Raw genomic sequence first — 144,179 nt, 5'->3', positions numbered from 1 at the left:
TCAAAGAAGTATTTGGTACGACAGACAGCAAACAAAGCGAGAAACAGTGTCAAAGTATAAAAGAGGCCGACACAAATGAAAGAAAGTGAAAATTCAATTGACTGGGAGAGCTATAAAATGCAGCGAAGTGATACAAAGATCGTATTCGGAGGAGCAAAAAGAGAATATGGAAAAAAGACTTGTAAGGGATATCAAAGCGAACAATAAACATTTTACAAAATATATGAAGAGAAGGAGTGGTAAGGGGGAATGTGGGCCTGTTAAAGACAGATACAGGCGAGACCATACTGAACAGTAAGGACATGGCACACATGTTAAATGAGTACTTTGCATCCGTTTTCACAGTGGAGGAAAAGGACAAAATACCAGCAGTAGAAAGGAACCTAAAACTAAGTCACGGGGAGGAGCTCAGTGGATTTAATGTAAAATAAAACAGTAATGGAGTAAAAAAAAATGGGACTTTCGCCAGATAAATCTCCACAACCTGGTGGTTTCTGCTTCAAGAGTATTAATAGAAATAGGTGAGTAAATTGCAGATGTGATAGTTAGAATTTTCCAAAGCTCCCTAGATTGAAGAATTGATTGCAAAATTGTAAGGGATGGAGAGAGAAACCAGACCTGTTTGACATCAGTTGTGAAGTTGTTACTGGAACCTGTCAGAGACAAAGTGAGTGTGTATTTTGACAAGTATGAGTTGACCAAAGAATTATACAATTACAAAGAACATACAGCCCAGCCCGAGGTAGAAAAGACCATCCGCCAGTTCAAGAACAACAAGGCAATGAGAGCGGCTGGAATCCCCGCTGAGGCATTAAAGTATGGCGGAGAGGCACGATTGGCTCGAATACATGACCTCATCTCTCTCATCTGAAAGGAGGAGAGCATGCCGGGAGATCTGAGAGATGTAGTAATCGTGACCATCTTTAAAAAAAGGGGATAAGTCCGACTGTGGCAACTACAGAGGAATCTCCCTGCTATCAGCCACTGGGAAGGTCATCGCTAGAATCCTCCTCGACCGTCTTCTCCCTTTGGCTGAGGAGCTCCTCCTAGAGTAACAGTGCAGATTTCATCCACTACAGGATACAACGGACACAATCTTTACAGCGCGACAACTGCAAGAGAAATGCAGGGAACAGCACCAACCCCTATACATGGCCTTCTTTGACCTCACAAAGGCCTTTGACATACAATCGCGAGGGATTATGGAGCGTCCTCCTCCGTTTTGGTTGCCCCCAAAAGTTTGTCGCCATCCTCCGCCTACTCCACGACAACATGCAGGTCTTGATCCTGACCAACGGATCCATCACAGACCCAATCCATGTCCGGACCTTGGGTCAAGCAGGGATGCAACATCGCACCATTCCTCTTCTCGATCTTCCTCGCTGCAATGCTCCATCTCACACTCAACAAGCTCTCCGCTGGAGTGGAATTAAACTACAGAACCAGTGGGAACTTGTTCAACCTTCGTGGTCTCCAGGCTAGGTCCAAGACCATCCCAATCTCTGTCGTCGAACTACAGTACGGGGACAATGCTTGCTTCCGCGCACATTCAGAGACTGAACTCCAGGACATAGATAATATCTTCACTGAGGCGTACAAAAGCACGGGCCTTGCACTAAACATCCATAAGACAAAGGTCCTCCACCAATCTGACCCCGCCACACAGCACTGCCCCCAAGTCATCAAGATCCACGGCGCGGCCCTGGGCAACATGGACCACTTTCCATATCTCGGGAGCCTATTATCAGCAAGGGCAGACATCGCCTTCGGCCACCTGAGGAAAAGAGTGTTCGAAGATCAGGCCCTCAAATCTTCCACCAAGCTGTATGGCTCAGAGACATGGACCATATACAGTAGACACCCTCAAATCGCTGGAGAAATACCACCAACGATGTCTCCGCAAGATCCTGCAAATATCCTGGGAGGACAGACGCACCAACATTAGTGTCCTCGATCAGGCCTATATCCCCAGCATCGAAGCACTGACCACACTCGACCAGTTCCGTTGGGCAGGCCACATTGTTCACATGCCTGAAACAAGACTCCCAAAGCAAACGCTCTACTCAGAACTCCTACACAGCAAGCGAGCCCCAGGTGGGCAGATGAAACATTTCAAGGACACCCTCAAAGCCTCCTTGATAAAATGCAACACCTGGAAGTCCCTGGCCAAAGACCACCCGAAGTGGAGGAAGAGCATCCGGGAGGAAGCTGAGCTCCTCGAATCTTGGCGGCAAGAGCATGCAGAAAGCAAGCACAGGCAGCGGAAGGAGCATGCGGCAAACCAGTCTTCCCACCCACCCTTTCCTTCAACGACTGTCTGTCCCACCTGTGACAGAGACTGTAATTCCCTTATTGGACTGTACAGTCACCCAAGAACTCACTTTGAGCGGAAGCAAGTCTTCCTTGATTTCGAGGAACTGCCCATGATGATGACAACACAGAAACAGGCCATTTGGCCCAAGTAGTCCATGCCGGCGTTTATGGTCCACTTGAACCTACTGTCTTTCTTTATCCAAAGCCATCAACATAACCCTTTTATTCCCTTCTCCCTCATATTTATCTTGCCTCCACTGAAATGCATACTATTCACATCAACCACTCCCTGTGATAGCGACTCCCACATTCCCACCATTCTCTGAGTAAAGACGTTTCTTCTAAATTCCCCATTTGAATTTTTGATGACTATCTTGCATTGATGGCCCCTAGCTTTGCTCTTTTCCACAATTGGAAATACTCTCGGTGTCTACTTTATCAAAACCTTTCATAATTTTGAAGACCTCTATTAGGTCACCATTCAGCCTTCGCTTTTCAAGAGAAAAAAAGAGCCAGCCTGTTCATCCTTTCCTGTGAGGTATAACCTCTCATTTCTGGTATGGTCCTTATAAATCTAGTTTGCATCCTCTCCAGTGGCTCTTGTTATATGGCAACCAGAATTGTACACAGTAATTCAAGTGTGGTCTAATCAAGTAGTGTGGATTTGTGAAGAGTAGGTCATGTCTGACTAATATAGTAGAATTTTTTTTTGGAGGAAGTCACCAGCATGATGGATAGAGGATGTGTTTATGAAAGTTGTTTATATGGACTCCCAGGAGGAAACTGATAAGATTCCACACAAGAGATTATAGCAAAAATGAAAGCACACAGAATTATCTTGCAACATGGGTTGGTATTTGATTAAAAGGTGGAAGGCTGTGAATAAGAATAAAGGGAGTGTTCTCCGATTGGTTGGATGTGACAAGTGATGTTCCCCAGTGATTTGTAATGGAGCTTTTCACCATACACATTAAATGACTGATGAAGGATTAGAGATACATATCCAAGTTTACAAATCACACAAAGTTGTGTAGATGGGAGGAGAAGTTATAAAGGGAAATAGACAGACTAAGTGAATGGATAAAACAATGATAGATGGAGTTCAATGTGGCAAAGTGTGAGGTCATCAATTTGGATCCAAGTAAGCCAAATCGGAGTTAGGTGCTCTATAGAGAGATGAGGAGCTGTGGCGGAGCAGAGATAGTTAGGTGTCTAAGTACACAAATCACTAAAAGACAAATAACTAAGCCAGGTACAAAAAGCAATCAGAAAGGGTAATGGACTGTTGACCTTTATCTCGAGGGGGCTGGAATGATGAGGAAATGATGCTTCAGTTGTAGAGCCTTGGTCAGACCCCATCTGGAGTACAGTATTTAGGTTTGGACACTGAACATCAGGAAATATGTATTAGCCTTGGAGCCAGTACTGTGCAGATTCACCAGAATTAGAACAGGATTTAAAGAGTTAAAGTATGATGACCAGTTGCATAAACTTGGTTTGTACTGCCTTGAGTTTCAAGGGGTGATCTAATTGAGATCTTTAAAATAATAAAAGGGATTAGATCGGGTAAATGGAGAAACTATTTTCTCCAGTGGGGAAATCCAGAAGAGGGTACAATTGTAAAATTAGAGCTAGGTCATTTAGGAGTGAAAACAGAAGCACTTTTGCATACAAAAGGTAATGTAAATCTGTCACTCAAAAGCTGTGGATGCTGGTTTAATTGACACTTTCAATTAATAGATCGCTAGAGGACATCAAGGAATATGGAACAAAGGCTGGTAAATGGACGAAGTACAGATCAGCCATGATCTACTGAATTCCAGAAGAGGCTCAAGGAGCTTAATAGCCTACTCCTGTCCTCCTGTAAATTCTGCAACAAACAGTGATAACTTCAGACTTGCAAGAGAGGTTGAAGAGACAAATTAGATTTAATTACTTCACACTGTGATCAATGAATTGATGAATGTATGGAAAGGACTGCCGTGGAAAGCAGTGGTGGCTAATTATATATCAGTACGTTCAACAGAGGGTTGGCTGAATACCTGTCGAAACATTTGATCGAAGGGTTTGACAAATATCATGGATGATAGTTCTCAGACACTTGGACAGCCAGATAGACCACAATAGCCTTTTCTGGTCTTGTATAGATAGGAGTACATTGACCTATAAACTATTCCACTGCCTTTACTGGACTCATGAATTGCGCACTCAAGATAGAATTTGCAATTATCTAGCGCCTTTCACTGCCTCAGGACGTCCCAAAGTGCTTTACAGCCCAATCAAGTATTTTTGAAGTGTAGTCTGTTATAATGTAGGAACTTGTGGACAGCAAGGTCCAATAAACAATTAAATAAGTGACCAGATCATCCATTTTCGGTGTTGGTTCAGGGATAAATATTGGCCAGGACACTGGGAGAACCTTCCCGCTCTTCTTCAAATAGTGCCTTGAGATCTTTTACATCCATTCAAGAGGGCAGTCAGAGTCTCAGTTTAACATTACATCTGCAGCAATTCCTCCGCACAGCAACCAAGTGCCAGTCTACAATATCGGAGTGGGGCCGGAGCCCAGAACCTACTGACTCAGTATAGAAATGGCCCAAAAATCGCGATCCGTGGCATTGTTCCAGAGTAGGGGTTGTGGACCTGCGAAAAGAATACGCACTGATGCTGCGAATAGGAGGGCAGCATAAGGCCTCGGATCCCAGGAACGCAGCCTGTGTGGAAGCAACCTGGGATCACATGGGCCTGGTCCTGGTCCTCCAATCAGAAAACAGAATTAGATTTTCCATCATTTCAGAAGGGAATCCCATAATCAGATTTAATTACAATTACTTTACAGGATTGGAATTTAATTCCTAATTCGCTTCATTCCACCAGCTTCACCACATCTGGTTCTCTTCATAAAAATTTAATTTTGCTGATAATTTATCGACATCTTTAAAACTCCAATCTTGGCAGAAACAAGAACTCATTTGATACAATTAAACTATCTGATTTGCGAGATGAAAATGGTTAAAACATACGCGAGGTGTCCCATTACGCTGATGCAAACAGACTCTATGCCTGTTTGCATCAACCATAACATTTTTGTACACAATTGCTGGGCAGCTGATGGGCAAATAGCCAAACTCTGTGCCAGCAATTGGTTTTTCTTTGGCCGTGCGGATGATCGCAAGTTCAGGATTTAGCGCATAGGCAAGCACAAATTCCAAACTTTCAGGTCATTTCAAAGGCGGTATGATGGTGTACTCGGAGTGCGTTGTTATACCCTGCAAATGCTGGCCCAATAAAAATTGAGACAGTTAATAAGCTCATTAATTCGGAGTACAGCCATGATACTGGGTGTATGTCAAATTTATTAGCATTCTTTGAGGATGTAACAACCAGGGTGGATAAAGGGGAACCAGTAGGTGAAGTGCATTTGGATTTCCAAAAGGCATTCGATAAGGTGCCACATAAAAGGTTACTACACAAAAAATAAGAGCTCACAGTGTTAGGGGTAATATATTAACATGGATAGAGGATTGGCTAACTAACAGAAAACAGAGTCGGGATAAATGGGTCATTTTCAGGTTGGCAAACTGTAACTAGTGGGGTGTCACAGGGATCAGTGCTGGGGCCTCAACTGTCTACAATCTACATTAATGACTTGGATGAAGAGACCGCGTGTACTGTAATCAAATTTGCTCACGATACAAAGATAGGTGGAAAAACAAATTGTGAGGGGGACACAGAAAGTCTGCAAAGGGAGAGAGATTGGTTAAGTGAGTGGGCAAAAATTTGGCAGATGAAGTATAATGTGGGAAATTTGAGGTTATGCACTTTGGTAGGAAGAATAGAAAAGCATAAAATTATTTAAATGGAACTACAGAATGCTGCAGTACAGAAGGATCTGGGTGTCCTCGTACATGAAACACAAAAATTAGCATGCAGGTAACAGCAAGTAACTCGGAAGCCAAATGGAATGTTGGCCTTTATTGCAAAGGGGCCAGAGTATAAAAGCAGGGAAGTCTTGCTACAACTGTACTACTTCTCATTAAGCAGTCCCTCGGTGTCGAGGATGACTTGCTTCCATATTAATAAGAATTCTCAGGTGACTGATGAGTATAATGCGGGACCTGCAGTCTCTGTCACAGATGGGGCAGACGGTGGTTGAAGGAACGGGTGGGTTGGGTGCTTTGGTTGCCGTGCGTTCCTTCTGCTGTTTGTGCATGATCTCCGCTTGCTCCTGGTGAAGAGACTCGAGGTGTTCGGCACCTTCCCGGATGCTTCGCCATTTTGAGCGGTCTTGGGCCAGGGATTCCCCGGTGTCAGCAGGGATGTTGCACTTTTTCCAAGGAGGCTTTGAGGGTGTCCTTGAAGCATTTCCTCTGCCCACCTGGGATTCTTTTGCCATGTCAGAGCTCTGACAACTGTGCAGGGCGTTGGTGAGACCATACCTAGGGCACTGTGTACAGTTTTGGTCTCCTTATTAAGAGGGATATACTTGCATTGGAGGCAATTCAGAGCAGGTTCACCAAGTTGATTTTGGAGATGAACGGATTGTCTTTTGAGGAAAGTTTGAGCAGGTTGGGCCTATACTTCTTGGAGTTTAGAAGAATGAGAGATGATCTTATTGAAACTTAAGATTCGAGTCGACTTCACGGGGTAGATGCCGAGAGGATGTTTCCCCTCAGGGAATCTAGAACCAAGGGGCATAGTTTCAGAATAAGGGATCACCCATTTAAGACAGAGATGAAGAGGAATTTCTTCTCTCAGAGGATCATGATTCTGTGGAATTCTCTACCCCAGAGAGCTTTGGAGGCTGAGTTATTGAATGTAGTAAAGGCAGAGAAAGACAGATTTTTGAACGACAAGGGAGTTGAGGGTTTATGGGGAACATGCAGGAAAGTAGAGTTGAGGCCAAAATCAGATCAGCCATGATTTTATTGAATGGTGGTGCAGGCCCAAGGCACTGTATGGCCTATTTCTTATATTCTTATCAAGTGATCTGTGATTCAGTTCTTTGTCCAATCAATTACAACTTCAATAAAATGAGATTAGTTTGATCAAAATTGATAATAGGTCTCACGACAATTTCATATCATTATCCTCAGCATCAAACAAAATTCCCCATAAAGTAAAATCATTTTGGACTGACTTGAATATGGCCGTGTGCAAGATTTGGTGACTGTGTTTATGTCAGACCTTAAAGTCTACACAATGCTGTACTGTTATAGAATATGAATTATAGATCATTACTCCCATCTAACAGAAAACAGAGAATAGAGAGTCAGGATAAATGGTTCATTGTCGGGTTGGCAATCAGTAACTAGTGGGGTGCCGCAGGGATCAGTGCTGGGACCCAACTATTCACAATCTATATTAATGACTTGGAAGAAGGGACCGAGTCAAACGTAGCCAAGTTTGCTGATGACACAAATCTGGGAGGAAAAGCAATGTGTGAGGAGGACACGAAAAATCTACAAAAGGACATAGACAGGCTAAGTAAGTGGGCAAGATTTTGGCAGATGGAGTATAATGTTGGAAAGTGTGAGGTCATGCACTTTGGCAGAAAAAAAATCAAAGAGCAAGTTATTATTTAAATGGAGAAAATTGCAAAGTGCTGCAGTACAGCAGGACCTGGGGGTACTTGTGCATGAAACACAAAAATAAAGTGTGCAAGTGATCAGGAAAGCCAATGGAATCTTGGCCTTTATTGCAAAGGGGATGGAGCATAAAAGCAGGGAAGTCTTGCTACAGTTATATAGGGTATCGGCGAGGCCACACCTGGAATACAGCGTACAGTTTTGGTTTCCATATTTAAGAAAGGATATACTTGATTTGGAGGCAGTTCAGAGAAAGTTCACTCGGTTGATTCCAAAGATGAGGGGGTTGACTTATGAGGAAAGGTTGAGCAGGTTGGGCCTCTACTCATTGGAATTCAGAAGAATGAGAGGTGATCTTATTGAAACATATAAAATTATGAAAGGGCTTGACAAGGTGGATGCAGAGAGGATGTTTCCACTGATGGGGGAGACTAGAACAAGAGAGCATGATCTTAGAATAAGGGGCCACCCATTTAAAACTGAAATGAGAACAAATTTCTTCTCTCAGAGGGTTGTAAATATGTGGAATTTGCTGCCTCAAAGAGCTGTGGAAGCTGGGTCATTGAATAAATTTAAGACAGAGATAGAGTTTCTGAACCAATAAAGGAATAAGGTGTTAAGGGGAGCGGGCAGGGAAGTGGACCCGAGTCCATGATTGGTTCAGCCAGGATCATATTAAATGGCAGTGCAGGCTCAAGGGGCCGAATGGCCTATTCCTATTTCTTATGTTAAGTACAAAAATTGGTAAAAATTAAAAATCACACATGAGTTTTACCATAAATAGGAGAGCAGGTACATAAACTGGACAGGTGTATCGCTGCTGGAATCAGGCAGTAAATAAATGGTTTGGGTATCAATTTGGTTTAACTCCATGTTGCTAAACTAGCTATTTATTTTTAAAATGTTCACTGACACTTACAAATCTCTTTATATTCACCTTTAAAAATATTGAAATATGTTATGATAAAGCAGTCCTTTTAAAAAAAATCCCCCCCAAAAGTTTTCATATTTTAAAAGATTGCTTGATTTGCCGAAGCACAACTTGTGCAGGGACAGAGCAGTGTCACCACCCCTAGCAACTACCACTGTGCGCCACTCCATCCTCCCCACCTGTCTTGTTCTCCTTTCGAGGCTTTATTTCCATCATCTGCCGAGTGGCCGCCGACGGCAGGGTGAGGAGCGGCATCGTGCGGGTGTACTGGGCCCTGGTCCCGCTGCTGGCTGTCACTGGATCCCAAGAGAGGCTGTGTCGCTCCGGCTCCGGCTCCGGCTCCGGCTTCCCCCTCACTCGGCGGCAGCGGCTCGCACTTGGTGCAGCAAGCCGCCAGTAACAGAGCAACCACCGCAAGGTGCTCACAACAAGTCCCCGCAACCACCATCCCCCTCCCTTCCCCTCTGCGCTTCTGTCCCAGTGTTTGAGGGAAGTTGACATGAATCGCCCGGCCCCTCCACGCTCGCTGCCAGCGTCACCACTTCCGGCCGCGTCGCGGTTTACTCGCGCAGCCTGCCGGGAGATTGTAGTTTGACTGCCGGGAGAAAAACTACAAGTCCCAGAGTGCCCCCACTGTCATTCACCTGGGCAACTTGCTCTCAATTTCACAGACCCCAGACCTGGCCCAAGACCGCCCAAAGTGGAGGAAGAGCATCCGGGAGGGTGCTGAGCACCTCGAGCCTCGTCGCCAAGAGCATGCAGAAACCAAGCGCAGGCAGCAGAAGGAGCATGCAGCAAACCTGTCCCACCCACCCTTTCCTTCAACCACTGTCTGTCCCACCTGTGACAGAGATTGTAATTCCCACACTGAACTGTACAGCCAACTGAGAACTCACTTTTAGAGTGAAAGCAAGACTTTCTCGATTCCAAGGGATTGTCTATGATGATGATGATGGGACCCCAATGCACCAGGTCATTGCTAATTATTCAGACAGCAATGGTCCATTAATGGAAAGAAATACTTGGATTTATATCGCGCCTTTCATGACCACTGGACACCTCAAGGCATTTTACAGCTAACAAAGTACTTTTGAAGTGTAGCCACTGTTGTAATGTCAGTCAATTTGTGCTCAGCAAGCTCCCACAAACAAGAATGTGATAATGACCAGATAATCTGTTTTTGTTATGTTGATTGAGGGATAAATAGTGACCAGAACACTGAGGATAATGCCCCTGCTCTTCTTCAAAATAGTGCAATGGGATCTTTTACGTCCACTTGAGGCAGCAGACGGGGCCTCGGTTTAAGGTCACGTCCAAAAGACAGCATTCTTCAGCACTGCACTGTAGTATCAGGCTAGATTTTTTTTGTGCTCAAGACCCACAATCTTCTGACTCAGAGGCGAGAATGCGACCCACTGAGCCACAGCTGACACTCTAAAGCAATGGTCCATTAGTTGGACTTGCTGGAATAGACCTGATACAGGGGGCTGGGATTCTTCTTCCCTCTTGGCCAGTAGGTATGATCATGTTAGCCATAATACCAATGGCTGAGGTGTTCCTAAATGGAAAAAAATGTGCCTAAGCCACACTGGATTTAATTAAGTGAAGTGTGTCCTTGCAGGGAGAGACTCTGCATTCCACATGGGCAAACATAAACTACCTATGTAAATTTGTCAGTATCTTGGTGAAAAACATTCCCAAGTCAGATTGAATGTTATAGTGCTGTGCTTCCTATCAACGAATAGTTCAACTACATGTTGAACCTCCCTTATCCAGAACTCTTATCCGGAAGCACCCCTCGTCCGTAACCATTCCTGGCCACCGGGTGGCTCATGCGCAGAACTCGGACATGAACAAAATGAAGTCCTTCCTCGCTGCTGACTCCCGCAATCGCTGGCCTGACCCCACGATCCACCGCCGCCGCAACGCCCCGTCCCCCATGATCACTCTGCCACACTCCCAGTCCCAAGCCAACCAGCCAGCCCCGATATCCCCTTGCTCAGTACCTGGACCATCCAATTTAACGTGACCACCCCTCGTCCGGAAAAATCCCTTACCAGAACAGGCCAGGTCCCGATGGTTCCAGATAAGGGAGGTTCAACCTGTACTTCTAATTCCTGAGTAGTGTTTAACTCCTTCACAAGAGAGAGTTGCACTGAATCAGGATGTAACTGTGTATTACAGCTTTCTTACAGCTGAGTGCTTCCCAACTGGGCATTCCCAATTTATGTCAGGCAGGCTCAAGTCCTCCTTCAATATTATTTTCCTTTTTTTGGTCACCCTTCTGATCTATTCACAAGGTAACAAGGGGTGTTTTCTTTAATTTGCCCTGACAAATTTTGTCTTACCCTTTTCTCATAACGCATATGCAGTCAGAAAATGTGATGGATTTTCCTATCCTGTTGGCTTGGTGCATCCAATCTAGGATGCTGATGTTAATCCTTTAGCTCTGCTTTCTCTTTCTGCTCTTTCAGTTATACTTGTCCTCAAAACTCCACCACTAGTTTACACCTATGAACAACACGATGGGCTAGATTTTCCATTATTTTTGCATGCATACTGCCCACTTAACGTCCATTTTAACGCTGAAATGAGGTGTAACGCCCATCTATCGCCCATTTAGGCACAAAATGGAAACTGACACCCATTTCTCAGTCACTTATCGCCGAGCGTTACTTTCAGCATGGACATAACGCTGAGGAAAATTAATACCGCCCGCCCACTTTTTTTGGGCGGAATCATCAGATTGGGCGAACCCAACGCCCATAATATCGCCCAGCATTACTTGCAATGTGGTCCAGAAAACCATTGGTGTGCTTAAGCAGCGCTTAAGATGCCTGGAGCACTCAGGAGGGGAGCTACAATACAACCCTGATCAGGTAGCTCAATTCGTGGTCGTGTACTCCATGCTGCACAACTTGGCTATCAGGAGGGGGCAAGAATTGCCAGAAGGGACTGATGGTCCACCTCAGGAGAGAGAGGAAGAGGAGGACGAGGGGCTGGACACTGACATGGGCCAAACAATCAGGCTGACTATGCAACCATGCCCAGGCCCCCTCCAGACTGCAGGAAAGGGCCCGTGGTGGCTACATAGCTGCAAGACTCTTACGTCAGTAGCTCATAAATGAGCGCTTTTCATGAAAGAACGTTGCTGCTTTTGACAAAGCTGACACACTGCTTTGTGTGCAGCTCAGACATCAATGGTGGATATCACCTTGGTGCCAGTTAAAGTTTAAGTTGATTGAAGTTAAGTTTAATTATACCCTTTCATGTTAAGGAATCACTAGTGTGTAATGGTCCAGCTATGTGAGACAATGCACAACAAGGTTATGTTAAATAAAAAACATTTAATACGACCATTGGTCTGAAACCATAAATAAGTTAAAACCACCCAACCCCACAAAACTTTTGAGAACATTGACATCAATCAAATGATCAACATGTCCAGCAATACAGAACACAATAGGGTGGCCCCCTCCCCCAATACCTTACAACAAATTGAAGACATCCAGATGGAGATATAACACAGCCATCACCTGCAGACATGCACCTCACTTTTCTTACCCCCTCCCCTTCTTCTCTCCACTTCTACCCCTTCCCCTCCTTGTTCCATGCTGCCTGGCCGAAGCGCTCCTCAGGTGGTGCCTCATTGCGGGGGATGAAGGCAGAGGCGGCGGTTGCACGGATACCGAGGTGGGAACATTCTCAGATCCAGAAGCAGGATCTTGATCTCGTGTCGTTGGCACTGGGGTGTGGAACCTAGGGGTGGAGTGCCGCGCTCCGGGACCACTGGCAGGTCTGTGCCACCAGTGTTCCTGGCTATCGCCTCCAGGGCCTCCACCATCCATGGAACATACTCTGTCATGGCCGGAGATGCTGGCCAGCTGTCGGGATATGCCCCCCCAATGCCTGTGGAATCTGGTGACCTATGTCAACGGTCCTCCTGGACAATGCTACCATGTCGCCCCTCTCATCTGGTGCTCGTGGGGCAGACCTGCCGTGTCTACGAAACCTGCTCGGGGTCGGCGGCGTACTGGGGATAACTGGGGTGCCCTGTGGCGAGGTGCTTGGGCCCGGTACCTCCAGAGTGGAGGTGGGAATGGCCAGAGGAGTACTCGATGGCCTTGGGGCCAAATGCCTTTTGGAGCCTGGCAATGCAGGCTCCTCAAATTCGGCGCTGTCACCTGTGGAGAACAGGCCCAGCTGATGAGGCACTGCCTGAGGACCTCCTCAGCACCAGATGTAGGATTGTCCGGCCCCGCACCCCCACCTTCTGGCCTCGGTGGTCTTGCCTTGGGATGCGCTGCTGGCTGAGCTGCAAAACACAAATGAGGTTATTAGAGGAGAAGCGGGTGCTAGGGTCACAAGGTGATTTCAGCGCTACACGACAAATGCACGACAAAAGCACCACCACTCTCAAAATCATCACATTTCATGATCATCAACACATTCTGCATTGTAATGACTCTCATGAGGCCAGCATTATTTAGAGGACACTTTTAGCAATCATCTATTATATACTATTGTTCGGATATGACTGGGTGTGGCATCTATTGACTTCACATCACGCAATGGTGTATACTTTACTCATGTGGCATCACTTCAGGGTCTGCAGCTGCCTGCGTGGCTGACCGGGGATGTGCCCCCACGAGTGAGAGCACCCGCTCCTCGATGTCAGTGAGGTCACTGATGACTGGTGGTCCCTCACCCGTTCACCTCTGCTCGGCCCTATTCCTCGAAAGCTTCTTCTATAAAAGGTAACAGGACAACATGACATGAGATCATTGCATGATATCATTGCTAGGTACTGTCACAGAGACTGATACAACACATAACCGACAGATGTAATCATGATTATTATGATAATTATCATTCTTTACCGAAAGACATACACCGTGACCACAGACTTTGAGTACAACATTCCCAGTTAAAGTGAAAGACCTCACATTTGATGAAAGTCACTCATAACTCTTACAAATCAAATTGTTTAAATATATAAGTACATGTAAATAAATGTAATACTTACTTTTGAGGATCCGACAAGGTCATTCCATCGCTTGCGGCATTGATTGCCCTCACGCACCTCGTTGGTCGCCGACGAGACCACCTCTGCTATCTTGGCCCATATCTTCTCGTAGGCCTTTGGGGTGGGCTTCCCATGCCCTCCTTGGGTCAAATCACCCCAGCGTGACTCGACCTCCTGCATGAGGGAGGCATTTGCCTCGTCGGAGAACCTCCTCGCTCTCTTTCGTCCTCCCATTTGTTCCTTTCCCAGCTCACTGCCCTCGCCAGCATCAGTCTCCACAATGTGCTGTGTCGCCTCCTCCACTCCCTTCATTTTAGGCACCAAATTCGTGAAAGTATCTGGCTGGTAACAGCTAACTTTTTTCGCACAATTTGCTATAAAGCTCAAAACTCTCCCTCCTACCTCCCAAAGCAGCCAAACAAGCACCCACACCACACCCACACATGTCTTCACTCCCTCTCTGCTCCCTCTAGCTCCTCTTATGCGCATGTAATGATGAGCCCTGACCTCCTGAATCGTGGGAAGCGAGCATTGTCATGCCATTGCTAAGGACGACGGCAGAAGGTCAGAGAGATTTAACGCTAACGCCCATTTCAGATTGCTCGCGGTAAAGCCCAATTCTTTTAATGGAAACTAGGGTCTTTGAAAATGGATGACAATCTAACGATCTGAAAACCCATAATTACTGCCCATGCCGGAAATAATGCCCATTTTGGGGCGTTCTGCACAAAAGTGGAAAATCTAGCCCTATGGGAGGTACGTCTTTTTCCCTTTAAATGCCTTTTCTGATTGTCCGATCTCAATGTTTAAGGCGCTTTTATATTACAGTGTATAAAATTGCAGGAGATAGCATACACTTGATTCTTCTTGGATAAACTGGGCAACTTACCTTGTCCTGGGGACAGCAGAGACATATTTCTTCATGGATCTTGTAAATTGTCACCAATATGTCAAATCTACTGGTCAATTGTATTGAGTTACATTGTAAACAGGAGAGAACAGTGCTGAGAAGCTGGTATGGTGCTGCTCTCCCAAAACAAGACCGGCAACATAAAAGTGCAGTAGGTAATTTGATACACCTTGTGATGATGTATTTTTGTTCCTAATCACTTGCATTATCATGTCTGTTCTAAAGCACAGTGATCGTGGTGGAGGGTCGGTGAATGTTTGGTGCGGAGGTGCGGTAGGAGATCGTGATGGAGGTGCGGCGAGTGTTTTGTGGCATAGGAGTGGTGAGAGATCGTGGGGGAGGTGCGGCGAGTATTTGGTGCAGAGGTGCGGTGGGAGATCGTGGTGGAGGCTCGGCGAATGTTTGGTGCGGAGGTGCGGTAGGAGATCGTGGTGGAGGTGCGGCAAGTGTTTCGTGGCATAGGAGCGGTGAGAGATCGTGGCGGAGGTGCGGCGAATATTTGTGGCGGAGGAGTGATGAGAGATCGTGGCAGAGATGCGGCAAATGAGGGCAAGGGGCCCAGAAGAGCCGAGGGCCCAGGGGCAGCACAGGCCAGCCCACACTGCGATATGTGTGCGCACTAGGTGCGTGCAGCAGAGCAAGTCCCCAGTCATCCTGGTTAACCCTTGCCGTTGGATAAAGACCGAGCTCTGTCAAGCCCGTGTGGTGGCTGATGTGCACCGGTCACCACAGGCATCTTCCACCCCCTCAATTGGAGTTCAAGACTGGAATATCAGGTCCTTCATTGAAACATCTGTGAACTCATGTGGAACCAAGTCACCCTCGTTCGAGGGACCGCCTATGATGATGAAAGCACAGTCCTGAAATTAGCTGGAACCACCCTATCTAATTTAAAAGATGACCAATAGATATTTCTATTTTCTTTGCAAACTTCTTGGTGCATGCTTTCAGAATAGCTGACATTGTGTTTGAAGCTTCTGCTTTTAATCCCTTGAATGTCAAAACCAACGCTGCATTTAACTTCTTGATAGTAGGGGCTTCCTAGACAAACTTCACACCAGATGAGACACAGAGATTATCCTGCAGCTTACAGTAAGCAATGCCATGAAAGATCCACTAAGAATTTTATAAAACTAGTGGGCTAAAAATTCAGCTGCATAGGGCCCGTTGTTTGGGCCCTACGGATGCCAAATTGGCTCGAAAATGGTGTCCAAGCAGAGCGCGCACACTTCTGGTGCAGGCCGCGCTGGACTCTATTTTGGTTCGGACATTAGCGTTGGCACTGGGAGTGTGCACCATAATTATGCAGACTAGGCAGATCATGAAGTTAATCAATGTGTCATGCTGATTTGACCCCAGCACTGCCATTTTCAACCTCAATGCTGGAGCTAATGCCCTTTCTTAACCTCGCACAGTTAAACACGCATTCAGGAAGGACCCCACACCAGCGATATATAAAAGGATCATCAACTGATTAAGGTCAGTTGTTGATTGATTTCTGCTAGCTGTTGCTAAGTTTATAGAGGCATTTGATGCTTTCTAGATATCTTTACAGTTGCCTAAAGGCTACAATGAATGGTGTGGCACATGTTCACGGACTAGGTACTGACTTACTGCACACACTAGTTGCTCCCAGACATGGGTGCAGTAGTTTGTATCCTCCTTGGCCTGCAGCATGATCAGGAGAATGAGCAAAGGTAACACAGAAAGCTGTTAGAAGAGGCAGGAGGAGAAGGGCTCTCAGCAGGAGCCCATATTCACCCACGGTTTTCAGAGAGCAATTCGCCTCTCAACCTCAGTGAGGAACAGTGCAGTGCGACATCTCTGTTTTAATACCATGCCACCTGCTGCAGGCAGACCTGCAGCTTAAGTCCAGGATGAGGACAGCATTGCCAGTGGCTGTAAAGATTATTGTCGAATTGAACTTCTTTGCATTGGGCTTCTTCCAGGCTAGAGCAGGCGACATCTGTAACATCTACCAGTTCACTGTCCACTCCTGTATAAGAACATAAGAACATAAGAAATAGGAGCAGGAGTAGGCCATATGGCCCCTCGAGCCTGCTCTGCCATTCAATAAGATCATGGCTGATCTGATCATGGACTCAGCTCCACTTCCCTGCCCGTTCCCCATAACCCCTTATCCCCTTATCGTTTAAGAAACTGTCTATTTCTGTCTTAAATTTATTCAATGACCCAGCTTCCATAGCTCTCTGAGGCAGCAAATTCGACAGATCCACAACCCTCTGAGAGAAGAAATTTCTCCTCATCTCAGTTTTAAATGGGCGGCCCCTTATTCTAAGATCATGCCCTCTAGTTCTAGTCTCCCCCATCAGTGGAAACATCCTCTCTGCATCCACCTTGTCAAGCCCCCTCATAATCTTTTACGTTTCGATAAGATCACCTCTCATTCTTCTGAATTCCAGTGAGTAGAGGCCCAACCTACTCAACCTTTCCTCATAAGTCAACCCCCTCATCCCCAGAATCAACCGAGTGAACTTCCTCTGAACTGCCTCCAAAGCAAGTATATCCTTTTGTAAATATGGAAACCAAATCTGCACAGAGTATACAATACCCTGTATAGCGGTAGCAAGACTTTCCTGCTTTTATACTCCATCCCCTTTGCAATAAAAACCAAAATTCCATTGCCCTTCCTGATCACTTGCTGTACCCGCATACTATCCTTTTGTGCTTCATGCACAAGTACCCCGAGGTCCCACTGTACTGCGGCACTTTGCAATCTTTCTCCATTTAAATAATAACTTGCTTTTTGATTTTTTTTCTGCCAAAGTGCATGACCTCACACTTTCCAACATTATACTCCATCTGCCAAATTTTTCCCCACTCACTTAGTCTGTCGATGTCCTTTTGCAGATTTTTTTCTGTCCTCCTCACACATTGCTTTTCCTCCCATCTTTGTATCGTCAGCAAACTTGGCTACATTACACTCAGTCCCTTCTTCCAAGTCATTAATATAGATTGTAAATAGTTGGGGTCCCAGCACTGATTCCTGTGGCACCCCACTAGTTACTGATTGCCAACCAGAGAATGAACCACTTATCCCAACTCTCTGTTTTCTGTTGGTTAGCCAATCCTCTATCCATGCTAATATATTACCCCCACCCTTGTGAACTTTTATCTTGTGCAGTAACCTTTTATGTGGCACCTTGTCAAATGCCAGGTGAGTGAGGCTCTGTATGCAAGGAGAGCTGAATATAGTTAATTCTCTTTTGTCAGAGAAAAGCAGGCAGAGCAAGCCCATGGGTACACTGGGATAGCAGGCTTCCCGATGGTGCAGGGCGACATTGACTGCACACACGTCACATTGCCGGTGCCACATCTCAATTCAGAGATGTACCTCAACCGGAAGGAATTCCACTCCCTCAATGTCCAGCAGGTGTGCAACCATACTTAGTGTATCCTGCAAGTCAATGCTCGGTATCCTGGCAGCAACCATGATGTCTTCATTCTGTGGCAGTCTACTGTACTAGCAACATTTGAGTCACCACAACAACCCAGAGGCTGGCTACTGGGTGACAAGGACTATCCGCTGACCACCTGGCTCATGACTCCGCTGCACAACCCACGCACACGTGAGCAGCATGCATATAACGAAAGCCATGGTGCCACACATGCAGACTATTGGCGTCTATAAACAATGCTTCTGTTGCCTGGACCACTCTGGAGGAGCCCTGCAGCACTCACCAGAGTGCATCCCAAGATTCTTTGCAGTCTTGTGCATGTTCCACAACCTCAACATCATGAGGCTACAGCCTTTGCCACCAGGCATAAGGCGACCTGCTGAGGAGGAGGAGGAAGCGGAAGATGTAGAAATGGAAGGGAGGAGGCAACCCAGACAGCTCCTTTCTGTCTGGGCTGTCTGTGATCGACCCACCTGACTGCGGTACCAGTGAACGCAACCCCAATTTCAAATTTAGCAATAGTCCCACATCTTATCTTCCCTCTGTTACTGACTATCACAGTGCCCTCTTGGCCACAATGCTACAATAAAAGCCACCACAAAACAAACATTCCAAACAAATTTTATAAATCAAACCTGTTGAGTCCTTAACTCTTAAATATAATCACAAGAGGCACGTACTGCAGACACAGTCACTCTGGACCAAGGAGTGTTGGCCCTGCGAGGTACCCCTCTTAAATACCTGAATCTCCAGGTAAGGAGTGTCCCCCACAAGTACACCCCCTGTGGTCAAGGTGTGCATTTCTAGTAAGTATGTACAGTATGTAGTGGTTACATGAGGGTTACAATTGTACAAGGGTTACAGTAGTATGCTGGTTGCATACATGACATCAACTCCCCCCTCATGTATTTTTGACTCAGGTGGTCGACGCTCTCTCGTGGAGCGTCGCAGTTGAGGCTCTGGTGGCTGAGCCTTGGCATGCGTTTCTGTCACCTGAGGTGATTCCGGCTTCTCCGGGCTGGCCGCAGGGACTGTGCATGCTGGTGATTGTCCTTGTTGCTCGTCCACTGGCAGTGGTGTGGTTGACATCTCATGCTCTTCTTCATGTTCATCGGTGTCTATGCTGAACCTTTTCTTTACTTGGTCCAAGTGTTTGCGGCATATCTGCCCATTATTGAGTCTGACCAGTATGATCCTGTTTCCCTCTTTACCAATTACGGTGCCCTCCAGTCACTTGGGTCCCAATGCATGGTTAAGTACAAATACCGGATCATCAATTTCTATACTCCTCTCCCTTGAGTTACGATTATGGCACTCAGTTTGGAACTGGCGCTTGCCCTCAACAATGTCTGCTAGGGTTGGGTGGATGAGGGACAGCCGCGTTTTGAGCGTACGTTTCATGCCGTGAGCAAGTGCAGCCGGGACCTATAGGCTAGCAGGAGGCATGATAGGCGGTACTGCAGAGAGGGTCCTTGGATGCGGAGCATGCCTTGCTTTATGACTTGGACCGCACGCTCCGCCTGGCCATTGGAAGCCGGCTTGAACAGCGCTGTCCGGACATGTTTGATGCCAATACCCGACATAAACTCCTGGAATTCATGGCTGGTGAAACATGGGCCATTGTCGCTGACCAGAATGTCCGGTAAGCTGTGGGTCACGAAAACTGTGCGCAGGCTCTCCACGGTGATGGATGTCGTGCACGAGTTTAATATGATGCACTTGATCTATTTTGAGTATGCATCGACAATTATCAAGAACATTTTTCCCATGAATGGGCCCGCATAGTCCACATGAATGCGTGACCAAGGCTTGGTGGGCCAGGGCCACAGGCTGAGCGGGGCCTCTCTGGGGGCGTTGCCCAGCTGGGCACACGTCGTGCACCTACGAATCCTATGATCCAGGTCTGAGTCAATCCCCGGCCACCATACATGTGACCGGGCAATGGCCTTCATTAACACGATGCCAGGGTGCTCGCTGTGGAATTCCCTGATGAATGCTTCGCCCCCCTTCTGGGGCATGACCACTCGGCTGTCCCATAGCAGGCAGTCAGCTTGGATGGAGAGCTCATCCATCCGTTTCTGAAACGGTCTGACTTCCTTGGGGCACACCCCATGCGTGGGCGCCCAATCCCCCATCAGGACACATTTCTTTATCATGGATAGGAGGGGGTCCCTTTTGGTCCAGAGTTTGATCTGGCGGGCTGTGATGGGGGAGCCTGCGGTGTCAAAAGCCTCAACGGCCATGACCATCTCAGCGCTTTGCTCCGCTGCCCCGTCGGTGGTGGCAAGGGGAAGCCTGCTTAGCGCGTCAACGCAGTTTTCGGTGCCTGGCCGGTGCCGTATGGTGTAGTCATACGCAGCCAGCATGAGAGCCGATCGCTGTATGTGAGCTAACGCATTTGCATTGACCGCCTTGCTGTCGGACAACAGAGAAGTTAACGGCTTGTGGTCCGTTTCTAACTCGAACGGTCTGCCGAAAAGGTATTGGTGCATTTTTTTCACACCATAAACGCAAGCGAGTGCTTCCTTTTCGACCATGCTGTACCCACGCTCTGCCTGGGAGAGCGACCTGGAGGCATAAGCCACCGGTTGGAGTTGTCCGTCTCCATTACCCTGCTGCAACACACACCCAACCCCGTATGATGATGCATCGCATGTTAAAACGAGTTTTTTACAGGGGTCATATAACGTTAACAGTTTGTTGGAACAAAGCAGGTTCCGCGCCCTGTTGAAAGCCCATTTTTGACAGTCCCCCCAAAACCATTCACAACCCTTACGCAGGAGCACGTGTAACGGCTCCAACAATGTGCTTAAGTTCGGCAGGAAGTTTCCGAAATAGTTCAAAAGTCCCAGGAACGATCGCAACTCTGATGTGTTGCCGGGCCGGGGCGCACGACGGATCGCCTCCGTTTTGGATTCGGTAGGCCGGATCCCGTCTGCAGCAACCCTCCTGCCCAAAAACTCGACCTCTGGGGCCAAAAACACACACTTGGCCTTCTTCAGCCGCAGGCCTACCCGGTCCAGTAGCACCTCCTCCGGGTTGTGGAGGTGTTCCTCGGTGTCTCGACCCGTTATTAGGATGTTGTCCTGGAATACGATTGTGCCGGGAATGGATTTCAGCAAGCTTTCCATGTTTCTCTGAAAGATAGCGGCCGCCGAACGGATGCCAAAAGAACACCTGTTGTAGATGAATAAACCCTTGTGCGTCGTGATGGCGGTCAAAAGCTTGGATTCTTCAGCCAGTTCCTGAGTCATGTAGGTTGAAGTGAGGTCCAATTTAGTGAACAGCTTGCCACCTGCCAACGTGGCAAAAAGGTCCTCTGCCCTCGGGAGTGGGTATTGGTCCTGCAGGGACACCCGGTTGATGGTGGCTTTGTCGTCACCGCAGATCCTCACCGAACCATCCACTTTAAGGACAGGAACAATGGGACTTGCCCAGTCACTGAATTCAACGGGCGAAATTATGCCCTCTCTGAGCAGCCTGTCCAGTTCCCTCTCTATTTTCTCAAGCATCACGTATGGCACCGCTCTGGCTTTGTGGTGCACTGGTCTGGCATCCGGGGTGATGCGTATAACTACTTTTGTGCCCTTGAACGTTCCGACACCGGGTTGAAACAGTGATCCGAATTTTTGAAGTACCTGTGAGCATGAGCTTCGCTCCACAGATGAAATGGCGTGCACATCCCCCCACTTCCAGTTCATCGCAGCTAGCCAGCTCCTTCCCAAAAGCGCGGGGCATTTCCCGGAACAATCCAGAGTGGCAGCCGGTTCTGTGACCCATTGTGTGTTACCACCACGTTTGCACTGCCTAGCACTGGAATGATCTCTTGGGTGTACGTCCGTAGCTGCGTATTAATTCGTTCCAGTTTGGGCCTGCTAGCTCTGTGTGGCCATAGTTTCTCAAATTGTTGTGCACTCATGAGGGACTGGCTAGCTCCCATGTCCAGCTCCATGCACACTGGGATGCCATTCAATAAAACTTTCATCATCATGGGTGGCATTTTGGTGTATGAGCTGTGGACGTCAGCCACATGAACCCACTGAATTTTAGCATCCATGGCTTTACCCCAGGCATTGTCCTGCACTGCAAGCCCCTCACCTGATTCCTCTGTTTCATAGATTAGCTTCGCTACCGGCTGTTTACAAACCCTAGCCCAATGTCCTCTGGCATTACAATTCCTACAGACGAACTGCTGAAATTTGCAGCTTTTCGCATAATGTCTACCCCCGCATCTCCAGCATTGGCTGAGATCGTTGTTCACAAAAGGACTGTTAGCAGGCATTCCTCTCTGATTGTTCCCTTGGTTGTTTCTAAACACTCTGATGGTGGGTGTTAATGGTCCCCTTGATGGCGTGAATTGCCGCTCCCCTCTCCATTGTCCCTGTCGGGGGCCCACCTTAGAGTCGGTTTCAGCTTGGGCAGTTACAAAATGCCTTTGTCAGACTGCTGCAGTTTCAAAATGCCTTTGCCTGACTGCGAGATCTTGAGCCGCGTATATCACGTTCATTCCTTGGTCCGTCGCCACGTTGGACCCAGGACTACTCGCGTAAATTAGCTTGGTCTCTTTTTCCCCGGCTATGAAAGTTTGAGCTATCAATGCTGCCCCTTCCAGAGTTAAGTCCTTGGTCTCTATGAGCTTCCTGAAGATCCCGGCATGGCTAATGCCCTCAATGGAAAAATCCCTTAACATCTCCCCCCTCCAGGCATCTGAGAACTTACAGAGGCTGGCCAAGCGCCGCAAGTCTGCCACGAAGTCCGAGATGCTTTGCCCTTCCCGACGTCGGTGAGTGTAGAACCGGTGCCGGGCCATGTGTATGGCGCTCGTCGGTTTTAAGTGTTCGCTGATCAGCTGGCTGAGCTCTTTAAAAGACTTGTCGGCCGGTTTGTGGGGTGCGAGCAGGTGCTTCATCAGTGCGTACGTTTTTGTCCCGCAGCTGGTCAGTAGATGCACCTTCCGCTTGTCAGCCGCATCCTCTCCCAGCTAGTCCTTTGTGACAAAGGTCTGCTGGAGTCTCTCCACAAAATCGTCCCAGTCTTCACCCACACAGTAACGTTCCTCTGAGCTACCGGTGGCCATCCTCTGGGTTCAGTGATTCCCGTTTCCCGTCGCCAGGTGTTGAGTCCTTAACTCTTAAACATAATCACACGAGGCATGTACTGCAGACACAGTCACTCTGTGACCTTCACCTTTATTACCTGGAACAAGGAGTGCTGGCTCTGCGAGGGACCTCCCCTTATATACCTGAATCTCCAGGTAAGGAGTGTCTCCCACAAGTACACCCCCTGTGGTCAAGGTGTGCATTTCTAGTAAGTACGTACAGTATGTAATGGTTACATGAGGGTGACAATTGTATAAGGGTTACAGTAGTATGCTGGTTACATACATTACAAAACCTTTTCAATATTTCATACAAAATCTAACTAGTCACCCTGGTGCATTCCCGTAGTGCCTGTCTTCACTGTGCCTTTGCCTGTTCTAGTGCTCCTATGCAGTGCTAGCTGTGTGGCTGCAGCATGGCTGGTGGAAGGCTGCTGATGTTCAGTGCGCCTTGGAACATTTTACTACGTTAAAGGCGCTATATAAATACAAGTTGTTGTTGTTGGGAGACTGCAGATTGCCTTTCAGGATGGACTCTAACTGCTCTGGGCCTAGTAGGCCTGGCTTCGGACTGCAACACCTTGGCATGGCTGTCAGCAGCCTGGGCTAGCTGGTGCACTGGCATAGTGGCAATAGTGGGAGGACAAATGATGTCATCCTGAGAGAGAACAGCAGGTTCATCCTTCACGGAGCCACTGCCACTCCCCCAGGATGGCACCTCAGCAATCCTAGTGATCTGCTGCAGGACAGATTGCTGGATTGCTGTGACATCCTGCAAGCCACTTTCAACACTGGTAAACCCAGCCATGATGGCAGCAGCCTGTGCTTGTGTGGCAGCAAGCTGAGCTTGCATGACTTCGGCTTCCATTGCAGCACTCAGACATTATTTGTTCTGCAATGGAGGCTGAGACATCGGCCATCAGACATTGTATGCTAGTTGGGTCCACAAGTGCGCTAATGGATCTGCCCACCCTTTCTGAGCTGGAAAGGATGAACTACATGCTCTGAGCAAAGCCTTGTGAAAGACATTGCATTCAGGTCCTTAACAGTGATGGCTATCTTTCGCAGCATCTGTCTGAAGGGCTTCCTAGCCCCTTAGTGGATACAAGCCACCTCTTCTCCTGTCCATCTCCTGCACCAGGGCCTTGAGTACTGCATTTGAAAATCTCGGAGCCCTCTCCCTGCCATGTTGCACTATCTTCACTCCTCCTGTAGGTCACACACTGATTTCCAGTACCTGCTGCAGCCAGAATGCACCTCTCCTTTAAAAGGTGCAGGCTGGATTTAAGAACTGCAGGCTAGCTTTAATTGGTGCTAGCCTTGCATGAACTTAAGTCCTCTGCTGAGCATGCAGCCACTCCGCATCGTGCTTAGCAATGGGCTGCATGCCACTATCTTTATAATTAGCAGGCGGCACAAAGTTTGCGTGCTGCCTACATGACATTGAATGGGCACGGTTTAATCACGCATCGCAATCCCTGTACGCGTTTTCAGGGGCTATCCAATTTTTAGCCCAGTATGTCTAGCACACATTTCCAGTACATCAACTTGGAAGTGCCACGCTCAAACATCTGTGTCAGATTTTAAAAATAAAGGCAATCATTTGGTACTAGATCCAGAATGTCTTAACTTGCATTTATAAAGTGCCTTTAACATAGTAAAACATCCCAAGGTGCTTCACAGCAGTGTTATCAAACAAAGTTTGACATCGAGCCATATAAGGAGGTATTAAAACAGTTGAGGGTCACAGAGGTACGTTGTAAGGAGTGTTTTAAAAGAGGAGAGAGGGGTAGAGAGGCAGGAAAGTTCAGGGAGGGAATTCCAGAGTTTAGAGCCGAGGTAGCTAAAGGCACAGATGCCAATGATGGAGTGATGAAAATCAGGGATGCACAAGAGGCTAGAATTGGTAGAGAGCAGAAATCTCGGATAGCTGTCGGAGGTTACAGAGATAGGGATGGGCAAGGCCATGGAGGGATTTGTAAACAAAGATGGCAACTTTGTTTTCATCCCAATGTAGGTCAGAAAACCTGGGTGATGTGTGAACAGGTGCGAGTTAGGATATGGGCAGCAGAGCTTTGGATGAGCTCAAGTTTACGGAGGGTGCAAGCTGGAAGGTTGGCCTGGAGAGCACTAGAATAGTCGAGTGTGGAGGTAAAAAATTCATGGTTGAGGTTTTCAGCAGCAGATGAGCTGAGCCAGGGGTGGAGATAGGTGATGTTACAGAGGTGGAAGTAGGTGGTCTCAGTGATGGAGAGGATATAGGGTCTGAAGCTCACCTCAGGATCAAATAAGATGCCAAGGTTGTGAACAGTTTGGTTCACTCTCTGACAGTGGCCAGGGAGAGGGATGGTGCCAACACCCCCGACTTAAGAGGGAACATCTGAGCATCAGCAGAGCATCAAAGAGAGAGCAGCCAGCAGCAGCAAGGAGCAGCGTGAGCAGGTAAGAGAGGGCAACAAAGGAGAACAGGGCAACTACGTTCGACGTCACAGGAAAGCAAGCAAGTGATTGGTTGCTAAGTTTTTCACTCTCTTTTCTTGCTTTAAATTAAGGGCCTTAAATTAGGGGCCGGGATTAATAACCAAAAACTAAATTTAATGAATTAAGTACATTAGAGATGGCAGGACAGGCGATGTGTTTCTGCTGTTGCATGTGGGAGCTGGTTGACCTCATTGAGATCCATCGCAACCACATCTGCAGCAAGTGTCTGCAGCTCGAAGAACTTCGGCTCCGCGTTGATGAGCTGGAGTCTGAACTGCAGACACTACGACACATCAGGGAGGGGGAGAGTTGCCTGGACGACACGATCCAGGAGCTAGTCACACCAATTAGAGTAATGAATTCAAATTAGATCCGTGGTCAGGGACAGGAGAGTGAGTCAGGAAGGTATGGGGACTCAGGATGTAGTGGTGGAGGCGCCTCGGAGCTTGCTCTTGTCCAACAGGTCCGGGAGACCATTCAAGCGGGAGGGACTAAAAAAAAACATTGTAGTAGTAGGGAACAGTATCATTAGGGGGATAGATACAGTTCTCTGCAGCCGTGAGTGTGAGTCCCGAAGGCTGTGTTGCCTGGCCAGTGCCAGGGTTAAGGACATCTCCTTAGGGCTGGAGAGGAACTTGGAGTGGGAGGGGGTAGATCCACTTGTCGTGGTCCACATGGGTACCAACGACATAGATAGGACAGCCAAGAAGGTTCTGAGCAGCTAGGGGCCAAATTAAAAAGCAGAACCACAAAGGTAATAATCTCTGGATTACTACCTGAGCCACGAGCAAATTTATATAGGTTAAATAAGATCAGAGAGCTAAACTCATGGCTCAAAGACTGGTGTGGGAGAAATGGGTTTTGGTTCCTGGGGCACAGGCACCAGTATTGGCTAAGAAGGAGTTGTTCCGTTGGGACGGACTCCACTTGGAATGTGCTGGGGCTAGGGTTCTGGTGAACCGAATAACTAGGGCTGCAGAGAGAGCTTTAAACTAATTGGGGTGGGGGGTGGGGGGTTCAGATGAGCAGAAACCTAAAAGCTCAAAGAATAAGGTGAAGGCAATAGAGCAGGGTAGCATTTGGGGAAATGAAAACCAGAGCGTGACAGGAAGGGGCAGAATCCATAAACATAAGAGTGTATCAGAAACTAAGCTTGGTGCTGATAGGGAGGGTTTAAACTAGCTTGGCAGGAGGATAGGAACCTGAAAATAGATTCAGTAGGGAGGGGAGTAAAGCTGGAATTAGAAAGCAAAAATAAAGAAAGTGAGTTTGAAGGAGAGAGGAAACAAGCAGGAAAAAAGAGTAATAAAATTTTTTTTAAAGGCACTATGTCTAAATGCACATAGCATTTGTAACAAAATAGATGAGTTGACGGGACAAATTGAAACAAATGGGTATGATCTGATAGCCATTACAGAGACGTGGTTGCAAGGTGACCAGGACTGGGAATTAAATATTCAGGGGTATTTGACAATTCGGAAGGACAGACAGAAAGGAAAAGGGGGTGGGGTAGTTCTATTAATAAAGGATGGAATCACTGCAATAGTGAGAAATGATATTGGCTCAAATGATCAGGATGTTGAAACAGTTTGGATGGAGATAAGGAATAATAAAGGGAAAAAGTCACTGATAGGTGTAATCTATCGGCCCCCTAACAGCAGCAACTCTGTTGGTCGGAGCATAAACCAGGAAATAATGGGGGCTTGTAAAAAGGGAACAGTGATAATCATTGGTGATTTTAACCTTCATATTGATTGGACAAATCAAATTAATCAGGGTAGCCTTGAGGAAGAATTCATAGAGTGCATAAGGGATGGGTTTTTTCAGCAGTATGTAACGGAACCAACCAGGGGGCAGGCTATCGTAGATCTGGTCCTGTGTAATGCGACACGATTAACAATCAATCTCCTAGTAAAGGATCCCCTTGGAATGCGTGATCATAGCATGGTTGAATTTCAAATTCAGATGGAGAGTGAGAAAGTTGGATCTCTAACCAGCATACCAAGCTTAAATAAAGGAGACTATGAAGGTATGAGGGCTGAATTGGCTAAAGTGGACTGGGAAAATAGATTAAAGTGTAGGACGGTTGATGAACAGTGGTGTAAATTTAAGGAGATATTTTACAACTCTCAAGAAAAATATATTCCAGTGAGGAGGAAAAGGCATAAGAGAAAAGATAGCCATCCGTGGCTAACTAAAGAAATAAAGGACGGTATCCAATTAAAAACAAGGACGTACAATGTGGCCAAAACTAGTGGGAGGACAGAAGATTAGAAAGCGTTTAAAAGACAACAAAGAATGATTAAAAAAATGATTAAGGGAAGATAGACTATGAAAGTAAACTAGCACAAAATATAAAAACAGATAACAAGAGTTTCTATAGGTATATAAAAATGAAAAGAGTGGCTAAAGTAAATGTTGGTCCCTTGGAGGACGAGACCGGGGAATTAGTAATGGGGAACATGGAGATGGCAGAAACTATGAACAAATATTTTGTATCAGTCTTTACGGTAGAGGACACTAATAATATTCCAGCACTGGATAGTCAAGAGGCTATAGGGAGGGAGGAACTTAACACAATCACAATCACTAAGGAGGTGGTACTCAGTAAGATAATGGGACTAAAGGTGGATAAATCCCCTGGACCTGATAGTTTGCATCCTAGGGTCTTAAGAGAAGTAGCGACAGGGATTGTGGATACATTGGTTGTAATTTATGAAAATTCCCTAGATTCTGGGGAGGTACCAGCAGATTGGAAAACTGCAAATGTAATGCCCCTATTTAAAAAAGGATGCAGATAAAAAGCAGGAAACTATAGACCAGTTTGCCTAACATCTGTGATTGGGAAGATTTTGGAGTCCATTATAAAAAAAGCAGTAACAGGACACTTGGAAAAGCAAAATTCGGTCAGGCAGAATCAGCATGGATTTATGAAGGGGAAGTCATGTTTGACAAATTTGCTAGAATTCTTTGAGGATGTAATGAACAGGGTGGATAAAGGGGAACCAGTGGATGCAGTGTATTCAGACTTCCAGAAGGCATTTGACAAGGTGCCACATAAAAGGTTACTGCACAAGATTCACTGGGTTGGGGGTAATATATTAACATGGATAGAGGATTGGCTAACGAACAGAAAACAGAGAGCAGGGATAAATGGTTCATTCTCGGGTTGGCAATCAGTAACCAGTGGGGTGCCGCAGGGATCAGTGCTGGGAGCCCAACTATTTACGATCTATATTAACGACTTGGAGGAAGGGACTGAGTGTAACGTAGCCAAGTTTGCTGACGATACAAAGCTGGCAGGAAAAGCAATGTCTGCAAAAGGACATCGACAGGCTAAGTGAGTGGACAAAAATTTGGCAGATGGAGTATAATGTTGGAAAGTGAGATGTCATGCACTTTGGCAGAAAAAGTTAAAGAACAAATTATTATTTAAATGGAGAAAGATTGCTAAGTGCTGCAGTACAGCGGGATTGGGGGTACTTGTGCATGAAACACAAAAGGTTAGTATGCCGGTAGAGCAAGTGATCAGGAAAGTCAATGGAATCTTGGCCTTTATTGCCAAAGGGGATGGAGTATAAGAGCAGGGAAGTCTTGCTACAGTTGCACAGGGTATTGGTGAGGCCATACCTGGAATACTGCGTGCAGTTTTGGTTTCCATATTTATGAAAGGATATACTTGCTTTGGAGAGTTCAGAGAAGGTTCACAAGGTTGATTCCAAAGATGAGGGGGTTGACTTATGAGGAAAGGTTGAGTAGGTTGGGTCTCTACTCATTGGAATTCAGAAGAATGAGAGGTGATCTTATCGAAACGTATAAGATAATGAGGGGGCTTGACAAGTTGGGTGCAGAGAGGATGTTTCCACTGAAAGGGGAGACTAGAACTTGGGGGCATAATCTTAGAATAAGGGGCCGTCCATTTAAAACTGAGATGAGGAGGAATTTCTTCTCTCAGAGGGTTGTAAATCTGTGGAATTCTCTGCCTCAGAGAGCTGTGGAAGCTGGGTCATTGAATAAATTTAAGACAGAGATAGACAGTTTCTTAACCGATAAGGGAATAAAGGGTTGTGGAGAGCGGGCAGGGAATTAGACCTGATTCCATGATCGGATCAGCCATGGTTGTATTAAATGGTGGAGCAAGCCCGAGGGGCTGTATGGCCTACTCCTGCTCCTATTTCTTAAGTTCTTATGAGGTGGAAGATCTAGTTGTCATGGTCCACGTGGGTACCAACGATATAGCTAGGACAAAGAAAGAGGTTCTGCTGATGGATTATGAGCAGCTAGGGGCAAAATTAAAAAGCAGCATCACAAAGGATTATTACCTGAGTCACGAGCAAATTTTCATAGGGTAAATAAAATCAGAGAGTTAAACACGTGGCTCAAAGACTAGTGTGGGAGAAATGGGTTTTGGTTCATGGGACACTGGCACCAGTACTGGTGTAAGAGGGAGCTGTTCCATTGGGACGGGCTCCACTTAGACTGTGCTGGGACGAGGGTCCTTGTGAATCAAATAATTAGGGCTGTAGAAAGGGCTTTAAACTAATTAGTTGGGGGGTGGGGAGGGGGAGGTTCAGATGAGCGAAAATTAAAAAAGTCAAAGAATAAGGAGAAGGAAATAGATCTGAGTAGCACGGGGGAAATGAAAACCAGAGCATGCCAGGAAGGGACAGAATGTATAAACATAAAGGTGAGTCAGAAAGAGGGGTCAAAGCAGGAAAAAAATGGTAAATTTTTTTTTATAGCTCTTTATCCAAATGCGCGTAGCATTCGTAACAGAATAGATGAGATGAAGGTACAAATACACACAAATGGGTATGATCTGATAGCCATTACAGAGACATGGTTGCAAGGTGACCAAGACTGGGAACTAAATATTCAGGGGTATTTGACAATTCAGAAGGACAGACAGAAAGGAAAAGGAGGTGGAGTAACACTGTTAATAAAGGATGAGATCAGTGCGTTAGTGAGAAATGATATTGGCTCATAAGATCAAGATGTTGAATCAGTTTGGATGGAGATAAGGAATAATAAGGGGGAAAAGTCACTGGTGGCCATAGTCTATAGGCAAATTGGCCAGAGTAGCCTTGAGGAAGAGTAGATAGAGTGTATCCTGGATAGTTTCCTTGAACAGTACATTGCAGAACCAACCAGGGAGCAATTTCAAATTCAGTTGGAGGGTGAGAAAGTTGGTTCTCAAACGAGTGTCCTAAGCTTAAATAAAGGAGACGACAAAAGTATGAGGGCAGATTTTGCTAAAGTGGATTGGGAAAAAAGATTGAAGTATGGGACGGTTGATGAGCAGTGGCAGACATTTCAGGAGATATTTCATAACTTGCTACAAAACTAATGAGAAGGAAAGACTGTAAGAGAAGGGATAACCATCCGTGGCGAACGAAGGCAATAAGGGATGGTATCAAATTGAAAATAAGGGCATACAACGTGGACAAGACTAGTGAGAGGCCAGAGGATTGGAAAACTTTTAAAAGCCAGCAAAGAACTACTAAAAAATGATAGAGAGGAAAGATAGATTATGAAAGTAAACCAGCACGAAATATAAAAACAGATAGTAAGAGTTTCTACAAGTACATAAAAATGAAAAGAGCAGCTAAAGTCAATGTTGGTCCCCTACAGGATGAGACTGGGGAATTAATATTGGAGAACAGGGAAATGGCAAATGTTGAACAAATATTTTGCATCGGTCTTCATGGTAGAAGACACTAAAAACATCTCAATAGTTGATAATTAAGGGGTTATAGCGAGAGAGGAACTTAATACAATCACTATCACTAAAGAAGTAGTACTTGGTAAAATAATAGGACTAAAGATGGACAAGTCCCCTGGACCTGATGGCTTACATCCTACAGTCTTAAAAGAAGTGGCTGCAGAGATAGTGGATGCACTGGTTGTAATCGACCAAAATTCCCTGGATTCTGGGGCGGTCCCAGCAGATTGGAAAACTGCAAATGTAACACCCCTATTTAAAAAAGGAAGCAGACAAAAAGCAGGAAACTATAGACCAATTAGTCTAACATCTGTCATTGGGAAATTGCTGGAGTCTATTATTAAGGAAACACTTGAGAAAGCAGAATTCAATCAAGCAAAGTCAGCATGGTTTTATAAAAGGGAAATCATGTTTGACAAATTTGCTGGAGTTCTTTGAGGATGCAACGAACAGGATGGATAAGGTGGAACCAGTGGATGTGGTGTATTTGGATTTCCAGAAGGCATTCGATAAGATGCCACATAAAAGGTCACTGCACAAGATAAAAGTTCACGGGGGTGGATCAGGGGCATGGATGGAGGATTGCCTAACTAACAGAAAAAAGAGATAAATGGGTCATTTTCCAGTTGGCAAACAGTGACTAGTGGGGTTGGTGCTGGGTCCTCAACTATTTACAATCGATATTAATGACTTGGATGAAGAGACTGAGTGTAATGTAGCCAAGTTTGCTAATGATACAAAGATGGGTGGGAAATCAAATTGTGAGCAGGACACAAAAAATCTGCAATGGGACATAGACAGGTTACGTGAGTGGGCAAACAGTTGGTAGATGGAGTATAATGTGGGAAAATGTGAGGTTATCCACTTTGGCAGAAATAATAGAAAAACAAATTATAATTTAAATGGAGAAAAATTGCAAAGTCCTGCAGGACAGAGGCACCTGGGGGTCCTTGTGCATGAAACACAAAAAGTTAGTATGTAAGTAATCAGGAAGGCAAATGGAATGTTGGCCTTTATTGCAAGGGGATAGAGTATAAAAGCAGAGAAATCCTACTCCAATTGTACAGGGTATTGGTGAGGCCTCACCTAAAGTATTGCCTACAGTTTTGGTCTCCCTATTTAAGGAAGGATATACTTGCATTGGAGGCTGTTCAGAGAAGATTCACTAGGTTGATTCCGGAGATGAGGGAGTTGGCTTATGAAGTTCGGTTGAGTAGGTTAGGCCTATACACATTAGAATTCAAAAGAATGAGAGATGATCTTATTGAAACATATAAGATAATGAGGTGGATGCAGAGAGGATATTTCCACTCATAGGTGAAACTAAAACTAGGGGACATAGTCTCTGAATAAAGAGCTGCCCAGTTAAAACTGAGTTGAGGAAGAATTTCCTCTCTCAGAGGATTGTAAATCTATGGAATTCTGTGCCCCAAAGAGCGATGGAGGCTGGGTCATTGAATATATTTAAGGCGGAGATAGACAGATTTTTTTGAGCGATAAGGGAATAAAGGGTTATTTTGAGCAGGCAGGGAAGTGGAGCTGAGTCCATGATCAGATTAGTCATGATCTTAGGCTCAAGGGGCCAGGTGGCCTACGCTGCTCCTATTTCTAATGTACTTCTTATGTATTTATTGTAGTGTATGGAAAAAGAGTCAGCCTGAATACTGTGAGCTCAAAGTAAAGTGTGACCTTAGTCTTTTATTGCAAATCTCCAGAGTGCCTCTCCAACCTGTGAAGCCTCTTTAAATACCTGTGCTCCCATGGGATTATGGAATCCCTTGGGACTCCAGGAGATGAGCTCTCTGGTGGCTGTACAGAGTAAATATAAGTTTACATATATAACAACACTCCCCGCCAAAGTCAATCGTGTAAGTATTTACAATGTGAATCAATCTGGGGCCCTTCTTGCCCTGGTTGATCGTCTCGGTGTGAAAGCTGGTGTTGTTGAATCATTTGTTGGGCCCTCGCTGGGCTGCTGTGCAGTTGGCCTTGCTGGGCTGCCTGGTGTGTTGGGCCCTGCTGGGCTGCTGCGGATGATGGGTTCTGCTTCGTGGTCAACCATGGTGTCGGTTGCCACTGGTGTGTATGTTGGGGGATCAAAAAAGGTAGGGTCCAAGGTGGGTTGCTCAGGATAGTCCGTGAATCTGAGTTTAATTTGGTCCAAGTGTTTCCGGTGAATGAGTCCATTTGAAAGTTTGACCTGAAACACCCTGCTCCCCTCTTTGGCCACGACAGTGCCGGGAAGCCACTTGGGACCTTGTCCATAATTTAATACAAATACAGGATCATTGATTTCAATCTCACGTGACACATTTGCGCTATCATGGTATGCACTTTGTTGAAGCTGCCTGCTCTCTCCCTGTTCATGTAGATCAGGGTGAACTAACAAGAGCCTTGTTTTAAGTGCTCTTTTCATGAGCAGTTCAGCAGGTGGGATCCCAGTGAGTGAGTGGGATTTCATGCGATAGCTAAGCAGGACTTGGGATGGACGAGTCTGCAATGAGCCTTCAGTTACCTTCTTCAAGCCTTGCTTGATGATTTGCGCAGCTCTCTCTGTCTGACCATTTGACGCTGGTTTAAACGGGGCAGATGTGACTTGTTTGATCCCGTTACAGGTCATGAATTCTTTGTACTCAGCACTGATAAACCATGGCCCGTTGTCACTCACCAGGACATCGGGTAGGCTGTGTGTGGCAAACATGGCCCGCAGGCTTTCAGTAGTGGCAGCGGGCGTGCTAGCTGACATTATCTCACATTCAATCCACTTGGAGTACGCGTCTACAACCACAAGGAATATTTTACCCAAGGACGGGCCTGCATAGATGACGTGTACCCTAGACCACGCTTTGGAGGGCCAAGACCATAAACTTAGCGGCGCCTTCCTGGGTACATTGCTTAATTGCGAGCATGTATTACATCTGTGAATGCAAGACTCTTAAGTCTGCATCGATACCGGGCCATCACACGTAGGATCTGGCTATCGCTTTCATCATTACGATGCCTGGGGGTACTGTGGAGGTCATTGATGAAGGTGTCTCTGCCCTTCTTGGGGACCACTACTCGATTGCCCCACAGAAAGCAGTCTGCCTGTATAGACATTTCATCTTTGCGCTGCTGGAACGGTTTTATCTCTTCCTGCATTTCCACTGGGACACTGGACCAGCTCCCGTGAAGCACACAGCTTTTGACTCGAGATAATGAGGGGTCCTGTCTTGTCCAGGTTTTGATCTGCCGGGCAGTGACGGGTGATTGCTCACTCTCAAATGCTTCCATAACCATGGCTAGATCTGCAGGCTGTGCCATTTCCACCCCCGTGGTGGGCAATGGCAGCCTACTGAGAGCATAGGCCGCAGTTTTCTGTGCCTGGCCTGTGGCGGATGGCATAGTTGTATGCGGACAACGTGAGCGCCCATCTCTGGATGCGGGCTGACGCGTTGGTATTTATCCCTTTACTCTCGGAGAACAGGGATATAAGTGGCTTATGGTCAGTTTCCAATTCGAATTTTAGCCCAAACAGATATTGATGCATTTTCTTTACCCCACAGACACATGCTAACGCTTCTTTCTCAATCATGCTGTAGGCTCTCTCAGCCTTAGACTGACTCCTGGATGTATAAGCAACCGGTTGCAGTTTCCCAAAATCATGAAGTTGTTGCAATACACACCCGACGCCATATGACAATGCATCACATGCTAGTACCAAACGTTTACATGGATTATACAACACAAGCAATTTGTTTGAGCATAACAATTTTCTCGCTTTTACAAAGGCATTTTCTTGGCTTTTGCCCCAAACCCATTTGTCCCCTTTTCGTAGTAAGACATGCAGTGGTTCTCGCAGTGTGCTGAGACCTGGTAAGAAGTTACCAAAGTAGTTCAGGAGTCCCAGAAATGACCGCAGTTCCGTCATGTTCTGTGGCCTTGGTGCGTTGTTGATTGCTTCCGTCTTCGCATTGGTGGGTCTGATGCCATCCGCCGTAATCCTCCTTCCCAGTAACTCCACTTCAGGCGCCAGAAAAAACGCACTTTAAACGTTTTAACCTGAGCCCCATGTGGTTGCGTCGACTAAGAACCTCCTCCAGGTTCTGCAGATGCTCGACTGTGTTCCGACCTGTGACCAAGATGTCGTCCTGGAAGACCAAGGTGTGCGGGACTGACTTCAGTAAGCTTTCCATGTTTCTCTGGACTATCGCTGCCGCCGATCGGATTCCAAACAGGCATCTGTTATAAACAAAATGACCTTTGTGCGTGTTGATGCAGGTGAAGGCCTTCTATGATAATACTCCAGTTCGTGTGTCATGTAGGCTGAATTCAGATTCAGCTTCATGATCGTCTTTCCTCCCGCCAGCATTGTAAAGAGGTCATCGGCCTTTGGTAGTGGGTATTGGTGCTACAGGGAGAAACGATTGAGAGTTACTTTGTAATCGCCACAAATTCTGACAGCACCATCTCCCTTGAGGACTGGGATGATAAAACTGGCCCACTCATTGAACTCGATCAGAGAAATTATGCCCTCTCTTTGCAGCCGGTCTAGCTCGATCTCTACCCTTTCTCTCATCATGCACGGAACTGCTCTCGCCTTGTGATGGATGGGTCGTGCCCCTGGAATTAGGTGGATCTGCGCTTTTGCTCCTTGGAATTTCCCGATGCCTGGTTCGAACAGCGAAGGAAATTTCTTTAAGACCGGGGAACGCGAAGTGTCGTCAGCGGATGATAGCGCTCGGATGTTGTCCCAGTTCCAGCGTATCTTTCGCAGCCAGCTCCTGCCGAGCAGCGTGGGACCATCACTCGGTACTGACCAGAGTGGTAGCTTGTGCACCACTCCATCGTAGGAGACCTTTACGGTAGCACTGCCGATTACAGGAATCGGTTCTTTCATGGAAGTCTTTAGTTTCGTGTGAACTGAAGTTAAGACTGGCCTTGAGGTCTTGTTGCACCACAACCTTTCGAAAGTCTTTTTGTCCATGATGGACTGATTCGTGCCCGTGTCCAGCTCCATTGACACCGGGAGTCCATTTAGTTCAACATTCAGCATTATCGGGGGAGAATTTGGGGTGAATGTGTGCACCCCATGTACCTCTGCCTCCTCGATCTGAGGCTCTGGTTCATCGTGGTCCTCCGTGGATCTATCTTCCTCTGCAACATGGTGGTTTGCAGGTTTAACAGACTTTGCAGCTCACCTGCACACTCGTTGGAGGTGTCCCATTGTTCCACAGCTCTTGCAAACATACTCTTTGAATCGGCATGAATGGAAATGATGATCACCCCCGGAGCGCCAACAAGGTGTTAATGGCCTTGCATTCATCACCCTTGATGGTGGACTCTGAGACGTCTGCGGATGTGTAGCTGCAGGTATGTGTGACCTGCCCTGTACGTTACAATTCAAAAACAACATCACTTTGTTCACAGTACTTGTCGCAGCACCTGTGTGCTGAGAGATTTGTTTCGTATTATCACTGGTGGCAATGAACGCCTGGGCTATTGCTATGGCCTTACTCAAGGTTGGGGTCTTTAAATTCAAAAGTTTGCGAAGTATGGTTTTGTGGCCAATGCCAAGTACGAAAAAATCTCTGAGCATGTGCTCCAAATTCGCAATGTCCTGCAAGGCGTCTTAGCTCGGTGACATAACTCACTACTTCCTGGCCTTCAGACCTTTTGTAGGTGTAGAACCAGTACCTCGCCATCAGAACACTTTCATTCGGGTTCAAATGCTCTCACACCAGTGTGCACAAATCATCGTATGATTTCACCGTGGGTTTCGCTGAAGTGAGCAGATTCTTCATGAGGCCATACGTTGGTGCCCCACAGATGGTGAGGAGGATCACCCTTCATTTGGCAGCACTCTCTTCCCCATCTAGCTCATTGGCCACAAAATATTGGTCGAGTCGTTCCACAAAAGTTTCCCAATCATCTCCCTCCGAGAATTTCTCCAGGATGCCCACTGTTCTCTGCATCTTTGGGTTCGCTATCTGTATCTCGTCACCAGGTGTAGTGTATGGAGAATGAGTCAGACTGAACACTGTAAGCTCAAAGTAAAGTGTGACCTTAGTCTTTTATTGCAGATCTCCAGAGTGCCTCTCCAACCTGTGAAGCCTCCTTAAATACTTGTGCTCCCAAGGGATTATGGGATCCCTTGGGACTCCAGGGGATGAGCCCTCTGGTGGCTGTACAGAGTAAATACAAGTTTACATATATAATACGTATGAAGCCAAGAGAACAGTTTGTGGCGGGGCCGAAGACTGTGGCAGTTCTCGATATTTAATTGCAGGAAAGGTCTGCTTGTGCAATACTGGAGGATGTAAAGTTTTTACTGAACAAAGACATTTTCACAATGGAACTAACTTTTTTTTGCTCCAAAGAACTGTGTGATTAAGTAAATCAAATATATTTATCAATAATTCAAAACTTGCTACAATGATCCATGTCACTTGTATCTGAGAATAGAAAATAATACTGAAAATGCAGCTGGAATTCAATATAACCAGTCATGAAATCACTTATTGATTGATGGTATCAACTGAGATGCACTTGAGTGCTAAGTTTGTTACCCAGGATACTAAATATAAACTGGACACAAACATCTTAAGCCAAATTTGTTTGTAGTGGAAAAGCCAAAAAGACAGAGTGATAAATTGTCAGGCAGATGAGCCAAATACTTTGTGCTTTCCCCACTACAAACACGGCCTGCATACCACCCATGCAATTGGCAATGTTCCAAAAGTATTTTATCCAAGACTTGTTTTCCAGTGCATTGGGGAAAAAGTACTGGGGATATACTTTCTTGTTGCAGTGATTTTTGTACCCCTTCGGGTAAGAAAACTCCAGACCTGGCCATTAAATCAAGGATGCATGGCAGCATTCCATGCAGCGATTCCTGGAGCAGCACGGCCCAGAAATAAAGATTGCCGTTTGGAGGTTTTAATCCTCTCTCCGGTTTAGGGAGTCGTGGTCACTTATTTTGTTTCGGGGATCTCTTACCAGCCCATTGGCATCTGCAGGTGGGCATGTTTAGCTTCTTTAAATGCTGTGCTTTGTTGTTGGTGGTTTTTTTTTTACACAGTATGTTCGGAAAGTGGTGCAAGTTTGGCAGCCCTGTGGAAGAAGCATTGAAGGAGTTGCTGACCAGCCTATCTTCTCGTGTGATTGGTACTTTGAACTGTGTCATATTAATTTTATTGTTAAAGTAAAACAGAGCATCACAGTGGTGGAATGTGATCTTGCACCTCTAGGTTCGCTGTGTTCTAAACCTCTCATTATTTATTGCATTGGTGCTGAAGAGGCCAAACTTTATCCCGAGTGAGGGAAGGGGAAACAGCGGGGATAGGCATCACTGGGTTGTTCAGTGTGGTTTCAATGGTGGTCTTGGGGATCGGTGATTACAAGCCCCACCCTGTAAAAAGCACAACGATATTTAGAATGAGCCCGAGTGAAGTAATAATAGTGCAGCAGAAAGTCGGCGATTGTTTGAAAAATGCTTTCTGTGCCCCAACATTCCGGATCTTGCTGATGTCGGCCTCGTTGTGCTAGGGCGTGTTCTAAGTCTGTCTGTGCCGCCTTTCATAAAGTCAGCGTTGAGCCTGAATCACTATCAGGAGGGAGTCGCGTCATGGGGTGTGCTTGTCGCTTGGGTGTCCTGACGCATGGAGCCAGGGCGGACCCGCCCGCGCTCGGAAAACATGACTTTGCTGGAGGCGTTATCAGCAGTCCACCGCAGGCACCTCACTGAGACCAGACTCAGCACGCCTGCAAACCAAAGCTGCTGTGCTGTCGATGTTTTTATTTCTTAAAAAAAAATAATTTGCTGGGGTTGCAGTCTTGTCCTTCCGTCTGAATGAGCCTTTAACCTTGAATGGGCAATCTTTGTGGAAACAAAGACTGCAATTCAATCAAGGGAGAAGGCGGGGTTAACAGAGCGAAGGAAGCAACTGTGTGTGTGTTTAAAATCAGCAATATTGGCCCGAAACAGGAAACGCATTGCTACGTTAGAAAGTAATCATTCTTTTGCCAACAAGAGGGCGGGCCCCACTCTCCCGCCGGAAGTTAGCAAACAAGCCAGAGCTGCACCACCCTGGGTTTAAAGGCTGATTCTTCCTTATTCATGAGTGCGGAGAGCAGGTTCCTTTTTTGCCGCTATTTCATCGCGGACGCTCTCCCACCCCCCTTCCCTTGAAATAAAATCCCTGTTAGTAACCCCCCGCCCCCCCCCCTTCTCACTGGAGCGTGTGTTTTTTTTTGTCTAACGGGGGTGTCCGCAATTTTTTCTCCATTTATTTTAAAGCATAATATGAGAATTTTACGCATCCCGAACCGCTCAGTGTTTGCTTTGTTATTCCTCTTCTCCTTGTCCTCATCATTCCTCTACTTCATTTATGTAGCGCCCGGATTAGGTGAGTCTCATTTTCCTTTGTGTGTGCTGTGTGTGGTGTTTTTTTGGGGCTTTCTGTGCCTTGTGCCGGGCGCTGCGAGGTGCTGGTGTTATTTGGGAAACGCTGAAGGCTCCGCACGTTCAGCTGACTGTCAGATTCTCCGGCTTAGCGGGAGGGCGGGAGCGGGCTCTGCTCCCAGATGGAGAAAGACTCAAACCAACAACAAAAATATACATTCTCGGCAAGCAACCGGGGGAAGGGAAGGGAGGGGATGGGCTCGCCCCCTTTCGAAGTAGAAAATTAACATTGAGTTTATTTAAAAAAAAACAGCTTTCCCCCCACCCAGAGTGAGAGCAGTGCAGGTTTAGCGGAAGTGCTGCACCGCCTGGTCGGAACAAGAGACGCCCCGAAGATTGGCTTTATATGTTGATAAATGAGTTTATTTAATGGACGGGTGGGTATAAAGATATGCACACTAAGTTTAAAAACAAATGTTCCTGGCTGTTTTATAATGGTGATCACACATTTCATTCCATTTCCGCTCCTCCCCCTGTGAGTTTGTGCGTTGTCCACAGTTGTGGATATTTTTTTTGTACATTTGGATCTGCTTTCAGCATACGTTGTAACCGAGCATTTTTGGTTTACGCAAGTTGTGTGGAAACAGTTGAATCACATTGTTGAGTTTCAAAACTTTCAGCAGACGATTGACGCCTGTTTGATGTGTTAAGTGGACGATCTGGTTAACTGAGTCATTCACAAAGCCGGGGCTGCGTGAAACCGACCAATCCATTCGCCTGTCAGCTGAGCAGAGAAATTTCCAGATAGGAGTCATTTCCTTCAGTAAATTGTAACCTCTAGTTCTACAGTTCTCATGTGTACTCTGGTGGAATAGTAGCTTGACCAGTCACAATATGGATAATTGTACAAACCAATAAAAGTGTACTCGCAGAAAGACTTTTCAACATGCAAATGTTTAAATAAGCAACTCTTGTCATATGGAAACAGGTGAAAGTTGAGGCAGTATTTTAAATTTAAAAAAAATTCAGATTACGATAATTGATTTAGTAAGAGACTTTGTCATTTCCTGATAAGAATGGAATCCATATGTAGGGGCTCACTGCAGAAATGTTTTTCAGTAAGTCATTCATTTTTAGTTGCAGGGACATGAGCTCATTTGTTCTGAGTTTATTTGAGTGTGTGTAGCAATGAGACAGTATTCGATACAAATGTTGCTATCTAATCAAGGTCAGCCACAAAAGTTCTTCATGTCGTTCCTTTTTAGAAATGTCTTTTATCCAAGGAATAATTTTGAATTAAATTTCTTTGGACAAACTACTCCAGTAATAAACAAAAGTATAATAAACCCAGCTCACTGTACTAGGACCAGAGCATAGCTGCAGAAAGCGGCAAAGATTTGGATAATGAGGGAGAAAAGGTGACTTTTTTTTTTCCTATCTGATAACTTTTGTTTAACTTTTCTAATTCTTTGTCAAGGTCACCTTTGTCTTTCCTGCTCTTTATTACTCCATTTGATAAATGTGCAATGTGTAAAATGTCTACATTCCAATTTTTATTTTCCCATATGTTTTGTAAAAAATTTTTTTTGAATGAGTAGTGATTTTGAAATTTTGACCTTCATGATTTTGTGTATAGTTCTTTTGCCACTTTAATAGTGGAAGTTAGAGCTTTTTCATGAGGTTAAACATTGTATTCCAAATGCGACAGATATTGTAACCTAATTGAAAAGAGAATTGGATGAGGATTTCAAAAGGAAGAATATAAAAGGATACAGAGAAACTGTATTGGAGTGGACAGCTTGCTCTGGTTGACATTAACAGAGGCTTTGTGCTGTGCTATGAATTCTGAGTCGACAGTGTCTGCTGCAAAGGGGTCACCCAGAACTTGAAGATGTGATATGAGTTGGTGAACTGAGTGCTAACTTTGAGTTATGTTTTCAAGCTTTACTGTAATAGGCAGGATTAATGAGAAATATCACCATAAACCCTGTCTTTCTCCCTCCTCTTTTCCTGAAGGGAGTGGGTCTGACTAAAGTACAGTTCTGTGAGCACAGGCAGCCCACCAATGCCGTTTCCAAATGATCAGTCTTCACATGAGCCTGAACCCTTATCAACAGAATATTTGACATTGGAACATTGCCGTTTGACTTTGTCCTCTCCTAATATTCGCATAATATATCCTACATTGGAGTTGGACCACTGGCTGGTTTTACTTTTTTTTTCTTGATGCCATCTCACCCTACTTTAGAGACAGTGAGGCCAATTGATGTATTCCTACTGTTCTTGGCTGAGATCTGTTAGTTATAAAACTAGGGATGACTACATAATGAAGCTTTTAATTATGAATGAAGTCTTTTGGGATTATGGCATACCATATATGTTCCGTCTCATTGTTCCTCACTGAACCCCAGTAGTGTTAACCACAGTGACTAAGTGTTAAACTATATAATACCAATGTTTGGATATTAATAAGTTGATATCTGCTGTCACATATTGCTGCTGTCGAGCACAACGTCAGTCCTACTGCAGAGTTCCCTTCCCTCTACCACCTTCTCTAACAATATCCCACTTTTGGATATTGTTTGGGAAAAAGACATGGAGGAAGTTATGCAGTTTTATCCTTTTTTGTTCCAACCTTTTTTTGAGACCTGACCAGTCAAGATTTGGCTTTGTATCATTCTGTCTGTCTTGCCCCTGACAGCCATGTTTTGAATCTAATTTCCATTGCTAATCTCTTGTCACGCCAGTTTTTTTTTTTAAACACTTGTTTAAGTGTTCTGTTGAAGTAAATTCACCATAATGGTCCATTGGATCATAATTTGGAATTATAGGACTACTTTGTGGTTTTCTGTGCACTTCGAGATCTTAATGTATTGCACAACACACATGAATTTAACAATATAATTTAAGTTTGGAAAGATATATTTGAAAGAGTCACTATTAAACAGCATATCAAAGAAATGTAATAGTAGCACATTATTTATTTCACTTTATTCTACTAACTATTCATTCCTGTTCAGTGAGTGTTCAATATTCCATGTCTGGCTGACCGATTTAATGTTGATAATTTGCCTCACTAATGAATTGTGTAAAGGTTCTCTGAAACAAAATACTAATACAGATGATGTAAAATTCAGGCAGCCACCTCAACAAATTGACATTTTAGATATTGACACACTGGCTGAGTTATGTAGAAGTATTTATAGGACCTATGCAATTAATGACCTGATTCCGTTTTTGAAGTTGAGTTATAGCCACACATCTAGAAAGACTTCAACTGATAGTATATTTACCAAAAGAGTGATGAATTCTGAATCGCCCAAAGGATCAGTGTTGTCCCAATAAAAATACAGTATGTTTTGGTGCATATTGACAATACCAATGATTTCCTTTTGCTAATTGTCTGAGCTAAAATAAATGTTGCAAAATTAAGGCTGTTCAGCTACCTATTGGCTCAGTGAGTATATTTGTGAGTTTAACAAGCATCTCGAGGATCTACTGGAGTTCGCATGCACCCAGCCCCACTTTTTGCGAGCATTGAACTGTGCAAATGGGGTACTATATCTTAGTGCTCCCTGGTTTCATCACTGTCATAATAAACCTTGGTATAAGTGCAAGAATAAAGTGTAGAAAGAAGGGTGAAAACTGTCATTGTAAATCAATTTTTTCAGGAAACATTGCTATTGAATATTCCATTTTATCAAAATGTATCCCACAGTAACACCCTTTTCAAATAATTGCTATTAATACTAAGTATGTAAATAGATCCTTGGATTGAAATTGCCCCTTGATTACATGCTGACTGTTACCTCTGGGAATCTTTTGACTGGAGAATACTTACTTTCTTCTATTCTACACTGGTCATGTGATTTACTTTCTTTCTGTTCTTCCCACCCCACTCCTGTTTTTAATTCTCTGCTACTTTACTGCAAAATACATGCTACTAAACAAATTTTGTGCTCAAAATCCAACAGACCTGATGATCACTTACACTAAAAATCATCATAGGCAGTCCCTCAGAATCGAGGAAGACTTGCTTCCACTCTCAATGAGTCCTTAGGTGGCCAAATAGTCCAATACGAGAACCACAGTTCCTGTCACAGGTGGGACAGATAGTCATTGAGGGAAGGGGTGGGTGGGACAGGCTTGCCACACGTTCTTTTCGCTGCCTGCGCTTGATTTCTGCATGCGCTCAGCGATGAGAATTGAGGTGCTCCGCACCCTCCTGGATGCACTTCCTCCACTTACTGTTGTCTTTGGTCAGGGACACCCAGGTGTCAGTGGGGATGTTGCACTTTATCAGGGAGGCTTTGAGAGTGTCCTTGTAATGTTTCCTCTGCCCACCTTTTGGTTTGTTTGCTGTGAAGGAGTTCCAAGTAGAGCACTTGCTTTGCAAGTCTCGTGTCTGACATGTGAACAATGTGGCCTGCCCAGCGGAGCTGATCAAGTGTGGTCAGTGCTTCGATGCTGGGGATGTTGGCCTGGTCGAGAACACTAATGTGTTGGTGCGTCTGTCCTCCTTGGGATTTGCAGGATCTTGTGGCGACATTGTTATTTCTCCAGCGACTTGAGGTGTCTACTGTACATTTGTCCATGTCTCTGAGCCATACAGGAGGATGGGTATTAGTACAGCCCTGTAGACCATGAAAATATAATAGTCATATATACCCAAGCTTGCTCACTTTATTGTTGTTAGGACTCAATGATCGGCGACCTGTTGCTTAAGTAGTTGTTGGTCGTTAGTCTTTATGCTGTGTTTTTTGAGCTTGCTTGATAATGAAACTAAGGTATTTTTAATTGCAGCATTGAAGTTTGATTTGAAGACCTAGTAACTAAATTGAGATTGCTTTGTGTTGCAGGAAGCACTAGTGGTAACATTTTTAAAATATTTAATTAGATGGGGAATTTGAGTACATCTCTAGTTACGACATGGATACTATAGTGTAATCCCGCATCCGTTGCTTTCATCAGATATGCAGCAAAAATGCATCATTCTACAAAATGTTATTGAAATGTGCATCACTATACAGATTGGTTTTGAAAGTCTATAGCAAAAGGGACTGATTTTATAAAGTGGAATTGCTGTCCCAAAAGCATGTAGGAGAAAAAAAACAGATGATAAAATGTATGGAAACATCAGAGAGCTCGTGCATATGAACATCCGAAAAGATGGACAGGTAAAGACCAGCTGATGGATCCACCCTGTCCCAAGGATCATGACCCAAAGCTCTCTCCCTCCTGGGAGATGCAAATAACCAGATAAGGAGAACCCTCGGCCAATTCTGGGAAATTCCTCTGATCTCCAAGACAAACAAAATGGAGATCAGTGACCGTGGTGCACATTGGCAACATCCTAACAATTGATTGTACACCGTGATATTAGTCACAACAAGGCACTTGCCCAGCTCCTTTTTGACCTGTTGCAATGAATTGACATTCACCAGCCTAGGTGGCAACTTGTTGCAAGCATTGATAACCTTCTGCATAAAGAAGACATCCTGACATCGAACATAGTTCTATGCTCGCATAGTGAATACCCATGAGACTTGACTTTCAACACACATCAGCAATTTTTATCAATTACTGGTACATTTGTGTTGCGATTGTATGAATTACTTGTCTTTTGTGTGCTTTTTAAAAAAAAAAAATCCAGCATATATATTTTGTTTTACAAATTTTAGGTGTTGGTCCCAGAATTTAATCAAAGTATGGTCATTATTCCTCAGAATATTGTTCACAAATTATGGTTCCTTCAAGGAATTCAGCACATCCCACTTTTTTACATCATTGGTTGGCACTGGCCAAACTCTTCCTCCATATGGTATAATACAATGCCTTCAACATAATCATAGAACAGTGCACCAACTCTGTTGTGAAGTGTAAAAGAATTTGCATTTACATAAAACTTTTCACATCCTCTAGACATCTCAAAGTGCTTCACTACCAATTAATTCCTGTACTTTTCAAAGTGTGGTCAGTGCTGTTATGCAAGTAAATGCAGCGGTCACACAAACAGAATAAATGAGTAGTTAATCTGTTTTCTAGTGGTGTTGGCTGAGGGATGAATGTTGGCCAGAACATTGGAAGAGCGCTTTGAAGGATGCCTTGGGATCTTTTTACATGCCGCTGAACAGTCAAATTGGAGCCTTGGTTTAAAAGATGCAGCAATCTCGCGGCACTGTTCAGAATGATTAGCCCTGAACTGTGACCTTTTGACTTGGTTCAGAATGTGACCAACTGTGCTAAAATAACACTTTTTATTTTGCACATTTACCATCCATGTTGCCTCTGAGTGAGGTTGTAAATCTAGTTGTCATCATCATCATAGGCAGTCCCTCAGAATCGAAGAGGACTTGCTTCCATTCTTAACGGGAGTCCTTTGGTGGCTGTACAGTTCAATACAAGAACCACAGTCTCTGTCACAGGTGGGGCAGATAGTCATTGAGGGAAGGGGTGGGTGGGACAGGTTTGCCGCATGCTCTTTCCGCTGCCTGCGCTTGATTTCTGCATCTCGAGGCATTGAGATTCGAGGTGCTCAGCGCCGCTCCTGGATGCGCTTCCTTCACTTGGGGCGATCTTTGGTCAGGGTCTCCCAGGTGCCAGTGGGGATGTTGCACTTTATCCGGGAGTGTTTGAGGGTGTCCTTGTAATGTTTCTGCTGCCCACCTTTGGCTCGTTTGTCGTGAAGGAGTTCTGAAATAGAGTGCTTGCTTTGGGAGTCTCGTGTCTGGCATGCGAACTGCCTGCCCAGCGGAGCTGATCAAGTGTGGTCAGTGCTTTGATGCTGGGAATATTGGCCTGGTCGAGGGCGCTAATGTTGGTGTAACTATCCTCCCAGGGGATTTGTAGGATCTAGCGGAGACATCGTTGGTGTTTCTTCAGCGATTGTACATGATCCCTGTTTCTGAGCCATACAAGAGGGCAGGTATTACTGCAGCCCTGGAGACCATGAGCTTGGTGGCAGTTTTGAGGGCCTGGTCTTCAAACACACTTTTCCTCAGATGGCCAAAGGCCGCACTGGAGGCGATGTTGGATCTCGTCGTCGATGCCTGCTCTTGTTGATAGAAGGCTCCTGAGATATGGGAAGTGGTCCACATTGTCCAGCGCTGTGCTGTGGATCTTGATGACTGGGGGACAGTGCTGTGCAGCGAGGACAGGCTAGTGGAGGACCTTTTTGTCTCACGGATGTTTAGCGTAAGGCCCATGCTTTCGTACGCCTCAGTAAAAACGTCGACTATGTCCTGGAGTTCAGCCTCTGTGCGCAGACTGAGGCGTCGTCCGCGTACTGTAGTTCGATGACTGAGGTTGGAGTGGTCTTGGACCTGGCCTGGAAGCGGCGAAGGTTAAACAGCTTCCTACTGGTTCTGTAGTTTAGTTCCACTCCAGTGGGGAGCTTGTTGACTGAGGTGGAGCATAGCAGCGAGGAAGATTGAGAAGAGGGTTGGGGCGATGACGCAGCCCTGTTTGACCCCAGTCAGGACGTGGATTGGGTCTGTAATGGATCTGTTGGTAAGGATCGCGGCCTGCATGTTGTGGTGGAGCAGGCGGAGGATAGTGACGAATTTTAGTGATGAAACCTAGTGCTGAATTACAGATCACTTTTTGCTCTGGATTGACAGGAAAAGCCTTTGAGACTTTCATGTAAAATGCAAATTCAGTATAGAATGGGGGAAGCGAGAACAATCTTTGGCTAGTTTCAACACAAATTGCAACCTTTGAAAAGATAACACTCTCCAATCATATGGGAAATTGACATCCATTATGGCTTTAGAAGTTCAAAAATTAATTCTTCCAACGGTTTCAAATATAAAGTATTAAAGCTGATTATAAACCCTGAAGTTGATTGAAAACACAGACTAAGTAACTGTTTAAACTATTTATCTGTCTTTGAATTGCTTTTATACTATTTGCAGACTCTCGAACTTCAATAATTCAAATGTAAAACTTCAATCTCTAATTGAAACCAGCTTGCTCTTTTGCCCCAAACTGACCTTTGTTTCTACCAGAGCTGAAAATATTATTTTATAAAATTCAATGGACTTTCAAAAGTCTTTTGCTGAATAATGCTTAAACCCAGCAGTTTTAATGCAAAGGTTCAAGTGATGTAACGTGTTGATCAAGACTATCTTTCCACAGTCCCATGTCGAGATATCCCTGCAGCATCACAATTAGCAGTGTATTCTACCCAATTCTTTGCAAGCCAATATGTTGTCTCCCAGTTCGGTTATATTTGCCAGCATACCCTAAGGTGACTAGCACTTGATGCCATGTTATGCAAAGATGAATTAGAATTATTATTATAAAATGTTAATCACTTGAAGTCACCATATCACTTGAATGGTGTCAGTAAAGGAAAAAATAAAATGGGGTAATATACAGAAGGATACCCCTCATGAAGCAACCTGATAAATCATTGTCTACGTTAATTAAATTGCTTTTGGCTGTTCAGATGCTGCCATGGCATGCTAACAGCTCTGTGTTCTCGAAGCAGAACAAAAGGTTTAAGTTGGCCAGAGATAAATGTAAATTCTTCTGCATTTTTTTTTTAAAGAAATTGTAAGTTTAAGATTTTCTCCTAAACCAGAGTGTCTCATTGCGGATTGCAGTTGCGTAATGTTACCATGATGTAAAAGTGACCGAAGGGATGTTATGACGATGCTTTAGACACAAGTGCTCTCCAGCATTCTATTATAAATATGAACAATGATGAATGAAATATTTTTAAACTGAATACTAACTTGACTAGTGTCAGTTATATCCATATTTATTAGTGGTGGTTATGTTGTCTGATATTGTCTGAGGCATACGAAAGCATGGGCCTTGCACTAAACATCCGTAAGACAAAGGTACTCCACCAACCTGGCCCCGCCACACAGCACTGCCCCCCCCCCCCCCCCCCCCCACCCCCCACCCCAGTCATCAAGATCCACAGTGGCCCCGGACAATGTGGACCACTTTCCCGACCTTGGGAGCCTATTATCCGCAAGGGCAGACATTGACGACAAGGTTCAACACCACCTCCAGTGTGCCAGTGCAGTCTTCAGCCGTCGAAGGAAAAGAATGTTGGAAGATCAGGCCCTCCATTCTGGCACCAAGCTCGTAGTATACATGGCTGTAGTGATACCCGCCCTCCTGTATGGTTCAGATGTGGACTATATACAGTCGACACCTCAAATCGCTGGAGAAATACCACCAACGATGTCTGTGCAAGATCCTGCAAATCCGCTGTGAGCACAGTCGCACTAACGTTGGCATCCTTGATCAGGCCAACATCCCCAGCATCAAAGCACTGATCACACTCTACGAGCTCTGTTGGGCGGGCCACATTGTTCGCATGCCTGACACCAGACTCCCAAAGCAAGTGCTCTACTCTGATCTCGTACACAGCAGGTGAGCCCAAGGTGGGCAGAGGAAATGTTTCAAGGACACCCTCAAATCCGCCTTGATAAAATGCAACATCGCCGCTGACATCTGGGAGTCCCTGGCCAAAGACCACCCTAAGTGGAGGAAGCGCATCCGGGAGGGTGCTGAGCACCTCTAGTCTCGTCACCGAGGGCATGCAGAAAACAAGCGCAGGCAGCGGAAGGAGCGGCAAACCAGTCCCACCCACCCTTTCCTTCAATGACTCTCTCACAGGTGGGACAGACAGACTGTAATTCCCGTATTGGACTGTTCAGTCCACGAAGGACTCATTTTTTAGAGTGGAAGCAAGTTTTCCTTGATTTTTGAGGGACTGCCCATGATGTGATCAATCATCAGTCAGTGATATTTAGCATTTGATTCAAAGGGTATGAAGTTTAGTCATGGTGAGTACATTTCAGTTGACCTGACCTAATCAGCCCTGGCTGAGGAAGGGGAAAATATTGGATAAAGTCCTTCACTGATTAGTCACCGATGTCTCCTATTGGAATTAAAAAAAAAAAAAAGACTTGGCTTTATATCGCACCTTTCACGACCACCAGACATCTCAGCAATCTACAGCCAATGGAATACATTTTGGAATGTTGTCACTGTTGTAATGTGGGAAATATGGTAGCCAATCTGTGCACAAGCAAGCTCCCACAAACAGCCATGTGATAATGACCAGATGATTTATTATGTTGATTGAAGGGTAAATATTGGCCAGGACATTGGGGATAACGCCCCTGCTCTTCTTCGAAATAGTGTCATGGGATCTTTTATGTCCACCTGAGAGCAGACACAGCCTTGGTTAACGTCTCATCTGAAAGACGGCACCTCCAATAGTGCAGCACTCCCTCAGCATTGCACTGGAGTGTTAACCTAGACTCTATTTTTGTGCTCCAGTCTCTGGATTGGGACTTGAACTCCGGTGAGTGTGCTACCCACTGAGCCACAGCAAACACTAAAGAATATAGCTGAGGTTTGCTGTGTTGATCCTCGTTGTAGTATATCTTACTGAGGCTCATTGTCCAGGCTCACCATGTAGAATGGGAAATGTGTAGTTTCATCTATATATAGATCTTAGTTACATTCACTATTTTCCTGTAAGGCTCCTCCATTCTAATTTGTTGAGTGAAATGGCTAACTTTTAGAATTATATATTTAGCCATAGGATTAAGCTTCTGATTGTGCTTTGAATTAGTGAATACTTTTTACATAAGTTAGGAGTCCGATTCTCTGTCGCAATGTGTAATTGATTTGTAGGGGACATTTGAGTGTTGCTTTCTGTTATTGAAGGGAGTAACTTGGCATTTTCCCAGAAGATTCTGGTTGGAACCAGAAGTTTGCCATGTCTGTTTTAAGAATCTACTGTTGTCTAGATACTTCAGGGCGGATGTCTTGTGGGTAATTTTTAATTAGTGTCTGTTAAATTTTTATTGCATGCCTTCGTTATTAACCTGTATGCACTTTGAACTAAACTGGAGCTTGTCTTATTTTCTGTAAATGCAGTACTGAGCAAGAGCTACAGTAGTTCATCAAAGACACAATTTCCACTGTAACCTCTAATTTATCACTGAGATTAAAAACTGCAGCGAGCACTGAAATTACAAGACTTTTTTTTGGTACAACTTTGTTACTTTTCATGATATCAAAGATCTTTCAAGTCAGTGATATTGAAAGCAGAGATGTTTTGAGAAACCTACAGTTTTGATTTTTTTTTCAGTTCTCCCCTACTGAGATGCCATTTTGTTTTTACAGAAAAATAAAGCAGTTAATAAATCCTGGCTTTCAGGTACTTGTACATAATTATGTAAGAGGAGGAATCCAGTGCTCTGATTTCATGTTTCAACAAGTTAATAAAATGCACTTGTGATTCGGTAGTTTATTTCATTAGGTTTGTCTCCACTTGTTCAGATGTAGTGTGTTTTTCCTCATGTCGTCTCGTCCGACTCTTGGCCAAAATGTGCGGGGATTGGTTTGCTTATACGTTTTTAAAAGTATTTGGGTATTGAGCTGTCGGGATAAGGACACTAGGATTCCATTATTGTGGAGAGACTGCAAATGCACAAGAAGACTTCTTTGAAAATAAACATGACCAGATATCAATATGGCCCAGCTAATGACTTTATTTTGCATATACTGCAAGTAGTCTGTTGTATTATAGCAAGACTTCTGGAGAAGTTCTAATAAGCCAATAATTTGACTTTTCTCCATTGCACATTTTCCTGATTTTTAAACTTTCAAAATGTCCTCCTCCAGCTTGAAATACTTTGTAAATCAAGAAGTCTAATTATCTACTTACTCCGCCCCTCCACATGCCACCTAATTCCCTTCCATGAACGAGTTCTGCAGTGAGAAGAAAATTATTTGTGAATAGGTTTAATTTTGTGTGTTTTAAGTTATGTTTTTCTAGAGGATATTTCTGTATCAAATACCATCCCCAGCAGAAAATATGTGACCTCCTCCATATTGTGGATAAGTGGTATAGGAATTAGTGCAAATGACCACAGAAGATGATTATTGAGCTTCAGCCTTCCTTTTATCACTTTTATATTTGTATACTTCTCTACGATTGACTCTTTTTTTTTGTTGTCGTTTTTTTAATCTGTTTTCCAATGTTGTTCCCTTCTCTCCTGAAGTTGGTGCCTTTGGCTGAAATATAATTTCACAGGCACCAGCTTCCCGCAATGGTTAATTTTTAGCGTTGACCTAGTCACTTTAATGGTTAACTACACTGTGGTGTGATACTGAGTCATGGAGAAAGTTTCAGGTTCAATCCACAATTGCCAGTGTTTTAATTGATCTCATTCAGGACTGTTAGGAGCCTTTAAAATGGTGCATAGCATCACTGGACTTGTGGAGGAAAATTGGTCAGGTATCTGGTCCCAGTGAGACCTGCTGGAAAGTGTGTGTAGGCTGGGCAAAGACTGGAATGGTATTAACTGGTGATCTCCATGGTGGAATGGCTAATCATTCCCATTGTCGAGATTCACTATGGAAATTGCCACTTCGGAACTGTAGAAGGGCAGCTGGTGCCTGTGCAATTGTATTTGAGCATCAGGAATTAAAGGGACAATGTTGACGAAAGGAATTAATAGAGATGAGTATATGAAAATGATGACAGGAAGGATTAAGCTCACTAAACATTCTTGTTGTACTGTTAAAGGTACTTAGTGAGGTCATCAATCCACCATATTTACTTGCATGTCTCTGAATCCAAGAGCCCTGAAACCTATTTAATGATGGGGAGGGTTGAGGCAGAATACTGTTTACACAGTATGGACGATGAAATCTCTCCATCAACTAGTTTCCCAACAAAGGGCAGAGCACTATGCAAAGTTTTAAATACAGATGGAAACATTGCACAAATTCATCTGTCATGATTAGTTTGTTTCTGTATACAAAGGATGCATTTGAGTCATACTTCTATTATGTATAATGTAAGCAAGATACCATTTATAGGACAGGATACCCAACAGATCACTGTTTAATAAGCTAGAAGCATTTCAGTAAAGATGAAGTACAGCTTGAGTGTCTACAAACACATGCTGATATATTCACTATATATAAATGATTTGGATGAGAGAACCGAATGTAATATTTCCAAGTTTGACGACACAAAATTGGGTGGGGTTGTGAGGAGGATGCAAAGACACTGCAAGGCGATTTAGATAGGTTGAATGAGTGGGCAAACACATGGTAGATGCAGTATAACATGGATAAATGTGAAGTTATCCACTTTGGTAGGAAAAACATACGGACAAAGTATTATTTAAATGGTTATTGCTTGGGAAATGTCGATGTATAAAGGGACCTGGGTGTCCTTGTACACCAGTCATTGAAAGCAAACATGCAGGTGCAGTAAGCAGTTAGGAAGGCAAATGGTATGTTGGCTTCATGGCAACAGTTATACAGGGCCTTGGTGAGACCGACCCGGAGTATTGTGTGCAGTTTTGGTCTGCTTACCTAAAGAGAGGATATACTTGCCATAGAGGAAGTGCAGCGAAGGTTCAACAGACTGATTCCTGGGATGGCAGAACTCGTCTGAGGAGAGATTGGGTTGACGAGGCCTGTATTCACTAGAGTTTAGAAGAATGAGAGGGGATCTCATTGAAACGTATAAAATTCTGACGGAGCTGGATAGATTGGATGAGGGGAGGATGTTTTCCCTGGCTGGGAAGTCTGGAACAAGGTCACAGGGGAAGGAAATGTAGGACTGAGATGAGGAGAAATTTTGTCACTCAGAGGGTGGTGAACCTGTGGAATTCTCAACCATAGAAGCCTGTGGAGGCCAAGTCAAGCATTTGAGAGAGAGAGATAAATTTCTAGACACAAGGCATCAAGGGGTAGAGGGGGAAAAAGCAGGAATATGGGGCCCAAGTTTCCACAAGAAAAAAAACGGGCGCCCCTCTGAGCTGGGCGCCCGTTTTTCGCGCCGAAAACGGCGCCTAAAAAAATCCTCGGTAGTCTCCACCGACTTACAGGTCCTGTGGCACTCTGCGCAGCCGGCACGAGCTGTGTGGGGGGCGGAGCCAGGTCCCTGCGCTGAAAACAGTGCCGGGACCTCTGCACATGCGCGCTACAGTCGGCACGCAAGTGCAATAGCTCCAGGCACCGAACTGTGTGGGAGGGGCCCGAAGCACGCAGCCCCTAGCCCTGGCCCAATGGCCTCACTGGGGCTGCGTGAATGAGGCTCCTCCCACGGCCAGCTCCTGCTCCCCGCCCGACCAGACCCGACACTCGCGCGCGCGCCCCCCCCGCCGACCAGACCCGACCCGACACCCGCTCCCCCCCCGCCCCGACCGAGACCCGACACTTGCTCCCCCCGCCCCCCCCCCCCGACCCGAGGCCCGCTCCCCCGAGACCCGCTCCCCCTGACCCGACACCTGCTCCCCCCGACCCGACACCCGCTCCCCCCTCTCTCTCCCTCCCTCGTTCAGCTGCAGAATTCTCCCTGGCTGAAGCACTTTCACACAGGTAGGAAGATGGTTTATTTAATCTTTTCTTGGCTTATAAATGTTTATTCAGGTTGGATTTATTTGTATAATATTGGTAGAAGTATAAATAAGGATTTATTGTCGAATTTAATGAGTTCCCTTCCCCCCCCACCTCGTTCTGGACGCTTAATTTGTAACCGCCTGATTTTTTAATGTGTGGAACAGGTTTTTTCAGTTCTACAAAAATCTTCACTGGCGCCATTCTACTTTAGTTTGGAGTACATTTTCACTGTGGAAACTTTCAAATCAGGCGTCAGTGGCCGGACACGCCCCCTTTTGAAGAAAAAATTCTGTTCTAAACTAGAACTGTTCTACCTGACTAGAACTGCAGAAAAAAAAATGTGGAGAATTGCGATTTCTAAAATAGTCCGTTCTCCACCAGTTGCTCTTAAAAAATCAGGCGTGAATCATGTGGAAACTTGGGCCCATGGTGTTGAGATAGCGGATCAGCCATGATATTGAATGGTGGTGCAGGCTCGAAGGGCCGAATGGCCTACTACTGCTCCTATTTTCTATGTTTCATTAAGGTGCATAGTGCAGGCAAAACATAGGAGTAGAATTTATGCTTTGGGCACAATCGGCGATCTTTGATATATTTAAGAGTAGTAACTTGGTGCAGATTAAAACAACTAAAAATGAGTTTAGCATAAAATAAACATTTTATCCATGTCAATCTATCACCTGAATCATCTAATTTTAAATGACTGAACATGACTTTAATAAAATAAATATATTTTATAAAATATATTTGGCTACAGTAGTTAGTTTCTTTAGTAAATTAAAAAAAAATTTAATTTCTAAGCTTTTAAAACCTGCCGAGTGGTCATGTGCCCAAAAGAATTAACTAAATTTTTAGAACATCCTCGAAGGCTTGCAAACTAGCAGAATCTCCCAATGGTAATTAATTCACCATGGTGGCATGGCCAGTTTTGTGGGTGGGGCTGGCTTCTACTGTGGGTTTTAGCCCAAAAGCTTGTAGAAACTTCATTTGCGCTGAACATAATTTGCATTTAAAATTCCGTGATCATTTGCGCGGGTTACCCCAATTTTTAGGCGAATTGCAATGTAAAATTCAGTGCAACTGAGCAGAACCTCTACCCCAGAGTGTGCATAATTAAATTGTGTTGTAGGTTTTTCATTGGCTGACTCCATAAGGTTTCATTGCATTAGTACTTGGGTAAAAGTAATTTTATTGCTGTATTATTTGAGCAAAATGTTTTTATGTATGGGGGGGGGGGGGGTGCATTTAATCGTTTCTTTACAAAACTGAATCAGAACAATTTCCGATAAGAAATTTGTAAGAATTTAAAAAAAAACATCTTTTGTAGATCTGAGCTTATGATTCCTTTTTTAAGATTGCAATAGTAACATTGAAGTCAATAGAGATCAGGGGCAAAACACTCCCCTGGCTGGAGTCATACTGAGCATAAAAAAAAAAGATGGTTGTAGTTAGAAGCCAATCATCCCAATCCCAGGACATCGCTGCAGGAGTTCCTCGGGGTAATGTCCTGTGTCCAACCATCTGCTTCATCAGTGACCTTCCCTCCATCAAGTCAGGAGTGGAGATGTTTGCTGTGGATTGCAGTGTGCAGTTCCTATCGCAATTCCTCAGATAATGAAGCAGTCCATGCCTGCACACAGCAAGACCTGGACAACATCCAGGCTTGGGTTGAAAAGTGGCAAGTAACATTTGTAACACACGAGTGCTAAGCAATGACCATCTCCAACAAGAGAAAGTCTAATCACCCCCCCCACCACCCCGCCGTGACATTCAATGCCATTACCAGTGTTGTATCCCCCACCATCAACATCTTGTGGGTCACCATTGACCAGAAACTTAATTAGACCAGTCTCTCAAACACTGCAGCTACAAGAGCAGGTCAGAGGTTGGGTATTTTGCAGCAGCTGACTCCTCAAAGCCTTTCCACCACCTACAAGACACAAGTCAGGAGTGTGATGGAATATTCTCCTCTTTGCTGGATGAATGAAGCTCCCAGAACACACAAGAAGCTCAACGCCATCCAGGACAAAGCAGCCCAGTTGTTTGGCAACTCATTCACCACCTTAAACAGTCACTCTCTCCATCACAATGTGGCTGAAGTGTGTACTACATAAAATTACATTGGCCTATTTATATTTTATCAGCCCAAGCTGGTCGTTATGCTTCACTCGAGCCTCCTTCCATCCATCCTTCTTCTAACTCTATCAGCATAAACTTCTTTCCTTCTCTCTCATCAGCTTACCTAGCTTCCCCTTAAATGCATCTATACTATTCGCCTCAATTGCTGTGGTAGTAAGTTCCACATTTCCCTCATTCTCTGGGTAAACATGTTTCTTCTTGTGCCATCTACAAAATGAACGGCAGCAACTCCCTAAGGCTTCTTTGACACCAGCCCCCCCCACCCCCCCCCCAAAAAAAACAACTTTTGACCTCCACCACCGAGAAGGACAAGGGCAGCAGAAGCATGGGAGAGAACGCCACCACCTCCAATTTCCACTCTGTCAAACACCATCCTGAATGGGAGCTATATTGCTGTTCCTTCATCCCTAACAGCACTGGGAGTATCTTCACCACGCCCAGTAGATGGCTCACCACCACCATCTCAAGGGCAATTAGGGATGGGCAATAAATACTGGCCTTCCCAGCAATGCCCAAATCCTGTGAATAAATAAATATTATAGAAATAAGAAGCATTAGAAGGATAGTTCTATTAGTAGTATAATGAGCATATGGGTGTAGAAAAACCTGGAAACTTGTTGCAAAGAAGGTACAATATATAATTTGCTAAATAACAAAATAATTCAGTGCTGTATCTTAGGCCAGAAATTATTTTTCAGGTGATTTCACAAGTTTGACTTTTACCCTAAATATGTGTTCAAATTAATTCATGCCCATACTGCACATCAGTCACTGACTGAAGGAATAAGTGGCTACACGATCTCCGACCTCTGCCAATGCTGCAGTTGAGCTGGACATTCGGATTGTGTTCACTTGTGCACTGACTGAAGTAACTGCTAAACAGAGTCATCCCTTAATTATTTTTTGGGTGTCTCAATGTAAAACTTTTAATTTAATTAACTGTACCTGGTTAGATAATGTACCTGATCATGACCAGGAAAAAATATTGTCTGATGGCGCACACATATTTCCATCCTAATCAAATGGTGTAACAGGTTGAAATTTTATAAAAATAGCACCGGATGTAATCTTTGCTCCAAAAATTCCAATTCCCAACATCCCATTAGTACTTGAGGCTGAAACAAAAGGCCAGCATGTTTTTAAGAATCTGCCGGATGCATCCATTTTTTTTCCTCTGTTGGAAGAAAATGGCTGGATATTTACAAATTATTTTAATGGTTCGTTCCAATTTTTCCCTTCAGCTTTAGCCAACTCTGAGGTCAAGTAGTTATTACTGTGAAATATCATTAAAAAAAATTAGCATTTTATTTGATTATGCTGTGAATTGGTTGAAAATTGTTTGTTCATTGGCTGGTTGGAGAACTAATTTAGCAGAAATAGTCAAATTTAATAGACTAATACAGTTGAACAAAGCAAGGTGCTTCTGTTCTGAGATATTAAGGTAGCTTACAGGATTAATTTCTGATGCAACTGCAAAAATTATTAAATTTGACCGAACATCCTGAAGGAAAGTAGATCCTTGATCATTACTTGCTGGTCGACATTAGTAAGATTTGGTTCCACGAATTAAGAACAAAGTGTTCAATACCCACTGTTAGATAGAAACATAGAAAATAGGTGCAGGAGTAGGCCATTCAGCCCTTCAAGCCTGCACCACCATTCAATGAGTTCATGGCTGAACGTGCAGCTTCAGTACCCCATTCCTGCTTTCTTGCCATACCCTTGATCCCCCTAGTAGTAAGGACTTCATCTAACTCCTTTTTGAATATATTTAGTGAATTGGCCTCAACAACTTTCTGTGGTAGAGAATTCCACAGGTTCACCACTCTCTGGGTGAAGAAGTTTCTCCTCATCTCGGTCCTAAATGGCTTACCCCTTATCCTTAGACTGTGACCCCTGGTTCTGGACTTCCCCAACATTGGGAACATTCTTCTTGCATCTAATCTGTCTAAACCCATCAGAATTTTAAACGTTTCTATGAGATCCCCTCTCATTCTTCTGAACTCCAGTGAATACAAGTTGATCCAGTCTTTCTTGATATGTCAGTCCCGCCATCCCGGGAATCAGTCTGGTGAACCTTCGCTGCACTCCCTCAATAGCAAGAATGTCCTTCCTCAAGTTAGGAGACCAAAACTGTACACAATACTCCAGGTGTGGCCTCACCAAGGCCCTGTACAACTGTCGTAACACCTCCATGCCCCTGTGCTCAAATCCGCTCGCTATGAAGGCCAACATGCCATTTGCTTTCTTAACCTCCTGCTGTACCTGCATGCCAACCTTCAATGACTGATGGACCATGACCCCCAGGTCTTGTTGCACCTCTCCTTTTCCTAATTAATAGTCTGTCTCTGTTTTTATCACCAAAGTGGATAACCTCACATTTATCCACATTATACTTCATCTGCCATGCATTTGCCCACTCACCTAACCTATCCAAGTCACTCTGCAGTCTCATAGCATCCTCCTCGCAGCTCTCACTGCCAACCAACTTCGTGTCATCCGCAAATTTGTAGATACTACATTTAATCCCCTCGTCCAAATCATTAATGTACAATGTAAACAGCTGGAGCCCCAGCACAGAACCTTGCGGTACCCCACTAGTCACTGCCTGCCATTCTGAAAAGTACCCATTTACTCCTACTCTTTGCTTCCTGTCTGACAACCAGTTCTCAATCCACGTCAGCACACTACCCCCAATCCTATGTGCTTTAACTTTGCACATTAATCTCTTGTGTGGGGCCTTGTCGAAAGCCTTCTGAAAGTCCAAATACACCACATCAACTGGTTCTCCCTTGTCCACTTGACTGGAAACATCCTCAAAAAAAATTCCAGAATGTCAAGCATGATTTCCCTTTCACAAATCCATGCTGACTTGGACCTATCATGTCACCTCTTTCCAAATGCGCTGCTATGACATCCTTAATAATTGATTCCATCATTTTACCCACTATTGATGTCAGGCTGACCGGTCTATAATTCCTTTTTTTCTCTCCCTCACTTTATTTAAAAAAAAAAAGTGGGGTTACATTGGCTACCCTCCACTCCATAGGAACTGATCCAGAATCGATGGAATGTTGGAAAATGACTGTCAATGAATCCGCTTTTTCCAAGGCCACCTCCTTAAGTACTCTGGGATGCAGTCCATCAGGCCGTGCGGATTTATCGGCCTTCAATCCCATCAATTTCCCCAACACAATTTCCCGACTAATAAGGATTTCCCTCAGTTCCTCCTCCTTACTCGTAAGTCTGTCATAGCGACTCTGCTTCACTGGCTGTCGGAGCAGCTTATGTTTGTGGGAGTTGACACGTGTAATGAGACAGGAATAATAAACTATCTCCCAGTAAAAGATCCTCTCGGAATGAGTGATCACAGTATGGTTGAATTTGTAATACAGATTGAGGGTGAGGAAGTATGCTTAAACAAAGGGTACTACGGTGGGATGAGGGCAGAGTTAGCTAAAGTAGATTGGGAACACCGACTAAATGGTGGCACAATTGAGGAACAGTGGAGGACTTTTAAGGAGCTCTTTCATAATGCTCAACAAAAAGATATTCCAGTGTAAAAGAAGGGATAACCAGCAGTGGATAACCAAGGAAATAAAGGAGAGTATCAAATTAAAAACCAATGCGTATAAGGTGGCCAAGGTTAGTAGGAAGCTAGAAGATTGGGAACATTTTAAACGACAGCAAAGAATGACTAAGAAAGCAATAAAGAAAGCAAAGATAGATTACGAAAGTAAACTTGCGCAAAACATAAAAACAGATAGTAAAAGCTTTTACCGATCTATAAAACGGAAGAGTGACTGAAGTAAATGTTGGTCCCTTAGAAGATGAGAAGGGGGAGTTAATAATGGGAAATGTGGAAATGGCTGAGACCGTAAACAATTATTTTGCTTCGGTCTTCACAGTGGAAGACACACAAGCCATGCCAAAAATTTCTGGTCATGGGAATGTGGGAAGGGAGGACCTTGAGACAATCACTATCACTTGGGGTGTAGTGCTGGACAGGCTAATGGGACTCAAGGTAGACAAGTCCCCTGGTCCTGATGAAATGCATCCCAGGGTATTAAAAGAGATGGTGGAAGTTATAGCAGATGCATTCGTTATAATCTACCAAAATTCTCTGGACTCTGGGGAGGTACCAGCGGATTGGAAAGCAGCTAATGTAACGCCTCTGTTTAAAAAAGGGGGCAGACAAAAGATAGGTAATTATCGGCCGGTTAGTTTAACATTTGTAGTGGGGAAAATGCTTGAAGCTATCATTAAAGAAGAAATAGCAGGACATCTAGATAGGAATAGTGCAATCAAGCAGACGCAACATAGATTCATGAAGGGGAAATCATGTGTAACTCATTTACTGGAATTCTTTGAGGATTTAACGAGCATGGTGGATAGAGGTGTACCAATGGATGTGGTGTATTTAGATTTCCAAAAGGCATTCGATAAGGCACCGCACAAAAGGTTACTGCAGAAGATAAAGGTACGTGGAGTCAGAGGAAATTTATTAGCATGGATCGAGAATTGGCTGGCTAACAGAAAGCAGAGAGTCGGGATAAATGGGTCCTTTTTCGGGTTGGAAATCGGTGGTTAGTGGTGTGCCGCTGGGATCACAACTGTTTACAATATACATAGATGACCTGGAAGAGGGGACAGAGTGTAGTGTAACAAAATTTGCAGATGACACAAAGATTAGTGGGAAAGCGGGTTGTGTAGAGGACACAGAGAGGCTGCAAAGAGATTTAGATCAGTTAAGCGAATGGGCGAAGGTTTGGCAGATGGAATACAATGTCGGAAAATGTGAGGTCATCCACCTTGCGGGATGGGGGGGAAAACAGTAAAAGGGAATATTATTTGAATGGGGAGAAATTACAACATGCTGAGGTGCAGAGGGATCTTGGGGGTCCTTGTGTGTGAATCCCAAAAAGTTACCTGCTGCACCTGCAAACTAATCAGGAAGGCGAATGGAATGTTGGCCTTCATTGCGAGAGGGATGGAGTACAAAAGCAGAGGTCCTGCTGCAACTGTACAGGGTATTGGTGAGGCCACACCTGGAGTACTGCGCGCAGTTTTGTTCACCTTACTTAAGGAAGATATACTTACCTTGGAGTGGGTACAGAGACGATTCACTAGGCTGATTCCAGAGATGAGGGGGTTATCTTATGATGATAGATTGAGTAGACTGGGTCTTTCCTCGTTGGAGTTCAGAAGGATGAGGGGTGATCTTATGGAAACATTTAAAATAATGAAAGGGATAGACCAGATAGAGGCAGAGAGGTTGTTTCCACTGGTTGGGGAGACTAGAACTAGGGGGCACAGCCTCAAAATACGGCGGAGCCAATTTAAAACCGAGTTGAGAAGGAATTTCTTCTCCCAGAGGGTTGTGAATCTGTGGAATTCTCTGTCCAAGGAAGCAGTTGAGGCTAGCTCATGTATTCAAGTCACAGATAGATAAATTTTTAACCAATAAGGGAATTAAGGGTTACAGGGAGTGGGCGGGTAAGTGGAGCTGAGTCCACGGCCAGATCAGCCATGATCTTTTTGAATGGCGGGGCAGGCTCGAGGGGCTAGATGGCCTACTCCTGTTCCTAATTCTTAAGTTTTTTTAATATTCTTTTATGTTACCTTATATCTACTTGTATGATGGCATGATCTGGGGGAATAAACACTGATGCCCTTGTGACATGAACTGGATATTTGCACATGTATTTCTTCAAAATTTCCAACAGCAGATCAGGTTGACGATAAGTGAGGCAAGACTTGGTTTGAAACGTAATGGCCTGGTTTTTGCGGCACCTACCTACCTATGGAGTATGCTGCTGGCATCCCAATAAACTACACTTGCCTAATGGGGACCCTCCTTTGCGAATTTGTTTTTTGAGGCTGCATACTAGAGGGCAGCGTAATAGCCCACAGATCCCAAGAGTGCAGAAGCATACCGAGAATCATGTGGGCCTGGTATTCCAATCAGGAAACACAAGGGGTCACATTCATTTAAGCCCCCCCTTATTAGAGCCTTCCGGGATTTAAATGTGCATAAACATCTATGCAATAATTACTTTAAAATACTGCTGCTATTACAGATTTTCTAACTCTACAGGTAATAGAAGCACAAGTTCAGAACTATAAAATATTTCTCTTAGTAGAAGTGCTGAGTTTCCTCTTTTCTCCCTCTGGTCACGGTTGGGAGCCAGTACATTGCAAGTGTCCTTCATTAAATTGAAACAATTGATAAACCACTTCACTAATCCCCGTTTGACGAGCCTCCTGCTTATTCTGATAACTTTATTGAATGGAAAATCACACGCACCATCAAACTAACAATAGAAGCTAATATATAAAAACAGGAAATGCTGAAAAGCTCAGCGGGTCATGGGGCATCTGGAGAGAAACCAAGTTAACGTTTTGGGTCAAATGACCCTTCATCAGAACTGGCGAATATTCGAAAGAACAGATTCTTAAGGAGCACTGAAAGGGGGAGGGGAGGAACGAACAATAGGGAAGGTCTGTGATAGGGTGGAAGACAGGAGAGATTGGAGAGACAAAAGGGGATGATTGGCCGACTTGAGATGGTAATAGAAGTTGTTTGAAAAAGTTTATTTTCGATAGGGTGAGAGTGGCAGGATAATTACTAGCTGCCATGGGAAACAGAGAAAAAAATATATGGGCAGAGGTTAGGGTCTGAAATTGTTGAACTCTGTTGAGTCCAGAAGGCTGTAAAATGCCTAAACCAAAGATGAGATGCTGTTCCTCGTGCTTGTGAGATTTCCAGCATTTTCTGTTTTTTATTTCAGATTCCATCATCCGAAGTATTTTGCTTTTGTAACAATAAAAGCTTTTCGCAATTCTACAAAGCTCACAGCTATATTATTCAAACGGAGTTCAGGTTCTTCCATCTGTTGTCATGTTCCAACTTCACTTTTTTTAATGTGAGCTAAATAACTTTAAAACATGCCGAACGATGCTTTGGAGGTGTACCTTTACAGCTGTCAAATGTTTAGAATTGCTGGATAGTTGGCGGGCAATTAGCCCAACTCTGCCAGCAATGAAGATTTTCCCATTGGTGCAGATCATGTGTCAAAGACTAAGTTTGAGACTTGGTGCATGTGGAAATCCCAAACTTGCTGAACCATTTCCAGGGAGGTATGACAGCAAACTCCGCCAGCATACCCATCGCAATTTTTGCCCAATGTTTTATTCCACAGTGAGACATTTTGAAGAATGTTGAACGTCCGTCTTTTTCCAAAATGTTCTGGACTCCTACCTTTTGCATAGTTTCCACTCTTTTTAAAGTGTTAAATAATGCTGGGCTGATTACTAAACATTTACGTTCTGCTTTCCAGTCCTTTTATTTTTCAATTCTACCCTGTGAGGCAGCACCATCCAGCAGTGCACATCAATTGATGCCAAGGGCTTTATTCACCTTTATTGTCCATAGTCCTGATTTTGTGTTGACATTTTGAAAAGACTGATTAACATCTTGGGTGGAGGCTTTGTCATAATTCCATCATGACTGTCATTTGAATGAGTGCCCTTCGGAGAGGGAAAATAGTACAGGGGAGGGAGGAGTGGGAGAAGGTGTAATTAAATAATTGGCATTTACACAATATGGGCTCTGACTGCTGATGGTTTGTCAACTACTTCAAATCTTTAGCATTTCCTTCTTGTGCCCATTAGGAAAGTGTTTAGTAGAATGTGATGTGTGCCCCCCCCCCCCCCCTCTCCTGCTCCTGTGACATTCATTGTGCAATTTTGTTTTAAATAACACACAAATGTTGAATATACAGGTGTGTCAATATTTGAAGAGACATTTGTAGTTTGGGTGTTGAACATTTCGTTATTTCATTCTAATGTGTTCTGACTGGCTTTTAGTTAGCATTTGAATTGGAGGTTAAGAAATTGGCAATCCAACAGTCTGCTACCTCAGACTGAGGCCAGATCGTATTTTGTGGTTGAAGAAATAACTGGCAGGTATTTTGGGTGCATCAGTCTTCAGAACTCTGTTACTGAGTGCAATTTTATCCTTTACCAGGTCTGAGGCTGGGTTCCAGTGTTTGTTCCTTGGGTCCCTTAAATGTGGTAACAAACAAACTCCTAAATATTTCCTTCAGTTAGAGTAGTCATTTGCCTATTATGTATTTTACAACTTTTAGTCGACTGTTTCATGAAGTACTGTGCTACAGCTCTGCTTGCTGTACAATTTCCTGTAGATTGGATACTGGTTTTGATACAATGATCCCTTTTTAAATAATAATACAACAAGGTGGTGGCAACAGTTGAATGCCCTTGATTGTACATAACTTAATCTACAGTATTTAAATATGTATGCAGTAACATTGTTTTCCAAGAAAGTGTGAAATCAGCAGCTTAATACAATACTTAACACTGCTTCATGTAGTTTGAGGCAAAGTATTAATTTTTACTGACCTAATACCCTAAGTGATGGGATTTTGTTCAGCCAGGATGAAAAGCCATGGGAACACTCTGGCTGCTTTCATATAAATGGAGTTGATGTTTGAAGCTGCACCAGTTGGAATATCGGAATGACCGTTCTATTCCAGTGACGGCCTATATTTTTGCTCAATTCTACATGAGTGTACTATTTTGGTTTGAAAGATTTAATACTGGGTTATTTATATGGACTCTGCAGAATGAAAATCTAGTTTGTGAATTTTAAAGCTGCTAATCTAGTGTGGTCTGGCAGATAAGTTATTATATCTGCTCCTTTGCAATCTAAATTGTTTTACCACTGTAAATAATGCATTGTCCCTTTCTTCCACCCTCCCACCCCCAAAACTGTTTCCTTAAGTGAGATCAAATTGCCAACCAGAACAAGTTAAGCAGCACCTCGATGATATTCTCATCCTTGTTTTTAAATTCCTCCATAGCCTCGCCCCTCCCTTTCTCTCTAACCTCCTCCAGCCCTGGAACCCTCTTCTGTGCTCCTCCAATTCTCTTGTGCATCCCTGATTTTCATCGCTGCACCATTGGCTGCTGTGCCTTTGACTGCCAAAGCTCAAAGCTGTGGCATTCCACCCCTGAACTGCTCCACCTTGCTATCTCTTTCCTTCTTTTAAAAACTCTCCTGAAAACCTACCTCTTTGACCAAGCTTTTGGTCATCTGTCCTAATATCTCCATGTGTGGCTCTGTATAATGTGAAGCGCCTTAAAACATTTTACTACAGTAAAGGCACAATATAAATGCACATTTACCTGGAAGCTTCACTGGTGTTATTCTGCACTCAGCGGATAAGAAGTGGGTAAGATGTACTTTACAATTCCCTTGGTCTGGTGCTTTCAGTATATTATCCCATGATGTATTGCTCTAACTAACGTATTGAGCATTCCAATTTTATTATCTGTAATATTGCACTTGATGTCCAAGCACTTAGTGGTTAAAATTGTACATGACCTAACTTTTTGTACTTTGTATATATTTTAAATGCATAAGATAGTAAGCAATTGATTTTAATTTGAGTTTAATACATTACCACTCTAAGCTTTTTGGTAGGTATCTGAGGGAAATGTAAGTACGTGCTGCCTCGACATCTGAAAATGACTCACTAAGTGAAATCTCTGAGAAAAGCTTACCTGAAGATTCTCCTGAAATTTGGAGCTGGGGGAAGGGGGCCATTTTAACAAAGCAAACAAAATATTGGAAAGTATCTTGGTTTATTCTGGCACTTTAGGCCAAGAAAACCCAGATTCTGCAGGGAAACACTGCTTAAAGTATGCTCTGCTCTATACAATACCATTATCCACAAGGTTATTTTCTCTGAAGCAACAAATGTAGAATCACCGCTATGACACAATGTATTTGTATCCGAAATAGCTCCATAATTTCATTAAAACCATATTTTTAGATTAAGTGTAGATTTTTTTTTTAAAACCATCATCTTGCACACACATACAATTCCTGTCAAGGAACACAAGAACATAAGAAACAAGAGCAGAAATAAGACATATAACCCCTCGAGCCTGCTCTGCCATTCAATATCATGGCTGATCTGATCTTTATTTTGGCCTCAAATCCACTTCCCTGCCCTTTCCCCATAATCCTTGACTCTCTTATCTTTCAAAAATCTGTCTTGAATCTATTTAATGAATCAGCTTCCACAGCTCTCTGGGGTAGAGAATTCCAAATATTCAGAAGAAGAACTTCCACCTCATCTCTGTCTTAAATGGCAAACCATTATTCTGAAACTATGCCCCCAGTTCGAGATTCCCCCACGAGGGGAAACATCCTCTCGGCATCTACCCTGTCAAGCCCCCTCAATCTCATGTTTCAATAAGATCACCCCTCATTTTTCTGTTTTCATTGCGCTACTTTCTCTTGTCATGCAATTTAACATAAGCACATAAGAAATAGGAACAGGAGTAGGCCGTAGCCCTTTGAGCCTGCTCCACCATTCAATAAGATCATGGCTGATCTGATCATGCACTTGGCTCCACTTCCCTGCTCGTTCCCCACAACCCCTTATCCCCTTATCGTTTAAGAAACTGTCTATTTCTGTCTTAAATTTATTCAATGCCCCAGCTTCCACAGCTCTGAGGCAGCGAATTCCACAGATTTACAACCCTCAGAGAATAAATTTTTCCTCATCTTGGTTTTAAATGGGCAGCCCCTTATTCTAAGATTATGCCCTCTAGTTCTAGTCTCCCCATCAGTGGAAACATGCTCTATGCATCCACCTTGTCAATCCCCCTCAATCTTATACGTTTCGATAAGATCACCTCCCATTCTTCTGAATTCCAGTGAGTCGAGGCCCAACCTACTCAACCTTTCCTCATACGTCAACCCCCTCATCTCCAGAATCAATCTAGTGAACCTTCTCTGAACTGCCTCCAAAGCAAGTATATCCTTTCGTAAAGATGGAAACCAAAACTGCATGCAGTATTCCAGGTGTGGCCTCACCAATACCTTATAGCAGTAGCAAGACTTCCCTGCTTTGATACTCCATCCCCTTTGTAATAAAGGCCAAGACACCATTGGCTTTCCTGATCACTTGCTGTAGCTGCATGCTATCCTTTTGTGTTTCATGCACAAGTTCCCCAGGTCCCGCTGTACTGTGGCACTTTGCAATCTTTCTCCATTTAAATAATGACTTGCTCTTTGATTTTTTTTCTGCCAACGTGCATGATCTCTCACTTTCCAACATTATACTCCATCTGCCAAATTTTTGACCAATCACTTAGTCTGTTTTGCAGGTTTTTTGTGTCCTGTCTCAATGAAACTTAACTCTTTTTGTTTTACTTTCTGCCCACAAGTCTCCAAGGTCATGTTGCTTGCTCACATCTGAGATCTTCCCTGTTGTTAGCAATATGTTTATTTACAAGAACAAAACTTTCTTATCACTGACTCTTTGCGTCTAACGTCTCGCTCAAGATCACGGAAACCTGCATTATCTATTAATATTGTGTAAGACTTAAATTGGCATTTCCTGTCACGTTGTTTTATTATAAATTCTGGTGCCCATATTTATAGGAGACTGTCTTGTGTAAACTTGTCACAGTATAATTGCACACTCCTGCCTCCCGACTACTGGCAAGTAAATTTGAACACAGCAGCTTATAAAGGAAATATAAAAATCCAAGTCTTGCCAACCAATAAAATGGAAGATACCCCAAAATTTTACCTGCTCATAAAAAATATTTGCAGCAGAATTTTTTCCCTTTTTTAAAAAAAAATCGACTTGAAAATAAATTGATGCTTGTATTTGATATCTAAATTGACATGAAATTGGATTCCTTCAGTGTGCTTGCTCCACATTACTCGCTGATTTCATTTGGAGAGGAGACATGTTTTCAAAATAAACCATATTACTGACTGACATCTTGAGCTGAATGATCTCACAAGTTTTTAGTAAACACAAACTACCTGCAAATGTCTGAATACTCGAACTGAAATCTGCTGCAATCCAAGCCAGTATTGTGTACAAAGGTTTAAAAAAAATGTAGACACAACTTGTCTGTTCTTTCTACTGAGATTAATATTTCAGTTGTGGATCCTTCACTTGAACTGAGATATTTCGGACATACAGCATTTAAAAAAAAAAACTGAACAAAAGGAAGGGAAAGATATGCTGGCACAATCTCACATGCACAGAAATAAAAAGATCCGTAAAGTGCAAGTGGGAAAATGAGATGGTATTAAATGGTGGTGACAACAACAACTTATATTAAATAGTGCCTTTAACGTAGTAAAATGTCGCAAGGTGCTTCGAGGAGTGACAAAAAAAATAAATTTGACACCAAACCAGATAAGAAATTATGGCAGATGACCAAAAGCTTGGTCAAAGAGGTAGGTTTTAATATCGTCTTGAAGGAGGAAAGAGGTGGAGAGGTTTCGGGAGGGCGTACCACAGCTTGGGGCCTAGCCAGCAGATGGCATGGCCGCCAATGGTTGAGCAGTTATAATCAAGGATGCTCAAGGGCAGAAGTGAATTAGCATGAAGTAATAGGAAGGATAATAAGAGAAATAAAAGATTCTGCCAAACAATTCTGTTCTGTCCACACTTACAACGCCCCTCAAGCTCCCTGTTGTTTACTATTTCAATGACCCTTTCCTCTCACTCTGACCTCTCTCTTGGCTGCCTTTCTACATTGTTCCAATGAAGATGAAGTGCACTTTACCTTTTCTATTGGGCACTTTGTAGCTCTCTGACCACTGTATTGACTTAAATAAATTCAGACCTTTTGTAGCTTGTACCTGCTCTTCAACAGGAAGTGCAGACGGTGTGGTGTGGGTGTGCAGGAGATGGAGGGACTGCTAGGTGTGGGGACCTTCGAAGGGAAGATTGTGGTGAGGTGGCAGTCTGCACTTTGTCATCCTGCCTCTTTATCTTCTCCCAGGCTCCTGTTGCCTGCCAGCTATTGGTGCTTCTATTTCTACCTGCCTCATCTCTCTCCAACTCAGTCATTTGACGCAGTCTTTGTCTCATAATTGTCTTTATTTTTTCCCATGGCTCCCACTGCCTTGTGCTAATCACATTTGCCATTTAACAATTTCCTGTATTCCATGTATGCACTTGAGGTCGTTCTGTTTCCTCTTGTGTGCATGAGTTCATTCCTCCCACTTCTTTGTTTTTTTCAAATGCTGTTATCTGTGACATCTTCCAGCTCTGATGAAGGATCCACACCCGAACTGTTAACTTCGTTCTCGCCAACTGACATACGGAGTGCTTTCAGCATTTTTTTTCAAATTTTCCACCTCTTATTTTCTTAAAATACAATTTTGTACAATTTACTGATTATTAAATGTAGATGAATCATGGTTAATAGTAATAGTAACCTCCCTGTAAGATTTAGTGGCTAAGTACATTGGGCCAAAGAGAGCAGGAACATCCCAATCAGTGCTAAGTTAACTGAACTCACGGATGATGTTTCAGGTGTGCAACTGTCCCTGGGGCCAAGGATGGGGAGACTTGGGGGTGCGGCGGGGGAGGGGGAGAATCTATCGAATAACTCGAGCTAGAAAATGTTAAATGTGTATGCATTGCGTAAAGACAACATTAGACTTTTTTTTTTTACTGCCCATCATGGCCAAGTAGGCTGCTGACATTCGCTGCCTATTCTCATACATGACTGGTCTGTTGAGGCGAGGTATTGGAGGAAGTCCAAAAGCTCGTAGTCCAGCAACAGTCAATGCTTTTGAGACTGGAGTGCAAGGGAAAAGATTTGGGGAGCAGGCTGGCTGGTTTGAGAAAAGGAATATTGAACATATCTCCAGTAGTGGGATATTCCAACTTCCTTTTGAGGCACACGAGCAGTGTGACATGTCCTATCGGTGCTCATAAGTTATAGTTCTTTTGAGAATTGCTGTAACTTGGTTACTGTGTGCTATAATATGTGTGTGCATAACTGGTTCTTTCAGTGGTTGTGAATGGGCAGACAATGTGGCTCCCTGAAATGTTATATTTAAAAAATCTGGGCATGTCATTCAACACTGAAGTTGGAAACTGAAAAGCCAATTCCGTTCAGTTTGAATTGGAGCAAACAATCATTGCAAGGTAAAGGATGCAAGTCACAAAGCTATGGATAATGATTGTGAGCAGATTATTGAAGTAGCCCACTCCATGAAGTAGCCCACTCCATGCTGGCAGCTGAAATGTATTTTTAGGAATTTTGTGCTGTCTGTGCCATTATAGAAGTTTCTGCAGCCTGCAGCAGCAGTTTACTGCCATCTGACATGTTTCTTTAGGGAAAGCCCAGAGGTAGGGACGATTATTGGAATCTTTACATGGTTCAGCCTCAAACCTGGTTTAGTTTCTTCATTCCATATTTGAAAGGAAGAGAGCTCATACAAACCGCTGATTTAAAACTTGACTGGTGTTTCCTTTCAAACAATACCAAATCTATTCATATACAATATCAATGTTGTATCTTTAGAGACTTTGCAATAACATTTATGGAATAATGTCTGTTTCTATTTCAGTTTATTTTATAGGCATAGAAATTTGCAGCACAGATGGAGGCCATTTAGCCCATTGTGTCTCTGTTGGCCGAAAGAGCTATCCAACCACCTCCCATGTTCAACCTCTTGGTCTGTAGCTTTGTAGTTTACAGCACTTCAAGTGCATATCCAAGTAGTTTCTAAATGCGATGAGGGTTTCTGCCTCGACACCCTTTCAGGTAGAGAGTTCCAGACCCCCACCACCCTCCAGGTAAAAATAATTCTCCTCCACTTCCCTCTAAACCTTCTAACAATTACTAAATCTATGCCCCCTGGTTATTGACCTCTGTTAATGGAAATGGGTCCTTCCTATCCATTCCATCTAAGCCCCTCGTAATTTTATACACCTCAGTTAAATCTGCCCTCAGCCGCCTCTGTTCTAAACAAAAGAACCCCAGCCTATCCAATCTTTCCTCATAGCTAAAATTCTCTAGTGCTGGCAACATCCTTGTAAATCTTCTTTGTACCCTCTCCAGTGCAATCACATCTTTCCTGTAATGTGGTGACCAGAACTGTACGCAGTACTCTAGCTGTGGCCTAACTAGTGTTTACACAGTTCGAGCATAACCTCCCTGCTCTTATATTCTGTGCCTCGGCTACTAAAGGCAAGTATCCTCAAAGCCGCCTTAACCACCTTTATCTACCTATTTGCTACCTTCAGGATTTTATGGTCATGTACTCCGAGGTCCCTCTGTTCCTCTACACTTAGTACCCTAGCATTTATTGTGCATTTCCTTGTCTTGTTTGCCCTCCCCAAATGCATAACCTTGCACTTCTCTGGATTGAATTCCATTTTTGCCACTTCCCTTATGCCCATCTGACCAGTCCATTGATATCTTCTTGCAAACTACAGCTTTCTTCCTCACTATCAACCACACGGTCAATTTTTATATCATCTACAAACTTCTTAATCATGCCCCCTATATTGTAGTCTAAATCACTGGGATATATACCATGAAAAGCAAGGGACCGAATATTGAGCCCTGCAGCACTCCACTGGAAATAGCCTTCCAGTTCCAAAAGCAGCTATCGACCATTACCCTCTGCTTCCTGCCACTGAACCAATTTTGGACCCAACTTGCCCCTGGATCCCATGAGCTTTTGCTTTTCTGACCAGTCTGACATGTAGGACCTCACCAAAAGCCTTGCTAAAATCCATGTCGACTACATCAAACGTGCTACCCTCATCGACCCTCCTTGTTATCTTCTGACAAAATTCATTCAAATTAGTCAAACATGATCTTCCCATAACAAATTCATGATGACTGTCCTTGATTGATCTGTGCCTCACGAAGTGATATTGTCCCTCAGAATTTTTCCAATTTTCTGCACTACTCCCAGATAATAATTACATGCTTCTGCTCACGAGCCTCTTTCCTGCATTTCACCATTTGAGCAGTGCTGCAAGGCCATAGCCTGACGTTGACAAATGAAGGATGCATGCAATGAATTACACACCCTTCCTGTTCCCATGTGAATCTAACTTGCTGACTAGCTTGCTGGGCTTTCCTGTAGAAACCTGTTTGTAATTTCTGAGTATACTTCAAACATTCTCAAAGTGAGAAGTGATTTCTTCGTATAGACTGTCAAAGGCTCTGTTTTTGGGTAGGTAGGTGGGTGGGGGAGGGAGGGGAGAAGGCAGCATAGTGTTTGCCATCATTACCCCATTGAAACTGACTAACTTCAGGATTTAGCACATGCGCAGAAAAAACGCAAAAATCCTGAAGTTGCGGTCAATCCTTCTTTGCCAGCTATGGGAATTCCATAGTGGTGGAGCAATCAGTAAAGTTCGTTGAATTGACCAACTTCTGCTTTTCTGCCCTAATATCGCTGTTAAAGTTAAGCCTTGTTGAAAGAGGTGTAACTGGGGTTTTAACAGTGTAGTGACTGCTAAACAACTGTTTGGGTCATTCAGGAATGGTAGCATAGTGTTTTGTTACTGGACTAGATATCCAGAGGCCTGGACTAATGACTCTTTTTTTAGAGTCTACCTATAAAACATAAAACATTAAACCGTGCCACCCGACTAATGATCCAGAAACCCACCACGGCAGCTGGGGAATTTAAATTCAGTTAATTAAATAAATCTGCAATAAAAAGCGAAGTGATTATCTGCATGTATCCTTCTGCATAGAGTTGGCCTCACCCCTTTTTGCACATGAACACCCCATCCCCTTCTGCATATGCCCGCTTTCAATGAGGTCTGGCCGGGCATGCGCAGTACCTTCCAGTTGTGGCTGCAGTGCAGTGTGGGTCACGCTTTCTTCAGCTCTGGGTCAAGGCTCAGGCGAAGATTGGATCGATAGGACGGAGTCGGCGGTCAGAATGCCTCGAATTACACTTTGCAAAGTCACTGATTAGGCAGGGAGCACCTAATAATACATTCCAGAGAAACTGCTGGGTGTGTCTCGTCCCTTTCGAGGGTAAATCTGCAATCAGGACCTGACGTCAACGGGGCCCAATCAGAGCTTTAAGTGCTGCAAATTACAACTGCCAATAAAAAGCTAGTTGTCAGTAATGGTGACCGTGAAACACTCACATTGTTGTAAAAACCCATCGGGTTCAGTAATGTCCTTTTTTAGGGAAGGAAATTTGCCGTCCTTACTTGGTCTGGCCTATATGTGACTCTAGACCCACAGCAATGTGGTCGACTCTTAACTGCCCTCTGAAATGGCCTAGCAAGCCACTCAGTTGGAACAAACTGCTATGAAAAGCAGTAATAATAAAACTGGACGGACAATCTGGCATCAACCTGGACACCAGCATCTGACATGACAATGGCAAACCCAGCCCAGTTGACCCTGCAAAATCCTCCTCACTAACATCTGGGGACTTGTCAAAATTGGGAGAGCTGTCCAACAGACCAGTCAAGCAACAGCCTGACATATTCAAACTCATAGAATCATACCTTTCAGCCAGTTTCCCACACTGCTCCATCACCATCCCTAGGTATGTCCTGTCCCACCAGTAGGGGTGGTGGCACAGTGCTATACAGGCAGGAGGGAGTGGCCCTGTGAGACCTCAACATTGACTCCAGACCCCATGAAGTTTCATGGCTTCAGGTCAAGCATGGGCAAAGAAACCTCCTGCTGATTACCACCTACCGCCCTCCCTCAGCTGATGAATCAGTACTCCTCCATGTTGAACACCACTTGGAAGAAACAGAGGGTAGCAAGGGCACAGAATGTACTCTGGATGGGGGATATCAATGTCCATCAAGAGTGTATCGGTAGCACCACTGCTGACCAAACTGGCCAAGTCCTGAAGGACATAGCTGCGAGACTGGGCCTGCGACAGGTGGTGAGAAAACCAACACGATGGAAAAACCTGTTTGACCTCGTCCTCCGCAATCTACCAGTCGCAGATGAATCTGTCGACAGCATTGGTGGCAGTGACTACCACTCAGTCCTGAAGATGAAGTCTCGTCTTTACACCGAAGACCCCCTCCATCGTATTGTGTACTAAATGGGATAGATTCAGAACTGATCTAGCAGCTCAAAACTGGGCATCCCTGAGGTGGTGTGGGCCATCTATAATCACAATCTGTAAGCTCATGGCCCAGCGTATCCTTCACTCTACCATTACCATCGAGCCAGGCGACCAACCCTGGTTTAATGAGTGCAGAAGAGATTCTGAGGAGCAGCACCAGGCATACCTAAAAATGAGGTACCAACCTGTGGAAGCTGCAATACAGGACTACATGCAGGCTAAACCGTGGAAGTAGCATGCAATAGAGTGGTAAGTGATCCCACAACAACAACTTGTATTTATATAGTACCTTTAATTGTAGTAAAACGTCCCAAGGTGCTTCATAGGAGTATTTGAAGTCACAAATTTGCCACCGAGCCACAAGGGGAAATTGGGTCAGGTGACCAAAAGCTTGGTCAAAGAGGTAGGGTTTAAGGAACCTCCAAGGAGGAGGTAGAGGCTTCGGCAGGGAATTCCAGAACTTCGGGCCTGGACAACAGAAGGCATGGCCACCAATGGTTGAGCGATTTTAATCAGGGATGCTTGAAGGTAGAATTAGAGTAGCACAGATATCTTTTTGGGGTGGGGGGCGGTTAATGGGGCTGGAGGCGAATACAAAGATGGAGAGGAATGAGGCCATGGAGGGATTTGAAAATCAGGATGAGAATTTTGAAATCGAGTTGTTGCTTATCCGGGAGCCAATGTAGATCAGCGAGCACAGGGGTGATGGATGAACGGGACTTGGTGAGAGTTCGGATGCGGGCAGCTGTGCTTTGGATGACAATCAATGGATAAGATCAAAGCTCTGCAGTCCTGCCACATCCAGTCGTGAATGGTGGTGGACAATTAAACAACTAATGCGAGGAAGAAGCTCCAGGATTATCCCCATCCTCAATGATGATGGAGCCCAGTACGTGAGTGCAAAAGTCAAAGCTGAAGTAGAAACATAGAAACATAGAAAATAGGTGCAGGAGTAGGCCATTCGGCCCTTCTAGCCTGCACCGCCATTCAATGAGTTCATAGCTGAACATGCAACTTCAGTACCCCATTCCTGCTTTCTCACCATACCCCTTGATTCCCCTAGTAGTAAGGACTTCATCTAACTCGTTTTTGAATATATTTAGTGAATTGGCCTCAACAACTTTCTGTGGTAGAGAATTCCACAGGTTCACCACTCTCTGGGTGAAGAAATTCCTCCTCATCTCAGTCCTAAATGGCTTCCCCCTTATCCGTAGACTGTGTCCCCTGGTTCTGGACTTCCCCAACATTGGGAACATTCTTCCTGCATCTAACCTGTCTAACCCCGTCAGAATTTTAAATGTTTCTATGAGGTCCCCTCTCATTCTTCTGAACTCCAGTGAATACAAGCCCAGTTGATCCAGTCTTTCTTGATGGGTCAGTCCCGCCATCCCGGGAATCAGTCTGGTGAACCTTCGCTGCACTCCCTTAATAGCAAGAATGTGTTTGCAACCATCTTCAACCAGAAATGCTGAGTGGATGATCCATATCGGCCGCCTCCTGAGGTCCCCACCATCACAGAAGACAGTCTTCAGCCAATTCAATTCACTCCACGTGACATCGGAAAGCGGCTGATCACACTGTATACAGCAAAGGCTATGGGCCCTGGCAACATCCCCGTGCTGAAGACTTGTGCTGCAGGACTAGCCATGCCTCTAGCCAAGCTATTCCAGTACAGCTACAACTCTGGCATCTATCTGACACTGTGGTAAAACTTCCCAGGTATGTCCTGTCCACAAAAAGCGTGACCAATCCAATCCAGCCAATTACTACCCCCTCAGCTTACACTCAATCATCAGCAGAGTGATGGAAGGTGTCGAGTGCTATCAATGGCATTTACTTACCAATAACCTGTTCACTGATGCTCAGTTTGGATTCCGACAGGTCCACTCGGCTCCAGACCTCCTTACAGACTTGATCCTAACAGCAACAAAAGAACTCCATTCCAGAGGTGAGAGTGACTGCCCTTGACATCAAGGCAGCATTTGACCGAGCATGGCATCAAGGTGTTCTAGTAAAATTGAAGTCGGTGAATTGGGGAAAACTCTCCACCTAGCACAAAGGAAAATAGTTGTGGTTGTTGGAGGTCAATCATCCCAGCCCCTGGACATCACTGCAGGAATTCCTCAGAACTGTGTCCGAGACCCAACCATATTCACCCGCATCAGTGAGCTTCCCTCCATCATAAGGTCAGAAGTGCGGATGTTTGCTGATTGCAATGTGTTCAGTTCAATTTGCAACTCCTCAGAAAATGAAGCAGTCCGTGCCCACATGCAGCAAGTCCTGAACGACATTCAGGCTTGGACTGAAAAGTGGCGAGTAACATTCATGCCACACAAGTGCCAGGTAATGACTATTTCCAACAAGAGAGAGTCTAACCACTGCCCCTTGACATTCAACAACATTAGCGTCGCTGAACCTACTCACCATCAACATCCTGGGGGTCACCATTGACCAGAACCTTAACTGGACCAGCCACATAAATACCGTGGCAACGAGCAGGTCAGAGACTGAGTATTCTGTGGAGAGTGTCTTGCCTCCTGACTCCCCAAAGCCTTGCCACCATCTATAAGGCACTAGTTAGGAGTGTGATTAAATACTGTCCACTTGCCTGGATGATTGCAGGTCCAACAACACTCCAGAAGCTCGACACTTTCCTGGACAAAGCAGCCCACTTGATTGGCACCCCATCCACCACTTTAAACATTCATTTGCTCCTGCACTGGTGCAAGGTTGCTGCAGTGTGTACCATCTACAAGATGCACTGCAACAACTCGCCACTGCTTCGGCATGATCTCTACCACCTAGAAAGACAAGGGCAGCAGGTACATGGAAACACTAGCATCTGCAAGTTCTCCAAGTCACACACCATCCTGACTTCGAAATATAGCACTATTCCTTCATCGTTTCTGGGTCAAAATCCTGCAACTCTCTCCCTAACAGCACTGTGGGAGTACCTTCACCACAAGAACTGCAGCAATTCAAGAAGGCGGTTCACCACATGTTCTTGAGGACAATTAGGGGTAGGCAATAAATGGTGGACTTGCCAGCAATGTGATTGAATGTATAAAAATAAACTTTAAAAAAAAAACTAGACTTTTTAAAAATCTATATCATGGGACTTGGTCTGATTAACTTGGATAGAGTGGGATCCTATTAAACAGACATGAGTAAGAAGTAGGAAAATTTAAAATTGGCCTGCATTTATACTTTTACAATTGCAGTAAACTTCATTTTGCTTTGTAGAAAAGTTCTGAAATTGCGTGCAAAGTTTGTAGTGGAGGAAGTATTAACTATCCCACAAAAGAACTGTGGCCCAAATTCTTTTAAATGATGATGCATTTTTAAAAAAACAGCTACAACCAAAAACCACAATTCTTTCATTCCAAAAAAGAAATGACTACATTTTTGTGATTTATAATTAACTCTCTATAGTAGCATTTCATTCTACATTCCATTTCGCTTTGACCGGGGCAGCAGAATACTGCAAATTCACAAGTCTATCTTTGCTGTGTGTTATTTCCAATCCTCCCCAGGCCCAATAGCAATTGTGCACCTGAATGTGTGACCAATTCCAAAATCTGCCATTTCTCGCTAACCTCCTTCCTAGTCCCCCTCTTTGTATACATTTATAACTGTGGGCCCATGTCACTACATTCTCAAGTTGGCAACATTCTTCTTGAAAATGATATTTGGGATTTTATCTATCGCTCACTTGGGAACTGTATTTTAAATGTCGAATGCATTTGGAAGTGCTCAATTTTCTTCAAGCCTAAGATGACCTATGCTGCCAATGTTCCCTGCCTCAGCAAATGAAATTTGATTTGTAATTTTCATCCCTATATTTTTTTAAAATACGATTCTGCTAATGGGGAAACCGATTTGGAGCCGAGTCTGATTACCCGATGAGCATAAACAATTGGCTCAACAAATATTTAGTGCTCTAGCTTAGGTTGATGATAAACCTGAATAATATAGTGGGACAGTTCGGGAGATTTAGTGTTGGTGTCAAATGAGCATGTTGCATTTTCTCAGCTCTCATTGTACTGTCAGTGGTAAAGCAAGCCATCCAATTAAATGGCATTTGCATTTGTAAACATTTTAATGTTGAAACGAGTAACTAGGCCTTTTGTTTAAATACCTTCCAAACAGCAATGCAGCACAAGGAAATGCAAAATGATTCTGAACCTGTCCAGTCTTGATTAAGTCAAACTGCACTTTGTGGCAATCCTTGCAACAGCACCCTCTGGTTTTAAACCTTAAAATCTGAGAACATTATAGAACAGAGGGATGCCATTGACCCAATCCCTTGCCATTTCCCAATACGCTTAAGATTTTTATTTTTCAAACATTTAAAAGCTGTCATGGATTTTTCTTCCACCACTGTTGATGATGGAACATGGATTTTTAAAAATGTGTTCATGGGATGTGGGCGTTGCTGGCTGGCGGCTGCTTTGTCCTGGATGTTATCGAGCTTCGAGTGTTGGAGCTGCACTCGTCCAGGCAAGTGGAGTATTCCATCACAATCCTGACTTGTGCCTTTGTAGATGATGGAAAGGCTTTAGGGAGTCAGGTGAGTCACTCATGGCAGAATACCCAGCCTCTGACTTGCTCTTGTACTAACAACCCTCCATTTAAAATAAATAAAGTTCTCCCAATGCCTCACTCTGTTCTTTTGTTGTTCATTTTCTGCCCTTTAGTTACTGACCCACCAATTAATCAAAATATTTTATCTGATCTTCTCTGTTCTAATGCCAGTTTATTTGGTGTCTCCTTGTAAATTGTTCCTATCTACTTTTTCATCTTGACATTCTTTCCAAAGTAGGGCACCTAAAATGTGGGCACACTTTTCTAACTGCAGTGTAACCAATGACTTGTACAGATTTAGCATTATCTCGACATTTGCATTCCATGCCCTTATCCGATTTCAGTTTATCTTTTCCCCTTTTTGTTTTAAAGCTTCATATATCTGTTTTCTGAAGTGTCTGCTCTTTTGCTCTGTAGTTTTATCATTTATTGTATTTTTTTCTCTCCCAATATGCATCACATCTTTTCCCTTTTGATTTATAGTTCATCTGCTATCTATCTGGCCATACTATTAATCTGTCTCTGTCCTCCTGCAGACTCCCAAGTACTTTATACACTTAACCTCGCTTCCCATTTTGTCGTCGTCCGATTTTGATATATGGTGCCTTATACCCAAATGCAGATAGTGGTCTTGTAGATGGTACACACTGCAGCCACGGTGCGCCGGTGGTGGGAGTGAATGTTGAAGGTGGTGAATGGGGTGTCAATCAAGCGGGCTGCTTTGTCCTGGAAGGTGTCGAGCTTTGTGAGTGGTGTTGGAGCTGCACTCATCCAGGCAAGTGGAGAGTATTCCTTCACACTCCTGACCTTGTGCCTTGTAAATGGTGGAAAGGCTTTGGGGCGTCAGGAGGCGAGACACACTCCACAGAATACTCAGCCTCTGACCTGCTCTTGGCACAGTATTTATATCGCCGGTCCAGTTAAGTTTCTGGTCAATGGTGACCCTCCAGGATGTTGATGGGGGATTCGGCGATAGTAATGCTGTTGAATATCAAGGGGAGGTGGTTAGACTCTCGCTTGTTGGAGATGGTCATTGTGTGGTGTGAATGTTACTTGCTACTTATAATATAATAACTTTTATTTATATAGAACCTTTAACGTAGTACAATGTCCCAAGATGCTTATATTGGATGATTTGGACTTGGGTAAAGGGAGTACAATCTTGAACTTTAACACCAAAGTAAAGTGTTTGACAGACAGTGAGGAGGACATGGGTTATTGGAATAGACCTGTAGGTTGAAGGGGGGAGTGGAGTGAATATACATGCAATAGACTGGTGCTGGAAGCTGTGGATGAACGGAGATGCTTGTAGTTCAGATGCAATTCACAAAGTGTGAGTGCAGATCGATAAAATAATTTAAAAAGGAGAGTTATATAAAAAATGACCTAGACTAAAGGTAAAAATATATACAAAACATTGGTTAGTTTAGAGTACTGTGTACAGTTTTGGGGTCTCCACTAAAGAAAGGGCATGAAAACTGGCAGCATATATTACCAGATATCAGAAACTGGTAATGAGGAGAGACTTATGATAAGGTTTAGATTAGCTATGGAAAAGCACAGGTAGCAATCTAGAGTAAAACTACTTGGAGGAAGGCCATTTTCAGTGGTTTGGGAATGGATCTGGCCCGGGTAAATTAGAATCAAAGATTGGCAGGCAAATCAAACCATGGGCTGCTTTTAAAAAGGAGATGGTTAGGATACACCACGGGGCGAAGCTAGGGCAACCAAAGCCAAAGCTTCCTACATGGGGGGAAAAAAAGAGAGAGAGTAAGATGAAGCAGAAAAGGAGGTCACCTGACGAGTTGAGAATACAAGTGAGAACCAGGCTGAATATAGAAAGCTCAGAGAGGAAGTTAAAAAGGAACTGCGGGGAAAGAGAGTATGAGAATAGATTGGTAGCTAACATATAAAAGGGAATCTAAAAACCTGAGGCATACAAATAATGGCCCTGAAATTCCGGCCTCCCCGAGTCCGTACGGAGTTTCTACGGATCCGGGAAGGCATCGGAAATGCCGGTTTCCAGCGCACAATGCGCATGCACTGGAAACTGGCATTTCCGATCTGTCAAGTTTCTGGCTCGACAGATCATGGCTAGATCGGGAGCGAGGACACTTGTAACGTTCTGATATTTACACTTGCAAATGTCCTCAAAAATCTTGCAGCTGAAAAAGCAGACGCATAGCCTACTTTTACAGGCGCAAGTGTTTTTTTAAAAAAAATGAACATCTTAATATATGTTTTAATAACTATTTTATCATTAAAAACCCTCCCCACAATGGGAAGTTTATTTAAAAAAAAAAATTTTTAAATCAGGAAATTATTTTTTCAAGACATAATAACTTTAATTTAAATGAATGTAGTGTAATTATTTTCTTTTTGAGTGTTCAATGTTTGGGGCTGTGTTTTGGGTGTTTCGGGCTCTATCACAATCATAGTAATAGGAGTTTAGGACCTGGCGGAACTCCTATTACTATGATACCTGCCCAGAGCCATGTGACACAGCTCCAGCACTGCGCATGTCCCCACGTGCACGTGCTGCGACTGGCAGTCAGCTCAGGCCACAGGCTCGGAAGTGTGGACATGAGCAGCAGCTGAAGGCAAGTGTGGATTTTTTCTCTTACAGTACCCTTGGGGAGGCCAAATCGGAATTTCAGGGCCAATAAACTGACAAGAGGAAGGGTGGGGCAGATTAGGAACTAAAATGGAGACCTATGCATGGAGGCAGAGGGCATGGCTGAGGTACTAAATGAGTACTTTGCAACTGTCTTTGACAGCATCTTCTTCCTTGTTAAAGTCATAGTGAAAGAGGAGCTAGTTGAGATACTGGATGGTATAAAATTGATAGAGGTACAAGAAAGGCTGGCATACTTAAAGTAGATAAGGCACCAGGACCAGATGCTAAGGGAAGTAAGGATAGAAATTGTGAAGTTACTGGCCATATCCTTCAAATCCTCCTTGGATACGGGGTGGTGTCAGAGAACTGGAGAATTGGAAATGTTACACCCTTGTTCAAAAAGGGTGTAAGGATAAAGCCAGCAACTACAGGCTAGTCAGTTTAACCTCCGTATTGGGAAACGTTTAGAAATGATAACCCGGGACAAAATTAACAGTAACTTCGATAAGTGTGGATTACTTGAGGAATGCCAGCATGGATTTGTTAACCGGGTAGTAACGAGGCACTTAAGTTGTAACATAATTAGACAGTCAACATGGTTTTATGAACGGGAAATCGTGTTTGACAAATCGGTTAGCTTTTTGAAGATGTAATTAGTAGGATGGCTAAGGGGGAACCAGTGGATGTAGTGTATTTGGAAATACTTGTGCTTCCCAACCCGCAGAGGTGTTCTCTCGCAGGTCGGGGAGCCATCATGCTCCAGGGCTCGCAGATCAGGAAGTGCAAGAGCTGGAGCGGCATACCACTACAACTTCCAGCGCGAGCTGGTTCAGGTATGTGACTGCTTCTAGATGGGTAACTGGGTGACGTCATCAGGACCCAGGTCACTGTTTGAAACATCGACAGGACCCAGATGCAACAGAGGAGCAGGGAGGTCGTGGCGAAGGTGCGGCGAGTGACCGAGGCGGAGGAGCGTTGAGGGATCGTGGCTGCGACTCGGTAGAGGTTCGGTAAATGTTTGGTGCGGAGGTGCAGTGAGTATTTTGTGGCGGAGGTGCGGCAAATAAGGGTACAGGGCCCAGAAGAGCAAGGGCAAGCCCATACTGCGATAGGTGTGCGCACTAGGTCCGTGCAGCAGAGCAGGTCTCCAGTTGTCCTAGTTAACCCTTGCCACTGGATAAAGGACTCTCTCTGTCAAGCCACGCACAGGCATCTTCCACCCCCTCAATTGGAGTTCAGGACTGGAACATCTGTGAACTCATGGAAGCAAATCATCCTCGTTTGAGGGATCGCCTATGATGTATTTGTATTTTCAAAAAAAGCATAAGATAAGGTGCCACATGAGGTTATTAAACAAATTCAGGACTTGTGGGATAGGAGGTAATATATTACGAATTGAGGATTGGTTAATGGCTAGAAAACAATAGGAATAAATGGGACTTTTTCATGTTGGCAGGCTGTAACTATTGGGATACCGCAAGGATCAGTGTTGGGGCCTCAGCTATTTATAATCTATATTAATGACTTTGATGAAGCGACTGAGTGTAAGGTATTCAAGTTTGCTGATTAAAAATGAGGTGGGAAAGTAAGCTGTAAGGAGGATGCAAAGTGGCTGCAGAGAGATATAGACAGCTTGATTGAGCGGGCAAGAACATGGCAAATGGAATACAGTGTAGGAAAGTGTGAAGTTATCCACTTTGGTAGGAAAAAGAAAAAAAAATGCTGAATATTTTTAGAATGGTGAGAGACTGGGAAATGTTTGCATTCCGAGGGACTTGGGTGTCAAAGTTAATGTGCAGGTACAGCAAGCAATTAGCTTTTGTTACAAAGGGATTAGAGTATAAGAGTAAAGAAGTCTCACTGCATTGGTGAGGCCACACCTGGTGTACTGTGTATAGTTCTGGTCTCCTTACCCAAGGAAAGACATATTTGCCTTGAAGGGAGTGCGAAGAAGGCTCACCAGACTGGTTCCCGAAGGGATTGTCCCATGAGGAAAGATTGAGTGGACTAGGTCTATTTTCCTTGGAGTTTAGAAGAATGAGAGGTGATCTAATTGAAACATAAAATTCTTATGGGGCTTGACCGGGAATCTAGAACATGTGGTCACAGTCTCAAAATAAAAGGTCAGCTATTTAGAACTGAAAAATTTCTTTACTCAAAGGTTTAAAATTCTTACCCCAGAGGGCTGCAGATGTTCAGTCGATGATTATATTCAAGACAGAGGTCGATTTAGTTTTTTGGGAACAAAGTGAATTCAGGAATATCTGGATAATCCCAGGAAGGTGGAGTTGAGGGAAAAGATCAGTCATGATTTTGTTGAATGGTGGAGCAAGCTCGAAGGGCCAAATGGCCTACTCTAGCTTCTATTGTGTTCTTGAAAGCAAATTGTGTTTAACTAACTTGATTGATTTTTTTTGATGAGGTAACGTAAGGGTGGTTGATAGCAATATAGTTGATGTGATGTACATGGACTTCCAAAAGGAGTTTGCTAACCAGGAAGTGGAGCTGAGCCCAAGATCAGATCAGCCATGCTCTTATTAAATGGCGGAGCAGGCTCAAGGGCCTAAATGGCCTACTCCTGCTCCTATTTATTGAAATTTCTTCTCTTGTGGAAAAAGTGCCACATAATGGGATTCAAGCCCATGGAATAAAAGCGACAGTGGCAGCATGGATACAAAATGGGCGAAGTGACAGGAAATAGTGCAGCAATGAACAAGCTGTTCATCGGAAGGTACACAGTAGTATTCCACAGGGATCGGTACTAGGACCACTGCTTTTCTTGATATATGAATGGCTTAGACTTGGGTGGACAGGCCAGGGCACAATTTCAAAATTTGCAGATTACATAAAACTTGGAAGTACAGGTATAGTGAGGATAGTGAATGGGGTAATTTCATGACGTTTCACAACTTCGAACGTCATTCCTTTGAACATTTTATGGAGCTGAAAATTAGTATGATTCAATGTGGCATCTGGGAGGAGGATAGTGATTTGTCTTCAAGAAGACATAGACAGACTGGTGGAATGGGTGGACACATGGACAGCGTGATGTGTTTACCTGCAAGGGGATATCAGCGGCAGGTCGGGGCCATAAAAGGAGCGGCGTGTGGAGGCATACCACTTAAGGGAGCAGCACGAGTTGCAACGGCAGTGAAGAGTGACGTCATCAAGGTCCAGGTTGGTGATTGGGGCTTGGATAGATACAGCAGGAGCGGTGATGTCTGGGCGAAGGAGCGGTGAGAGACTGTAGAGGGATGAGATAGGGGCCGAGAGACAGCACGGGCCAGCCCATACTGTGATATGTGTGTGCACTAGGTCCGTGCAGCAGAGCAAGTCTCCAGCCGTCTTGGGTAATCCTTGCCACTGGACCAAGACCAAGCTCTGTCAAGTCAGTGTGGTGGCTGGTGTGCAACGGCCACCCCACGTTTATAAAAAAAAAAAATCCACGCACAGGCATCTTCCACCCTTCAGGATGCAGTTCAGGACTTGGAATTTTAGGTCCTTCATTGGAACTTATCTTTTTTTGGCTTGGAAGCAAGTCATCCTCGTTTCGAGGGACTGCCTATGATGATATGAAAGTTAATGCAAAAAAGTAAGAACGAGGAGAAGCAATATAAACCTGAAGGGTGCATGAAACAGAGAGACCTGGAGGTATATGTGCACAAATCATTGAAGGTGACAGGGCAGGTTGAGAAAGCGGTTTTTAAAAAAAAAAAAAGAAAAGCAGCATACCGGATCCTGGAGTTCATAAACCGAGGAATAGAGTACAAAAGCAAGGAAGTTATGATGAACTTTAAAAAAAAAAAAAAAAAAACTGGTTCGGCCTTAACTGGAGTATTGTGCCCAATTTTGGACACCGCACTTTTAGGAAGGATGTGAAGACCTTGGAGGCTATTGTGTCTGTCAGCACTCTAGTAATGACTCCATGAGGCAAGGTATTGCACTTGAACTGTTGTTACCTTAGTCCTTTTTATTGCAGCTCCTGAATGAGGGTACAGTAAAGTGAGCTCCCTTTTTATACTCTGTTACCTGCGGTGTGCAGGTGACCTCAAGGTCTCCACCAGTTGCACCCTTTGGTGGTACAGGCATTGTGTATACAGCATTCAGTGGTCTTATGTAACTGTACATTGAGTGTACAGGGTATATACATACACAACAGAAAGGATGCAGAAAAGATTTACAAGAATGGTTCCAGGGATGAAGGCCTTCAGTATACGTGGATTGACTGGAGATGCTAGGGTTGTTCTCCTTGGAGCAGAGAAAGTTGAGATTTGATGGTGTTCAAAATCATGAGGGGTCGAGACAAAGTAGATCGAGTAAAAGTGTTCCCATTGGTAGAAGGGTCGAGAATCAGAACACGGATTTAAGATGACTGGCAGAAGAACCAAAGGTGACGTGATGAAAAACCTTTTTATGCAACGATTGTTTAGGATCTGGAATGCACTGCCTGACTGAATCTGCCTTCACAATCCTATCGTGACTTTCAAAGGGAGTTTGATAAGTACTGGAAGAGAAAATTTGCAGGGCTACGGGGAAAGGGCAGGGGAGTGGGACTAGCCAAAGTGACTTTGCAGAGAGCTGGTACAGGCCGAATGGCCTCCTCCTCCTTGCTGCAACCATGGTTCTATGATTTGAGACATTGGGTCTATTTCCAGTGGAGCAGAGAATGCTCAGGAAATTTAACACCGTTTTAAAAAAAAAAACATAAAGGTGGATATTGATGGCGAATATGAATCGGGATGAATTGCTACCTCTGGTTTGAGAGTCAGTGATGAGCAATTTCAATTTAAATTTGCAATTGAGAGGAGAGAAATGTCATTACATGATGGAGCATTGAATGTTTTTGCTAAAATGATTGATTTGAGAGAGAGATTGTTGCAGGATAGCTCATTGCAAGATAGCTGAAGGCTCATCCATATATAGTGGATGGTGAGACACAATAGTCCAATTAAGAGTAAAATGGTGAAACTGGAGCATAGGGCTTGAGTAGGGTGCAGTAAAGGAGTGGTAAATGGTGTCGAGGAGATTGAAGTCAATGCATTGACAAACTGGGACCATTGAAAATAAGTCATGGCAAAGTTGAGCCTAGAGATGACAAAAGGCATGGATGGAAGTGGGCGATAGTTCAGAGATTCAAATAGACAATCACGATGACATTTGATTTGGGGTTTGCGTCAGCTCGGTGAAGGAACATGGAGTCTGCACACTTGGTTTCCGTTTAAGCAAGCAGTTAAGGTGGAATTGAACGAAGTTGCAAATGTTCTGTTGAGAACCAGACAGATGGTTTCAGTCTTGCCAACATTTACTTGAAGGAATGCTGGTTCATGATTGAATTTCAAATTCTGATGGAGGGTGAGAAAGTTGGATCTCTAACCAGCGTACTAAGCTTGAATAAAGGAGACTATGAAGGTATGAGGGCAGAGTTGGCTAAAGTGGACTGGGAAAATAGATTGAAGTGCGGGATGATTGATGAACAGTGGTGTACATTTAAGGAGCTATTTCACAACTCAAGAAAGAAATATTCCAGTGAGGAGGAAAGGGTGTAAGAGAAGAGAGAGCCATTTTTGGCCAACTAAAGAAATAAAACAAGGACATACAAAGTAACCCAAACTAGTGGGAGGACAGAAGCCTGGGAAGCTTTTAAAAGCCAGCAAAGAACAACAAAAAAAATGCTTCAGGAAGGGAAGGTAGACTATGAAAGTAAACTGGGGCAAAATATAAAAACAGATAGCAAGAGTTTCTATAGCAACTCTTTTTTTTTTCTTTTTATGTACCGAAAGTAAATGTTGTTCCCTTTTAGAGGCCGAGATCAGGGAATTAGTAATGGGGAACATGGAGATGGTAGAAACTCTGAACAAATATTTTGTATCAGTTTTTACGGTAGAGGACACTAACAATGTTCCGACAGTAGATAGCCACAGGGCTATGGGGGTGGGAACTTAACACAATCACTAAGGAGATGGTACTTGGTAAGATAATGGGACTAAAGGCAGATAAATCTCCTGGACACTGATAGCTTGCATCCTAGGGTCTTAAGAGAAGTAGCGGCAGGGATTGTGGATGCATTAGTTGTAATTTACTAACATTTCTTGGATTCTGGGAAGGTGGCAGCAGATTGGAAAACTGCAAATGTAACACTGCTATTTTTTTTTAAAAAAGGAGGCAGACAAAAAGCAGGAAACTATAGACCAGTTAGCCTAACATCTGTGATTGGAAAGATGTTGGAGTCCACTATTAAAGAAGCAGTAGCAGGACATTTGGAAAAGCAAAATTCGTTCAGGCAGAGTCAGCATGGATTTATGAAGGGGAAGTCATGTTTGACACATTTAGTTCTTTGAGGATGTAATTAACAGGGTGGATAAAAGGGAACCAGTGGATGTCATGTATTTGGACTTCCAGAAGGCATTTGACAAGGTACCACATAAAAGGTTACTGCACAAGATAAACGTTCACTGGGTTGGGGGTAATATATTAGAATGGATAGAGGATTGGCTAACTGACACAGAAAAGACAGTCGGAATAAATGGTTCATTCTCTGTTTGGCAACCAGTAACTAGGGCGGTGCCGCAGGGATCGGTGCTGGGACCCCAACTACTTGCACTCAGTCCCTTCTTTCAAGTCGTTAATATAGATTGTAACATAGCCAAGTTTGCTGATACAAAGATGGGAGGAAAAGCAATGTGTGAGGAGGACATAAAAAACCTGCAAAAGGACATAGACAGGCTAAGTGAGTGGGCAAAAATTTGGCAGATGGAGTATAATGTCAGAAAGTATGATGTCATGCACTTTGGCAGAAAAAAAAAATCAAAGAGAAAGTTCTTATTTACATGGAGAAAGATTGCAAAGTGCTGCAGTACAGTGGGATCTGGGGGTACTTGTGCATGAAACAGAAAAGGATAGTATGCAGGTACAGCAAGTTATCAGGAAGGCCAATGGTATCTTGGCCTTTATTGCAAAGGGGATGGCGTATAAAAGCAGGGAAGTCTTGTTACTGCTATATAAGGTATTGGTGAAGCCACACCTGGAATACTTCCTGCAGTTTTGGTTTCCATATTTATGAAAGGATATTCTTGCTTTGGAGGCAGTTCAGGGAAGGTTCACGAGGTTGATTCTGGGGATGAGGGGGTTGACTTATGAGGAAAGGTTGAGAAGGTTGGGCCTCTACTCATTGGAATTCAGAAGAATGAGAGGTGATCTTATCGAAAAATATAAATTATGAGGGGGCTTGACAAGGTGGATAGAGAGGATGTTTCCACTGATGGGAGAGACTAGAACTAGAGGGCATGATCTTAGAATAAGGGGCCGCCCATTTAAAACCAAGATGAGAACAAATTTCTTAGGGTTGTAAATCTGTGGAATTCGCTACCTCAGAGCTGTGGAAGCTGCGACATTGAATAAATTTAAGACAGGAATAGACAGTTTCTTAAACGATAAGGGGTTATGGGGAGCTGGTGGGGAAGTGGAGCTGAGTCCATGATCAGATCAGCCATGATCTTATTGAATGACGGAGCAGGCTCGAGTGGCCGTATGGCCTACTCCTGTTCCTATTTCTTATATTCTTATTAAAGGCACTAAATAAATGCAAGTTGTTGGCAGTTTTAATTATAAACATTATGCTGCACCTGAAATTCGGAGAATATTATATTGTACTTATAATGCACAAGTGTCTGATTATTGTAAACACAAATTGCTGCTTGCTTACACTGTCTTTAATGGTTCAAGACCAGCGTATGTCTTTGGGGATTAGTAAAATTGAGCAAGAAAATTGTTTTTGTGTCAAGTCATTTGGAAATGATCAACCAGCAGATAACTGTGATTACCATAAGATTGGTTTCATCAAATTTGTGTGAAGATTCTTTAGCGCAGTGAAGACCACCTATGGCTCTACCCCACTGCTGGTCAAGAACAGAGAGGTGCTAATCAAGGACAGAGAGGCAGTCAGTGCCTGCTGGAAGGAGCACTTCGAGGATCTCCTTAAGAGACTCTGTCTTTTGTTGTGAGTGTCCTTGACTCTATCCCACAGCATGCCACCTGCCACCTTCTCAGCGTAATCTCAGCCTGGCATGAGATTGAAAAGGCCTTCCTGCAACTGAAGAACAACAAGGAGATGGAATCCCCACCCAAGCATTAAAACCTGACTGAGAAGCACTACCGGTGCAGATTCATGACCTCCTCTCTGATCTGGATGGAGGAGATCATGCCAGGAGATCTCCGAGAAGCTGTAATCATGACCACCTTCAAGAAAGGTGACGAGGTTGACTGCGGTAACTACAGAGGAATCTCCCTGCTATCCACCACCGGGCAAATCATCAAGAATCCTCCTCAATCGCCTTCTGCCTGTGGCTGAAGAGCTCCTCCCAGAGTCACAATATGGATTCCACCCACTAAGGGGCACAATGGACATAATCTTCACCGCGCGACAGATACAAGAGAAATGCAGGGAACAGCACCAACCCTTGTACATGGCCGCCTTTGACCTCACAAAAGCATTCGATAGTGTCAACCATGAGGGATTACGGAACGTCGTCCTCCGATTCAGCTGCCCTCAAAAGCTTGTCACCATCCTCTGCCTGCTCCACGATGACATGCAAGCTGTGATCCTGACCAACAGACCCATTCCATGTTTGGATTGGGGTCAACCAAAGCTGTGTCATGGCACCAACGCTCTTTTCGATCTTCCTTGCTACAATGCTCCATCTCACCCTCAGCAAGTTTTCCGCTGGAGTGGAGCTAAATTACAGGACAAATGGGAACCTGTTTAACCTCCACCGTCTCCAGGCCAGATCCAAGGTTGTCCCATCCTCTGTCATCGAATTACAGTAAGCGGACGATGAGGCCGACCACCAAGCTATCAACACCTTCACCAAGGCACACAGGAGCATGGGTCTTGCACTAAACATCTGTAAGACAAAGGTCCTCTACCAACCTGCCCCCGGCACACAGTACTGCCCCCCCTCCCCCCTCCTCCCCCCCCCCCCCCCCCCCCCCCCCAAGTTATCAAAATCCATAACTAGGCCTTAGACAACGTGATCATTTCCATAGCTTGGGATCCTACTGTTAACATCGAAACATAGAAAATAGGTGCAGGAGTAGGCCATTCGGCTTTTCGAGCCTGCACCACTAGTCGATAAGATCATGGCTGATCATTCGCCTCAGTACCCCTTTCCTGCTTTCTCTCCATACCTCTTTTAGCCGTAAAGGCCATATCTAACTCCCTCTTGAATATATCCAATTAACTGGCATCAATAACTCTGCGGTAGGGAATTACATAGGTTAACAACTCTAAGTGAAGAAGTTTCTCCTTATCTCAGTCCTAAATGGCTTACCCCTTATCCTTCGACTGTGTCCCCTGGTTCTGGACTTCCCCAACATCGGAAACATTCTTCCTGCATCTAACCTGTCCAGTCCCATCAGAATTTTATGTTTCTATGAGATCCCCTCTCATCCGAATAAAGGCCCAGTTGATCCAGTCTCTCCTCATATGTCAGTCCTGCCATCCCGGGGATCAGTCTGGTGAACCTTCGCTGCACTCTCTCAATAGCAAGAACGTTCTTTCTCCGATTAGGAGACCAAAACTGAATGCACTATTCCAGGTGAGGCCTCACCAAGGCCCTGTAGAACTGCAGTAAGACCTCCCTGCTCCTATACTCAAATCCCCTAGCTATGAAGGCCAACATGCCATTTGCTGCCTTCACCACCTGCATGCCAACTTTCAATGACTGACGTACCATGATACCCGGGTCTCGTTGCACCTCCCCTTTTCCTAATCTGCCGCCATTCAGATAATATTTTGCCTTCGTGTTTTTGCCACCAAAGTGAATAACCTCACATTTATCCACATTATACTGCATCTGCCATGCATTTTCCCACTCACCGAACCTGTCCAAGTCACCCTGCAACCTCTTGGCGTCCTCCTCACAGCTCACACCGCCACCCAGCTTAGTGTCGTCTGCAAACTTTGAGATATTACACTCAATTCCTTCATCATCCAAATTGTTAATGTATATTGTAAAGAGCTGTTTTCCCAGCACTGAGCCCTGCGGCACTCCAGTCACTGCCTGCCATTCTGAAAAGGACCCGTTTATCCCAACTCTGCTTCCTGTCTGCCAACCAGTTCTCTATCCACATCAGTACTTTATCCCCAGTACCATCTGCTTTAATTTTGCATCCCAATCTGTTGTGTGGGACCTTGTCAAAAGCCTTTTGCAATTCAAGGGCAGACATTGATGACGAGGTCCAACACTACCTCCCATGTGCCTTCGGTTGTCTGAGGAAGAGTGTGTTTGAAGACCAGGACCTCAAACCCAGCACCAAAGCCCATGGTCTACAGGGCAGCAGTGATACCTGCCTTCCTATATGGCTGAGAGACCTGGACGATGTACAGCAGGCACCTCAAAACACTGGAGAAGTACCACCAATGCTGCCTCTGCAAGGTCCTGCAAATCCATTGGCAGCATCGGCCAACGTCTGTGTTCTTGCTGAGGCCAACATCCCCATCATCCAAGTATTGACCACGCTTGATCAGCTCTGCTGAATCGCCCGCATGCCTGACACAGGCTCCCAAAACAAGCACTCTACTCAGCTCCGACACAGCAAGCGAGCCTCAAATGGGCAGAGGAAACGCTTCAAAGACCCCCTCGAAGCCTCCTTGATAAAGTGCAACATCCCCGTCGATACCTGGGAATCCCTGGCCCAAGACTACCCAAAGTGGAGGAAAAGCATCCGGGAAGGCAAGGAGCACCTAGAGTCTCATGGCCGAGAGCAAGCTGAAGGCAAGTGTCAACAGTGGAAAGAGCGTGTGGCAACCCAAGCTCCCTAATCTCCCGTTCCTCCAACCACTGTCTGCCCCACCTGTGACAGCAACTGTCATTCTTGCATTGGACTCTTCAGTCACCTGAGAACTCATATTTTTAGTGTGAAGCAAGCCATCCTCTACTCCGAGGAACTGCCGAAGAAGAGGGTGGTTTAATCAAAAAGGCATTAGAAGTTTGCCAGCTCGTCTGCATTAAGACAGTGCTGCGTGGCAGGGTCAGGTTGGTGGAGGGCATTTGTCTTGCGGATGTTTGGTGTAAGGCCCATGCTTTCGTATGCCTCGGTAAAGATGTTGATGGCTTGGAATTCGGTCTCTGTGCTGACGCAAGCGTTGTCTGCGTACTATAGTTCGATGACGGAGGATGGGACGACCTTGGATCTAGCCTGGAGGTGACGAAGGTTGAACAGGTTCTCATTGGTTCTATAATTTAGGTCCACTTTAGCGGAGAGCTTCTTGAGCGCGACATGGAGCATTGCAGCAAAGAAGATAGAGAAGAGCGTTGGTGCGATAACACAGCCCTGCACGACCCTGGTCCGGACATGGATTGGGTCTGTGGTGGATCTGTAGCACAGCCTTAGATGTCGAGGGCCTTTTTCCATATCTCGGGAGCCTTCTATCAGCAAGGGCAGATATCGAACACCACCTCCAGTGTGCCAGCGCAGCCTTCGATCGTCTAACGAAGTGTGTTTGAAGACCAGGACCTCGCATCTGACACCAAGTTCATGGTCTACAAGGCAGTAGTGATAATCGACTTCCTGTATGGATCAGACGTGGATTATATACAGTAGATACCTGAAAGCACTGGAGAAGTACCACCAGTGCTCCCTCCAAGATCCTGCAAATCCACTGGGAGGATAGACGCACCAAAATCTGTGTTCTCGCTCAGGCCAGCATTGAAGCACTGACCACACTCAACCAGCTCCGTTGGCTGGGCCACATCGTCCGCATGCCCGACATGAGACTCCCTCAGCAAGCGCTTTATTCAGAACTCCTTCACGGCAAGCAAGCCCCAGGCGGGCAGCAGAAATATTTCAAAGACACCCTCCTTGATAAAATGCAGCATCCCCACCGACACTTAGGGTCGTCTTTGGCCAGGGATTCCCAAGCGGAGGAAGAGCATCCGGGAGGGCGCTGAGCACCTCTAGTCTTTGTCGCCGAGAGCATGCAGAAACCAAGTGGAAGGAGCGTGCGGCAAACCAGTCCCACCCACCCTTTCCTTCAACCACTGTCTGCCTCACCTGTGACCGAGATTGTAATACACATATTGGACTGTACAGCCACTTGAGAACTCCCTTTTGAGTGGAAGCAAGCCGCCTTTGATTTCGAGGGACTGCCGATGATGATTAGGGCAGTTCTGTTCATTCTAGAATCTTGAAAACTTGGGTCATACCGTGTTGATACTGAAGAAAATGTAGTCCAAGTGTGATTTTTAGCATATTAAATATTTACAGTGAGTATTGTATACTTGAGTTTCACAGTAGTAATTGGTTTTAGGTTAATATGAAAGCATACAAGGCCTTATGAAACCTTATCATTTGCTTTTATCAGCTGGTTGGAAGCAGAAAAAATATTTTTTTTTTATTTATGACATTTCCCAGAGATTGTCTAAGTAAATCCAGGTGAAAATGAGCAAGATAGTCGTCATTGCAGAGCAGCAATGTTTACAAACATTAAAAATCTTTTTTTAAACAGTAAAAGGTATGAGTTGATGTAGTTTTATCAATCCACTTTTAGATTGTGTATTGGAGAAGTGAAGAAAAATTGCATGCATTCAATGTAATGGGGATGCAAGCTTTTCTTTGCTGTGGATGAAGGAGCTGACTGGGCTCAGTGGCATCCTTCATTTTTATCTATCTTGTGATCTTGTTTGTTGCAGACCATATTGAACATGGTTTCCTTGTGCAGCTGAAATGTGCACTAATTGATTTTGAGAGAAGCAATTGTGCAAGTTGATAAACCTGATCGGCTGGATTTTCAGGTTTGGGGTTTTTTGGGCAGAAATTGCTACATAAAAATAAAGCACTGCGACTTATTTGTAAAGCCGGCACTTTGGAAAAATGCTTGAATTTCAAATTTAGCTCATGCTGGGAACAGTCAGTAAATAGAAAAATTATTTGGAAAAACTGTGGCCCAGATTTTACAGTCGGAGTATCGGTGAGGGTATCGATGCTGACAATTATTGAGTAAATACGACAGCAACTTCCAACAGCCACACATGCAGTTAAAAGCTGAAATCAGGAAGTCCAATTTGCCTTGCTCCTCCACAAGCTCCATTATGTCAGTAACTTGTTGAGAATTGGCATTCAAATACATGAAGGGTGTGAAGCTGCAGTACTTGCCCACTAAACAGCCATTAAAAAGTGAAGGCTTGTCCGTTCAAGTGTAAATGAATTGTTGATGGTGTAATAAGTCTTAATTACCACGAAACAACCTCTCTGGCATTGAAAGTTTACTTGTACAAGTATGGAATCTCATTCCTTTTGATTTTAATTATTGTTGGAGATTTTTTTTTAATTCACAATTTTAAAAACTTTTCTCTCACGCTCTCGCTCTCATCACATTTTTCTTTCCCTCTAACTTTCTGTATGATATTACATTGCATTAAATATTCTAACTTACACTTCCTGGTTTAGTCTTTGCATGCCTCAGGTAAAGATTCTTCAATTTGATTGGTTGGAGAGACACGCTGTTGCTTGCACTGTTTGTACAGATTCCAGATCCTCTGTAGAGGGTGCCATGCTGTGTCAGACTCCCAATGACCGTAAGTTGCCATGCACAAGCCCATGAGAAGTTTTTCAGCAGCTGCAGGCGAAATGAAAGGTAATCACTGTTCGTTCGCCACTGAATGCAAAGTCCTGGCCCCTGGCCTATAAATGACTTGCTATAGATAGAAATGATTCTTATTTCAGAATTACTGATACTGTCTGTGGTATTTGAACATTACTAGATTTAAAAAAAAAAATTGCAGTTTATGGCACTTGTGAGACAGGTGTGCATATTTTGACCTGATGAGTAGTAATGTATTTAAGTGTGATCATCTGTATCTTTCTTGACATAATACTTCATAATCGTTCACACAATACTATGTTTTGTTCTAATCCTTTCCCTCCACTAAAAGGATTCTACACCGATATTAAATAAAAAGGGAGGCTTTGATTTTAAATAGTGTCTTATCCCAACTTGTCTCAAAAATGCTTCACATACAATCATTTGATTTGACATGCAGTGTTTGCTGTTACACGGGTTAATATGGCAGGGTTACAAATTTTGAGTCTGCACTAGAAATGTACTTGGGTTTAACATCACCAGTCACATTCTAATTTGGGCAGTATTTTTACATCCAATATCTCAATTTTAAATGACGGCATGACCCCTGGACATGATAGCACCTCTCGTTTGTGTGTACTGGAGAATTGTGACCTATGCATGCTGCTACCTGTATTCTTTAATCTTTCAGGAAAAACTCTCTACTGATGCAAGTCTAATTGTAAATCAACTTCTAATAAATGAATGCTGTACAGTTTTCACAGCAAGGTTCAATCAGTTTCATATCACTCCTTGTATCATGTCACATCAAAGGTGTGACTTTGCTCTTTGTGGGCATAACTCACTTTAAAGTTAACAGCCTCTTACTGCTACTTACCTTTAGCAATCTCTACCACTTTCACTCGTCAAGACTCAAACCTGCTCAGATTCCTTTTTTGTCAGTGAGTACGAAAGACACAAGCTCGACATCTGATCCACCCCCCCCCCCCTCCACTCAATGCACCCAAGTTTCCCCAGGAGTTGCTTTGTTTTTTTTTGGAGCAACTAGATTTTTTTTTTGGAGTATTTTTAAAAATCGCAATTCTACCCATTTAATTTTCTCCAGTGTAAGTTAGGTTTTTTTAAAGTTTAGTTTTTTTTTTCAAATGGGAATGTTAACTGCCACTTCTGCCTGTTTTGGCCATTTAAGCAAGTTTAGACAGCTAAAAGTTACTCCAAACTAACTTTGGCCAGCGTATGTGGCCACTTGTGTCTGCACAGAAAAACCTTGTGAGAAATCAGCATAGGTAGCCAGGGGTGCAGGGTGGTGGAGGGAAGTGAGAGGACCTTGCAAAGCACTAAACACCTTCACAACAACATTAAAGTGCAAATACATTTAAAGCACTAAACAAAGCACCAAAATAAGTATTCAATAACAAATAAAAAATACAAGGAAGCTGAGAGGACCTGCACCTAGCACCAAGATTTACAAAGCACTAAACAAAGCACAAAAAATAATAAGCAATTAATTAACAAATAAAAAATAGAAGGAACCCTGCACCTAAAGCATCAAGACCAAAGTAATAAGCAATCAATAAATAACATTGTGAAAAAAAATAGAAGTCCCATCTTGGGGAACGCAGCGGGCCACTGATGCGGAGCCCATTCGGCCAGGGCTAGGGGCGGCGTGCTTCGGGCCCCTCCCACACAGCCTGCAGAGCGTCGCAGAGACTCTGGCTGCGAGGAGCTACTACACGTGGACACTCTAGCGCGCATGTGCAGAGGTCCCAGCGCCGGGACCTGGCTCTGTCCCTCACTGGATGTGCTGTCACGCCGAGGCCGGAGACATCCTGAGGAGCAGGGAGAATTGGAAGATAACTTTTCGGCGCTGTTTTTCATCTGGAAAGTCGGCCCACCTCACGGTGTGCCGTTTTTACGGGGGTGGGGGGGAATCTTGGGCTCATAGTGTTGAGGATTGGCTTTATAAGTTGGCAAACAAAATTACCAAATTGGATGCGAGACCTCCCCCTATCCTCTCTCCTGCCAACGTTAGCTGTCCAGCCTCGTAGATTAAACTGTGTACTGAAATACAGTACAAGATGTTATCTGTACTTGTGGAATTCAATTCTTAATAAGGAATCAACACTTTTTCAGAAGGATGAGAAAATGGTGAGGTGGGAGGGGTAGAAAACTAAAATGTATCTTTTAGTATGGGTAGTATAAACAAAATGGGGAACATGAAAGCAAGAATTCCTTACTTAGTGCACCTAAATGCACAAATTGGTTGCCATGCTTCCCTACTCGGGGAAAGTGACAGCATTTCTTTGAAAAAAAATACTTAATTGCCTAGAAGTTGTGAAAGGGCCACTCCCAAAACCGCAGTTCTCTTTCTTTTATAGCGAACGATAACAATTGCAATGTAGGTTTGCTGTTCCTGGACTGATTGGAGATAGTTAAATTGAGGTATTAAATGCTTACCACAGTATTATAGCTGAGCACAAAAATGTGACCACTCAGTGATGAATAGCTTCTTTTCCAATTTTGATATGTTTTATCCTTTTAAGTGTATTTTAAACGAGGGTTTCTGAAACTGTTTTAAACACCATGTTGGGTTTCCTGTTTAACTCTATTGGCCAATAAAGAGTACACCTTTTTTGTGATCCTAGCTTTCACTAGTTCAGAGTTTCAAATTAAAACCAGTGCCGTGCACTCGCTGGCAAACTGCATGCATAAGGTCATGCCTGTTGCTATTTTGAATAGAAGTCAGAAAGCACATGAGTTTGAAACTTTGCTGGAAAATTTGATGGAACTGTATCAGATTTAAAAAAAAAAAAATCTGCTGTGTTCAGTATACATTTAACAGAATCCTTTAAAAATATAATGGTGAGTACATATGAGAGCTCGAAGTTTAATTTTCATGGAAATGGGTCACATTTGAAAAGAAGCTGTGTTGGGGAAAAAATCGTAAGCTGTCGGGGTAATAAAATGTCATAATGAAGTCACCTGATCCAGTCGACAAACTGGTCACTATAGATCACATTTAAAATTAATGCTTGCATCAATGATTTTAATTTGCCTAGTGTGCGCTATAAACTGTATCCTTCAACTCGTTCCATTAACGAACTTGTGAGCAAAGTCATGAGTTTTGCAGATCAGCCTACTTGTAGAATATAAACAATGATAACAGTAAATCACGTGTTTGGTTCACACATCCATTTCTAACTTTTTTTCTTAATTTAGGCCTTCAAGGTCAGGCATATTGGTACTGATTAAATAAATACCTTTTCATTCGAGAAATCAAGTATTAGTATTGAATAACGTTAGGTCAGAGCTAAGTTCCTTTTATTGTCCACCACTATGCCTACTGAAGGGTTGTCTATTCATAACCTTTCATGGCAAGCATTCTGACAATATTAAATCAAACACAACTGTATGCTATTGCAAAATGTAATAATTCTATTTTGTTTCAGTACAGTAGACTGCAACAGAAAATGTAATGAATTCTATAAAATATTACTACTTGTGTATGTGCAATTGCTTGGCTATCCTGGTTTGGTGTGTGCTTTTTAAAAAAAAAAGTGATTAACACACTTGGGCATTTTAAAACCGTCTCAAGAACCTTTGTGGCATAGTAATGTGATTTGGAAATGCCACAAGTTAATATGTACAGAGGACTTTGAACACTTGGCCCAGGGCTTTTCCTTTCTGCATTGCCCGCTCAATTTTTCTGCCCATTAAAATGAATAGGGCGGAAATTGTGGGTTCGTGGGCACGCAAGTGGAAAAACCCAGCCATCTGTATCTGGTGATGTGTAACTATGGCAAATATTTCCTGATAAGCATGTGTTTGAATAATATGAGGATATTTAGATAAAAATACTAAATGTAACCTTTCAAATACAATGACTGTTAATAACACTGAATTGCTGAACAGATTCTGCTTTAGCTCCTCCAATGGCTCAGCAAGTTTATCCAATCTCCAGCTGAGCCAAACAATAAAGTCTAATCGCTGAATTGTGCTGTTTCGAGGAGCTCGGCCTGGGCAGCAGATGCAGGAAGTATAATTGGCCTCTACGCCCTGGGTTACAGAAGGGGGAAAGCTGCCAGTGAAATAGTTAGTTAACATTGGGAAGTAGTGCACTGGAAAGATACAGTATTAAGGATAGACTTGGCAGTTGACAAATACCCAATGATGAATAGAAACCAGATGTTGAAAGAATGTCGTGTGATAAAGTCACTGCTACTCATACAAAGAATATGTATCTTGTGAACTAAAATATACATGTCTTTTCATTAGTTTTGCCTTATACCGACTTGTTTAACTCTTGGTGCAATGGGTAGACATTCCAGTGGTCAGGTACACCTGGGACCTGAGTACTAAATGCCTGGGTTTAAAAGGAAAGATTATGAGTAGCACCAGTGATTACACGGAGCTTGCAAGCAAGGTAGAATTGATCCCAGTTAGTACCTTTTACATAGGGTGTACGACACAAACGAGCAATTCAGCCCAACCAGTCCATGCCAGCGTTTATGTTCCACTTGGGACTCCTCCCATCTTTTCTCATCTAACCCTCTATTCCCTTTTACCTCCTGATTGTCTAGCCTCCCCTTCAATACATCGATATTATTCGCCTCAACCACTCTCTTGTGAGAGAGTTCCACATTCTCGCCACTCTGTGGGTAAAGAAGTTTCTTATGAATTTACTAATATGATTTCTTGCTGACTATCTTATTGGCCTCTAGTTATGCTCTTCCCTACACACTCTATCTACTCTATCAAAATCTTTTATAATTTTTAAAGACTTCTATTGGGTTACCCCTCAGCCTTTTTCAAGAGAGAAGAGACCCAGCCTGTTCTCCTGTTCCTGATCGGTTCCTTGCATTTCTGGTATCATCCTTGTAAATCTTCTCTCGTGCCTCCATATCCTTTTTTTAATATGGTGATCAGAATTGTATGCAGTACTCTAAGTGTGGTCTAACCAAGGTTCGATATAAATTTAGCATAGCTGCACTAATTTCCTGTGTCTCTGATTGGTGATATGTGATCTGTTCTTTTTGGTCTGTTGAAGATTAGCAGGATTTAACTCTGGTCTGTTTCACTGTTGAATCTTTGACTTAACCAATGAAGCCTATTTTAAAAAGGATTAAGTTGTGGACTGTCTTCATTGAGATTTCTGAACTGAACAATAAGCATCTAATTGAAAGAAAACATCCAACACATTCTCCTCCCACCTCTTTGACCAAGTGTTTGGTCACCTTTACTTTTGTAATTCCGTGTCCTTTTTCCACAAGCCTCTGAAGCACCTTGGGATATCTATTCTGTTTGAGACACTATAAATGCATGTTGTTGTAAACCATCCATGCAGAGACATCGACAAAGCAAGACCCTCCTGCCTCAACCTGAGCATACAGCCCACCTTCACCAGAGAGAGGCACTGCATTACCACCATCTTTGAAAATTGCTGCCCTCAACAACATTATCACAGGGTCATTTCAAGCTGCCTCTGGGGATCACAGAATGGAACAGAAGAAAGTCACTCGGCCCATCGTGTCTGTGCCAGCTAGTTGAAGAACTATCCAATTAGTCTCACGCCTCTGCTCTATTCCCATAGCCCTTTACAACTATATATCCTATTTCCTTTTTGAAAGTTACTATTGAATCTGCCATTTCAGGCAGTGCATTCCAGATCGTAACTAGCTGCATTTAAAAAAAAAAAATATATATAATAATTCTCCTCATCTTGTTTGTTTTGCCAATTGTCTCCAATCTGTGTTACCTGGTTACCAACCCACCTGCCAGTGGAAACAGTTTTTATGTTTCTCTACTCCAATAAGCCCCTCAACTTTACATCTCCCATTAACCTTCTCTATTCTAAGGAGAACAATCCCAGCTTCTGTGTATCTCCACATAACTGAATTCCCTTATCCTTGGTACCATTCTGATAAGTCTACTCTGCACCCTCCGCAAAACCTTGACATCCTTCCTAAAGTTTGGTGCCTAGAATCTGATGCCGTACTCTAGTTGAGGCCTAACCAGTGATTTGTAGTGGTTTACTAATAACTTCCTTGCTTTTTGTTTACTTGAGAGTTTGGTTGCTGGCGTTGTCAATACATAACCTTTCTCATCGGGATTATTCATTATAAAAGTGGACTGCCCTCTCATGCTAAAGTTGTCCTATTTCCCCAGGTTCAAGATATCATCAGCAGCAGCCATGTAGCCATAAATGTCCCTTTCAACAATTATCTAAACTCGCTTAACAGGGAAGTGTTTCATTTGATAAATGCTCAGATGGTTAGTGATCTCAAACACAATTTTATACAGGTATGCTTGCAGTCCCAAGATTCCTTCATTTTTAGGCAGTCCACCATATCACATTGAATACAGTTAGAAGACTAGTGTCTGAGTGTCTTCTCGGAGAATGGAGCTACTTTTTGCATTATGGACTATGACCCCGAGAATCCCAAATGAACACAGATATAATAAGGCTCGCGGTGCCATCAGATTTATTATAGAGAAGAAAAATGGTATTCTGAAGTTACACTTTCTAGGTACAGTACCTTGATTATCCAAGCAGAATTATGAAGTACTGTCAGCATGGTGTCTTGTATTGTGTAGTAATTTTACTGTTTAGAGGCTCTGTTGCTGACCAAGACGAGAGAAGGGAATGTGCACAAGGCCAGCAGGGTGATGAGACATCTGCGGGAACAGCGCTGAAAGAATATATTTTTCTAAATATCTGGTTTAGTGACATAAGAGCAGTGCTTCTTGATGCTTGCAGTTTTGTATCTGATTTGTTCTCCTTGATGCTTTAAGAATTGGTGTGTTTTTCATCCCTTTTAACAACATAAGAATAGGAGAATGAGAAGGCCATTTGGCCCCTTGAGCCTGCTTCACCATTTAATATGATCATGGGTGATCTGATCATGGACTCTGCTCCACTTCCCTGCCTGCTCCCCATAACCCCTTATTCTGTTATTGTTTAAGAAACTGAATAAATTTCAAGACAGAGATAGACACTGTCCCAGCTTCCACAGCTCTCTCAGGCAGCGAATTCCACAGATCCCCAACCCTCAAGAAATGTCTTCTCCTCTGTTTTAAATGGGTGGCCTCTTATTCTAAGATTATGCCCTCTAGTTCTAGTCTCTCCTTCCCCCCCCCCCCCCCCCCCCCCATCAGTGGAAACATTCTTTCTGCATCCACCTTGTCAAGCCCCCTCATAATCTTACATGTTTTGATAAGATCACCTCTCATTCTTCTGAATTCTGAATGAGTAGAGGCCCAACCTATTCAACCTTTCCTCATAAGTCAACCCCCTCCTTTCCAGAATCAACCTTGTGAACCTTCTCTGAATTGCCTCCAAAGCAAGTTTATCCTTTCGTAAATATGGAAACCAAAACTGCATGCAGTATTCCAGGTGTGACCTCACCAATACCCTATACAACTGTAGCAAGACTTCCCTGCTTTTATACTCCATTCCCTTTGCAATAAAGACCACGATTCCATTGGCCTTCCTGATCACTTCTTGTACCTGTGTACTATCCTTTTGTGTTTCATGCACAAATACCCCCAGGTCCTGCTTTACTGCAGCACTTCGCAATCTTTCTCCATTTAAATAATAACTTGCTCTTTGATTTTTTTTCTGCCAAAGTGCATGACCTCTTTCCAACATTATACTCTATCTGCCAAATTTTTGCCCACTCACTTTGCCTGTCTGTCCTTTTGCAGATTTTTGTGTCCTCCTCACTCATCGCTTTTCCTCCCATCTTTGTATCGTCTGCAAACTTGGCTATGATACACTCAGTCCCTTCCTCCAAGTCGTTAATATAGATTGTAAATAGTTGGGGTCCGAGCACTGATCCCGGCGACATCCCACTAATTACTGGTTGCCAACCCGAGAATGAACCATTTATCCCGACTCTCTGCTTTGTTAGTTAGCCAATCCTCTTTCCATGCTAATATATTACCCCCAACCCTGTGAACTTTTGTGCAGTAACCTTTTATGTGGCACCTTGCCAAATGCCTTCTGGAAGTCCAAATACACTACATCCACTGGTTCCCCTTTATCCACCCTGTTTGTTACATCTTCAAAGAATTCCAGCAAATTTGTCAAACATGACTCTTCCCTTCAATCCATTTTCTCCTTGTGTTTGCCTGCTCCTAGGTGTCTGCTCTTCTGTGGCTGCTATTAAAACAATCTCAGATTCCTTTCCCCATTGTACTCATTTAGTCTGGCTGACTAGAATAATGAGGTATTCTGTTATTTCTAAATTCCTTGCTTGCTGACCACATTAATTGAACTGCAATTACCAGTTATGTAATTATGGGGAACCGTATTTAATTGTGCATTCTTTCCTTTCCAGTAAACACCTATCTATTTATGATGCAAGCCCAAGGCATCATGATCAGAGAGAGCGTGAAAACAATGGGATCCCAAATGTATGAGCAGGTGGTTCGTGGCACTTATGCCAAGATGAACAGCAGCCTTAATGGTACAGGTATTTATGCAGTAACCATGGTAACATGCATTAAAATGGAGACAAGTATTCTGAGTACACAATAACTGTTTAGAATGTATAACTGTTATGTACCTGAAAATGTATATATTAATATTTCTCTTCTTGGCAACTAGTATTTGAATTCAGATTCAATAATTTTGTAATTCCTTAATCTATCTTTATACATTTATGTTTCCATTTGTTTTAGTTGGTAGTACTTTTGCCTCTAAGTCAATTAGGAAGGTTATGGTTCAAACTTAATTCACTGACTTGAGCACCTTATCTAGGATGACACTTCACTGCAGTACTGATTTGAGTTCTGCATTGTTTGAGATGCTTTCTTTTGGAGGATATGTTAAACCAAAACTCTGTGTGCCAAATGTAAGAGATCACTATTTGAAGAAGAGCTGGGAGTTGTTTCTTGGCCAACCAGCACCAGCAAAAACCATTCACTCGTCAGTCATCTCATTGGCTGGTAGTGGAATCTTGCTGTGTGCAAATGGCTGTTGGGTTTTTGCCTACATAAGTGACTGCACATCGTGAAGTGCTTTGGGAAATTTGGAGGATGTGATGAGATGTAAATAAAACCAAGGTCATTTTATTTGCTCTGGTGAAGAGCTGAATATATTTGTACAGTCGACTAAATGTACAGAGGAATTGTACTGAAGCTTGAATAGGTAACACATAATGACACTAATATTTTGTAAATGCAAAATGTGCAACACTTCACAGCACATTATTTCCCATGAGTAATCTGTTTTTCCTCAGCCATGTAATTTCCTGGGAGAAGCAAAGAATCAGAAAAAAAGCCAGGGCCAATAAGGGAAATAATACTCTGGAAAATTTCTCTCCGAACCCTTCAAGCCATCAAAACCAGTCCAGGAGATCGTGTAGACCAATGTTATCTATAAAGACACATGATGTGATCTTTGCCCCAGTCAAGAAATGGTCCAACTACCTCAGGCATGCAAAAGTTAGCACCCACCACATCAGCTAGCAATGCATTCTTTGAGATTCCTTACTCTCTAGGAAAGGAAGAGCTGCCTAACATCCAGTCTACATGCCAATGGTTTCATTAGATAACCGTAATCTATTTGCATTGGGCTATTTTCCAACTTAATGTGAATGCCAACCTTCACTGTTTTTAAAAAAAAATCTCAAGCTAGATCATGAGGTTGCTGTGTTTATTCAGGTTGCCATCTGTATACTCTAATGTGGAGTTACTGCTTTAATCCAAAGGAGATTTGAAGTTACAGTCTGAGTCGTGCATTGAAGTGTTTATTTTTGTTTTACATATATTCTATTTTAAAACTGCATCCAATATTTCCACATTACAATGTTTTTAAAAAAAAAAATCGTGCTCAGTTTATAACCAAATTTGGGTGGTGGGAGGCGGGGTGCTACAAATGCATGGGCCTTGTTGTTGTAAAAATAAAATAGTGAACCATATATGTTTCCAGTATAAGAGCTCACAACTGCAACACTAGTTAGCTGTGTATGTAGTCTGAAGTTGTATACTGATGTATTGTGTGTCCAGATAAGTAAGCTATGATTCCGTCATGGGAATTCCTGCACTTTATTGGCTGGTTCAGTATGACATTTAGCACAACCATTGGCCCATCACAAGGGAATGCAGCCACAAGGGAAAGCAGTGACGGATCCAATTTCTCCATGTTGTGTTTCACAATTTCCCTTTCCAAGTGGACTTCATTCAAGATTTTGCCCACATGCATCTGCTGGAAACTTTACTGAAGAGCTTAGCCAAGAAAGCTCAATCATGCAAAAGCAAAATACAGCGGATACAGGAAATCTGAAATGAAAAGAGAAAATGCTGAAAATACTCAGCAGGTCAGGCAGCATCGTTGGCGAGAGAAATAGTTACTGTTTCAGGTTGATGACCTTCATCGACCTGAAATGTTAACTGTTTGTTTTTTTTCTCTCTCTCTCTCTCTCTTTCTCTCTCTCTCTCTCTCTCTCTCTCTCTCTCTCTCTCTCTCTCTCTCTCTCTCTCTTCTCTCTCTCTCTCTCTCTCTCTCTCTCTCTCTCTCTCTCTCTCTCTCTCTCTCTCTCTCTCTCTCTCTCTCTCTCTCTCTCTCTCTCTCTCTACAGATGCTGCCTGACCTGCTGAATATATCCAGCATTTTCTGTTTTTATATCTCAACCATAGTAGGCAATCCAAACTTGGTCTTTCCATTGATGACACTGTCTCTGTCCCAGTCCTCACCCCACCACAAACCATTCTGTTTTGGGGGAGATGCAGTTTTCAAGGACTCAGTGAATTGGTTTATCTACATAGACCAAGGTCAACCAGTACCAATCAAGAACATGCCCTTTCTGAGTTAACGTTTGGTTATTGTTCGTTCTTCGAAGTTCTGTCACCAGAGTGAATGATGGTGAGAAACCAGATTGGCTTAAATGATCAGGATGTTGAAACAATTTGGGTGGAGATAAGCAACAATAAGGGGAAAAAGTCACTGGTGGGTGTAGTCTCTAGGCCCCCTAACAGTAGCAACTCTGTTGGTCGGAGTATAAACCAGGAAATAGTGGGAGCTTATAAAAAGAGAACAGCAATAATTATGGGTGATTGTAACATTCATATTGATTGGACAAATCAAATTGGTCAGGGAGGCCTTTGCGAAGGGTTCATAAAGTTCATAACATAGAAACATAGAAAGTAGGTGCAGGATTAGGCCATTCGGCTCTTCTAGCCTGCACCACCATTCAATATGGCCGATCATGCAACTTCAGTATCCCATTCCTGATTTCTCTCCATATCCCTTGATCCCTTTAGCCGTAAGGGCCACATCTAACTCCCTTTTGAATACATCTAACGAACTGGCCTCTAACTTTCTGTGGTAGAGAATTCCACAGGTTCACACTTCTGAGTGAAGAAGTTTCTCCTCATCTCAGTCCTAAATGGCTTACCCCTTATCCTTAGACTGTGGCCCCTGGTTCTGGACTTCCCCAACATCAGCAACATTCTTCCTGCATCTAATCTGTCCAATCCCATCAGAATTTTATGTTTCTATGAGATCCCCTCATTCTTCTAAATTCCAGTGGATATAAGCCCAGTCGATCCAGTCTGTCTTCATATGTCAGTCCTGCCATCCCGGGAATCAGTCTGCTGAACTTTCGCTGCACTCGCATACTCCTCAAGAAATCTATCCCTTAGTAACGGAACCAACCAGGGGGCAGGCTATCTTAGATTTGATCTTGTGTAATGAGATGGGATTAATAAACAATCTCCTGGTAAAGGAGCCCCTTGGAATGAGTGATCATGGCATGATTGAATTTCAAATTCAGATGGAGGGTGAGAAAGTTGGATCTCTAACCAGTGCACTAAGCTTAAATAAAGGAGACTATGAATGTATGAGGGCTGAGTTGGCTAAAGTGGACTAGGAAACTAGATTAAAGTGTGGAACGGTTGATGAACAGTGGTGTACATTTAAGGAGCTATTTCACAATTCAAGAAAAATATATTCCATTGAGGAGGAAAGGGCGCAAGAGAAAAGATAGCCATCCGTGCCTAACTTAAGAAATAAAGGATGGTATCCAATTTAAAAACAAGGGCATACAAAGTGGCCAAAACTAGTGGGAGGACAGAAGATTGGGAAGCTTTTAAAAGCCAGCAAAAAATGACAAAAAATGATTAAGGGAAGATGACTATAAAAGTAAACTGGCACAAAATATAAAAACAGATAGCAAGAGTTTCTATAGGTATATAAAAAGGAAGAGAGTGGCTAAAGTAAATGTTGGTTCCTTAGAGGACGAGACCGGGAAATTAGTGATGGGGAACATGGAGATGGCAGAAACTCTGAACAAAAATTTTGCATCAGTCTTTACGGTAGAGGACACTAACAATATACTAACAGTGGATAGTCAAGGGGCTATGGAGGGTTTAGGAACTTAACACAATTACAATCACCTAAGGAGGTGGTCCTCAGTAAGATAATGGGACTAAAGGCAGATAAATCCTCGGACCTGATGGCTTGCATCCTAGGGTCTTGAGAGGTAGCGACAGGATTGTGGATGCATTGGTTGTAATTTATGAAAATTCCCTGGATTCTGGGGAGGTCCCAGCAGATTGGAAAACTGCAAATGTAATACCCCTATTTATAAAAGGAGGCAGACAAAAAGCAGGAAACTATAGACCAGTTAGCCTAACATCTGTGGTTAAGAAAATGTTTGGAGTCCATTATTCAAGAAGTAATAGCAGGACATTTGGAAAATCAAAATTCGGTCAGGCAGAGTCGGCATGGATTTATGAAGAGGAAGTCATGTTTGACACATTTTCTGGAATTCTTTGAGGATATAACTAAGAGGGTGACTAAAGGAGAACCAGTGGATGTGGTGTATTTGGACTTCCAGAAGGCATTTGATAAGGTGCCACATGAAAGGTTACTGCACAAGATAAAAGTTCATGGGGTTGGGGGTCATATATGGATAGAGGATTGGCTAACTAATAAAAAAAACTGAGTTGGGATAAATGATTTATTCTCTGGTTGGCAACCAGTAACTCGTGGGGTGCGGCAGGAATCCGTGCTGGACCCCAACTATTTATAATCTATATTAACAACTTGGAAGAAGAACGTAGCCAAGTTTGCTGACGATACAAAGATGGGAGGAAAAGCAATGTGTGAGGAAGATACAAAATATCTGCAAAAGGACATACAGGCCAAGTGGGAAAAAATTTGGCAGATGGAGTATTATAATGGAAAGTGTGAGGTCATGCACTTTGGCAGAAAAAAAATCAAAGAGCAAGTTGTTATTTAAATGGAGAAAGATTGCAAAATGCTGCAGTACAGCGGAACCTGGGGATACTTCTGCATGAAACACAAAAGGATAGCCTGCAGGTACAGCAAGTGATCAGGAAGGCCAATGGAATCTTGGCCTTCATTGCAAAGGCATGGAGTATAAAAGCAGGGAAGTCTTTGCTACAGTTATACACACCTGGCATACTGCGTGCAGTTTGCCTTTTCATAATTTACGAAAGGATATACTTTGGAGGCAGTTCAGACAGAGAAGATTCACTAAGTTGATTCTGGGCATGAGGGGTTTGATTTTATGAGGAATGGTTGAGTAGGTTGGGCCTCTACTCATTGGAATTCTGAAGAATGAGAGGTGATCTTATTGAAGCGTATAAGATTATGAGGGGGCTTGTCAAGGTAGATGCGGGGAGGATGTTTCCACTGATGGTGGAGACTCGCACTTAGAGGTCATAATCTTAAAATAAGGGGCCGCCCATTTAAAACTGAGATGAGAAGAAATTTCTTCTGAGGGTTGTAAATCTGTGGAATTTGCTGCCTGAGACCTGTGGAAGCTGGGACATTGAATAAATTTAAGACCGAAATAGACAGTTCCTTAAACAATAAGGGGTTATGGGGAGTGGGCACGGAAGTGGAGCTGAGTCCATGATCGGATCAGCCATGATCTTATTGAATGACGGAGCAGGCTCGAGGGGCCGTATGGACTACTCCTGCTCCTTTTTCTTATGTTCTTAAATAGACAATCCTCCTGATCCCAATTCCACTGTATCTTTTGAGATGAATTAGGAATCCTACCATGTTATCCTCAACGAGAATGGATCAGTTTTCCATAAGCCCAACTTAATTCCATTTTACCATGTTGTGAGTTGCGGACTGAATATATCCTGTGATCAGGTGGCTTTGTTTCAAATAACTAAGGGATTTCCTGTGGCCCAATGAACTAGTGTTCCATTGTGAAGATCTTAATTCAATTAACTAACAAACCTATTTGGGGGAACAAATGAATTGTGTTAGTATCTCTGCAGATGGGAATTCTGTCTAGTTTCACACCTGCCAATTTAATTAGTTGGATTAATTAGATTTATATATAAAGAATTCAATTCTAAAGCAGTGTCTTGTTTTAAAGAAAGTTGAGATACTCAAAAGTCAGAATATCTGAAAATTCACTGAATTTTCTCCGCAATTAATAGCAACAGCTTTGGGATGGGTCTCTAGGCCTTTCAAAAATCAATTGTGTGAAGTCTTGAATACCTTATTTGAAGGTAAAAGAAGGTTTAAGATGACTAGAATTGACTAAACTTACTGTTCAGAAACAGAGCGCTCAACATTTAACAGCAACTCTTGTCATTGAAGACCAGCTTCTAACGGATAATTGCTTACCAGCTTGAATGTTTCTTGTGTATTTGCTGAGTTTTAGTGGCTCATATCACTAATTGCAAATTTGTTTACTTTAGTTTGTAAATTAATTGATAGTGATAGCCACCTTTTCAAAGAGTTTGATAGTGCAGTGCATTATATTCAGTGAGCAGATTACCACAAATTAAGTACTTATTAATCCTTTTTGAGTAAACACCTGCAAAGTTATAAACTTCTGGATCACGGGGGAAATGTACACCTGAGAAAGTCAACAGCAGATTTAGTCTCAAGATTGTAAATTTTTCTCAGTAGGAACCAAAATCTTATCCTAAAACCTCTGTCTGTTTACCATTCCTCCATTCTGGAATCTATGTACAAATCTAGGAGGTAAGACCTTGAAGGTATCTGCAATTACCTTGAAAGTATTCTTGTGATGGGCATTGCCACCTAATATTGTACAATTGGGGAATATAGCTAATGCTCTCCAAGCTCCAATGAAAGATGTTGCTCTGTGCAATATTCTTAATCAGGTCCAGCAGAAGGAGGTTTACATGAAATTTCAGGAAAGGAACTGTGTTCCTCAGTTGGGACTCCTGGTTTAAAGTCTCTGAGATGGAACTGGGCATTTGTTCCACTTTGAAGGAGTTCCTCCCTTATGGTAACCAGTTGAGGGAGTTGTCACAATGGATATGCAAAAGTGAAATAAAGGCTGAATAAGCTCAGTGGAACCAAATTACTTATGTCTGATCTCCTCCAAGCTGATTTTGGTGGATTCTGTCTCTGCAGAAACTTCCCGATGGTTGAAATATAACATTGACTCCTGTACCATTTTTAAGTATGCAAAATAGAGCTTTGGTTAACTAGAAATGTAATATAAGAAGTAGCAGTAATGAATACACATGCTCCTTGTACACAAAAGGGGGTTTAATATGTTCATAATATCACACTGCAGGTCTGACACCACAATAGAATAAATACAGCTGTACCAATGAGAGTGCCAACATAAATCATTTACAGTCTTACTACTGCTTGTCATCCTGCAGTCTACCATGGTGCTAGTGTCTTGCTCACCTTTTAGGACTGGGTAATTGCTGGATTGCAGCCGACATACTTCCTTGGTTCAGTCAGGCCTTATTCAGCTCAGGATCTGGTCGGTCTTGTGCTACTGTGCCCAACACTGCCAACGTTCAGGAAAAATAAATTTCTCCTGTGTTCACCTAAGTGGGATTGCAGAAGGGAATAAAAATTCAAGCTGATACAAAGAAGAATGGAAGTGCATCACCTTTCTGTTTTTAGCTGGCCATGCTTGGAATGGGGCTTGCCACTTTAGAAAATGTCATGCTAAGTAGGTTTCCCTCATTGGCATTTGTGTTTGGGATGTATTTTATCTCCCTGATGATTCAGATTCCATTGTGATTTTTCACTTGGGTACTTGAGACCCTTTTTGGGTCGTTAATGTGTGGACCTGACTTGTCCAATCTGAAGCAGGTCCCTTTTTTTTAATGAATTGAATTCCTTCTGTAGTTTTGAATGCCACCAAGGACCAACTTGGTCAACAGCAGATGGTAGGTCATTACCTACTCAATCAAGCAGCAGAATTATCTAAAAAGTTAATAAAAGCAGGGGGCTTATTCAAAGTGTTTGTTTCCGGGACACTAGTTTATAGAAAGACCTAATCCAATATTTTAGTAGCCTTTCATTATAACTATTAACCTCCTTGTATTTAGCAGATTGATTTCTTGCTGACTAGCAAATCTGCCGTACAAAATGGGTGGGTACATAGGAACATGAGTCGACAATGAAGTCCCTTGAGCTTGTACCATAATTCAATTAGATTATGGCTGTACCTCAACTCCATTTACCTCCCTTTGACCCATATCCTTTGATACCCTTGGCTAACACAAATCTATCGATCTCAGGGTTTTGAAAGCTTAAATTAACCCAGAGCCTTTTGAGGGAAGAGAGTTTCAAATTTCTAATACCTATTGTGTGAAGTGTTTTCTAATTGCACTCCTGAATGGCCAGGCTATAATATTATGCCCTCTTCTGGATTCCCCCACCAGCGGAAGTAGATTCTCTTTATCTACCCTATCAAATCCTTTTAGCACTTTAAACACCTCGATTACGTTACATTACCCCACAATCTTCTATATTCCAGGGAAAAAGCCAAGTTTATTCAACCCCTGGTATTTTGGTGAATCTGCACTGCACCACCTCCAATGCCAGTACCTGTATGTTCCTGTGGTGTGGTGCCCAGAACTGAATGCAATACTCCAGATGAGGTCTGACCATCATTCAATCAGAATGTGTACAAATTAAATACCTTCCTCCCCTTTGTGTTCCAGTACTCTTGAGATAAAGGAAAGCATTCCATTAGTCTTTTGGATTACTTTACCTGTCAAATAGCTTTTGGTGATTTGTGTACTTGGCACCTAAATCTCTTTGCTCCTCCATGGTTTCGAGTTTCTCATCACTTAGAAAATACATCTTTCTTCAATGACCTCACACTTCCCGACCGTGAACTTCAATTGCCACAGTTTTTCCCACTCACTTAATCTGTCTATATCTCTTTGTAACTTCCTGTGCTACTTACTGTGTCTCCGTAATTTGCAAAATTGGATATACAATTCTCTGTTCCTTTCACACAAGTCATTGATAATAAATATGGTTAAAAAGCTGAGGCCCAGTACAGATCCCTGGGGAACACCACTTGCCATGTTCTGCCAATCCAAGTGCATACTCTTTATTCTGTCTCTGTCTCCTACCACCCAACCAATTTCCAACCCTTGGAAGATTATCTCCAATTCTGTGCACTTTCATTTTTACTAATCTTTTTGTGCGGAACTTTCAGATAACATCTGTAGATACTCTTATCCATCAAGTTCATAACCTCCTCAAAAAAAAAAAAAATTCAGTTTGTTTCATCAGACATGACTTGCCCTTCGCAAATCCATGCTGGTTCAATCTGATCAGCTCAGTCACTCAAACCCCTAATGACAAGAGTCTAGTAATGTCCCCACAACTGACATTAGACTGACAGGTTTGTAATTATCTGATTTCTCTTTCCCACTCTTAAACAATGGAGACAGATTAGTGATTTTCCAATCTAACGGCATAATTTCCAAATCGAGAGCTTTGGAAGATTATTAGTACTCTAATGCAACAGAAATTTCCTCATCATTTTAATACCCTGGAGTGGAAAGCATCAGGTCCTTGGCACAAGATATAGGCAATAATTGCAGTCTGTTAACTTGCTAATTAATAGACATCTACTTAACCTTACATTTCCTACCACAGTATAGAAAGTCATTGTATAAGAGTGTTGGAAGGAAAACAATTAACCTGATTAGAAAAAGGTTACTGACCCTTGAAAGGATATTTCAGATTTGTAATTCTGTCGAAGATGGCTGGTCTTTTTGCTGCCTTGTGCTCGCTCTCTCTCTCTCTCTTCCCCCCAACCCCCATTGTTACCCAGTGAGGACTTGAAACACACTGGTTTTCAGAATGCATAAGGTTCAGGCACATCAGTAGATTGTGAATTGGGTGATAGTAATATTGCCAGAATAGGATTAACCCAAAAGTAGACCATTAGCACTCGATGAGAATCTCCTGAGGGAGCAGAATTCTTCCAGCTTTTCCTGTTAGCAGCTGCCCCACATTCTGGAAATATATCTTGACATGTATTCTGTGCCGAATATGAAGATGTGAGAGAATCGTACCGATTGTAATTATTTCAGACTATCTGAAAAATATATACTTTTCAAGACTTGTTGGCAAAATGTCAACATGTGTGAAGTGTGAAGCATGGAAACCTTGTTTATACTTGTACCAGCTCTTTGCAAATGTTAATAGGCGGGGAAAAATAAACTCTTGGATATCCTTAAAATCTAATGGACTGAAATATCCCTTTCTAATTTCACTTCTCCCAAGATATTTTGGATGGCAAGTGACATGTTTTATCTTTAACATTACATGGCTACTCTCATATTTAAAAAGTCAGTATATCATGTATTTGGACAGCTTTTCTTGTAATGTACCTGCTGAAGATCTCAAATCTGCTGTGCCCGAACTTTCTTTAGATTATCCAGATGATTTAAACCACAGTGAAACCTATCTACAAACCACAACATTTCTTCCTGAAGATTTTACCTACCACGCAGACCTCACCTGTCCTGAAAGACTTCCTTCCATGAGTGAGTATATGAACAAGTCAAGTTATTGTAAATCAATTGAGGCATTAAATTACTGTTGGAATTAACCTAAATAAGAATGATTTTAGGACCCAGTTATTTGCACTGTTTCTGGCTGATTGGCTATCCAGTATCACGAGGCCTGGTTGCTGATTGGTCCCTTTGGAGGATAAGCCACACCCAGAAGTTTCTCGGGCTGGGCAGTTCCAATTACACACCAAAGTTCTGAGTAACGTCATAATTCCCCTGCAAGCAGTCAGAGGATAGAGCTCCACAAACCCAGCAAAAGCCTCCCAAATCCCTGACCCCAGCCCAGGTTGATCACCACCCCCCCCACCCTCCGTGCATGAGCTTGCTGCCACCACCCCCCCCCCCCCCCCCCCAGTCATAGATGGGCCATTGTGTGTGGGTCACAGATTGTTAACAGGTTTATTGTTTATGAAGTGAATACTGACAGTGTCGTGACTTTCGGATTTCATCCACTCCAACCATGTCACTTGTCACACACGCGCAGAGCTTTCCGAGAAGTCGGGTGTGGGTGTAAAGGCGGTTGGAAGGACGTGATCCGTCTTCCCTCAGTTCCCCCTCTCCCCTCCACTCCCCATCTCTTACTTGCTCCTCCCCTCTCTCCTTTCTTTCTCTTTCTACCGCCCCCCCCCCCCCCCAATGTGTGTGTCTCATTTTCTCTCTCTCTCTCTCTCGTGTTTTTTCTCTCTCTCTCTCTCGTGTTTTTTCTCTCTCTCTCTCTCTCTCTCGTGTTTTTTCTCTCTCTCTCTCTCTCTCTCGTGTTTTTTCTCTCTCTCTCGTGTTTTTTCTCTCTCTCTCGTGTGTTTTTTCTCTCTCTCTCGTGTGTTTTTTTTCTCTCTCTCTCTCGTGTGTTTTTTCTCTCTCTCTCTCGTGTGTTTTTTCTCTCTCTCTCTCTCTCTCGTGTTTTTTCTCTCTCTCTCTCGTGTGTTTTTTCTCTCTCTCTCTCGTGTTTTTTTTCTCTCTCTCTCTCGTGTGTTTCTCTCTCTCTCTCTCTCTCTCTCTCTCTCTCTCTCTCTCTCTCTCTCTCTCTCTCTCTCTCTCTCTCTCTCAAGGCTGGAACCAATGTTTCAGAAGCAGACTCCTTGCGGACTCATCGGGTCCCCACTTCCAGTTTTGGGGTGGGGGCGGAGTCCAGAAGATGCAGGTGCACACAAAACTCTACAAATAGTCAGATTATTTTATCCATTCAAAGTTATAGCAAGGTTTTTCTCTAATACAGAAATGATGCAATATCTGAGAATGGATTGCAAACCCTTCATGCATGGAAATCTACAAATTGATCACCATATTGGATGTAATGTTTAAAAACTCAGAGTGGAAGCAAGTCTTCCTCGATTTCAAGGGACTGCCGATGATCGTTAAACATGACCCCCAAAAATTGCTACCTTGTGTGTTTGCATTGCCTGTCAAAAAGATATTCCTTTTTAAGAGCTATTTTGGGCTCCCCTTGACAACAGATAAATGTACCTCATTGTATGGTGTAAATCCACACCCAGCAGGAAGTGGTCTATTTTGTGATTCCAACAGTCTCTGCAGCGGTGTGCTGTAGTTGCTTTCAGCACACCTAGACTAAAGAGAGGAAAAACAAAATTGCACAACAGACGTGCAAAGGTTCCCATTTGTATCCACTTAATGGGCCCAAGTTTCCACATGATTCGCGCCTGATTTTTAGGAGCAACTGGTGGAGAACGGACTATTTTAAAAATCGCAATTCTCCACATTTTTTTCTGCAGTTCTAGTCAGGTCGAACAGTTCTAGTTTAGAACAGAATTTTTTCTTCAAAAGGGGGCGTGTCCGGCCACTGACTCCTGATTTGAAAGTTTCCACAGTGAAAATGTACTCCAAACTAAAGTAGAATGGAGCCAGTGAAGATTTTTGTAGAACTGAAAAAACCTGTTCTACACATTAAAAAAAATCAGGCGCAGGTTACAAATTAGGCGTCCAGAACGAGGTGGGGGGGAGGGAACTCATTAAATTCGACAATAAATCCTTATTTATACTTCTACAAATATTATACAAATAAATCCAACCTGGAGAGAGGAGAGAGAGAGAGAGAGAGAGGGGGGGGGAAGCGGGTCTCGGGTCCGGGCGGGGAGTGGGAGGGGCCTCATTCACGCAGCCCCAGTGAGGCCATTGGGCCAGGGCTAGGGGCTGTGTGCTTCGGGCCCCTCCCACACAGTTCGGCGCCTGGAGCTACTGCACTTGCGTGCCAACTGTAGTGCGCATGTGCAGAGGTCCCGGCACTGTTTTCAGTGCTGGGACCTGGCTCCGCCCCCCCCCCCCCCCCACAGCTAGTGCTGGCTGTGCCGAGGGCCAGAGGACCTGTAAGTAGGTGCAGAATACCGAGGATTTTTTTAGGCGCGCAAAACGGGCGCCCAGCTTGGAGGTGCGCCCGTTTTTTTTCTTGTGGAAACTTGGGCCCAATAATGCACCTCAAAAGGCCCAAGGGTGGCTGTACTGGTAAGTCAATGTGTGTTGATTACTTTTTGGGATGCTTTGGCTGTGTAGCGCACTCTCATTACAGTTTAACAATCATTGAACAACCCATTTGGTCTTTCTGGATGCAAAGCAGCAGAATATTATATTTTGTTGGAATAAATGTGATACAAAAGGTTTACTATGAAAAGGGTATCGATGCCATAAACCCAAATGATTATAAGATTGAGTATAACTGGTTTAAAGTTACTTTTGATAAATTTATATTCGCACAAAATGAAGCAGTTGGTTCAAAATAAAGATTTTAGGAAATCTGTTTATCTTGCATATTACCATTTTTTTTTTCTTGGGGTATGGACGACACTGTCCTTGCCCTAAGAAGATGGTAGGCCGCCTTGAACCACTGCAGTCCTGGTGCTCATGGTGATCCCACAATGGTATCGGATATTGTACTCCAGGATTTTGACTCGGCAAAAATGATACTAATGGTGGTCTATGTCCAAATCATCTGGATAGTGTAAGATTTGGAAAGGAACTTCATGGTGTTCCCGTGTTCTTTCTGCTCTTAGCCTTTTATTGGTGGTCGAGGCCACAGGACTGAGATGCTGTTGATGTGTTCCTGCAGATAATAAGTACTGCAGCTACAGTGTGCTGGTGATAGGGGATGGATATTGAGTCCAGCGGCAGGGGTACCAATCAACTGGACTGCTCAGGCCTAAATGGTGGTGAGCTTCTTGAATTTTGTTGCAACTGGACTCACCCAGGCATGTGGTCAGTATTCCGTCACGCTTCTAAGTTGAACCTTGTAGATGGGGCCCTTTAAATAGTTTGGTGGGTTAGGAAGTGAGCCACTCGTTGCAGAGTACATGGTCTCTTGGCCTGCTCTTGTCATGTTGATGTGGTTAGACCTGTAAACTTCTGGTTTTTGATGATACCTGGATTGTCAATGGGGGACTCTGCAATTGTGGCACTGTTGAAGGCCAGCGGGAGGTGGTTGCTCCTTTTCTTGTTAGAGATGATCATTTCCTGGCACTTGGGTAACATTTGCAGCACACGTCACTTGACCATGCAAATAGTCCTGCTGTTGGTTGACATGTACTACTTCATTATGGGAGGAGTTGTGAATGGAGCTTGAAAACTAGAATTGTCAATGAACTGTACCGCTTCAATCCTTCGTGGAGGGAAGAACATTGAAGTAGCTGGAAGATGGCTGGACTGAGAACCGCCGCCCCAAGGAACTGCTGCAGCAATGCCCAGGGGCTGCAATGATTGATCTCGAATAATCACAACTATCTTTTTTTTGTGTAAGGTATATATCCAGCCACTAGTGGGCTTCCACCATGATCACCATTGGCCACAGCTCTGTTAGGGCTCCTTTGTGCCAATGCTGCCTCTGTGTCCAGGGCCATTGCTCGCTCCTCCCTTTTGGTAATCGGCTCTTGAATCTATCCCCGATTTAAGGCTCTGATGCGGTCTGGAGCCAAGTAGTTCTGGCAGAACCCAAACTGCAGATTAATAGTGAGTAGGTGTCACTTGATTGCACAATTTCTGACTCATTCTGTCACTTTATTGATAATTGGGAGGAGGCTGATGAAATGGTGGTAGATTTTTGCTGCTTATGAATAAGACATACCTAAGCAGTTTTCCAATGTCATTAATGGGTAGATAACTATAGGGTCACAGCTGCAATGGAATAATTTCAATGTGGGTATCTAGTTCAGGTGTGCAAGTCTTCATTATAGCTAGGATATAGTCAGGGTCCATAATCTTTGTCGAGTACTATTAGTTGCTTCTTGATGTCAGAGTGGAGCAAACTGGCAAGGCACTGGCAGCTACGATTGGGACTTTGATAGAAGGAAGAGTCAGACCATCCATTTGGAACTTTTGATTGAAGATATTTGAAAATGCTTCAGCCTTGTCCCTTGCAGTCTGTCGTATGCTGAGCTCCACCAGAGTTGAGCACGTTTATGGAGCTTTCTCCTCACATTAGTTGCCAGATTGTTCACGACTATTCTCGGCTGGTGAGGTAAGCCTACAGAGCTTTGCTCTGATCTGTTGTACAATTGCTTACTCCTTTCTTTTTTTGATGGTTAACATGTAGGTAGCCCTGTGTTGTAACTTTACTTGGTTGATGCATTCTATACATGGTCATGCTCACTTTCAACACTCCCCATAGAAAAGTTGATCATGATGGAGGAATGTGCAGGAGGTTGCATGTTTTGGCTGTACGCAGTTCTTCTACTTCTGATGACCTGCGTAGATGCAAAACATTGGGCTTGTAACTCTGTCCTAGGGTGGTAGTGTCGCTGGTTCTAGAATTGCTTCATGCTGTGGTCAACGTAGATTGGGGACACCAATGAGAACAGCTTGACAATGTATTCCCAATGTTCTCAACAGAGGGGCCAATCGATGTAAACATGACTGAAATTTCATTAGAGGAGATCCAAGAATTATTTACTAAGGAACATTATATCCAGATTGGTGGTCATTGGAAGCCAAGGGATTGCATACCTCGTTGGAAGGTAAGAAATTGTTGCTTTATTAAGAAACAATGGTGCTTTTCTTTGCCTTTTTAGTAGCTTAAGTTTTGAACCTGTATTCTCGCAAAGCACAACTTGTGAGCCTTAAGATTAAAAAAAAAATGTAATTAACACGGAAGCATTGGTATATTAACTGCAGCAGCAATCTATTGTAGAAACTACATAGTGAAAAACCAATGTATTGACAAGCAAATATTTACACACCAGTAACTTATGTGAATTAAATATTAACGTGGGCATGTTTTATAATTGAGGTTATTAGTTATGCAAAACAAATTAAAGTCTCTGGGAATTCTGAACCATAATTTAAGAAACACCCATTCAGCCAATTTATATTTAATGTTTATGCTATGCAATAGTCATGATACTGGAATGCAATATGGTATCTTTTGTGGGTGAAATGGGTTAGGAGTCAACATCAGTTTCAATCTGGCAATTGGACAAGAATTTTACTACTTGAACATATGATGGCAACTTTTTTTTTTTACAAGTTATTGCCTGGGTTCTCCCTCTAATCACATCCCTGTGATTACAAATGGAAAGTGCATGCCTGTGGAAGTTGTGCAAGCACAGGTTTGAACATTGAATGTTAGCATGCTAACAGAGCTCTTGGGCAAGAGCAATATAAATTGAGCAATTAACCAGAGATATACCAGCACCTATTGAAGCTATGTTCTGAAAGTGGTGACTCCTGTGAGGAGAGATCATCTTGCAGTTGGAAGAGCTTTTGAAAAATGAGTTATTATTCATGAATCCGGTGTTGTTTTTTTAGATGTTTTTTCTCCTTGGGAACTACTTTCATAAAAATAGATGGAACCTCCAATGAGCAGTCTATCTGCTTGTTTTCGTTAAACGTTACTCAAAAGAAAATCCATTGTCTTGTACATGAAGTGGCATTGACGAGTAGCATCTTTCTTTCCTGAGAAGCTAACACTGTCTCCTGTTTTTGCTGCATCTGCTCACCCCAGCTTCACTATTGTTATCTATTATTTATTTTTTTATTTTATTTTTTATTTTATTTATTTATTGTGCTCAACGCCTAGTGCATGAGAGCTGGCAGTAAAAGATGAGGCTTCAAATAGAATACACTGGTAATCAATTCTTCAAGGTCAGCCATGCTCCATTCATTCACCCTTTTTTGTTTTATATGCAAAATTGTTGCTGGTCATGGTTTACTGAGTTGGTGCTATACTTACTACTTTGGTGTTAGAGACTTCCCTAAGAAAGCAATGTAGCAAGGTGTGACTTCCGGAATCCAGACACCAGGCGGATCTGTGGTGCGGTCGTCCAGAAACCAGAACATGTTCCAAAATCCGGACGTCCCCGCCTCAGCGGCCTGGCCGCCCCGCCATGGCTCGACCTCTGTGGCACAACCTCCCCCGACCTCCAGCTGCCCGACCCCATCACGGCTCGACCTCCCCCAGCCTTGGCCTCCCCCACCCCCACCCGGGCCTCGACGTGGCCGGCCCCTACCTATCTTCCTCTGCCCAGGCAAAGACTTTCTCGAAATACCCGGAGTGGCCTTGTGGCCTTGGTCCCGAGGTTTCCAGATTTCGGACGTCACACCTGTACACTCATGCATGGCCACTATTTCCACTCGCGTGATGGCTGATTAATATCTATAGTATTGACAGAATAAATCAAACTCATTCCATATTTTATAGACCAATAGAAATTGGAATTCTGGCTTGATCATTTGTGAAATGTGACATTTGTAAAAAAAAAAAGAGATCCGAGATTTACAAACTTTGCAGTTAACTAAGATTTATTTTACCCCTCAACTCTTGAATTTATAGGAGTATTTAAATGAGGTTTGCTCCTGAAATTTAACCTCCAGACCATTTCTTTACCACCTTGTACATTGTTCTGAATTTCTTAAACGATGGTACGTTGTTGAACTAAAATCTCTAAATTGAGCTCTGTTCTGATCTACAAGAAGTTTGTATATTAGTGTTGTTTTAACGGAGTGAAAGGCCAGTTCTCCAACATTGCCTGCCAAGTATCTGTGCTTTTAAATTCAGAATGTATCTTTGTATTGTTTTGATCTACAGTAGACATTGTGTTCACTCATTGGAATAATTCCACTTGTGGAACTGGCTCATTTCTGTACCAGAAACAGCATTGGCAATAATCAATTTTCAGAACAAACAATTCTGTGGACTTGTTCACAATTTAATTAATTCTGCCTAATTAATATCACACGAATCATCTGTTATTGCTCATAACTTCATTTGAACTGTAACATTTTAGGTGGCAATTTTGATCCCATTCCGCAATCGCCATGAGCATCTCCCAATCTTATTGAGACATCTGATTCCAATGCTGCAGCACCAACGCTTGCAGTTTGCTTTTTATGTCATTGAGCAGGTGAGTGGTAAAAATAAACTAGACCAGTATTTAAAAGTTCATGGCCGAGATATTTATAAAATGTATCTTATAATAATTCAGGACCAGAATTATGAATTTGAGTAAAATATGAAAAATTGATCAGTGTTCCTGGGGGGAGGAGCCATAGCCAGTTGCACAGAAACATAGAAAATAGGTGCAGGAGTAGGCTATTCGGCCCTTTTGAGCCTGCACCACCATTCAATAAGATGATGGCTGATCATTCGCCTCAGTACCCCTTTCCTGCTTTCTCTCCATACCCCTTGATCCCTTTAGCCGTAAGGGCCATATATAACTCCCTCTTGAATATATACAATGAACTGGCATCAACGACTCTCTGCGGTAGGGAATTTCACAGGTTAACAACTCTGAGTGAAGAGATTTCTCCTCATCACATTCCTAAATGGCTTATCCCTTATCCTTAGACTGTGTTCCCTGGTTCTGGACTTCCCCAACATCGGGAACATTCTTCCTGCATCTAACCTGTCCAATAGCGTCAGAATTTTATGTTTCTATGAGATCTCCTCTCATCCTTCTGAACTCCAGTGAATACATTCCCAGTCAATCCAGTCTCTCCTCATATGTCAGTCCTGCCATCCCGGGAATCAGTCTGGTGAACCTTCACTGCACTCCCTCAATAGCAAGGACGTCCTTCCTCAGATTAGGAGACCAAAATTGAACACACTATTCCAGCTGAGGCCTCACCAAGGCCCTGTACAACTGCAGTAAGAACTCCCTGCTCCTATACTCAAATCCCCTAGCTATGAACGGCAACATTCCATTTGCCACCTTCACCGCCTGCTGAACCTGCATACCAATTTCAATGACTGATGTACCATGACACCCGGGTCTCGTTGCACCTCTCCGTTTCCTAATCTTCCACCATTCAGATAATCTGCCTTCGTGCTTTTGCCCCCAAATTGGATAACCTCAAATTTATCCACATTATACTGCATCTGCCATACATTTGCCCATACCCCTAACCTGTCCAAGTCACCCTGTAGCCTCTTGGTGTACACCTCACAGCTCTCACCGCCACCCAGTTTCGTGTCATCTGCAAACTTGGAGATATTACATTGAATTCCTTCATCCAAATCGTTAATGTATATTGTAAAGAGCTGAGCCCTGCCATTCTGAAAAGGACAAGTTTTTCCCCGACTCTGCTTCCGGTCTGCCAACCAGTTCTCTATCCACGACAGTACATTACCCCCAATACCATGTGCTTTAATTTTGTACACTAATCTCTTGTGTGGGACCTTGTCAAAAGCCTTTTGAAAGTCCAAATACACCACATCCACTGGTTCTCCCTTGTCCAGTCTATTCGTTACATCCTCAAAAAATTCCAGAAAATTTGTCAAGCATGATTTCCCTTTCATAAATCTATGCTGACTTGGACCGATCCTGTCACTGCTTTCCAAATGTGCTATTTCATCTTTAATAATTGATTCCAACATTTTCCCCACTGCTGATGTCAGGCTAACCGGTCTATAATTACGCGTTTTCTCTCCCTCCTTTTAAAAAGTGGTACATTAGCTACCCTCCAGTCCATAGGAACTGATCCAGAGTTGATAGACAGTTGGAAAATGATCACCAATGCATCCATTATTTCTAGGGCTATTTCCTAAGTACTCTTGGATGCAGACTATCAGGCCCCGGGGATTTATCAGCCTTTAATCCCATCAATTTCCCTAACATAATTTCCAGCCTAATAAGGATATCCTTCAGTTCCTCCTTCTCATTAGACCCTTGGTCCCCTAGTACTTCAGGAAGGTTATTTGTTATTACCAAATATCTATAGTAACTGTCTAAGAATCGCTATTGTATACAAGATGTTGACAGTGGCCTAAAGGCTGTTTTCTTATGGTATTACTCGACAAGGATGACATAATACCTCTGATCTCACAATTCAACATTTTTTTTTGCCATTTATAATTGCATTAATGGGGCTCATAATTATAGTTGGCATTTTGGAGAAGCAATATTTGACATTTTCAGCATAATCCCCATAAATTATAGTCCTATAACATCTGCAAGTTGGTTGCAGTTATGCCTATTGTCGGTCATGACCTAGTACTACAGAATATGTTCCTTCTCAACCTGATGGACAAAATTGTCCCATTTTAAAGCCCTGTTAGTGCCTCCGGGGGGCACTAATGGGGTGGAGGACAGTTTTGCCCGGAGGAGGGGGGCGCTACTGTCTCCCGGGAAATTGCGCTCGTGCTGCGACCCCATAACGCCCCGTGGGGGAAATTACCCCATGGCCCGCAAAGCTGGCTGACATCCACTCACGGAGTGTGAGTTAAAGGGGAGGGCACCAGTGCCCTGGGTCGCCATCTTTTTTTGGTTGGCTCTACGACGCCAGCCCTAGCGTGGTCCAGGCTGCCATCGTGCAGATTGGCGTTCCGTTTTGGGTACCGGGCTGCAGGCCTGGTCCAACGCTGCCCTGGTGGCCTAGTGGAGGCCATCAGAGGCCTTGTTGAGTGCGCAGCAGCTCTCCCATTTAAGCACAGGGGTGGGACGTTGAAGCGCATCAGTGCTTCACAGAGCATCTGTGTAGCACTTTCCTCACTGCCCCCCAAAGGAAATGGCATGCGCGAGATTGTCAGGGTGGTGGTTGTAAACTGAATTCAGCCTGCTAACTGACCCTAATCGGGGCGCAGGGCAATTTTTCCCCTTTAGATTTTCCATCACATTAGTATTCATAAGTGGTGAAATTAATTATAGCCTATTACTAATATTATAATTGACCACTGTAAAGGACAGGCACTTAATACAGTGTCATTTTAAAGTTTATTTTAATCTTGAGCATGTGTGAATGTTGGATGAGGACAGGATCGGTATCTGATGTGAAGCCCCTTTTGTCAAATAGCCTACTGGCCCTCACTATTGAGGCTCATGAGGTACATTTAGAAGTAAAGAAAAATCAACAGTAATAAAATGTATTTACTAAATTGAACGTTTAACAGTATCGATTTGACAGCGAAGTACCACCACACAATTTTGAAACCTCCATTGGATTTAGTTTATGTGTAGCAAAATTGTAAATTCCTTTATAAGCCCTGTTGCATATAACGAAGGAGAACACTTCCTCAACCCCCACCCTTTCCCCCAGCCTTGGATACTTGTATATAAAAAGTATTATATGTGGTCTAAAAAGTATTATATGTGGTCAAAAAAGTTAATTGGAATATGTTTTCTCTTTCATCAGGCCGGGTTCCATCCATTTAACCGTGCAATGCTCTTCAATGTTGGATTTATGGAGGCTTTGAAAGACACAGACTGGGACTGTGTAATCTTTCATGACGTTGATCACATACCTGAAAATGATCGCAACTACTATGGTTGTGGGCAGATGCCAAGGCACTTTGCAGCCAAGTTGGATAAATACATGTACTTGTACGTCCTGTTAATCTGAGGTGATCGGTTAATCATAAATAGAAATACCTGTATAAGGTTTGGACAAAAATATTGTTAAGGGAGGTATTGTGTAGTTCTACGATTGTATGAAATTTTAGCAAAACTGTGTTGAATTAAGTGTGCAAAATATGCTGTGCACCATTCTTTAGCAAGACCTGTGAGCAAGTGATTTGTTCTGAGATTTTTGCTTGTGCTACTATATCGAAGAAGGCCAGAAACAGTTTGTGGTGAATATCATTTTTTCTTCCACCTCTTTCATGACCCCCCCCCCCCCTCCCCCTCCCCCTGCTCTCAATTCACACTCACCATGTAGGTCATAAACCCCTCTCCAGCCATCCTGTTGCTTGATGCTTTACTGCAACAACTTCTTTTCAACCTCCAGCCAACCAAGGGAATAGTAAAAGACTTGAAAGTAACTTTTAATTGGTTATAGTTCTGTCTTTTTTTTTCCTACAGGCTTCCTTACAATGAATTTTTTGGCGGAGTGAGTGGATTGACAGTGGAACAGTTTCGGAAAATCAATGGATTCCCAAATGCATTTTGGGGCTGGGGAGGTGAAGATGATGATCTCTGGAACAGGTTGGTTAGGTTTGATGAAATAATTAGTTAAATCTAGATTCGTCTATGTCATGAATTCAATCCATACAAAGCACTTCTGATTAAAAATAGTTGCACTGGTCACGAAGGTTAAAGCCTATTCCACATCGCCGGCCTAAGGCCGAGTGGAAAATTGCCAAAAAGAAAAATGGCCCATGTTCCAGCAATCAGTAAGGCTGAGACGTCCAACATCACTGGAACAAGGCCCATTTTTTGGGGGCGATGGCCGCCTAGTGGAAAGTCTAGACACTTGGGCTGGAAAATCCTGGAGGCCTGCACTGCTGCTGGAAATGTAGTGGGGCTGGATTTCCAGCAGGCAGTTTGCCCTGGTGTTGCTAGTCCCAAATCCTTGGGTGCAGGGTCATTTGGTGGGGGCAACAACAGAGGATGGTGCTTATACTGTTTGTTTATGGTGCACCCTGGGTGGCTGGCCCACAGCGGGCTAAGAACTTCAGTGTGGCACCTTCCCTCTCTGGGGTGGGAAGCCAGTGAACTGTTCTGGCCAAAAATAAGGCAAAAAGGTGAAAGAAGAATTGATGCTGGAGTAGTTGCTTTTCCTAATGGCAGTCAATCACATCAGCAAACTGCCACTCCTGCCAAGAAGATAACCTGGCAATGCAAGTATTCCTGTACCACGGGAACATACTTCAAGTTGGGGTGGATGAGAGCAAGCTGGCAGAGTTAATGGTGAGTAATGTAACCCTTCACACCCCCTCCCCTCCCCCCACACCCCATTGAGTTCACCACCTCTTTTAGCATTAGCACAGTGAAGGGAGCAGGCAAAAGAAGCGTCTGCCCTGTTTGCATCAGAAAGTCTCCGCCTAGCAAAAAGAGACGAATGTAGTACCAAGTCCCACTCCAAATTCTTCCTCCAAACCCCCACTTGCACCTTGAAGTATCTGCCCAGACCTGTGAATTTTTGGTGCCCATAGTCTGTATTAAAAGGTTTAATTGTTTGCGCAGTTGCTGGATTTTCATTAGTTTTGATGCCTGTTACTGCTACTATGTGCAGATGTTGAGGTACAGGTGCAGCATTGAGAATCTGGGACCGAGGCCGTTCTGGATTCTGGACTTTCAATTGTCTTTCTGACATCATGAATCCGGAAACACCTGAGCCCAGGTTCGGGTATTCCCGGATTTTGGAACATCAGGAAGGGGGGGTTTCCCTGCCGAGATGATATTCGGGCGAGCCCCGCTGCCGTGCAGGTGGTGTTTGGGTGGGGCTCCACCAATTGAGCTGTTTGGGCCGGCTGGCCCTGTCGCGGAGGAGGTGCTTGGGCAGGCCGGCGGTAACGGCAGCCGAGGCGGGGCCCCGAGGTCGGCAGGTCTGGATTCCGGAACATTTTACAGATTCCGGTAGAGCCTACCCCGGATCGGCCTGGAGTCCGGAACATTCCCATCACTCTATCTTGGAGGAAACCTAATTGGATGGATTATAAAAACGAATTGAGAGGTGTGGGCAACAATCGGTTCAGGAATCTTGCAGAGGAAAGGAATGTACTCCCATATGCCAAGGCTCAAACACAAACTGATTTTAGTTTCACAACTTGATAGCACCCAAGAGGCTGTGAGGATTTAAAACTATCCTGGGCCCAGGAAGGTGAGCAACCTGTACAAAACCCAGGGCAACTGTGAAATCTTCTCCCCATTACTATAAGGTAGCTTCAGCGACTCCTCCACTTCTTTCCAGTTTGGAAGATAACACCTGTTAATCCTCCAACTTCGCTGCAGGAAAAGGTGCTGCACACATTAATGCACCTTCTATTTGGGTAAAATAATTTAGTTATTTGAAGCTATTCAGTGATTAAAGAAAAATAAAGTTAGAAATCTGAAATAAAAAAAAAACAGATTTCTGAAAAGAGAGGAGATAGTAATATTTTACAGAACTCAGGAACAATATTTGAGTTCTGATGGATAGTCTTCTCCAGAACATTAGCATGTCTTTTCCGATGCTGACAATCTTGATGTATATCTAGACAATTTCTAAGTTCATATTTCTAGCAATTGCAGATTGTGATTAGGAGAGCTTGACAAAATTCAGCTGCGTTTCATTGGAAGTTATGGAATATGATGCTTTTATGCTGCAGTTGCCAGGGAGAGGTGTTACAAAGCAGGTTTGGTCTCCCACAGTGTTAATTTTGATTAAGCTGTTGTGCAATGGTGCTGTGCAAAGGCTAGGTGATTTTCCCCACATACAACCATACGTATGGAGAATAAATACTGCATTGACATTTGAATTTTTCACTGAACTGAAGAGTGGGTGCATATGTGATGTAGCCGCTATATCCTGGTTATGCCATTTTGACTGACTCGAGTCAGGATAATAAGAATGAACTTGAAACTTTCAGGAATGCTGTGTACTGGATCATATCAAATTGTCATCTCTCTAATGTAACTGGCCAAGTTTGAGTAATGTAGATACTAATATTAGAGCCATTAAACCACTAGATTACCTTGAACCTAGACATCGGGTTAATTTTAGTTCTTCAGTTGGTTTTAAATTGTACAATTGCCATTCACTTCTCTTGGACAGATTTGCAAAAACATTATTGTTATCTAGTAATTGTGAATGATTATGTAACGTTCCATATTTTTAAAAAAGGAATGCAGATTCTTTACTGTGCCTTTGTTTATGTTTGGGTTACTTTAAGGTTCTCCACTCAAACATAGCATAAGATATTAATAGCAGTATCGTTTCCGGGCCTGAGGAGGAAATCGCACTAGTCTAGCCTTTTTTAGGACAAGTTTCTCGAGTTATTCTTTCTTCTCCCCTTCTCTCACAAATTGATGGTATATGGAGGATAATTTAATTTGAAGAATGAACAGCACTACTGCCAAAGGTGAGTAACCTTCTAAACCTTTGAGCTGTCCTTGCTGACCTTTTTGTCAAATTCAGCTGGCAAATAAATGTGTTGCTCTTGAAATTCTAAGCAACAAAACCCTTGTTATGAAGATGAATAAACTTTCCAATATTTGTCTTAACCTCTGGATTTGCTTCTAATCCAGTGCAATGATTTATACATAGTATTCGAACAAAGAATGTGTGTTGAAGAATATATTTGGCTTTTTCTTTAGGGTTCAGTTTGCTGGCCTTACTGTAACAAGACCAGAGGGTGATTTAGGAAAATACAAATCTGTTCCTCATCACCATCGAGGGGAAGTGCAGTTCTTGGGAAGGTGAGTAAAACCCTTGCAATGCTATACTTGAAAATGTTAAGTGTTGGATTCTAAAGAGATGGTCCACGGTCACGCAATTAAGTTGATCATACAACTACTTGGTGTCAATTGTGACCAGCCCAGATTTTTTTTTCAGAAGTTATTGGAATTTGTAGCATGATGCATATCTTTTGTAAGAATGGTGTTCCTCACTTGTCTATGTATACAAATAAGATAGTCATAATGTCGCAGTGGTAAATTATCTTGGAAAAGCTTTCCTTTTGAACTAATTCCATCCCTGCAGGGATTAAGTGCAACCATATAATCCTCTGAGCCATTTCTTTCAACGTTTGACTGAAGGAGGTGACATTAAAACTCCAAATCGGCAATAACTCAAAAGCAGCTCCAAGCCAGACTAAATTGTCAAGAGTAGGCTGAGAAGATTTGCATTGAGACAGAATTTTATTAAATGAAGAGTAACATACCTGCAGTTGGTTAGTCTAATTTTATTCCTCATTGTTTCAAAATCTACACAAACATTTATGCCAATAAAGTGCAGAAACTGGAATTGGGATTCTGAGCGCAGACCTCCATCTTCAGGCCAGGAGCACAACAGTTCTAAATGTGTGTTAATCTTGACCATCAAATTAAGTTGGTAGTGCAGAGTGAAGTACACAAACTAATCCAGGTAGTTATCGTGCCATTGTGGATAAAGTTTCAGTATTGAGATTTTCTTAGATGTGTGAAATGTGATTCCAGCAGTAGTGGTGAGATGCTTCATTAAATTTGTTTTACAGAGAAAATAAAACTTTAGGTAAACTGTCACCAAGCAATATATTGCTGGATAGGTTTCAGAATGTTTATCTTTGTCTTGATAAACCGGCTGATAGCTGTCATATAAAGCGAGCGTTCAATGAACTTGAACTATTGGTGCTCTATGTACTCCCTCCAATTATGTCAACTCACTCCATACCCCATAAGTAAAGTAATTACAGTACATGGAGTGATTACACATTTACTAAACAACATTATTATCTGGCTTTTTGTAAATAATGTACTCTTTACAGTGCATTGATCATTAAGGCAACCAGATGTGACATGAATGGTTAGGATTTGGAATACACTGCATGATGGGATGGTGGATATGGAGTAGCTGTCAAAGGGGAATTGGATAAATACTTCAGAGAAAAAATTGCAGGAATATGGGGAAAGAGTGGTGAGTGGGACAAACTGGATTGCTCTTCGAAAGAGCCAGCGCAGACTTGATGGACCACATGGCCTCCTTCTGTGTTGTACTATGATTCTATAAACACCAAAAATCCTAGCTTGCATTTAAGCTACAAAAACAGAACATAAGTGAGCAACAATGTGTTCAATGTATTTTCTAGTTTAGGCTCCTCAGTTTCTTCACTTGATTATTTGACTGATTTAACACCTGACAGATTGCTGTTTAACAATTGTCCTCACTACAGTCGGCTTCCTTTGGAAAAGAACTCTGAATTTTCTGTAGGGGAAAGAGTAGCGGAGAATGCTGTAATTCAAACATTAAACTCCTGAGAATAGTACTGACCCATTGATCTCTTGACTTAGTTTCTGGCCTATCATTGGGCAAATGAAGGACAAATTACATTAAAAGAATTAGGAAGATTGGACCAAAAGTAGATTGTAGTTTTTTGAGTCACTTTAATGTATTCATTTAATGGCAAAGGATTGAAATGCAGCTGATTTTACAAAATTGTCAGGTGCAAAGTGAACTCTCAAACAAAAATGTATTGAGAATTTGAGCTTATTTAATATCCTTTTAACTCCACCCCCTTAAAACATGCTATCCATCTATTCAACAAACATAGCTGTACTGGTCTTCAGCATGCTGTGCAAATAGATATTTAGGACAAAATCTTGTAGAAATTTGAGTCCAGTTGCATTCCAATAATCAGAATCCTAACTCCATTGGTACAAGCTGTCTTGTATGCTATTTTTAACTAATTCTTCATTCTGAAAAATGGAACATATTCTATTTTGAATAATGTTCATTATTGTACGCAATTCGAATAGCATTTGTGAAATCCGATTGTTCCCTAATTGTTGCTTTAACTGGTATTATAGCATCTTCAGTGAACTGAATGTTTTGCTGTTATATTAAAATTGTCTCTCTTGTTGCAGATATGCATTATTGAGACATTCTAAAGAGAGGCAACGGCTTGATGGCCTGCAAAACTTGAAGTACTTTCCAAATATCACAATTGAAGTCTTGTATAAAAACATAACTGTAAACTTGACACCGGAGCTGGCTCCAGTGAGTGACTATTAAGCTATAAAAGGCATAGCAGTTTAGTGAGGGTTAGGGTCCTTTGCCAAGAGAAAATTGATGGACTTGTAAAACTTTTACCAGTAAAAATCTGCAGCGACACAACACAGGACTGCGTGGTCTTGAGGAATTGGCCAGCAGTTTGATTTTACTCTGATAACAGGCTGGGTCATGGTCGATGACTATGCAGCAAAGCTGGTGGAGCTGCAACATCAGGCTTGAAATTCATTGTATAATGGACTCCATCAGTGTAACCTCTTCTTCCTACTATTCCAATTGGATAATAGTACACCATTGATCAAGAAGGAAAAATGAAACTGATGAATCCAAGCAACGGCATCACAGTAATGAATCAAACTGAATTCCAAGGCTGCAGAACTAGTTGGAAGCTATTATATCATAATATTTTGGCATAGGATGCCAAGAGGAATGAAGTGGGCGGTTTCCTTTCCAATCACTTGTGATCAAATATTAAATTAGCTGAAAATCATACCATTACCAATTTTTTTTATTCACTAGCAATTGTTAATGCACTTCTAGTGGATGAAGTTTTTGTAAATAAGCTGTGAATTGCCAGATATTTTTTTATTTATAGTCTACTGAACCACAAGGTTTACATGTTGAGATCAACAAATATAAGTCCGACACTGTTGTATATGTAAGGCACAGAACACGCTGAATATAATCTCCTTCATTTTAAATGTAAGGATTTGATTAGTATGTGTTCCTGTACATATGATTTAATGGGATGTTTTGTTTTAGCCATCTTTACTGCTACACACTCGTGCTGCTGAAATTCTTGGCTTGTTCCTGGAAAGTTTAGCATTTTTACAAATGTCTTGGTTAAAACGTTAAACCCTGGTTGCTTCAATTTATTCAGTGTAGCTGGTTATATTTGAATTGCCAACATCTTGTTAAAAGCAAACAAATATGTGCCAATGATACTGTGGCATTTTATTCTGAGACGCAAGACTAGAAGTGTGGAAAATTATTTTATTTTCCATTTTTATGAGCTGTGTTTGCGACAACATCCAGCACTCGTGAAGCTGCTGAACTTGTTACTTTTTCCATAATGTTCTGTATTTAGGGGTCAAAATATCGTCCCTGGTCCATGGCATTTAGCTGATCACATCAGCTTAGCTGCCTGAATAAATTGGTGTGTTCCATCACCCTTACCCCTTATGTTAATTTATCGACGAAGTGCTAAAGCCCATTGTTTAAAATTGATAGCTGTTTTTTGTTCAAGTAGTTTGTAGTATTAGATATTGTAACAGTATGCTGCACCAGAGTATGGTGGGGTATGGAGCTGCACCCAATATTCTCCAGAGTTTTTGCCAAGGATAAATAAGGTGTTTCTCCATGTTGGTAGAAAATGACAAGCCTACCTATGCTGCTTTAAAGCAACCGCTGGAGGGCCATTGTTATACACGCCAGGAGAAGGGATGGGAAAAAGAGAGTTTATTTAAAAAAAAAACATTTTTTTTAATTAGTGGGATATATAATCAACGATCCCATCCATCAATGAATGGTAGTGTCTTGCCACAAGGCCCCAGTGAGGAACAACCCAAGTAAATAGATATGGAAGCTTTTATTGCAAGGTCATGATCAGTCAGTATGAGAGGACATCTAGGGCTGAATTTTCTCCTGTCCATATTTTTTTAGCCAAAAAGTTGGTGTGAACACAAAATGGAATTTCTATTTTGGATCCGGCTGACTTTCCTTGCTAAAATTAACGGCAAAGAATATCACTCTCCTAGACTTATCTGTCCTTGAAAGGCTGCTAGCCGCCTTTAGTTTTTTTGGTTTGCATTTAAAGCTGATGTTTCACAAAGGAGTATTACATATATTATCCTGAAGATTGAGTATGATGCAGTTAGAGCGTATAGCAATAAAGAGAATGTTGATTGTTTAATTTTCAGCTGCTGATAGTGGTTTAAAATGGTGACTTGTGTTGCTATTTCTGAATCCATATATTGCTTTAATGCCGAAAATAAACGTGTAATTGTATTCCGTTTTGATTATAGCTACATGTAACCATATTTTTGTGCTTGTTTTTTCCTCCTCCTCCTCTTCCCTCTGTTCCTCTCCCTCTCACTCCCCAAAATGGCTTTGATGAAGCACTTAAATATGTACTGTTCATGTTTTGGCAATTTCTAAACAATGAGTTTGTGTATTTGTATAAAGGAGGTAATTTTCATGCATGTCCCAACATACTATAGAAAATATTTTAGAAAAACATAACAGGTTAAGGGTTGGAAAGCTGCTGTAAGGCAGCACACACTCCAAATTCCTGTTGCTGATAGTAGTTTCCAGTTTAAATTATTTTTAGTATCAATTTAAAATAATTCGGACCACTAAGTTTTTCTCGTATATGTTTTCAAACATTTTAATATATCTACACGGTAAGATCTTCTGTCCATGCAAACCATGTTCCATGTTGTGGGGATGAAGGATAATTCTCTTTAGTTATCTATTTTGATCACTTTTTTGTTGGTGCACAAGACCCACAATATATTTGTGTATGATTCAAATTGCACTGCACAAAAGTTGGTAAAGATAATGGAAACCAGGCATCTATCAAACTTTCAACAGAACACTGATGCAGGCAGATGTGCAACAAAAAAACCCTACAATATAAGCCCCTTTTCTCAAATGTTGGCATGCATTGTTTGTAGAATATGGTTCCTATTTAAATTTTTCTTCTATGGTCTAGTTTTTTTGCATGTTTCCATGTAGAGTTGGACAGATCAGCAAAGTTCTAGACCTGTGCACTGAGAAGCATTGAAAAGTATTAGAGTTCTCACCTCGAAGCCTTCTGTCCCATCTTTCCACACCTTTGATCATTTGTTTATACATTTTTGTATTAATTTATGGATGATTTTTTTCAATAAAAAGTGAAAGACACAATGAGTTGATGTGTAGGATACAAATGATTCTAAAAGATAGGATTTTAATTCCTTGAGATAATTCAAAGTAATCAATTTAAAATGTTCTCATGAAGTCAAACAAACTAAGAATAATGGTCTGTACAGAATGTTACAAAAAGGGTGCACTGCCAAGCCACATTGCTTTGTATGACATGAGTAAATGTGATTGTATTCTCTGACCTACACTGTCTCCTCCAGCATCAATCACTGGACTGTGAAGAATCCAAGTTCAGCAATTAGTTCATTGTTGTCTGATGCCAGTTCTTCATGTGACCAGAATGTTTGTCTCAATCTGATGCCCCAGTCAGTCTGTTGCCTCCATTGCCACAGCTATCTTCTGTAGAGGAAGAATTGGGGTGATACTGCAAGGCTTTATTGGATAAATGACCATTCAGGACCATGCTGATTACAGCCTTGTCACTTTAAGAAAATAGCCTTGCTGCCTTGCAAGTTCACACGCATCTCACTGGCTAATGATATTTATCTTGTTTTGTGGAGTTAAGGGACTTTTTGATTAACGTACGCCAGCCCCTTACTATTGCACGAGAAATGATGCTAATCTGAAATAACTTTACAGCGGACAATACACCTAATAATAGGGGAAAACATTGCGGGGCTATGGGATAAGAGCAGGGTAGTGGGACTAATTGGATAGTTCTTTCAAAGAGCTGGCTTCAACATAAAGGGTTGAATGGCCTTTTTCTGTGCTCTCTGATTCTAATGGTTCCCCGAAGGCGGCTTCCCTCTCTCCCTTTCCACAATTGCACGAAGGAACAGCCTAATTTGGTTATCTGGTTTTACAAAAAATATATATAATTGACCTAATAAAGTAAGTCACTAGCTGTTGTTTCATACACCTTCATATTCCACTCCAGACCAGGTAAGAGCAGCAAATTTCCTTCCTCAAGAATATTAATAAACTGGATGGGTTTTTATAACAACCCGGTCGTTACATGGTCACTATTACTGATACTAGCTTTCTATTCCATATTTATTAAACTGAATTTAAATTCTCCAGCTGCTGTCTGATTTGAACTCTTGTCTCCAGACCTTTTAGATTACTAGCCCAGTAACAAAACCACTATGCTGCACAGTATCCACAGTAATCTGCTTTTGTCTAAAGTGATACTGAGGCAATAGAAAAGTTAGAGAAGTTTGCCATAGATGGGGAACAGAGCTAAGGTTATTTGACAGTTCAGGCTATTCATTTTAGCAAATGAAGGATGAAGTCAACCCATTCTGTTTTTGTTTTAGTGTGACCGGACTAGTGGTAGTTTGAGTAAAGCGGGTAAAGACCACGGTGTATTCACACCATTTGGGGATGAGACCATTCTTAAAAATTGGGTCAGGCAATAGTGTGGGCTTTATCTAGAGAGACATTTTTCCAATATAGTTGCACTGCAGTCAGAGTATAATGATGGTGAGAATGTACCTTTTTCATGTGGTCTCCCCATTGATGTCATTTTGATATCTGGAAGCAAAATTATTCTGTTTTGTGTTGGTATACCACCAGTATTAAATAGATAGGATAACCACCACAGGATTGAATTTTTAAAGAACATCTTTTAAAACTTGTGAACTTGCAAAATAAAATCCTATTCAATGTAGTAAGCATTGAGCCTATTTTTCTTTAACAAATCTCTCGAGCTTTTTTTGTACAGGAGGATGTAAATTTGATACGAAAACAGCGGTAAGGTTTTGGATGATATGAGATATTCCTATTCTAGATAGAATGTGCATGTTCTCATTCCATTGTTTCATGTGTTAATTGTCACTCAATGGGAAGATTGGCTTCAATCTGTTCTTGATCCAGTCTCATTAGGTAGTGTAGTTGTACATCTTCTAGTTCAGATCATCGAGAATGATGTAAGCATACAGAAAGTGCTTATAATCTATTTGATATCACAGAATTAATACAAGTGACAGTGGCTTTTTGGCCTTTTGCTCATCTGTTAAGAGATTGTTTCCTTCCTAATTTGGTCATCCATCTGAATCTTAAATTAATTAGTCTTCCTGGAAGACCATTCGAAGTGTTGTTCAGTTTTCGCATAAAGAAGTTAAACCCATCTCCCCTCCCTCCACCCTCCCCTCCAACAAGAAGTGCAAGGAGCTCATAGAGGTCTTTGTCACAAAGATTAAGACAATCCATTCAATTGCCTCTTTTTTTTTTTTCTTCTTGCCCACCAAGCCAAGATTCCTCCTGATAGAGAATTCAACAGGCTACAAGAGTCTGTGAGAAAACACAGACCCCTGCCTACGTCAGAGATAGCACGATGCCTTGAGCATCGATCAACTTGACATTTCAGGACTTTAGGCTGGGAGCCAATTATGGGCCAACAACACATCGGTTGAATCAGTTGAGCCAATAAGGTCAAAGGGGGCGAGCCAGGTATAAGAACAGCCATTTTTTGCCATGTGTTTCAGAAGGACAAAGGGTTGGCAGTTTGTTGCAGCTGCCAGAATAAAGTTATTTTAAATCTACAACCGGAATTCGCATCTCATTGAGAATTAAGAGATCTAACAATTTTGGTGTCACGGACAGGATCGCTGAGGGAAGAAACTGAATTTTGGACATTGGACCTACATACTGAGATAAGGACTCCTCCTTTTTATAAAAGTCCTCAGTCAAAAGTCTAAATTCACCTCCCCTTCTACGCGATTCCGAAAGCCTCCGGTCTGCGAACCCTCTGGTTGGTAATCGGCTCAAGGTCCCATAGACATCTAAACTTCGGCTGTGTTAGTTAATTCATCATCGACCCACTGATTGGCTGGCAAGCCTACGACTTGAGACCCCAGTAAAGAAATTAGTACTATGGCAGCAGAAGATAAGAGCAAAGAATTGCCTCCAACTGTTAAAGGCGGGCGGGTACCACCTGAGGTTTGGATAGACGAAGTCCTCGAACAGTTGAAAGAATACATAGAGCAACAATTCGACTTATCTAAAACCTGTATTAAGATCGAACAAAAGTACAGTACCTCCAAAGGGCAATGGTCCTTGGATGAGATCAAAACGGTCTGGGGGAAAATAAAGAACGAACTAGATGGTCCCTAGCCGTTATGGGACAGATCCGAAAGCGGAATGAGATTATGACACTATCCCAACATGATAGGGACCTGACCAGTACAAAGGACCAATTGCAAGTGGTTTGTGAACAACTGAGACAGAAAAAACTTGAACTTGAAAAGTTGGAAGTGGAAGTTAAAGATCTTAAAGGTGAAATTAAAGAATGGAAAAAAATCATCAGGTCAAGAGACAGTAATAGGGAAATGTATCGGTCAATTCCCAGGGTACCTATGTTTGGATAAATTAAATGCGCAAACCCGAAGACACGACCAAGGAATAGATACAGATTCTGAATCCTCCGACGATAGAGTGTCGGAGGATGAAGAATTAGGGGTGCGTTTTGCCCCGTTTTTAAAAAAAAAAAAGTCGTAGTCAAATCACAAGAGACTGCGGATGAGGGCGGAACTTAAAAAAAACGAAAAGGCTGTGTGAAAAATACTTAGTTCATGATCCGGCAGACCCAGAGAAAATGGATAAATGGTCCAAGGAGTTACCCAATCCAAAGAAAGGGGGAGTGAAAATGTGGGACCAATTGGACCGCTTAAAAAATATATATGAACTTCATCCCTGGGATGGAGTGCAAATTTTGACCAAATGGTGCTTTAAACACGAAGAAAATTGTACGACCAGGTAAAAGGAGCTTTGGGGCAGGGTGAGCAAGAATTAGACACAGGGTGGGATGCGATTAGACACTGGCTGCAAGCCTTCAGTCCAGCTAAGACAGACTGGGAAGAAATTGCAGCCTGCCAACAGAAAGGAACAGAGGAGGTCCTGGAGTATGACGAGCGGTTTAGATGCACGTGGCTAGAACATTCGGGTATGAATCATACGGATGAGGAAATTGATGGACAAGAGTTTGGATCCCTGAAAGCAGCTTTCGTGACAGGTCTAAAACCAGAACTGTCCAAAATGCTTAAGTTAGTGTTACCGGACTGGGAAGGTAGAGGAACTACCTTTGCAGCGTTTGTAGATCGATGTAACCAATTAGACAGGGACATGGGAGCTAAAGTCCGAGCTGTGCAGGCTATGGGATGGAAATCCCAGGATTCCGATAAACAGTTATTAGGAAAATTACGCGGAAAATGTCATTATTGTGGGAAAGGTGGTCACTGGGCCAAGACGTGCAGGGCAAAACAGAAAGGTCACGGCCGGGGAAGAGGATGCAGCCAGGGATACAATTCAGCCAACAAGCCAGGCTTGCCACAAGATAACGACCTCATAGAAGCATTTAAGCGACTAACAATACAACAGAAAGAGTTACTTGGGATAGCAAAAAACGATTAGAGCCTACCCTGCTCCCCCTCCTCGCACTAATACAACAGAGGGGAGATGGGCTATATGTAACTGTGAGGGTGGGCGATAAGAATGTGGACTGTCTTTTAGAGACGGGCGGAATTAACATGCCTATCCCTACAATATGGAAACTCTTTGCCGTTGGATGGTAGGGCATGTACAGCCTATGGAGTTGGAGGCCATAAAATGGAAATTAAAAGGACAACACCAGTACTTTATAGAGCTGGGTCCACATGAACTAACCACGCTGGTCTGAATAGGCCCAGTAGATCAACCCCTTTTGGGAATGGACATCCTAATCCAAGTCGATTCATCATTGCATTTCGAGGATGGTCAGGTGACATGGTCAATTAGAACTTTGAAGAAAGAAGAATTGAAGGAACACCTGATATGGGCTAAAGATAAGAACGATTGTGGCCTACTCCAGATGGAGCCTGCGTCATTTACCGAGACCAATCCCCCATGCACTAAACAGTATCCCATCAGTCCAAATGCCATCACGGGAATCTTAATCAGCAATTGGAGAAACAAGGGGTGATTATTAAAACGCATAGCTCCTCCAATAGCCCTGTGTGGCCGGTACAGAAATCTAATGAAACTTGCTGTTTGACCGTCAATTTATAGGCAAGCTAACCAGTATATTGATCAAAAAGCTCCTTTGGTCGCAGATCCCGCCACCATTTTTAATGCCCTCAAACCGGAACATAAATATTTCTCGGTTATAGATATGGCCAACGGATTTTGGTCAGTGCCTCTGGCACCGGAGGTTCAACAGTGGTTTGCTTTCACGGTCCAAGGACAACAGTCTACTTGGACCCAGTTACCGCAGGGTTTCCACAACAGCCCTATGGTATTCCACGTGGCTTTACAAAGCCATTTGCGAGAATTACCTCTCCTGTCATCCACAGTCATCCAATATGTAGACGATATCCTGCTAGCTTCAAATACGGAAGAACAGTATAACAAGATTTACGAGCTTTGCTGGACCACCTTTGGCTGAAAGGACATAAAGTCAGCATCGACAAAGCACAAATATCCCAAGAAGAGGTTGGAAACCTGGGACAAAAGATTTCACAAGGAAAGAGAGAACTTATCCAGGATAGAACTGCAGCCATTAAAAAACCCACCACTATTCAGGAACTAAGGTTCTTTTTGGGATTGTGTAACTTTAACAGAAATTGGATTGACTCCTTCACACAGCTTGCTCAGCCATTGAATGATATAGTAAAGGGGAAACGTGCCTCTAAAGAAGCCATCACCCTCACTAAGGAACAACAAAGGAGACCTTCCTGAGTTTGAAAAAGACTGTGTGTTCGGCACTGGCTCTAGGAATCCCCGACAGTGGTAAGCCATTTACCCTGTTTGTCCATGAGAAAGAAGGATACATGACCGCTATACTGACACAAGAACATGGGGATCGGCAAAGACCTATTGGCTATTATTCGGCAAAACTGGATGCGGTAGCCCTCGGATGGGGAAGTTGCCTAAGGGCCATGGAAGCTACATGTCGAGCGTTAATGATCACTGCGGGTCTAGTCCTCGACCAAAAGCTTATTGTCGAGTGTCCCCACACCGTACACGCTTTGCTGTCTATGAATAGAATGTCTCAGGTGACAGCAGCTAGATGGACCCGCTGGACAGCAGTTTTGGAAGTTCCTAATCTCCATATCATCCGGTTAATCTCGCAACTATGTCAGAATCGAGGGAGCAAGAGGGGGGAGAATGTGAAGAGCATGACTGCATGGAGATTTTAAAAGAAACAGAAGAAGCAGCCTTAGCAGCAGAGGGGCCTCTGCACAACCCAGACCTCATCCTGTTTTTACAGATGGTTTCTCCTTTGTTGACAATGGTACCAGAAAAGCAGGATGGGTAGTTACAACCTTGTGAGGTAGTGGCAAAAGGATGTTTACCCTCAGGAACGTCAGCACAACAGGCCGAGTTACGGGCCCTGTCAGAAGCATGTCGAGTAGCAAAAGGACAGACAGCTAATGTCTACACAGATTCGCGTTATGCTTTTGGAGTCGCTCTCGATTTTGGTCTGTTATGGCGGAAAAGAGGATTCCTCACTGCTGCTGGTATACCTATCCGAAATGGAAAAGAAGTCCGAGACTTACTAGAGGCCATACAATTATTTCAGGAAGTGTCCATCTTGAAGTGTAAGACCCATACCACGGAAGCACAGGGAAATGCCCTAGCCGACCAGGCAGCTAAAGATGCCGCCTCACAGGGCGCTCCCCCAGAAGAACCAACACAGATGTGCAGATTGAAAGCACTCAGGACTCTGACACGAGACCTTCAAACAATTCAAGGCGTGTGTTCCCGAGAGGAAAAACGGACATGGATTGAGACAGGAATTAAGCTATGTGAAGATGGTGTCTGGAGACAAAGTTATCGACAAGCCACAAGTGCTTATGCCTTTTTTAGCCCAACAGATCCACTCGTGGGGACACTTGGCCTTACAACAGATGACGGCACGGTTCCAGAAAAGCTGGTGGGGTCGGGGATTTAAAAAACACGCCCAGCTTGTAGCAGACCGTTGTGTGGTCTGCCAGAAAAATAATTCTGGACATTACGGTAATGCCCCAACTGAGGCCCCCTGCCCCTGTCGGACCATTCCAGCATCAGCAGGTCGATTTTATATATTTCTCCCTCCATGCCAAGGATACATTAACATTCTTGTCATGGTCGACAGATTCTGCTAGATGGGTAGAAGCTGTCCCAACTAAAAGAGCCACAGCCAATCACACTGCAGAGGTCTTGTGTAAGGATTACATTCCCCGATGGGGAGTCCCGAGTAGCATTGACTCAGATCAGGGAACATACTTCACAGGTACTGTCTGCCAAGAAGCCTGTAGGTTACTGAACATTACGTGGGAATTACACTGTCCTTATCACACACAATCATCAGGACAAGTAGAATGAATGACTCGAACTCTGAAACAACGGCTTGCCAAATATCACCAAGAAGGAACACCGTGACCCCAGGCACTACCATTAGTGCTATGTAGCATTAGGGCAACCCCAAACAGAACTACAGGTCTAAGCCCATTTGAAATTGTAACAGGAAGACCCATGTCGCTGCCAGGATCTATCGATTTACGGAAAGCTAATGTTCACTTAGTATGATAACAAAGTGTCACTCATTATCAGAACCTAACCAATGCTATTAGTTCTGTTTCCCAACAGGTGTCGGCAGCTTGGGGTAATCCACCCGAAGGAGGACACAACATCATCCCGGGAGTTTGTGTGTATGTGGAAAAAGTTGCATAAAAGAACTTTTGGGTGCCAAGTGGGAGGGACCTTATCAAGTGTTAGTGACCACCCAGGCAGCTGTTAAAGTCCAAGGAAAGAAAGCCTGGATCCACGCCTCACACGTTAAACGAGCACCCGTAACTGAAGCTGAAATCTGATGAGGACAATTACTTTTTGCTAAAATGTATAAATTTACTGTACTACTGACTAGGTATTCAAAGCATTTGCCTACTTCTTACAAGCTGACCTTCTGCACCAAAGGGAAATAGTAGAGTACCCAGGGAATTACATGTAAATACCTTTTTATATATGTCATACATTTATGCCAAACAAGGTAACATTTCCAGTTGTTGGGTGTGTGCGCATATTCGTATTCACTCAAAGGGAGGGATTCCTTTGAGGCCAATTCCCTTGAATATCTTGGAAATGGCTGAGTGGATAATTAATCAAAACAAAACAGGCAATGCGTTTCAGGATACGGAAAACTGGGCACGTAAATGGAAGTCAGAAGGTTAAAATCTGACTACCTTTGAAGGGGGGTACCAACCGTGCTACAATAATTCCAAACGGCCCCCATTTTTTGTTATCACTAATACAACGGGGGGGTAGGAAGACCGGGGGAATCGGTCTGTCTGATTAGAAACATCAAAGGAGGCCAAAATATGGGGTGTGTGGCCACAAGGCCTACCCTTGGCTGCCCCAGAATTGGACGGGATCCTACTATTTAGCCTATATTGTGCCATATATGTATCATATAAAGTCACTGTCAGAACATCTACACCGTCCTAAGAGAGCTATCACAGAAACAGAGAGATTCTTTGCCATTCTGATCTCCAGGTATGGGACCGCCAAACTGGCAAGGGAATCCATTAACATGGCATCCATTGTGGAACGGGTAGCCAATGATACCGCAGAAGCCCTAGTTAAAATCAATGCAGAAATGGTAGCAATCTGCACAGTAGCCCTACAGAATAGACTGGCCCTTGACTACACCCTGCCTGAAAAGGGAGGTACTTGCGCCCAACTCGGAACTGAGTGTTGCACATATATCCCAGATTGCTCCGAAGAAATTACCCATTTAGCGGAGCATACCCAAAAGGAGGTTGAAAAACTTAAGCAACCCCCATCATTCACTTTGTGGAGCAGAGCCAATGAATGGCTAGATTCATAGAAACATAGAAAATAGGTGCAGGAGTAGGCCATTCGGCCCTTCAAGCCTGCACCGCCATTCAATGCATTCATGGCTGAACATGTAACTTCAGTACCCCATTCCTGCTTTCTCACCATTCCCCTTGATCCCCCTAGTAGTAAGGACTACATCTAACTCCTTTTTGAATATATTTAGTGAATTGGCCTCAACAACTTTCTGTTGTTGAATTCCACAGGTTCACCACTCTCTGGGTGAAGAAGTTTCTCCTCATCTCGGTCCTAAATGGCTTACCCCTTATCGTTAGACTGTGACCCCTGGTTCTGGACTTCCCCAATATTGGGAACATTCTTCCTGCATCTAACCTGTCCAAACCCGTCAGAATTTTAAACGTTTCTATGAGATCCCCTCTCATTCTTCTGAACTCCAGTGAATATAAGCCCAGTTGATCCAGTCTTTCTTGATATGTCAGTCCTGTCATCCTGGGAATCAGTCTGGTGAACCTTCGCTGCACTCTCTCAATAGCAAGAATGTCCTTCCTCAAGTTAGGAGACCAAAACTGTACACAATACTCCAGGTGTGGCCTCACCAAGGCCCTGTACAACTGTAGTAACACCTCGCTGCCCCTGTACTCAAATCCCCTTGCTATGAAGGCCAACATGCCATTTGCTTTCTTAACCGCCTGCTGTGCCTGCATGCCAACCTTCAATGACTGATGTACCATGACACCCAGGTCTCGTTGCACCTCCCCTTTTCCTAATCTGTCAATAGGACCTTCAGTGGTGGAAGGTTTAATTCTATTCATTGTAATTATTTTACTTTTATATTGTTTGTTTATGTTGATTAAATGTGGTTGCAACCAGGCGGCTGTAGCTGCTGTCCTGCAGGTGAGATGCCTTGCAGGTCCCAGCAGACCGTCTGTACATGGCACAGGGGTATGTTATGCTTAAGGGAAGGTTGTTTACTGATTGAATTAAAATGTTGGTTTGGATTAAATTGGAATGAGGTTAATTAACCTACTAAAACCAGATTTCCATTGTGGCCACGATGGAATTCGGGTTGGTGTAAATTTGTGTGGAAGCTACTAGTCCGGACATGTGGCGAAACACATCAACAAATTTTAGAAGAAACTCTATTAACATGGATGAAATTATTTTGTAGAATGTTTAACCAGTGATACCTGATGTTTTATGATTCAGTTTGTGAAAGAATCAAAGGGGGGGATTGATAGAGAATTCAAGCAGGATACAAGGGTCTGTGAGAAAACACAGACCCAAGTCACAGACCCCTGCCTATGTGAGAGATAGCACGATGCCTTAAGCATCGATCAACTTGATATGTCAGGACTTTAGGCTGGGAGCCAATTATGGGCCAACAATACATACTGTTGAATCGGTTGAGCCAATAAGGTCAAAGGGGACGAGGCAGGTATAAGAACAGCCATTTTTTGCCATGTGTTTCAGAAGGACAAAGAGTTGGCAATCAGCCAGCAGTTTGTTATAGCTGCCAGAATAAAGTTATTTTAAATCTACAACCGGAATTCGCATCTCATTGAGAATTAAGAGATCTAACACCCCCATCCCAGCCCTGATCCTATAGATTTTGGCAGTTTCTCTCATGTCTTCTCCCGCCCTCTCCGAGCTCACCTTGTCCATCAGACCCACCTTCTGCTTTCTTGATCCTATTCCCACTAAACTGCTGACCATCCAACTTCCT

At 43.3% G+C, this 144,179-nt stretch overlaps 2 protein-coding genes across 7 annotated transcripts in view; one reads left to right on the top strand and one right to left on the bottom strand.

Moving 5' to 3' along the window:
- The window catches only part of slc9a8 (solute carrier family 9 member 8), a 100,225-nt gene extending 90,871 nt beyond the window's left edge, over nucleotides 1-9,354 (bottom strand). The window contains exon 1 of one of the 2 annotated variants that reach the window (XM_070896005.1): nucleotides 9,012-9,354. In XM_070896005.1, the coding sequence (XP_070752106.1) occupies nucleotides 9,012-9,280 (269 nt within the window). In that variant the 5' untranslated portion in view covers nucleotides 9,281-9,354. The remainder of the gene's footprint in view (nucleotides 1-9,011) is intronic. The other variant, XM_070896004.1, reaches the window with a different exon arrangement.
- Nucleotides 9,355-39,369: 30,015 nt separating this feature from the next.
- On the top strand, nucleotides 39,370-133,687 carry LOC139277490 (beta-1,4-galactosyltransferase 5-like). Of its 5 annotated transcripts, none has more exons than XM_070896000.1 (9): nucleotides 39,374-39,875; nucleotides 103,468-103,602; nucleotides 113,804-113,917; nucleotides 118,775-118,899; nucleotides 121,168-121,284; nucleotides 124,511-124,698; nucleotides 125,176-125,298; nucleotides 128,392-128,493; nucleotides 130,636-133,687. In XM_070896000.1, the coding sequence occupies exons 1-9, from the start codon at nucleotides 39,773-39,775 to the stop codon at nucleotides 130,781-130,783; spliced, it is 1,155 nt and encodes a 384-aa protein (XP_070752101.1). In that variant the 5' UTR covers nucleotides 39,374-39,772; the 3' UTR covers nucleotides 130,784-133,687. The 5 variants fall into 5 exon arrangements, 4 of the variants coding, with proteins under 4 accessions (XP_070752103.1, XP_070752101.1, XP_070752102.1 ...); XM_070896001.1 differs by having other exon boundaries at nucleotides 39,375-39,875; nucleotides 103,468-103,596; XM_070896003.1 differs by lacking the exon at nucleotides 39,374-39,875 and adding an exon at nucleotides 54,177-54,250.
- Nucleotides 133,688-144,179: the final 10,492 nt, after the last annotated feature.

Source organism: Pristiophorus japonicus, chromosome 12 (genome assembly GCF_044704955.1).
Source record: "Pristiophorus japonicus isolate sPriJap1 chromosome 12, sPriJap1.hap1, whole genome shotgun sequence".
Taxonomy (NCBI): domain Eukaryota; kingdom Metazoa; phylum Chordata; class Chondrichthyes; family Pristiophoridae; genus Pristiophorus; species Pristiophorus japonicus.
This window is presented reverse-complemented; position numbering and strand designations above follow the sequence as displayed.

Bases quoted from the DNA above. Each gene is read 5' to 3' on its own strand.
- LOC139277490 (XM_070896000.1), top strand. From the start codon at position 39,773: ATGAGAATTTTACGCATCCCGAACCGCTCAGTGTTTGCTTTGTTATTC. The intron at 103,603-113,803 runs GTATTTATGCAG...AACTTTCTTTAG, and splicing joins CAGCAGCCTTAATGGTACAG to ATTATCCAGATGATTTAAAC. The intron at 124,699-125,175 runs GTACGTCCTGTT...TTTTTCCTACAG, and splicing joins TTGGATAAATACATGTACTT to GCTTCCTTACAATGAATTTT.